Here is a 134,562-nt window from a genome sequence, read left to right as displayed (position 1 = left end):
AGAATAAGCTCCATTTTCCTATAGACTAGATAAAGATAATCGCTGGCTGTCTAATTGATTGGTACACATCGTCACAATAATGTTTCATATTGGTGGATAGGAAGTAAAACAATGTGCCCATGGGTAAGGCAGAGCCGATTGGTGACAATAATAGCAAAATAAAAAATAACAAAAACACAATTTGACATTGGAAATGATACAACGATGGATATGCGTGTATTTGCACGTGTCTGTGTGGGAAAGAGAGCGAGAGAGAGAGAGACGGGGGGGAAGAGAGAGCAGTTCATCCTTTATTGCTCCTGGAGAGCCATTTCAAAGCTCATTAATCAAAAACTCGTCGCTTTCAGACTCCTTGCTGATCCCTCCTCCTCCTGAACAAAGCATTTGCATTCCAAATCCAAGTAACACATTTCAAACCGAGAAGCCCCAATCGTTAGTGGTGGGGGAGAGTTTTATAGAAAGCTAGTTCACAGTCTGAGATATCTCTGATTTAAAAGCCCATCAAAGTAAATTAAATCATCAGTGAGTCTATATATGCAGGTCCCTCAGTCCCATGTGGTCCCAAAAAGTTTCATATGGATGTGACTCAGCACACGACTGTGATCCTAAAGCCTTACAACATGAATTTGAGCTTGAATTCATCTTATTTCACCATGAATGTATTGCTGGAACAATAGGCTACAACTCACCTCAGTATTCAGTGGATGGCGGCCATTTTGACCCTGGGTGAGCTCTTTCTTCTTTCAGCTCCCCCACTGCAGCTTCTGCACCGCTAGTCAATTATTGAGACCCTAATAGTTTGAGTATAATACCATTTAGAAAATATCTAGATATATCTGCATTATTTGAAATGAACTGGTTAAAAATGGAGAAAAAAAAACATAGCATAAAAAAAAATATTCAGGATTCTTTATTAAATTGTTTAATCAATAGAATACACTATCTTTCTGGTGTGAGAATAGAATGATTGACAATACTCAGGAAAAATAAATATGGATATTTGTATTCAATTTTAAAAAACGATTACACTTGATGACGAAAATATAGGTCGTAATTAAACAAAGAAATCATTTATACATAATAAAAGTCAAAATCTTACTGCTGTAGCACCGAATGGAATAATTGGGGTTTCAGATGTTATCCTCTCCATCATGACTGTGGACATGGTTGCATGCAGAAAGGAAGTTTCAGCCCATTTAGAAATAGCATAGTTCATTTGATTAGAGCTGCACTGCAACAACAACAAAACACAACACTACTTTATAAAGTGTGGTCAGAAAACTTTATGAAAACATGTTAGTGGTCTGAATCTTGGCAAACAGAATACGATTTGACAGTTCAATTGCTGTCAATATGAACTTATTTGAGGTTATGCTTAAGTTTTGACTTGCAATTTAGGAACAAGTGACTCACAGTCATAAATAAGTAAAAGAAGAGACGCGTTGTGGGAGCAGGTAGTGCACATGGGAGCTCATGTTGTGTTCCTGATTGGATAAAAGCAGAGCAGGCCACGCCCGCTCAATGGAGGCTAATATTTACATATGGGGAAGTAGCCCTACTGTAGGCGAAGTATTAATGAGAACAAGAGGTGTTCACAGCCATTGGCTCATCTATGAACAGGACATCCCAACTGGAGGCAGTTATCTAATTAAAACACTTTGATACGTTTTTTTATTTTTAAAAAAATATTATGGACAGAGAACTTGCGGTGAGCCAACCTTTTTATTCAAAGTGTTCAAAGTAGAACTACAAAAAGGTGTAGTCCTTATTCATTCATAGGGTGCAGGAACCGACACTATAGCATTCTTTAATCAGACCTCGAAGAAAGGAGGTGTGCTCAGAATATATCGCGATGGTTCCTCTGTGCAAGCCAGTAGCGTTCATCTCCATCCCCCAAGAGGGCTTTTTAAAAAATTGTTCTACACGCGCCGGGGCTCGAGAGACAGGAGGCGGCAGGAGTTGTGAACACGTCGTAGAAAAAGAAGAACAGTGAGAAGAGTATAAGAAAGTGTCTCGTTCTTGAACTTTTATTAAACGCGTCCGGTCGAGCGACGTCACATGTGGATTAACATCGGACATCAAGACTGAACGATCACAACGAAGCAGCTGACAGAAGTGAACAGGGAGAGAGGATTTCTATCTCAACTCAATCTCACGAAGACTAGAAGGACTGGTCCGTAGTTTGCGTCTGAAGAGAGAGGAGCAGAGGACGTGAAAGGAAAAGGGGGGCTGGAGGTCTTTGGTTCGGCTTTGCTTTTTATCGCAGCACATTTATTTCCTGGGTTGAAAACCAGCTGCTCTCTCAAACTGGGACGAAAAGCTCGACCTGTGTTGATGTGTGGCATCTTACTGTAAAGCGTAGGATTTATTAATGTTGCTGACTTTAATATAGTCCAATCGGATCAGTTTAGTCACAATACAGAGCTTAAAATCCTAATATTGCAGGATCCAGTTTCAGGTAGAGATTTGCTTTAAAATATGTTGACACTTTTGTATGATGATAGAAAAGGTACACATTGCTTTGGACCTGTGTACGTTTATTTATTCACTTCTTTATTTATTTACATAGTTGTATGCCTCTTCCAGTTTGAACAACACAATTATTTGAATGTAAACTAAATATTAATTTAATTTCCTCAAATAAAGGATTTCATTTGCTTTAAAAGTGTTTGTTATTTTTGACTGATGCTCATTCACTCACCTTATATTCATTCAAGTTACAGGATAGATACACTAGTTTTATTATGTAAAGAAGGTGCCGTCTTTTTGCAGTCCACACACATTTTATATAAAGGGTTTATATAAACTGTTTTCTACACAATCTTTGTGTCAGTCCATTAAACTGACAGCCAGGACGTCATGTTTTTCCTTGTTTGTGTTGATGTTCAGTAACTCTTTGGTGTCAGATGCGGCGAAGAAGGACAACAGATTTTTATCACAAACCCTGACCATCTGCAAATACCGACAGAGGATGTGAATGTTAGAGGACACCATTGTCAGAAGTCCTTCATGTCCTCTGGCCTCTGCTGCCATTAGGAATTCAGCACACAGTGTGTAATGAGCGAAGGAGGCACACACTCAGTTCATGGAGGCACCTGTGCTGTTTGCCAACTCATAAAGCCTACACTGCATTCTTTCTTCTGAAAAGAAACAGATACAAATACTGTAGTGCTACATCACATGCCTGTGAATATTCATTATTTGTGTATTGGTTACAGGGGTCTACATCTGTCCTTATGTACTGTATTATTAAAGAGGGCATATTGCATGGGAAAAGTCAGTCCACACACACGGAGCAAAGTAAAAGCATCACTAAATGGCCAAATACATGTTTTGTTAATGGGGAAGAACCTGAAATGAGATGGCATTCGCTGAGTAACAACTGACTGATGTAGAGTTGCTCCCCATTTTGCACAATCTACATCTCAAAAACCTTTTTAATGGATCTCTACCCTGATAGCACCAACACTCATGTAACTGGTCTCTGGAGTTGGCTGAAATGAATTTCCATTGAAGTGTAGGTGGTCCTTTGTTTTGCGGACTCAGTATGCCAAAACAGCATGGTTATGGGTTAGTGCATGTACAATATTAAGAGGAACCACACAGATTGATGAGAATGAATAAAAACAGAAAATCTGGAATCTTATATTTGAACACATTGAGTTTTGAGTTGAGCATGTATAGGCTCGCTGATTCATAAAACTGCAACCAAACTGCTAAGAATAACTGTAGCTGAGGAGCCTCCCTACATTGATCACACATGTTGTCACAGAAAACTGATGCGCGTGGATTTATCGCAGCTCTTATGTGTTAGTGATATTGATATAATTGTAACTATAATAAATGACTCACTCCTCGGGGTATGATTTAGTGGGCTTGGCCAAAAGGCTCTTCTCCTCCTTCCTCGTGTGAAAGATAGCTCACTGATGTGAGGAAACCTGAAGTAAGTCATACATTACCCAAGCCATGACTACAATGCTCTGGTAGTCTATATCAAAAAGTATTAGTGCCTCTACCCTTTTCTGATGCTCATATGGATTTCTTTCAAGGCATTTTCTGTATGAAATTATGAGTGAATAAATTGCATCTTCATTTATCTTCGAAAAAACCCTTCTGTGCTGACTGCGATACTCAGCTCTCAGCGCTTTACATAATTATATTAGTCTGGACCACGAAATTGATTGCCCAGGAAAATGAACCTGGCTTTGCTATAAATTACACCTATGGATCATAAGAAATGTGTTATTTTGTTTAAAATAGTACCTAATATGATTAGAGCTCTAATTCATGGCATGCTACAAGTGTGCCTATTACAGTAACAGGGTTTGGAATTTAATCTGTCTGCTGGATAAAGAATGATCCTGTATGGTTTTCATTTGTAATCGCGGACACATTATTTCAGTAAAATAGTCTGTGACTTTTAGATATGAGAGATGGATTGTTGAATGAATAAGTATATTCATAAGTTTTAGTATTAAAGTTAACAATTCATCCATAGAGGGAAGTTTCAAAATCATTCCCACATTGTGTCCTGTACAACTTTTCCTTCACAGCGGACGTACACTGGATCTTTCTTCCTTGGAGGTCTGACCGCTGAGGAACGTCTCTATCAGTCTGACACATTGGATCTTTAGAGGATGGTTTACTGCTCACCGCAGAAATAATATCCTATTAAATGAAAATTCACTACAGAGAAATGATATCCGAAATATTAAGAATCGCTTGTAGCATGTGGCATGAACACTTATTTGGCATGCACATCTGAAGGATGAGGTAAGTCCTATGTTCTATTTCTCTTCTCTTCTCTTTTTAAATAAATCCCATGAAAAAACAAACAAACAACCAACCAATAATGTGTCAGTATGTCTCTCAAACATGTCTGGCTTCCACTGTATGTGGCAATAAGCCCAAAGTCCATTTTTTCCATCTGAAGATGAAAAGCTTTAAATAACTCTGACAAACATAAGGCAAAATCATTTCATAAAACAGCTGGCCACTGTGTGTTTTAATAAATGGTGTTCAAAACATTTGTTGGGGACTAATTTCAGCGGCGAATTAATCCACATTTGCAGCAGAACAGTGTATGTGGGAAATATTTAAAATAAGCTACAGTGGCTATGGTCATGAGAATGAAGCAAGCACATCACCCAGTGTGATAGTGTGCAACACGGATGCTTTTTTAATAGTTTATGTACAACAGCAGAGGAATAAGATATATCATGCAGAAAAGGGAGAGTAGGTTCATTTAGTTGTTGTTTTTGGTCTTTTCATAGGATTGTTAACAATAATAAATATTCAGAACATCACTAGACATATCATATTGGAAATATATGGCTCTAAGCATGCTTAGAGCCATATATAAGTTTGAACTTTGTGTGCACACAAAGTTCAAACTTTCTAAATGTGACACACTATATATCTAATCTTAAAAGTAACCTTGTACCATAACTCATGTTTGACTTTAATCTTTTCAGTAAGCTGATGTCACATTTTGATAAAATCTGACATCTGATATTTTGCATAGATTTACAACTTGATGAAAATGTGTTTCACATTTGAATTGAAAATCCTTACTGCCTTACTCACATTTCAAGTAGCGGACAGTTGAGTAGCCTTTAGTGAAGGTAGTTTATTTCCTTAAAGCATATAACTTAGATTTTACTTGCTATTTAGCCACAAAAAAGGTCAAATCGTATTGTGATTTTTTTAGGTGCACCTTATCAAGTCTTCCTTTGACCCAGGCTGATACGACTTAATAGATGCCACTTATTACTAGCTTCGACGAGATGCTGTGTTTCATTATGTGAAAATAACATACAGGAAAAGTGTTGAATCTCTGTGTGCTGCTCCACAATGTGTATATCACATTCTAAAAACGACCCTGATGCAAAGACACATCTCCTACTTCTATTGTTCTCCTGCATCACAATCTCGAGCACTGTGGCAACATGCAGGGTTAAGTAATTCTGCACCATAGAGAAAGACATTTGATTTCATTTGTAGCGTGTCTTTCGGCGGGCGGAGGTGAGCCCACCTTTGGCTGCGGGAGGAGTGAAGCGGCACACATATCTAGTGCTGGGAGACACAAAATTGACAATGCATTTATCTTTGAATAATGTAAATGTCCTGAGAATACGATGGCAGTGTTCCTGGTGTGTCCACCGAGGGCGCAGGGCTGTCAGACACTGAGCTCTCTGGCCCTGCTGCAGCATAATGTGGCCTCCGGCTCCCCTGGAGCATCCTGCTGCTCGGCTCTGCTCTGCCTCAGGCCCACATTCCTGCTTCGGCACACTGCACCAGCTCCCCTCTTAATTTACACTCTGGTAGAAGAGGGAGTTAATGCAGAAAAGCGTGCCAAGAAGAATCTTATCTGCTCTTCCCTTTTAAAGGTTAGAGCACACCATATTGAATAGCCGGTGATGGTGTAGCTCTAGAACATCCAGTATGCTCATTTAAAGATATTAATATTCAGCATACAATTTAATCTGAGTGATGGGAGTACACATTTTCATATAGTTTCTATTATTTTAAGTAGTTGGCTTAACTTCAGTGGTTCCATGAATACTGTGAGTTATGTGTCCAAGAAATGTGCAGCTTAGGTGACTAAAACATGTATTGTTTAAAATGGATGGTTCCTGGCAGGCTGACAGTGGTGTTCAGTGAGGCAAAGTGCCAGTAAATTGTTTGTCTTCTGCAGTGCTGCTCTATAATTCTTCTGGGAACCAATGGCATTGTATTTGCCAAAGAGAATAATGATAGATGGGATCAAATCAAACTAGAGGATTTTTGGGATGCACTCTGACCACTCGGCATATCTGAATACACATTTGCTTCCCCAGGAACGAGGCCGGCAATTGTTTGAGCTTGTGTCTCTCTTGCCTCTTGTCTGTCCCAGATAGGATAACTGATTTTATATAGCTCATTTTGCAAGCGTTTATTAATATTGTCCCATTTCTTATACAACCATTCCATTTCAATTTGATTTGTTTAGGGTCATTGAAAACCTGTACATTAATGCACTGACTATGTGTATCAGCTCTTACACCTCGGCTGCATTGATGCATGTTACGCTGTATAAAGTGCTGGCGCGCAGTGTCTCTAGTTCTGAGCCGTAAATGTAAATGTGCAATCTGCCTGTTCAAGTGTCCTGTTGGCCCAACGACAGGAGCAGGTCCCCATCTGTTCTCTCTCAGGAGTGCCCAGACAATACATTTCAACCCACCAGACCTTCCCATTTGCTAGAGCAGAGGTTTTCCCAGCCATCTCTAAGGTTAAAGGCAGGGTAAGCGCTTCCACCCTGTGCTCACAGTTCGTTGATCGGAACTAGTTGGGTCCTTTTTTGCAGATAGAGTTGGACTAATTTTTTTGTTGCTGAGTAATATTTAAATGTGCTGCCTTTGGCTTCCAGGCCGTTTTTTGTTGCTGTTGCTGCAGTTCCGCAGGATGCGAGCAGCGAAAGAGGAGCGTGGCTGTCAGTGAAGTGTGATTTGTTGCAAGCCCAGCCTTGCCAACTGTGATGCACTGAGGTGTGACCACCGAGATGCCTAACATCTCCAGTTGCCTCAGGGCCAGCCAGTCAATTACACAATAGTGTCTACCCTGAGCAATGGCATGTGCTCAATAATGGACCAAAGGCATAGAGAAAACACATTTCAGAACAGTTTGCACCAATGACCACACCATTACTGAAATACTTTTGGTCAGATCTTAACATTATGCCATTTAACGCTTTGGTCAGTTGTGAAAATGCAGGAATGCGTCTGTGTTTTTTTAAAGGCCGTAGTGGCATGTATCTTCAACAGCCGTTCTCAAAGGAGCAACATTTTGGTTACTTTGTTGACTTCAACTGTTTATGAGGACCATGTGTGGGAAACTCCACGAGGGTCCCTGTTCAAAGAAACCTGCCTCTCCTTTGTGAGACATTTTATCGTGTGGATGCAGATGTGCTTTTTGTTGGAACCTTGCACCTCATCCATTACCCTCGGCCTGCCAGAGAGATAGTGGAGAGTGAATCCATTCAAAAGGACCAAAGCAGAGCCTGCTGCTCAACTGAACTTTGTGTGAACTAGGCTCAACAGCGGGATCCATGCATCAAAAAAAAAAAGTAATTTCTTCTCGCTGCTCTGGCCTGTGTTTCATACAGATTGCAACTATCAACACGTCCGGCATCCTCATGTATCAATCTGTCAATCTGATATTCGTTTGAGCACTGTATCTGTCTTCAAAGATTTAATAGAGACTAAGACTGAGCTGGGAATTTTGTGACTATCTTGTCTTGTTGAATCAAAATTTCCCTGCACAGTCTGTTGAAAATATAGCGTGGGACACAATGGTTTCAGTGCCGTGAGTATGATCATGAAAACAGTTGTGCATTCATTATATATTTAAAACTGAAGCTTAACTTTTTTTCCTGGTAATTCAAAATACATAATATAAATACTGTAATCGTATATATAACTATGCAATCAGGATGAATTGTTATTTCATGATAATCAATTATTTTGAAGTCAATTAAGTTGTTGTTCATGATCATACAGCATGTTAACGGAAAGAAACACAATAAAAACAAATTTAACTGCGGTTCACTTTTCAGATTAGCCAACTGATTGTGGCCAGTAGCATGTATCTAGTACAGGTACAACTGAGTTTGATAGCATTGTTGGGCCTTAACATGGGGCAGACCTAGCTGTTTCAGGTCTTTATGCTAAGCTAAGCTAAGCTAAACAGCCACTGTTTGTAATTTTATATTTAGCAGACAGATAGGAGAGTGGTATCAATCTTTCAAACTATCTTTTGGCAATACAAGTAAAAAGAATAATGTTGCCATTAGTTTGTTTTAAGTTAGTTTAGTGAGTACTGAATTAGCTAACTTAGATATCTACAACTAGCAATCACTAGTTAACATGATATTGTATTGGGATTGGGATACATTACAAAAATACTCATATACCGGACTTTCTGAGGAAGTAGGCCTAAATAATGTCCCGGTGTACTGGCAGTCTACTGTATTATATCAAAGCTACGACATGTGATAGGCTGGATGTGACTGGTTATGTTTTACAGAAACAGTAGGAAAGTAAAAAAAGATGGAAACAGCATGAAACTATAGCTGTAATGAGAGCAATGACGTTTTTTTTATACCAAAGGTAATGTCACATTTTTAATTATATTTATATTTATATAATATTACAGTAGCATCTGGTAATGGAAATATATGGCATTTCTTTAATCAAAATTGCTGTACCCAAAACACATACACAGGCAGATTTATTATTAACTATACTCAAAAGCCATTATTTTGATTGTCCTTAAATTATGTTTCACAACAAAAAATGTGATATCTTTACTCAAAAATGGCTCACATGAAAGACAAATAACAGAAACTGAAAGGTTGACATTTGGAGTACAAAAAAAAGCTTTTTGTGCCTGCTCAGTACTGAGACTCTGGCACTATTGACATGGACCTTGGGTTGTTATATGAAAAGTCTGTGGACACAATTTAATTTCTGTCAGCAGTCAGGCTCCACAGCCACAATGGATTTCTTTTATGCCCTAGCCTCTGACTCTCACCGAGCATCTGTGTGAGCTGGAAACACAGTTTCTGCACAGCCCCTTCCTCTCTTCCACCCGCTGCCTCTGCCCTTAAGGTGCATTTCATCCACATAGAAAATTAAGTTATATCTGAACTTCGACCAATAGTCTCGGCTTGCCCTGGGGAAAGCACTGTGGAGCTCGCCTTAGTTTGACCAGGCAGCACAGACTGCACACAAGTCCATCAATCTCCCCTCTGTTCACCACAGCCTCTAATGACTGCATACATAACATAACCAACTTCTCCAAGATTTGCTGATTTATAATGAGCCGTTTCTTAAAAAGAAACCGGTATATCTAATGTTAAACTACATTTTTTTTCAAGAGTGATTTTTGTACTAAGTTAGTTTACTTATTGCTGTAAAGGCTTCTAGCTCTTCCTTCTTCCAGCTGCACTGTCTTGTACAAATAATAAGGATCCCACATGGTGTTACATCCTCAGACCTCTTGTCCTGAAGCAGCATGTTGAGGGCTGGAGTCCAAAAGGCTCGTTCATGAAAAATGTGTTGCTGACAACCAGGAACCCTTGAAAATGTGTTTCCCCCATTCCTGATGGTATGTAGCACAGCAGTGTGTTTCTGACTTCTTGTATAACATTGTTTAAAAAAAGCTCCATCAGTAAAAAAAAAAAAAAATTTCACATGAAAAGCTGTTTTGGTTCACTCTCACGGCTCTCATCAGCAACATTTCCAGACACATCAGGTAGAAGTTTTGAGCAAAAGGTAGTGGAACATTTATCAGCTTATGTGTGGAGGCAATCAGGGCAGGGTTGTAGTTGCTGCGCCAGTGGGCCAATCACATGTTGCTAGAAAACCAAAGAACTCATACAAATTGTCATTGTCTTCTGGATCTATAGGTACACAAATGATCAAATGCACGTATTGTTTAACTGGAAAGCTTTCAGCCAACCTGGTAGCCAACCAAAAACGGAACTAAAAAGAAACTGAATTATGGACTTACAATCATCAGGAGACTAAAAACACGACTCCAAATTAATTATAATGTTGCTCTGTTGGTGCAGGGTGTATAAAATAAACACCTGTTTGCCAACAAACTGTTACGACATGAATAGCACCGGTAAAATGTTTTGTGGTTGGGTGACTGTATTTGCAACAAACAGGCCACAACATAAACTACATGCGATGATTTCCAAAAAGAGAAAGATGCAGGCCTTAGCTGAACCCCGGCAAGTTCGGCCTGCTCCCACTCCCCTCTTCCCCAGCAACATCTCTCCCTCGCCATGCACTGAGCTCATCATTTATTTATTGTAATTGAGATAAACAAACAGACCCAGAGAGAGTCTAAACCAAAATACTTCAGGAATGAGGGTTATCATTAATTGGTTGCCATCAATTCCTCTTCTTAGTGTCTCCTTCTGGTTGTCATGTGATGTGGAAGAGCCACCAAAAAGATGCCCTCTCAAATAATTTGTCTCAATTAAAATGTTATGAAATGTGGCTCTCTTTACTATTGGGTCTTGCAGCTCATAAATGAAACATTGTACTTTCTAGCATTACTCACACGATGCTCCATATATTGTTTATTAAAACTTGCTACAACAAATAGTAAAGCCAGGACAATAGAATCTAAATCAGTGCCTTTGAAAACACGGCTGGTGCATTTCATGAAGTTTTCAAAGTCAAGGGATATTTTGTTTTTACAAAAGCTGCATTGTAATTAATTATGTATTTTGAGGAATACTGCAACTTCTAACAACCACTCTTGCTCCCTCAAATGTGCATCTGAGGGTCAAAGACCTGTTGTAAGATATCATTTATGTAGAAAGTATACTGAAACGGACTGATACAGACTAACTTTACTACCTGCCATCCTAACCTCACCTTCAGCCAGTTTCAAGTTAACTCCAGCCAGCTCCTATAGTATTTTTTATTGAGTTGTGTGCTTTGTTTTTTCCCCGCCTCCATATTAAGTCTCCTGTCATTTCAGATCCAGCCACTCCCTCCTGCCCGGCAGTAAGGGCACCTTCACACATGTAGGCTTGTGACCGTTGCCTGTTACTGAGTGTGGGCAGCTCTGAGTGGGGTTAACCACAAAGTTGAATCCCAAGCGATGCAAATTTGCTTTAGCAAATGTTTTATTAACCCCTTCGCTTGCATAGAATGGAAGTGAAAGGGTGGCGAATATTTGCTAATGTTAATTTTGGGCCTGTGTGACTCCCATAATTCCACTCACCTGACCTTTACTACCCAACTACTCACCTGTTTCCCTATATCCTAATCAGCCTTGCAGAACACCAGCCCATCTCCACTCATTTGCATCTGTCCTGTCTGCCTGACTTACTGCCTGATCTTTGGATTGATGATTCTTTACTGCATTTTACTTTTCTATATTTTCACTTAATATTTTAGGCCACAACATCTATGTATATATGTGTGTATGAATTATCATTATGCATACCGTTTACCGTACAGTTTATTCATTTGGCAATTACTGTCTACCACAAATATATTATATTTTATATGTTATATTAAAGTCCTATATTGTAACTTTGCACTATTTCATATCTTAGAGTTTAGTTTACCCTTCACCCGTATATTATATTGTCAACAACAACTGCTTTTCTATAATTGTTGTCCACATGATGGACAACAATTTGCTGATGAGTTGTACAGTGTGTGACTTGGTGACAGTTGAAAGGGGTGGCAGATTTATGGCTTTGGATTGAAAATACATCAAGTTGTTACGCACATTTCAGAGAACAGTCACAACCAGCTGTGCCAAGTCTCTTGCGATGATCCTGTTTGTCGGATAAATAAGATGTGGAACATCATTTATTGACACAGTTTGTTATGGGCGAAGCTTCTTCTTCAAACATTGCGTCCATCTCTGTTTGAACGAACGTATGATGTAGGATAATTCAATTCAGTTTATTTGTCTCATATATTTTGATAGTAAACAGCAGGATTTCCCTACATGCTAAAGTGTTATTTGTGCCAAGGGGCTTCTGTGCGTTGAGTTGACCCATGTTTGTAATGTCCTGTCTTTGTTTGGCAAACAGTATTTTCCATAACTATATGACATATTTAACCATCCATTGACCAACGCTTATTCTCTCTCAATCTTACTGTGTTTTTAAATTCATCAGTGTAGCCCAAGATGATGAATTCTAAGATGGAAGAACTTTTATGAGGTGCATATTATAGGTGAAGGTCATTAGAGATGATTAAGGGTGATCTAATGAGTTTAAATACCCACCTTTGTCCAATATTGGGCTATTACTTTATGCTCAACTAGCTTTTTAATGGTCTTGCCTTACAGCCTTTAGTACAAATTAGCTAAACTTACTCTGACCTCATATCTCTGTCCTCGTGCTTTAATTTGCTGGAGACAGACATTCATTGAGTAGCTGTTCATATTAGAGCAGCTAATGTTAGCTGGTTCCCAGCACCTTTGTGTGCTTGTGACATGTTCATGTATTCCCAACATTTCTGACAAGCTATGCATCATCATTATGTTTTTGAAGTGCAATAGTCTTCAAAAATGTAGACGAGCAGCGTGTCTCTGGAATACATTTCATTGTTAGTATGTGTGCTCACACCTTCTCTGTAGTCTAAACACAACTTTCTCTCAGTTAAATCTGAGTTGATACTGTAACCAGGTCTAAGCTGGGAAATGTTTTACATGTGTTTGATTTTGTTTATTGTGTCAGGCTTGAGGAAACAACTTTAAGTCATCAACATAAATGTCCTGTCTGCTGTGGCCTTGGCGGTCAACAACTGAACTGGACTTTGGTGCAGTTGAGGGTCAGCAAATAGCAAAGGGAGTCATTTGAAGCCAGGGGAACTTACCTTTTTCCAAAACTTTGAGTCAGGCTAAAATCCTTCACGAAAAACTAGCGCAATACATATGCCATATTTTTTGAACAATGGCACAAAGGAGGTGGACCTGAAAGGCCCACTTAGAGTTTCTTGTCACATGATGAACTTGGAGGAGATTCTCCTCTTTTAAGTGCATTAGTTGTGTCTGATCACTTTGTTGGCTGCAGGGAGGATCTCAGGAGCCAGACCCCTGGTTACTTCATTTCATTTACTTTCAGTAAGGGTGAAGGGTAAAGCCTGTTTCAATGATGAAACATGGTTATCCAACTCTCGTTGTTTTTAAGGGGTGCCTGTATGTGTTCACGTTTCTCTTCAACTCTGAGCGCGGGGGGAAATTATAATTAATCTGTTAATGACAGTCGGGGCTGTCACAAGCTTGGGGAGTGTATAATAAATTGCTGTAATAAAAATTAAGATTGCATGCATCATTGAGGCCTTCAGAGGGTTTGTTTAATGTAGTTACAAAAATGGTAGCAGCTGATGTGGCGTCCACTGCTCTACCAGGAGAACGCTAATTTCTGAGTGACACTTAACCTGCTGTAGCTCAACCACAGCTGAGGGAGGTGAAGGGAAACCTAATGAGTTTTTCCTGGATCCCATTTTGAGAACCACTGAACTGGATGGCCTGGTTTGTTTCCGAAAGGCAAAAACTTGCATTGTTCAAGGAAAATTAATTAGACACCCTGAATATCTACTCAATTCCAAATTCAAGAAAAATCATTTATTATTGCCTGCTGCTCTGGTCAATCATTGATTGGTCATTGTTTCTGAGGCTCAAACTTTAGACAAATCACCACATGCTTTGAAAAGTCACATGAGGGTTAAAGGTTGGGTTGTTCACTTGTCCCTCTTCCCCTTAACTGGAACATGAAAGATGCGGCGTCGTCTGTAACATGCTCTCTGAGGGGCACGGCGTACAGCAGCAGAGGACTTCCTCTTCTTTGATGAGAGACAAAGCTTCCTCTGTGGTGCAGGGTCCCATTAGAGGAGAGTTCTCGACTTCTGTCTTGAAGGAACAAAAGAACAAATCTTAAGCATCGTTGCACATTAGAGAATTTAGATGATGAACTCCTACTGTTCCTGGCCTGATAAGGATAACCCTTCAAGTGCCTTTTCTTGCACCCGTTTTCATCCTCGCTCTATAGTTCAACTGCGATCTGCTGATATACCAAACAGAGGGTTGCTAACCGGTTTCCTGTCTAGTTAGCGTGACCGTGTCACCTTTTCTGACGCTTTCAACCAGAAATATTTGACAAGGACGAGGCTTGGAGCCTTATCTCTGGTTGTGTTGTTTGGGACACAAGGGGCCCCGTTTGGGGTGTAGCCTGCGGGCAAGCTGGTATATTGCACTTGTAGCCTGACACCAGTTGACACAGCATAGTTGCCCAGGTCACCTTACAAAAACATTGCTCTCTCGCTGGATGAAGCAACCTAACAATGCCATTTTTTCCATTGACAGACAGCCCATTGTGCTTTAATTGAGATTAAGCTAATTGTCTCACAATTATTTTAGTAAACTTTAAAGCAATAACATCCTGTCCTGCTGTTCAACTTAACAAGATACTTGTTCTGTTCGGTCAAATTATCTCATCTCTGGAGATCACTCATTAAGTATTTGATGAGTAACAGCAAACGTACATTCTTAATCTTTCACAGAAAAAGCATCAAACCTAAAACTTTCAAAAGCAGGGATGTGTTTAAAAACACATTTAATTTGAAGCCTGTACTTGTAACTAGAAGTCTAGGGCTGAAACATAAAACTTGTGAGCTGACTCTAATAGGGCCTCAGTGGAAGGTAAACTGCAGCAACAGCTCCTCCACTGTGATTCATCTCTATTGTTTTTGCTGGTTTGTTACCTTTCTCTCAAAGAGCCTATTGCTCCCGTGGCTCCCACAACAATTATCACCCATTTGTCTCTCAGCTTATCTGGTGACACTCTGCTGAAGTCTTAGCTTCTTTTCTCATCCTCCTCTTCTTTGTATTTATCGGTTTGGCTGTATTAGTTGTATATAAACCAGTTATGCATCCCCCACCGGCCATGAAAGATAATTATAGACCAAAAGGAACAATGGACTTCATTTTCCAAATTAAGTGAAATTTAATAATTCTCGCCTAAATCCTAGCAATGATTAATGGCTGTGAGTGGACTAGGCAACAATGTTATGTACATAACTGCTTTTTATGGTAGATAAACAAAGCTTTGTTTTTCAGAACAATATGGGGTACAAAAAGAAACACTTTAGACCACCATTAGAAGAAAACTATAATAAGAAAAGGAAATCATACAGATTCAGATCCAGATAATATAAGCACATTCTTATATACGTCGTAATTTCAGTGTCACTTAAAAGTAGGGTTAGTTATCTTCTAAAAACCTTAAACCCAGGTTATTACAGTCCTGTCTGTCGCAGGACTGTAATAACCTGGCTGACTCTCCACTCATTGTCTGCTAGCTTAACAGCTGTGAGTACTAACAATATTAGCCATATTCTGTGTTGTTCCTTATTATATGTTTACCTTCATCATGATACTTTTGGTGGAGTGGCTTTGAAAGGATGCATGAAGGGATGGGCTGTCAGTGTTGTAGACTAGGAGAAGTTCTTGCTAGATTTTGGGACTTTTGGATCTGGTGTTTCTAGATTCTTTAATTGGAAAAGAGTTACGCACTGGGCTGTTTATTTGTCGGTTGGCTGAATTTTTGAATCTAGCTCAGTTTCTCAAGAATACTAACCCTTACTTTAAAAGTTTCCATTAAAGAATGCATGAGAAACAAATAGCTATGCACGCTCACATTATATATAAGACCAAAGCAGCTAGCACCACCCCAATGGACCCAAACTTTTTCATACATTTAGGGAAAATATAATCATTCTTTTTAATTACTGCACCTAGGCACTCTATTAAAATTCTAATTCACCTCATCCACCTCGATTGATCTGTTCACAGTGGGTGGCTGTGGTGAAATGCACTGTATAATATCCATGCTGGTACGCCTTGGTTGTGCTGTGTGTCAGAAGCCATCTTGCAGCGAATCCCTCACCCACCTTGGAGCGCAGCCTGTGGAACTGATGAGGTGAAGAGCATTGCTCTGCAGCTCCATGCTAGTAATCACGGGACTGAAGAAACACATACATCATCTGCCACACAGGTTGGCATGGCGAGTGAAAAGCCTTCACATCACGTAAGATGTTGGACAAATGATGGCCATACGTATGTTTGTCTCCTCACAGATGGCTGTGCATCTTCAGTCAGGAAAAAGCTGAGCCTGGCACTTATTCCCCTCCCCCAATCCACTCCTCTTGCTCCCTCTTCCTCTCTCCCTCCATCAGTCTTTTGTAGCACGTCCCTTTTTTTTTTTTGCTTCTCCTCTGCAGGAGGTTTGATATTGGCAACACAGTTAGTGCCCTCCACGGAAATAACAGTGGAAAAGATGACATAAATTATTTGCCAATTGTTTGACACATGCAGGGCATTGTCCTTGCTATAATCATCAGCACTCTGTCACCCGAAGGTATGAACGGTGCCACTGCTGCTTTGTGTCTCTATGCTAAACCTCTTGGGTTGTTCAGGGCTCCTGTAAAAAGTATACGATGCACCTTTCATCTGAGCAGCAAGGAGGAATGTATCACAATCATGCTTTTGAATTGTAGGGCTTCTATTTACACACGTGCAAACAAAACAAAAACATAAACAAACACAAGGCTGGTCAAGTAATTAAAAAAAAAAATTGTAACTGCATTGACAATTTATTGTTCGGTGACACATTTTGCTCGTCAGCAGCCAAGTTAATACTTATGAACTTACAACTTATTGTTGTTGAAGCACTAGTACACATTTAATATCATGAACTCAAGAGAAGCAGCAGGGACGGATAGCCAGCTATGATATTAAATAACGTTGTTTTAATGGCACTAAAGTCTTCTTCACCACTTCAGTGCTTTACGTTATAAAATGGCTTTAACTTGGCTTTTCCAAACCAATCAGCCATTTTGATAATCACTAACAATATTATTATAGAACAGTTCTAGTTCTAACAATATTGTCTAACTGTTTACACAAACATACAGCAGACAAATGTGAGAAATGAAACTACAATACTGTCTATTTATGTTTAAAGTGGTTTTATCCTAACTCCTTTGTGTGCCTTTTTCAATAAAAGTCAATGCATGCCTGTACATCACTGAATATTTTATTAATTTTTCAACATTTCTATTTGTTTTAGATTATATGAATGAGATACGGCCTCAATGCTCCACAGTTTCACTTTCAACTGGTATTCTCTAGCTGGTCTCTACGCGATGTATAAATAAAGTTATGTAACTATAAAACCTGCCCAGTGTATTCACAGACCAATAGAGGGACTCCAGAGGGGTTTAAATACTAACACACTGTATGTTATGATCAACTGACTGTGAGAAAGAACACCACAGCTGGTTGGCGCTTCATCAGATTCTGTATATTTGAATTACGCCAGCACGTTTTGTACATCATCAGGCAAAAGCGAAAATCTTAACCGACTCTGCTCAATCTGTCCAGGCCTGCTCCACAGTTTGTAATCGGTAATGAATGGCATCAAACATATAAACAGAGTTTTCCAGTCTTATTTCCCCAGGCAAGGGAATTACATCCAGCATGCTGTTCCATTAACAGTGGTGGCTGCATGCGTGTGAGATGAAGAGTAAGAGACTGAGAGAAAACAGTGTCAGTTCATGTGCATGAGTGTTTGGTTCACTTTAAAAGAGCTTGCCAACGTTAGTATGAAACACAATTTAGTTAGCCAATGTAAAGACTATTGTTATTAAATTGTGGATGGTGATGCATTGCAGTTCACATAAAGCATCCACAATAAAGAAAATCTCCAAGTGGCTTGTTTAAAAAAAAAAAAAAAGGCTCCGACACATTGCATGCACAGTACACAACACATTATAATGCAGAGATATGAGATATAGTGCTGAATCAATACGTGATTTAGCTAGATGAAGAATGATGTGCAGCTCAGTGCAGGAAAATACGGCAAGAGACGAAAACGGTCCCTCCTCATGAAAAATGCTCATTATCAATGGGGGAGGTGTTTTGTCTAGATGTAATGAGATACTGTCATGCTGTGGTACAGTGCAGAACAAGCAGAGCCACCCCTATGCAGCCTGTACCATTCTATAATGTCCTTGCCCTTGATCAGTTCCCACTGCCTTCAATTGCACTGAAAACCATTATAAATTAATCACCTCGTCTTGCAATTTGCATAAAACACACACAGCACCATTTCCATTCACCTCTATCTATGAACTGGATTAGTAGAAACTGCATTAAATGGCACATTAAAGGAGAGGAAGCCGATCTGTAGCGAAAGGCGGTAATTCGGCGACAATGGCAGCAGAGCATAATTAATGTATGCCTTGCAACCTTAAACGAGCAACAGCTCAGTGCATGTGGGAACAAAAAGAAAGACATTTCTCCCGTGAGTCCGTCGGTTCCCTCTTGTTTTCTGTAATTCCGTCTGCATACAATGTGATTTTGCTGCCATGCTTTTTATGTTTTGGTCAAATCGCTGCGTACATAATTATATCGAGATTCCAAAAAGATTTACACATCTTATCTTTGTGTGTTTATTTTGGCTGAGCGAGGCAGTGAGATGTGTACCTGCTCACTCAAATTATAACAGATTTGCCCTGCAATGAGGTAATCAGCTATTCGAAAAAGCCTAGCCATTACTCAGACAACGAGGAGCCAGTCAAGACAATAAACTTAACTGAAAGACTGAAGATTGATCACAGAGTTCTTATTTAGACAAACAAGACTTAGAGAAAAAGGCAATTCATCTGATCTGTCCTGGTGTATTTTCCCTATGAATCAGCAAAAACAGAGAGGCCATCCTCGACTTAGATTAGAAAAAAGGGGATAAATCATGTAATTAAGTTGTCAACAACAACATCTGATCTTTGCACACACACACGTTTGTTTACCCATAAAAAAGTACTTTCATCTTTATGCACTGCTTAGAAGTTCCTAATTAATCTAGATCTTACACTCCTTGAATTTTAAGCAGAACGTGAACTTTGCAACCAAAACAAATCATCTGTTGCGTTCACAGATGTTAAAGACAGTTTTTGATGTGGCCTTATAGTTTATTCTCAGTATCTGCAGAGAACAACATTTTATTTGGACTATTTTACAGCAGTTGCTGTTCTTCAGGCACTAATTCCTCTGTGATAAAACTATTAAAATGTTTGAGGAGAAAAGTGCTTAAAAAAAAGAGAACAGTGCATGCAGTGTAATTATGAAATGATCCGGCTGTGTAATGGACATGAGGCTTGCTGGCCCAACAATCTAGTTTGGCAGTGAGGAGCCCATATTAACAACACAACAGTAGTTATTCTCCCAGTGCTTTCCTAAATGTCACAGTTTGCATTTGTCAGATTGCAATGTATCACTTAGAGGGGGGTGATGGGAAACCCTCCAAGAGTAACCTTGAATGGCAGCCAATCGGCACGGGACCAATGGCCTCCCATTCCTCTGCTTCACTGCACAGCACTGGTGCTGCACTCTATAGTATATTTAAACACATGCCGACACCCAAGAGGAGGAGAAATAGCACCTGACCCCTTGAAACCGATACCCTCGCAAGCAAGGGAGAGGGGAAATTGTTTAATGAAGATGGATCACAGTGATGGCTTTACATTTCATTTCTTAACAGCGGGCATACGGCTTTATTACAGCCAGTCCTCACCTTTGTCCTCTCCCTCTCAGACGACGCACTCAGGAGGCTCTGTGTACTCACTTTAGTTTGGTTTTAGTGGCTTTTTAGGGAGATGCGTGCATGTGTGGTGTCTGTTAGCCTCCTGAATGTTAAAATCTGCCTGCATTGTAGAACTTGCTTAGCTGGCTATAGTCAACAGGGAAATGTTGACAATTCAGCCCAGTTCCATCTGGACACAATCTTCCTGGTCGAGCTGCTCTGTGAGGTCTCCTGTGAAATGATGTCCTCTATCAGCAGTGAATGTCACAAGCCCTACACCGTTATTGCAGAATAGGATCCCCACAGACTCTGTGGAAGGAAAGGCATTCAACATCTCTCTTGCACCTCATTCGACTGCTTGTCTCTCTCACATACGAGAAGTAAAACGATTCAAAGCTATAAAATGCACCTCCACTTGAATCTTGAATGAACGGCAGCTATCTGCATATTATCACCAGAAAACAAAGTGCCACTAACTAGTGAATCACTGGTTCAGAAAATTAACTTGTTTTGATTAAGGCAGAGGTTTTCACAACACAAACCAGTTTGTACGAAGTGTTATCTGACGACATCAGAAGCTAAAATTGTTTATAGAAAACAGCAATTAATGAACCACGCTTTTATTTGCTTCAATCACTGAACTCAGTCGGCATATATTTGAGACAGGCGTCGATATTGATATTTAATTCCTTTTACAACAAACTCTTGATCAGCAAAGATGGGCTATACTATCAACTTGTTTATTTAAACCAGTATGAGTATTCCTTTTAGGCTATATAATAACTTAAATTCTTAATTTGATCTACCCCCCCCCAGAAAATGGTGCAGAAAAAAGAGGAAATAGTATTTATGTCAGTTAATGTACAGTCTTAGTTTGAAGAGCAACGTTAGCAGATAATGAACAATATTCACAACTTAGATTCATTTTAAATGAAAACTACATTTTGATTATTTTGATCAGTTGTTGAAAGGAATAGCAATACATAACAATAACTAACAATGTGTAGCATGTACAAATTAAAAGTTAGCGTCTAATTGAGCAGCCCGTATGAATGTTATTACAAGTCATAATAACAATATCACTGTGTCTCTCTGCGTGTCATTTTATGCCATGTGGTCTGTACTGACTGCAATGTTAATAATATAATGAGACAGGTGTTATTGAAGTTAGATTAGTGATGTGTATTACTTGTTTTTTGTACTTATGTTACTTTGTTTACATTGAACTAAGTACAAGTAAAATGACACATGAAAAGCCTAAAATAAGTTATCATGCTACATGGATTGTCCTTAAAATGTCATGGGACTCTAAGCCTAATTGGGGCTCGGCTTTTAATTGAAGTTGAACAATAGTTGTTCTGAATGACAGAACTTGAAGCTGAAATGAAAAGCCTGTCGTAATAGAGAAGGCAGGGATGGGATATTTGTTTAATTACAGGGATTATGGAGAATACTTTCGGACAGTCTCTCCAGGAAGATTTTCGTAGCTTTGCACTTGGTTGTGCCCACAAAAGGGAACAGAAGAATTAAAACCTTGATGACTTTCTTACTTCCACACACCTGGCTAATCGTGTGAAGTGGACGTCGTTATTAGATTGTATGTTTTGGAAGTTCGATTTGCTTTAATGTCAGATTTCTCTGAATATTTTACCAAAACAGGCAAACGCTGCTGTGTACACAAAACAAGGAACGACATACACATAACATTTAAAGATTTAAAGATGAATCAAGATTCGTTAACATTCAATTCTAGTTTTCAACAAGGACCTGGTGGAGAGCCCAGCATAAAAACCTACAACAATAAACACAAACAACGTAAACATGTGTATACTGTTGCATGTTTCAAAAGTTCAAGAGGTATATGATCTTTCACAACTATCAAAAATAAAATAAAAAAGAACAATACATTTCAAAGCAAACACAATGACGAAGAGTACTGAAGCACGTAGCTTCAGTGCAGTCAGTTTCATCCCTTGCTTCCACAGTGTTTGACCTACATGCAAGGCAAACAAGCCTTAACACATCATAAATTACATTATGACCTGATGCAACATTACTCCTGGCCTACTTAACTCTAACATTGTGCACAAGCTCTGATCAAACATGGGTGGAAGCTGAATGTCAACTCAAGTCTGAACTGTAAAAGGTTCTAGGTCATCAAGTTCAACATTTCTAAAAAAAGGATGTGCAATAAGAACCAGCTGTACTGTATTATGCTATAAATAACAGCAGCTTTGCAGCGACTGCTATGTGTTTGTGAACGGCCTACAGGCTCACTCCAATCACATGCTGACGATGAGTTATACACAATAAAAATAGTGCTTTAAACCATATTATACATTTGATTTAATTTGGATGTAGACTATACATTTAAAACATGCCTATCATTCTGATTATCGTGTTAAATGGCGGACAGTTGACTCATACCTGTTATCAGCTCATTTGCATACAGACTCACGCTGTGGATGTCTGAACTGAAGCCGAGTCTGCACCTCTGAGCCCTGGAGCAAAGGTCAAGGGTTCAGATGGACAACATGGCCCTCGGGCAGAAAATACGAACCCTTCTTACCTTAAATGACAAACATTGAGTGCATCAGCAGTGCAGTATTTTCCTGAAACTGAGCAACCCACTAGTTGTATTGAATATTTTTACATCATGGAGAGATTTTAATCCACTTATGGCACCAAACATTCTGAGGATTTGAAGCTGCGCTGCAACAAATTCAATTTAGCACCACGGGTAATTCATTTTCGTCCGGTATATGGAGATATAGATGGACATGGACGTATGGTGGTTCCTCATACACTTTAGCAAGAACATTCTAAATGGAAGTTAATGGAAGTTTCAAGTCATCAAAAAACTCTGGACTTGTTCTGGTTGTGAACCAAATGTGTCTGTTATAAAAAGATATATGAGTCCTTCAGTACACAACTCGCTACAGTCTTAATTAGGTGGCTACCATCAAATGGGAATTTTATCATCCCATTGGTAAGTGTACCACAACATGGTCACCCCTAACCTTATACATTTATGAATTTAAATATTAACAGGGGCAAAGAATACTTAGAGGAATAATTAATGCCGGACTAAATTGAGTTTGAAAAGCCTGTGGTTTACTGTGTCATTGATGCACACTGTCAGCCAATTGCAGCGGCTAAGAGATTGGGAGGGTCAGTGTGTAATGTCCATGCGATGAGTAGTGCTGCTTTACGACTTCCATTTGCTCCAGTGCGGGCAGCTTTCCCACTGGTCCTCGCTAATGGCGTCTCTCTAATGCTGCCTGGTGGAGCAGAGGAGGCTAATGTAAACGGGGATAGGGGAGCCACTTGGGTAAGAATTAGAATACGATAGTTGATAACATTTCAATGTAGCTTAACGGAATTGCTTCATATCATGTTCAGCAGGATTATCAATGAATAATTAATCAAACATACACTTATTTCATAATTAAAATGTATGAGCATTGGATGTTGGTCGGCTGGGCTTAGTGGCTGAAGTGCAGGATAAAACAAAAGGCTCACCATGAAAGTCATTCTCGAAATATGAGCATTTTGAATCGGGGCTGTACTGAATGTTATGCTTCTTGGGTTTGTTTTATTTGCTGCTTGTATAAATTCAAATTACGCTGTTATGAATAAAGCTGTCCAAAAGCCTTTCTGTTTCTCCACATTTTCCACATTATTGCCACAATAGTTTGTGACTAGAAGACATATTATCTTAACGGTAGAGATCCTACAGTAGCACAAACTGGGCCTCTCATACATACACAATATCATCGTATGTGTCTTTCATGGTGTCTGAAACATCTGCCCTTTTTAACCTCCATGCTATTAGCAACGCGCTTTGTTTTGCATATGATGTTTTATGGGGAGTACTACAGTGAAGGTAGTGGGTTAATAGTCATCGAGGGCTCTTCTATAGTTGAACTGGAGGAGTCATTAGAGTCAACCCGACAGTGTCATGGTCGTGTTGTGCTTCGGAAGTACAATAATTGCAGGAAGCGGGCGACCCAGCTAAATCATGCCAGTCTGGGGGAGTGAGGGCAGCAGACAGGAGTTGCACTATTCGGCTGAGATGCCTAAGTGCATTTCCTCCGCCGTGCCCCCTCTGATCCAGCTGTCCCTTATATCAAAGATGTTCTGTTTATGTTTGGAAATCAATTGACATCGTGCATGATGAATGACCTGTTGGCAGACATGCCCTCTCTTTGGAGTGGAGTCAGAGGTGGCCCGATGGATAGCTTGTCGGCTTGGAAACTAAATGTGCAACTATACAGCAGGATAAATATATAATATATACAGCTAGTGGAGGGTGATGTTAGCTTACACACATGTCATGATATCTACATACTACTCATCTATGATGAGTCGTAAGACGTAGGCCCTTCTTCAATTCAAACTAGCCTCAGATGGGATATATTTAATTTCATGCCTTGCAAAGTGTCTAAAAGCTGCAGATATTGAATTTAAAACAGACAGAGGTACATATTTTTTGCGAAGACACAATGTGACTCCAAAGAGGCTCATTTTCCACACATTAGAAAAGCTGTCATGAACATGACGCTTCACAAACATCGCTTATTTAGACAGTTCAGTCCAAGGCATATAATAGGTGGATTATTAGGTGCTGGATTGTTTTTTAATGGATCCGCTAGTGCTTCTGCCTTCAGATAGTCTGGGAAGTATAAGACAGATAGGTGGTCTAGATTAGATAAAGCTGTGTGTGTGTCTTCCCGGTCTTATACAAATAGGGAGAGCCCAGCAATAGCCATCGTCTGAACGTGCACTTTCATCCTGGTGCTTTTTCTTGCCTCCAGCGATGGGAGTGGATGACCTTTTACTGTCAACTTCTAACATGACAAATTACAGAGGCTGGATGACCGTGTTTTTTAGGAATGCAAGAGTTCACTGCCTGGTCAAGCCGCTAGCAGGGCAGTGGACCCCTACAATGGAGACAGATGTATTAATTGATAGATAATAGTCATAGATATATTGGCTGGGGGGCTCCGTATTTTGAGGCCAGAAATGCGATAGCCAAGGAAGCCTTAAAAGGGTTTCGCTATTCCCTCCCCACAGGGAATGCCGGAGAAGTGCAGACCTGCACAGAAACTAGATCATGTACCCAACATCAGAGCAGAAGAGTCCAGTGATGAACCTCTACTGTGCTTCCAGTGGCTTTGCATTAATATAAAGACATAATTAGGTGCAACCATGTCTTCTGTGCTGCTTGTGTGTGTGTGTGTGTGTGTGCTGTGTGTGTGTGTGTGTGTGTGTTTTCCTTCACAAACTTGTGGTGAAAGCTAAGCAAGTGTGTGTGACATGTCTTGGCTTGTAATGCAGGGGTGGCTCTCGTGGGCTGCTCTGTTGTGTGATGTCAATGGCCTGTTTAATAGGAGATCAGCTGGGCCAAATGCAGCGAGAGCTTTGCTTTCTGACCTCATCGGGCTGATCTGTGCCATCCATTCAGCCCACTCTCTTTGCAACCGCATCAGTCACCGGCCTGTCAGTTTGCACAAACAGCTAGTACGTATTTATTGTACTGATTATGGTGTCAAAGTCTGTTCTTTTAGGATGCACACCTGATGCTTACCTAATTTACAGCGCTTCCTGCCAATGGCTGTAGTGAGGTCATGCATACATTTAGTGCTGACCACACTGACAACTGCATGATCAGGTTCATTGGTAAGGCACAGTGATGGCTCTTTGTCCACCCGTCAGATGTGCAGCCATGTGGAAATCATTACATATTTACTTGCAGTGTTCATTCTGCTTCACATAGATTGGATCATTACATATCCCTCATTTGCTCAACGACACTACTGTGTTACGCAAATGCTCATTGTAATGGATTTAGCCCCATAGACCAAATATTACTGCTGTAGTTATCACATATTGCAGTGTAGCCAACAGTTAGTGAGCTGAGAATATGAAACAGAAATTGCCCAACATCCATCCACATTTATGGAAGTGAGCATTGTGCGTTGTGATTATTTTATCCCTGGGGTTTTAAATTGCTCATAAACAATCACACAACTTTCGATGCAAGCAGAAATTCATGTTGCTACGATATTAACTCAGATCCTGTTGGACTTCAGTTATTCCATAATAATTAATTCAGTACAAACAGTGAGAGTTTGCTGCGTTAACCATAACTGCACATTTGATTTGACTAATTTGACTCCATAAACAGCGTGGCAACAAACACAGCAAAGACAGAAGCTTATATATTTTTGTTGTAGAAGTACATTTTTGCATTTTTTTGTGAATGAAATATCATAAAGAACACAGAAACACGCTGACATGTAGAGCAGGCTGAAGACCAAACACACATCTGTTTGCTATTTTCACGGTTGAACTGGAAAGACATATTCCTGGGTGCTTTTAACATGGAGAAACAAATGCTTGGCTAATAAAATCTCTCATGCAGACTGAGGGGCTCAACCACACTGGGACAATATCACTGAAGGCTACCTAGATTCATGGCTAGTCCTCCAATAAAATAAACAGCCAATAAAACATCAGACTGGGACTCCCCTGACAGCGCTTTAACATCATTACACTTTCAACAGGCTTTCATTGAAAACTTGAATATATATTTGACTGTTCTCTATTACTTGTAGTCGACCACATGGGTCCAGACAAGGTTTTATGGCCGTCTACTTAATATCACATATCTCAATCCTCTGTGTGAAGTGCTGCGAGCTCAGTGAGTGTGAGCATCTTGTGGGGAGATCTGGGGCCGATTTGCGCTCACCATTGCTTACATAAACTCCACTTCCACCTAATCACTCTGCCTTGACATCAGTAGCCAGAGAGCATATGGAGCGTTTACATTTTCCATCCACGGAGGAATTCAGAGGGACTTTTACCATCGTACAGGGAATTATATCACTGGAATTAGAAAATAATAACAGTTATATCAAATAATGACTCAATGATAGCAGATTACTAGAGGAAAATGTGTCCATTAAACATACAAATTGTAATTATGTAAATTGTGCATAACTAAACTGTATCACTATTTGCATTGTGTTTGATTTTCATGTTGAATCACTTTATTCTTTTCACATTAAAAGAAACACTTTTGGAATAATACCATTTTCTGGGTAAAAATGTACATGATACATGTGTAATACGATGACAGACATAACATGCAGGTAATATGCAGTGGTATTGTGAAATGATATCTAGGAAATCTATACAATTATTACATGTAATAGAGCCAAGAATTACCTTTGAACTAGAGCTGCTTTTTTTTCTTTTTGGAAACACCATCAGATCACACTCTGAGAGGTTAATCCGTTTGACCTTTGCTGTTGCTACAGTATTTAACCTGGTGTGTATACAAAGGATTTTCAAGAGGATTACAGAAGTCCTTAATGGGGGATTAGCCAAATCCTCATGTTGTCTGTCCCAAATCCTATTGAAGCCAGGGAGTAGACGATCAACAATAGCTGAAGGCAGCTGGGTTCAGGGGATGGTGTTGCTCTCCAGGCCCTAATTGGACTTAAACAGTTTGTAAGCTTCACAACAGAGTGTCAAATTGAAGGGTCGTGTGCCACTTTCCACTGAAATCCACTCACAGTGGGAAGGTACGAAAGACGTCACACCAGCAGAGACTGAAGAAAATGTATTTCCCTCTCTCTTTTTAAACTCTGAAGTTTAGATTTTATTGGATAAAGTCTGTAATTACAGGCTGATGACAGGATTGCTCATTCCACCAGTGTGTGGTCCAGTGTGTGTGTGTGTGTGTGTGTGTGTGTGTGTGTGCGTGTATACATGTCTATGTGTGTGTGTGTGTCCCTGACAGACAGAGGTGATGCCATACTCCCCCTATAGGACTTCACCAGTACTTCAATATTTCAGTGAGGGGTGGAAACTACCCTCCTCATTGATAAAGCAAGTCAACTAGCAGAAATTCATTAACACATCAATCATCATAAATAATGGCGTGTCTTGTCTTTTTTTATGTATTTATCGGTAAAGTAATGTTTGTTTGTTATTGCAACTTATAGCAACATATTGTATGTTTTTTCGGCACTGCTTTGTTTAGTTATTGTAATAAGTCACTGATTTGTACAACTGAAAAGGACAATAAATGAATACAAATCTGCATATTAATTAATATAATCCACAGTGGATATGCTTGATCTCATAGCATTGTACTAGACTGTATTATTTTAGCTCGGTATATAGCTCAAAAGTGGCAATTCAGTCCATGTTTAGATGACAATAAAATCTATAATATCACCCAATAGAGCATACACAGAGTCAGTTATGCATAGTCACACTGAAAAACCCTCCCACGCATCGCCTCCTGCTCGCCCTCGATGACACACTGAGAGCACACTTTCCTTTGCGTTCGAGTTCAGTCTGTACTGTTGGTTTGTGTGTAGTGTGTGTTTGTAGCAGACCGGAGGTGTAAACCAAAGGCCAGCACACTCCTCTCTCTCTCTCTCTCTCTCTCTCTCTCTCTCTCTCTCTCTCTCTCGTGTTCTTCATTGTTTCCTCCTCAAGAAACACAAATAACTCAATTTGTTTGTGACTTACGTTTTGAGGCATCCCGCTTGTCAACTGATGTTCATGGTATTTCAGTGAGGAGCTTCACAGTGAGCCTGAGCAGAGAAGCAGGGAGGCTGACAGCGCTAATGGCTATAAAGATAAGTGGAAGAATGTTGATGCTCGGGAAAGCCACAGGCAATGGAAGAGGATGAAAGAGAGAGTTCACCACTTAGACCGCTCCCTCACAATGGGGGGACACAACTAGTATTTATCAGCTCTCACACTTCAAATTATTCCCTTTAAATGTCTTCTTGCTACAGTGAATACATATAGCATGTGTTTGATGCCATTACATCTTATTATGTCTGTAGATGTTTTTGGCCACTTGCCTGATGCTTGAATGTGGTTTTTGCAGCACCGTCGAGGCTTAAATAAGCACAGAGAAGACAATGATTGTTGCCGATTGAGAAATAGGATTGTCACAGCCTGCCTGCTTGTCTTTTTGTCTTTTTTATCTGTCTTTTTTCGGCCCTCATCTCTCTCTCTCTCTCTCTCCTTCAATCTGTTTCTCTCTGAGGTGCGGCCAAAGTAAACACCGTGTTCAGCGCTCTCAATCACAGGATCTCTCAGAGGAAGAGGGGGCAGTGCCCTGGCACAGTGCTGGTGGCCAGGCCTGGGGAGTGGGAGAGGAAGTAGGCCACTGCCTCAGAAAACGTTCCAGCACCAACAGGGAATTCACATCTATCAGAGCATGCGCTCGCACTCTCAAGTGCTCCTACTTGACATAAATATTTGCATGACATAGGCTGACATGGGAGATCCTATCATAAGTCATACAAACTCATCATAGCGCATTACGAGCGAGACCACCAAGACAGACAGTGGCTAAGTAGAGAATAATGGCTGACGACCGGCAGCAGCTACAGTTACAGAGACATGGGATCATTCTGTCATCAGGTTTTTAAACAAAATGTCATCCCAGCTATTATATTGTCATTTTTAGCTGCTCTGTCACAGCCCTGCAAAAAAGACCATGTGACTGATCGTTCTCCTGCTGGACGCCTCTCGGTGGTTATGTGCCTGTGCTTTTTCCCACGTACTTCAACCTCTGCCTGACTGCAGCACACATCACTCTCAATTGTGCTTTTTGTAGCAGCACGAGGAAGAGCCTCTCTGTTATTTTTGGTGTATGAATGTGTCCGTGAGGTGTTGTGTGTTTACGACAGGCCTATTCATTTTCATTTTCGTCCATCATCGCTTACTGTATTTGAGAGGAAGCCCTGACTTCCATGCAGCACAGGGGCCGGTTTGCGTCCATGTGAGCATTTCCTTCATTGAGGAATTTAAAAAAAATTAAAAAAAATACTTTGTGACAACTACTGGGTTTGTTTTCAGGCCACTCCTCTGATTCAAAGTGTGTGTTACAGATAGCTTTGGCTGGGAACCAGCACAGTTTGCCAAGCAGGTTATCCCGCTGTGCTCTTAAACATAAATCTACTGCTAAATAGTGACTCCTTGACATGCTGACACGTTGGTCTAAGTAGCTTGAATAAAAAAAAAAACACTTATGGGATGTTGAATTGGTTAAGGGATAAATAGATGAGCAGAACAGGTCGAAAATGTTTCCCACTGAAATGTGTCTCAATCTCAGTGTGAGCCTGTTTGCTGCTCTTGTCACAACTAGTAAAGGATTATCGTATTCACAACTAAAGCCTGCAAGTACTTAAATCCTAGATCCAGGATTACAGGACTGGTAGACCCCTAACAGAATGGATGTCAGTTTGGTCAGTGCAGAGGACTGTCAATGTACGGATGATTTGCATGCGTTCATGCTGCGACTCTGTAGAGGATGATCACTCTCATCCCGAGCCAATGGAGCTGATTTATGAAATATGACAATACTGAGACATTCATGATTATTGATTGGTATTGTTAGCAACTTTAAAAGAGCCATATGTCTTCATCTTCAGCAATGACACACGTATAACAAATAAGTGTACCGCACCGTGTGAAACCCAAAGGCAACATTTTAGGGTTCTGATACACATCACAGGGTTACTCCATTATACTGCGTGTCATTATTGTGAGATTCTTGCATGAATTAGCAAAATAAATGAATACAAACCTTTTTCTTGACAAGCACATCCATAAACAAAACAGGAGGGAAAAGTTTGTTATTGAAATACAAATGAGTTCTTCATTAGACAGGTGTGCACTTATTACACTGTAATAAATACAATATCATAATGCACTTTTACAGTGCTGCTTGGGAAGAAAAGCACAGTATGTGCATCCCATGAATTTTAGTGAAGCGTGATTCCTCTTTGAAATGTGCGCATGAAAATAATTCTCTATTTGTTTTTGAATTGTCACAGATCGGAGGATGTTGCCTCCTCTCAAGGTTAGCAAACTTGCTCAGATGAATGGTGGTTTGAGACCGCGCTCGTATGTCAATGTTTACCCCATTAGTGACAGCTCTGAGGCAGTAGGCCACTTAATATTGTCTGTGTAGCCCCGACTGTCCCCGCACGCCGGTTCAAAAGTTCAGTCACTTCCTCAAGGGTCTCATCACATTCTCGCCACATCTTGATTTTCAAAGCTACACGGAGGAGAGACTCCACCTGTCAGGATAGATACCACAAAAAAAGCATGATGGAACACAGGTTTGGAGCCAGGGCCCTTCAGGCCAACCGAGGTGCCTCCTGGCTCTCTGGTTTAGGGGGCCTGGACAATGGAGCTCATATTAAAGGCGCTGGAGTGGTCTAGGCCACGGCTGCCTGCATCAAGGAGGAATTGATTGTTCTGGAAACTGATGAAGCTCGGACACAATTAGATTGCAAGGCAGTGCTGTGAGGTGAGAGAGCACCCGGGCTGCCTCGCTGTTGATTGATGGTAAAATAATAACCGCTGCGTATTAACTACAGAGTTCACCACCAGGTTAAGGTGGGCCAAAAAATTGCTGCTCTTATTAGATTCCAATATGATTTGCGATGTAAAAAGATAATTTTCATTGTGGCAGCGGACAGTTATTTTGCATGCAGTGAGGTGGTTTCCTACAGTATGTTGCTGTCAAACGTTTATGTTTTGAGTCAGGAGGGCATCGGGTCAGGAGTCACACCAGGACATTGGCGAATGTTATTCTGACATTCCAGCCTGCACAAAACAGATGTGTAGCTTATTCAAATACAATCACTCACACTGAAGGTATCATAGTGTCCCTTTATGTTTCACTGTTTCCTTATATCTCCAGCACTGCATCAATGTCCATGCAAAAATGTAGCTCCTAAAAAGCTGGGGGAGCATCAGTTCATCATATTACTGGATTTTAAGATAAATATCCTCTTTCATACACATGTCAAAGAGCCAAACCAGTGAGTGCACAACCATATTATAATATATGGGTAAAGAAATGTACAGCTCATGGACAAGGGTCGTTTCACTGAGCAATCTATCTACGTTTTAGATAAGGATTAGGGAGGCCAAATAGTCAAACAGAACATGTATCTTTGCGTGAAGAGTGTTTCCTCAATGTGTGGTCACAAAACAATTTCCCCTCCTGCTCAAAGTGTGTAATCCTGGTGGTCATTTGTTAGCTGGTGCATCTCCCATGTGCAGGCAAGGCCGCTGGCAGAGTGTTGGGGTATACAGGAGGTGAAAGCGTATAGTAGCATATCAAAGCTCTGGATTCATGCTCATTTATCTCCATTTCTCACACATGGTGTCTAGTAATAAAGGCTCAAGTGAAAATGGTGTTTATCATTGGAATGACAACATCTCCCAGATGCTGCGAGAAGAAATCAAGAGAAAAGATAACGCATTACAATAACAAGTCCTTACTCCGCAGAGAATCCAATTAGATGAGCCTTACATCATGATAATCTAGCGGAGGTGGACTGGTTCATTTAGACCGGTGGATAACAGAGCAGAGGGAGGTCTAGTCCTGGGGATCAGGGTTAGTTGCAGTTAGACCTGCTGCATTCATCAGCAGCCATCTAGTGTGGGCAGGTTTACCCCCTAGTGGTTTAGAGGAGGATTACATGCCTGAGCTGCTTTTAATACACATTATGGAAAATGTGTTTATATGCTGATTACGGCAATATAGTGAAACACCCACAAATGACTGGGAGCATGTTATGGGTTTCAAATGATTTTTTTTATGAATTCAGTTCAATACAGCTAAACAATGTAAATTGCAGGGTGTATGCTGCAGCAACCGTGCTGGAAGTTGTTCTATGTGCTTCTATGTGCAGATGTTCATATGTGCATATGCCAGGAAAGGCTGTGATGGTGGGGTATGTTGTTGTGTTGTTGTGGAATGGGTGCACCGCTGGGCCTGTCTGTTCTGGTGTGTTGGTTTCCTGCTGCTCAGCATTTCGCAGGGCCTCGGGGGGACACAAGGGGGGACATATGACTGGGCCATGCAAAGCTGAGCTAGTCACTCCTACCGTTCCGCAACAGACACATCCCTTTGGCGTCCTTCTGTCTCTTCACTGTCAGCCCACTCCTCAGCACGGCAGCAGACATGGCGTTGAGTCTGATGTTCCTCTCCCTGTTAGTTAGCGGCTCCAGATCTCTCACATTTCAGAGCTGCAGACTACACAGCAGGTGCATGTGTTGCCACAAGGGCAACATGGACATTTCTACACTCCTTTCTCAGCAAAGCTCTGTGCTGACATAACAAATTACCACCCACCAGCCCATACTATGTTTGGATCACTCTTTAACATTTACATGACCATGCAGTGATTTATTGATGCTGTGATAATTCTTTGTCTGTTTGCAATTTTTTTTTTTACAATAAAGCATGTGCACACAACCATCAACCAAGATTAAAGGGTTGTTTCATAATGTTTTATACCGAAGTAGATAGCTTCACGATAAAAGGTGAGCTGATTTAACTTACACAGGCTTTTTCAATATGTTCTCAAGCAATACACATGAAACAGATCTGATGCTCCAGTCCATCCAACTAGAATTAGGTTTAATTTAAGACGGAAAATTTGCACAATAGAGTATCACAAGAAATTGTCAAATGTAATCAGAAATTTAAGAAATAATATTCTATATTTATACGGCTATAAATAAATAAATATATATATATATATATATATACTGTATACATATATATACTGTATATATATATACAACCAGACTCACTATTTCTGCATATTCTGAAATAATGAGGCTTGTGGTTTATTGTAATAGTCAAACTTGTTTACGTTATGTAATTGAAGTAACTGAGATATTTATACTTCTTTCATGAGTACATACACTATACAATACTAATCAGAACTTCGGTATGAAACACACTAACAGTAAATGTGTTTCCTTTTTAAGGAAAAGCAGAAATGTAGTGAGCAAACAATGAATACTCAAGGGAGAGATATCAAGAAACATGTTTTTGCGCAAAATACATTCTGGCTCATATGAGCAGCAGTGGTGACTGAACTTTCCTCTGTGCTGTGGGCAAAGATGTGCATTGTTTGTGATGAGCATGAATTCTGACCTCTGCCCCCTCCAGTGACCTCTGCAACCCCCCCTGAAAGTTCATAGGAGGGTCAGAGAGTCCTCTACAGACACTGTGTTGATGGAAACTCCACACCCCCATCTCGTCCACCCCCACGGTAAATCTGTCTGTCTGTCTCAGACACACACACACACACACACACACATACACACCTACACACACACACACACGCACACACCAAACAAAACAAACAAAACCTGGTCCCAATGTGAGCATGAGGTTCAGAAAACATTTCAGCTCTGACAGTGTTTGGGCATTTGTTTATTGCAGGACGCTGAGCCGGAAATATTGTGTAACATAAAAAAACAGCATTAAACAGCTAAAATTAATTAAATTAAATTAGCAGATTGGAAGATTTGTACTATAAATTAATAAAATATGCAGTTATCTGCATCTATTACATGTATGCCTGTAGTGTTTTCACACAGTCATCAATGAAACCTGCTTTTAGTAAGTTCTGGGGCGGATTCATGCATTTTCCTGTGCTGCGTGGCTTCAGGCACAACCACTGGCAAATGGGGTTGATGCTCATCACATGAGACATCACATGCTGCTAGGCAGAACATCTACCATGTCCTCTACATGTGATATGCTGCAGTAACATGGAGATCATTTTCGTTTGGGGAAGCCATTAATACTGAATGTCTCACAGTCCCACTGATTTCACTATGTAAATTATTTTCCGTGAGCCCACAGCACGGCGGAGTGCTCTAGGTTTGCTGTGATAGGTTGTTTAGGGATCAGATTAGGCCCTGTGTCATTTCATGCTAGAGATGATAATAATGGCTGCTATTGCCGAGATGACTGTTGACATCATTACTCATGTGTTCTGCCACACGCATCAATCTTCACATGCTGTACGGACGCTCCTGAGGTGAATGAATTTTTCACTTTGTAGTTCAGAGCGGGGTCACGCAGACACATACGCTCAGATATGAGAGGAGCACAGCAGGTAAACCAAAAGACTTAAAACACTCATTTTTCTTTGCTTTCTTTTTTTTCCTTTAACGGTTTCAGATTACTTGGGCTCTGACACATTTTAGTATGATGCTATCATGTTGGGCAGCAGATGTATGCAGACAAATCAACAGCTGGATTAAAGTTGTTATATCGTCCAACACAAAATTGTAATCCAAGCCCCTCACGACTGCTTTTAACCAAGGCTGATGCAGTGAAAATACAGTCTATAATCCTGCAGTATTAATGCCATGCTCTACCCGCTGGACTTTACATGATAATCAGAGAAAATCCTCAATTGAAAGATCAGGCCTCCACATGGTTGCAGATCTGAGCTTATGCCACCCCCTCCCCCCCGGATCTCTGGAATCCAGGAGGACAATACAGATGTAGATTTGATGGTGTCTCATGTGTTAACAGAGGTGTTCTCCACTGACAGGTGGAGTGAAGGTGTAAGAAAGGCAGGATGTACCCTCCTAAACTGTGTGCTGTCATCTTTACAAAGTATGTTCAGGGGGTGTGAAAGGGATCATTAGTTGTGTGGCAGCGGAAGCAGCCGTGTTGTCAGCTACCTGCTATTTACCTCCCCTCATTACTGTACGCTGGCTGGCGCTGGTAGGAGTGTCAACATCATTAACATGACTGTCATTAGTCCTGTCCCACACTGCATGGAGAAGTTAGTCCCGGGGAGAAAAATGAAGCGTCTTTCACCACCAACCTCTCTGCTGCTGCAGCGACTGCGCCTCCATTCAGTCGGTGCTGATAGAGCAGCCCGAGAAGAAGAAACAGCAGCTCTGCACAATGTAATATCTTCCTGTGAGACGCATCAGTGATGAAGTTTGTGCCACCTGAGGGATACATTCTTAATGTTGAATAACATTAAAATATAGAATAATAGTAATACAGCATTACAATGTAACTGACACTGGATATAAAAGTTGACCCATGAGCAACAGCTGAAATGATGATTGACCAATCATTTCGGACAGTTGCTGCAGACGTGTAACTGTCCAAAACACAAAACATGCTCCAGAATATTTTGAATTAAACCTTTTCTGAGAACATGGACTCAGTGGATACATTGATAAATATATGATAAAATCCCTATTATCCTGATTTCACTCACAAATCAAAATACACTCTAGATGCACCTCTGTTGTATTTTCCCACATAGTGTCTCTTTTGAATTGGCACCTACAGGATTAAAATAAACAAGCTCCCTCACACCTTGTCATCTGCCTGACTTGGATGGATGTTATTGTAGCCAACTTCAAGGCCTCAGCAGCAGCTGCAATCACTTATGGCAGTCTACCTCGGTCCTCAGCCCCTCTGTGCCCCCAACTAGTTTCCCATCAGCCTTGAGGGGGTAGAGCTCCTCGCACTCAGTTTCAACCCTCCTGCTCTTTCTTGCCTCGCTGAGACCTCCTCGACCTCTGCAGAGGTGACTGGAGAAGTGGAGAAGTGGAGCAACCGAGAGCGGAGTCGAGCAAGAACATGTCCCCCTGCGAACCGATTGCGAGTGGATCCGCATACTCTGATTCCACACGGCTTTTGTATGGGGGCTCGAGTTCAAAGTGGGCTGGGCTTTTAGAGGAACAGCGTGGTCCAATGGCAAAGGCGGGATTCGTGGTTTGGCTCGTCTGATTTACGGTACCATTAAGTCAGTGCATTCCTTCTCCCTGTGGCCCAGGTGGCTGTGGGGCCAGAGGCCCTTACTCACAGGAGCAGAGGCTCTCTGTGGAGCACAGCACAGTCAAGGGGAGCAGCACATGATACAGAGAAGCAGCTGCAGACCAGCGGATCCAGCTCCATACCACAGCCATGGCACATCCCTCTATGACAGGAAGCAGTCAATACAATACATCTCAGCACCTTCTGTATGAAGGATATATGTTGTCTTATTTATAGGCCCAAAATCCTGTTTTCATTCAACTGTGCTACAACTGCAACAAAGATTTGGCGCTAAAAAGCAAGAGGGTGAACTATGACCTGCACAGCAGCAGCATGTGTTACAAACAGGCAGTCATATATAATTTAAAATCAAAAGAGATTATTCCTCCCCAAAAATGAACCATCAGGCTAGATTGATGAACAGGTCTCATTGTGGAAAATGCATTGGCTTGTTCCTGTAACAAACATTCATTATTTTGAGGATTTATGTGTTGTATATTACATGTTGTAATTAGTCATTTACACCCTTTTGAATGAATGATCTGCCAAACATAGTCTTTTTTCATCTCCAATCTCTCAGCAGTCACAAATAACTGATGGTGTCTTGAGTCTAGAGAGATTTTTGGAGCTGCTTTGCCCTCTAGTGGTAACTCACAGTGTCAGAGTCCGCACAGACATGAACCCCGCCTCCTGTAACACACCACCAGGCAGCCAGTGTGCATGAACCACCATCTACAGTTTAACTCTTTGAACATAGTAATGAGATGACTTGTCAATCTTCACAGGGTTTCACATCAACAGCTTCGTCATTTTTTTGCACACTGACAGTAAAATAAATTAGCTGTTAGAGATTTTAGCACTTTATGAAACTTTACAAGCACACTTTAATATTTACAAGGCTACTAAAAACTCTGGCAGTCCTTTTCAGCTCTGACCTACGCATTAGTGACATACTGTGGTTTATGTTGGGGGAAGAGGCAGTTTACAGAAACTGGCTGAACAACTGTTTGATGTATCAGTTTTATGGTTTGTTTTATAACTTTAATAGACAGTACATGTGTAAGTGGAGGAGTCCCTTCACAGCAGCCAGGACTCCAGAGTGTCTGACAAATCAAACAAGCCCCATTTGGTTGTATAATGTTTTTTAAGAGAGAGATTTTATTCACTATCAACGATAAGTTCATTGAGGAGGGGAACATGTTGTGGTGATGAGGTACTTCCTGGACATTGTTCCTGAGTGTGTGTGTGTGTGTGTGTGTGTGTGTGTGTGTGTGTGTGTGTGTGTGTGTGTGTGTGTTTGTGTATGCGTGTGTGTGTTTGTGTGTGTTAGTGGAGCCCCACAGAAATTGCCGTAGGTGTCGGTGAAAAGCTCCTCGGCCTCTTCATTGACAGTGGTAACGTGAGACAGACAGTGTGCCATTTGCTGTGTGTCTGACTGAGATGTCTTGACCTGGCCAACTGGACAGGCCTCACTCTCAGCTCTGGCTTATCTCTCTGGCACAGCATTGGTCACTTCACACCAGCGGCTTGATCGGACACATTTGCATGGGACTGGTGAGACAGAACAAGGTCATTTTGTAATGATGTGGTTGTTACAGTGGAACATTAACCTAAATTAAGCTACTTATCTACATTTTCTATGGCTTTGAAGCCAAATAGAGAAGTCTGCTAAAAAGCTAACCACTGACTTTATTTAAACGTTTTACTTTGTACACAAATATCCTTGCATTTAATTTGTCTAACACACACTTCTTGTGTGATGTACTGCTGTGTGTAACTTTGTTTAAAGTATCCTTCATGTCTAGTTGCTTTAATGCTGTTCTGTCACTGTGACTGCAGATGACAATTAGCTTTAAGCTAACTCTGGCAGTACATATGAAATGGAAATTGTTTAATTATCATACATTTTCCCTTACATATAAAATAAATAAATATGTATAATGTATAATATTACACTATCCCGTAAATGCATACAGGTATGCCAAACATTCCTACAGACCTCTTACCTATTCAACATATATTTAACTACATATTTAACAATTCTGAACATGTACTTGTCATTCATTTAATTGTATTTCATAGATGACAAACAATCACAACTGTCAATGTGGTCTTTTATATTCAATGTTTATAAACATATTGTATCAGTTATTGCCAACCGCAAATATATCAGCTGGATGTTCACACTTGACACATGTTATCTTGTGGTCATTACACTGTGTGCAGCAGCTCATGACTTTTGAAATAATACTTTGGTTCTGCTTGTGAAATATCTGACTGACCACTGGGAGAGGGGGGAGGGGGGGATTTATATAACCTTGTAATCAGTTGTTTGAACCACATCTCCATTTTCTTTGTTACTTAATGTGAAAGTAAGCTAACATGAACAAACGTCTTCCTCCCTATGTCTGCATTAATTTATCAATGACTCAAAATGAGGTTAAACAAGAATACACAGAGTACCTGCAGACCGTGAACAGAAACACAATTAAAAAGCTTCTTGAACAAAATGAATGAATTACACATGCTGTGATATGGTCTCATGGTTTGTGTGTCTTTGTTGCTGTAAAATGGACACATGATGAAGCTCAAGTCACGGCACAAGTCTGAAATGAAAAGAAACGTGAACACTTCCAGCAAGAAAAATACCTTGCAATACCAGTAACACCAACACATAAAGACCAGGTCTGTTGGCTGACACAGTAAGCCTACAGCCGTCACACAAAATAAATGTTCTGCCCAATGGGAAAGCAATATGGCAATGCATCACTTTAAGTGAATGGACCTCTGTGCGGCAATCGGTGTCTCTTAACCTTTCCTTAATTTGTCTCGTCTTGTTACGAGCTCTCAAGAACAACTCCGTTCAATGTGAGAGGATGAAAATGTGAGTCAAAGTCACATTTTGTTGTCGGTCTCCCCGCTAGAGTCGATCCATCTGTTTCCTCTCTTATTCAGTCTTTGAAGACGCACAGAAATACTGCACCGCAACATGAATCCGACACTCTGGCCTGTGTGCTTCTTTCCTATTTTCAGAGCGCCGTCATTAGTGTGTTCAAATGAGAGGATAATAAAGAATAAGTTACTGCAACTTTCACTGCACACTTGATTTACTGCCTCCACCTTTCTTCAGCACACAAACATCAAACACTTCATTTCAACAGAGAGCTGATAAGGAAATGTTATCTCGGTGTGAAGGAGGCAGTGACCTCCCCTCTGGCTTGTAAGAGGTTGCATAAAAGTATTTACAGCATTGTCCTGCAATACTATCCTCTGAGAGCCAAGAATAACTGTAGTATATGAGCACGTGGAGAGTGCTGTGTGGTTTCAATCTGGCCAGTGCTGAGAGCAAGCTCACAGTACAGGATTTGGTTTCATCTCAGTTTTATAAAAAATAAGTGCAGATTTTCCACTTGTACTGAGCATCATCACTCTCGTTCAACAAGCTGACACATATTTTGGTAGGATTGTGGCCACAAGAAGGAAGTTGTAAACCAGAGAGGCTTCCAGTGCAGGAAGCCTCCTTTCATTGGGGATAATGTCACCTTGAAAACGTGGTGGTCCTCAGTAGACCCTCTACGCAGAGCTTATACTAAGAGTCTGAACAACACCAACCGGGATACTTCATAGGCCAGATAATGTGTTAAAAATAATATAAACTGATCCCGAAGTTGGTGTAAAACTAATCTCAATCCGTCTCGTCTGCAGCGGTTGCAAGCAACATGTTTCAGATTGGCACGTTCAGTTTTTAGGACTTGTTTATGTTGTGTTTATTCCCTCTCATTCCCTGGACACTTTGGTAACTCCAACCCTTCATTAGGCCTTATTACGCACACCACTCACTCTACATCTGGCTTGGGGCTCCCAGAATGGCTCATTTGCTGTGCTTTTTATTGCGGTCATATAGTTGGAGTTGTAAACGACTGTGTGGCTGTGTATTGTTTTCTGTAGTGGGGAGCACACAGCATTCTCAACAGCGAAGGGGAGTGTTAATGTTCACAAGTTGTCCATCACATCCTCTTAACAAGTTTAGGCTTTTGTCTGCCGGTTTTTGGTATGAAAAAATGCTTTATTTTTTACCCCCCAAAAAAACAGTATAATTTATTATAGCTTTATTAGCAAATGCCATTAGCAGCCACAGTTTTCAGACTTTACTGGAAGTGGGTTGTTCAATTTAGCCCACACCCGTGATTGGACGAATGTCAGTTGAGTAAGTGGCAAGTAGTGGAGGAATTGGCAACTCTATAACTCCCTCAGACAGGTTTGTCATCTGTGTCAATGACCCACCAGGGAGCCAGCCCTAATATCAAACCCAATGCTGATGGATGACCGCGGTTCCAGCTGTTAAGGCACTGTCACAAACAGGTTCCTCCATAGCCCGTCACTGTGTGTGCATGTGTATGTTGCATTGTGGGATGTAAACCCGATAGTCAACCTTGATTTTTTATTTAGTCTGTGATCACAAGAGCTGCTGCTGTCATGAGTATCTCACAGGGCCACACATTACTTGTTTGTTTGTTTGTTTGTTTGTTGTTTTTATGTATGTTTTCATGTATGTGTAAGAGGTTGATGTCGTCTGCCAGACAACGGAATCACAACTAGAAATCCCAGAAAGAAATGTTGTACCAAAAGAACCTAAACCAATATAATGTAGTTGTTTTATTGAGCTAATTCTGATTCTGCCCATGTCTTAAATGCACATTTTGGACTGTACCAGAGCATGTGGCAGAAAGATGGATGCACATGCATACGATTTTATTCTCAAACTGATTTGATTATGTTCACTGCAGAGAAATAGGTTAATATTTTTGTTATGTATCAGTGTAAAATTGAGCCTCTTTAAAAAAGCACATCTTTGAGTTTGAGGAATTAAAATATTTTAATCAAAACAAATGACATAAACACCACGTGAATATCTCACACTGAAGGGCGTATGGTTTGAATTAATGCTGAAGGTGAGAGAAGGTGCATCACACAGGCATCCCTCTACAGTGCACGCTCTCATTGTTTCATTGTTCTGCCTCGCTTCTTTCAGCAAACGTGCTTCATAGTGGCTCAAGTGTAAACTACAGTACATCACAGGAAGGAAGAGGGACCTGGTTGTGGGGGTTGGGAGTACGATCCCAGACCATAAAACCTGGCAGCCGCCCTCCTGCATTGTTCACCACCACCATTCCAGCCCAGTTTCACTGTGTTCTCCCAGTGCTGTGTGTATCCTGTCCTTCAAGAGGCAGTAAATGTTGTTGTTGTTCATCAGACAAACATGAGCGACCCGGCTGCTCGTCTGCCTTTGTTCTTACCACGAAGGCAGGAAGAAGGTTGAGCCAAAAAAGCAAATGAATTACCTGGTTATAAAGTTTGACACAGGCTTTATACGGGTCCAATCAGACACACATCAGGTTGCATGCTGCATGCATTACACTGTATAGAGAGCACAATAAATACATACAATATCAGCCTTTCAGATGGATGCTAACACATCCAAATCTCCTCTCATAGCACCACCTTGTGGTGGACTGAGTTGTTTTCTCTCCATCTTCAAAGGCATTGACTGCTGCAGTGTCATCAATCACCAGAAACAGATAGTAACTTAAACTGGACATCATTTAATAGATGGACATTTCAGTACTGCTTTTGTGTTTTTTGTTATTTTTCACTATGCTAACATGTGATATGTATTACATTAGTTTAAATGAAATACAGATATAAATGTATGGATAACAAAACTAATGTCAAATCTACTGCAAAAAGTAAATAGTGAAAATTCACAATCACAACCTCCTTTTTAAATACTACAAACTGTGACCATGAAATGAATTGTCTGTTCTGTGCGTGACCGCGGCAGGAGAGTACAACCTTTGTGGAATGCAGATGCTTCTCTCTCTCAGTCTATCTATGTGATTTAAGGCTGTCAAGGGAGCAAGGCAGCAGGCTCCAGACAGGAGGCTGGACATGACAATGAAGCTGGAGCCCTGCATGAACTGCTCCCCCTGCTGTCCGGGCACAGAGGCATCTGGAAACGCTGCAAGACAACCAGAGGAAGGAATGTGGTCACTGAAACTCTCCATCTAGAATAGTGTGTTTCGATGGAATTGTGGAAACATTAGAAGTTGGCTTTAATTTGGAGATGAAGAAAGCAAGCAAAGAGAAACTCAAACTGGATGTAAAATGCTATAAACACGTGTGTATAGTGTTTGTGAAATGTTTTCCTGAACTTCTGGCTCAGTTAAGAGAACAATAATGACCAAATAACCTTAATATATGATCACCCATTTTTCCCACAATCACATGTTCATTCCAAGTTTGTCTGATGACCGCAAGGCCACTTGTTCTCCCAACACTCCGTCTGCTTGCTCTTGCCAGGACCAGAACTGTAAACAAAGGGGAGAAACCTCCCGGGCTCCCAGCTCCAAATAGAAAGCTGGAGACACAGGAATTTATTTTTGCAAACTGCTCTACATTAAACTAAATGCAGGCTTTCTTCGAGATCAGAAGGACTGATGAAGCCTGTCATAATCATTTCTATGCTACATTAACAGAGGCAACACTGTAGTTTGCCTTGGCGCGGGCAAGTGTTGCTCCATGACCTCAAGCATTTATAGACTCAAACCTCCACTCCTGCTGAAGTGAAGGGTCAATGTCTGTCTGAGTTTAAGAAGTTTCACATCAGGAGCACTAGAGCTGCTTATTTAAAAACTCTGCTTGTGTATTTTGCTCACTGGAAAATATTCATAATATTGCTGTAAAGTGAGCAGTTCTAATTGTCCCTTTGTATCCCTGCAAGCCAACATCTAAGTATAGTAATCAAAGTTTATATTATGTATCCAAGATTGCTTTCATTTTGTTTTGGGTTACTACATTTGGTCCTTTATCAGATCAGCAAGCTCCTGGGAAACACCCCACAGTTTTCAGGCACATGGTTTGTATTTTCAAAAAGAAATTCTGTCTCACAGTTGGTAGCAGTGCCACTGAAGTCATCAGGGTCACGCTCCTCCCTCCATAGCTGTTGCCAGCCGCTTCCAGCTGAAAAATGGAGCTTTCTGTACGAGAGGGGTATATGAACAGAGATAGCTTGACACAACCATTTGTTTGGCTCAGGTGAATACAGCCAGACAGCAACACAGTCCCTGCTCTGCATTGGGGCTTGCACTATGGCCAGATCCTGCTGGACACTCATTCCTCAAAGACACTCGGAAGCTCGGCTCAGGCACACTGCTACTGTACTTTGCTATATGGAAAAAGACACAGATGTTTGTGTTTTTTTACTGAATATACAGTTTTTTACTCTAATAGTCAAAAGTTTAGCTGAGGTGGGAAGTTACATTTAAAGAGCCTTTAATGGATTAGAATCAAAAGAAGTGACGGTATAAAACGCTAGATGTATCATCTGTCTGTTTTAGTAACATTTTACAGAAAATTGATAGGAGATTTTATACAAGATATATATACAGTATATATACATATATTATTTTTCATTTTCTCAAATACAAAATACATATGTTGAAAAATAATGTAAGTCAAACAAAAACTAGGTGTCAAAATCCAGTGATAGAAGAACTCTTCAGAATTTGTAATTGCATAAAAGCAGCAACACCACAACGTAAAAAAATACTTGATTACAAGTGATTCATTACGTATTACGTATGTTACGTAAAGTGCATCAGCGGTATCCAAAGTATGACTATCGTTATGCAGCAGGATGGTCCCTGTTATTGTAGTATTGTCATACACAGTATTACTGGATTATTTAATCAATGCATTAACATGTCAAATGCATTTTGGAGCTATACTATTCACAACATTATTAGCAGATTAATCAAATCTGTTACTATGCATCATATCTTGTAGATAAATTGTGTTTTTCAATCTTAATCTGTAAAGTAACTACCATCATCAAATAAATGTAGTGGAGTAAAAAGTACAATGCTTATTGTTCTTTAGTATAAAGTACTTTAAAAGTCTAGCTTTTCACAGCTACACAAATATGTTTTATCCTACTGAACCACAATATAACGCATAGAAACCAATACTGTAACACACAAGTGTAGAAACATAGTCTTGTGACAAGAGCATCTCACTAGTGTGTTTATGTGTTTTTAAAATGATTGTTTCTATTATTCAATTAATCTCAATATAAAAGGTTCTACTGTCACAGTTAAAAGTGTTTACAATCACCAAGTATATCTGACAAAAATACAGTAATAAATATAATCAGTAAATAACAACACTGAAGCCAGACTCTGTTGACAGGTGTTATCTTGCACCCATTCATTTCCCTGTTCTTTATTAACTGCATCCGGTGACTTCATATAAACTCGTGTATCGACTGTCACAACTTCTCAGACTGCTGTTATATTCATGGTTATATAGACGTATGAACACAAACAGCCCGGCACCTGAGGTGTAATGAATTTGAATCTGTGGCTGATTCAGTATTAGTCTGGGTTACCGCTCAGCCCTGCAGGAAATGAATTGCCCTTTATTTACCATTACAAATTACAGGTGACCCACAGTGAGGAGAGCTGTGAGTTTGAAAGGTGCGACAAATAGATTTAGAGGGGCAATGATTCCCACTTAGATTCCTGTTGTGCAAATGCAAGAGATTAAATGACAGTGGATATTAGGAAAGAATTTGTGATTCCCACTGTGATAAACATAATGTGGTTAGGAGGCAATGAATATGTCTGTTTTTGTCACAATTAGATTAGATTAAGTATTAGATTACATTATATTGATTTGTTGTACTGCAAATTGTCATGTTGACGGTGCTAGCAGAAGGCAAATGAGGATATGGGGTTTGCATTGCTGCAGGGGTGGATTCGTTCGAGGTTACAATGCGCTGGTGTAAGTGCTCCAGGTGTTGACCAAACAACACCCTCATTGGACATCCTGGACCCCATGGAATGGATTAAATCCTCCCTTTTCAGTCAGTATTGTCCTTTGCCAATGTTGGTGCTAGCAAGTAATAACCTATAGCTAAATGCTCCACAGAGAAATCCTGTTGTCAGCATGGTCATTGAGTCATTCAGTGGCCACTTTTGACTTTGCTCTCTCAGAGACCATTCACATCAGTCGAATGCTAAAATCATATTACCCCAGAGATAAATCCATCAGTCCCCCTCGTGGACGTATCGAGGCGAATGTGTTCAAACCACGCTTTACACCATTTTAGGCTCCCTCTCCAGCCAGTGACTTGGCCTATTGAGTAATGAAGTGTTGGGGTTCAGTAATGAGACTGTTTACAGGGCGTGCTTGTTTCACATGAATCAAGCCCAGTGTGTGGTTAGATAAATACCAGCTTGGCCCTGCACGAAGCCAGTCAAACCTTCTCCTCTGCTCAGGAAATGGCAGCCAAATTCCTGTGAAATGAATGAAGAGGAAATCTGCGAGTGGCAGCTTACCACGAGATCGCTCTGAAAGGAGAGGGTGGAAAAGCCATGGCCCTTCCTCTGGCGTGGACCCGGGCCAGGGCTCACTAGGTGAGACTGATGGAATAATAATACACATCCTGAGTGTTCTTTTCATTAGCAGCACGGTTTCATGTTTTTCATCATCCTGCTGAGAGAAATGGAGAGACCCTTATTTCTGAGCTGGACAAATTACCCTTTCCCCTCTGGGAGATGCAGCTGCATTCAATACCGTGTGTCTCTACGTGTGGGGGGTGTCCCGCTGGTGTCAGTGTGTTTCAGTTGAGGGTCGTAGCTGGATGCAGGGATTTCCTGTGGAAATAATAATGAACCACAACATGCACAAAGGGCCGCGATAAACACTTGGCCCTCTCGCTAAATATTGTCTTTTACAAGCATCCACGTAACTGGATTCATGTCATTTCCTACATGAGATTTAAATGGGAAGGAAGCTTCTATTATGATCTAAGTTTAAGGACCTCAATCTGTCAGTCCAGGTTAGTTGAACTGAAATGACAGCATGGCTGTCCATATTTAGAACACATTATCGGTGATTCATATTAGCCCTTAACCAACGCAATCCCTAAATTAACTCCACCTGCAAACACCTTATATCCCAGGTGACCTATTTTCCCAATTACCAATGCCATTACTCTGCACTTCCCTTCCACACCAGCCGTCACCAGCCATCCAGATTTGAGCCGATTTCATAGAAACTCCTCTGACGGTTACATTAGTGTACATTTTCGTGCACTCTTATTACAGAGCACAGAGACGAAGAGTTACAGCACCTCTCAAATGAAACAGGCTTGAGTGATAAATCTCCGGCACTAATGCACATACTTAAGAGTTTTTGACTGTAAATAAATTCATGGGAGACATGTTGTACTTACATGGAGAAAAGCCTTGAGGAAATGGCTTCCCCTTTGAAACAACGAATGGGTGTGTATGTCTGCAGCCAATCGTAATACAAGCTAAAAAAAGGCTTTTTTCCCGTCTTCCTGGAGCCTTCACCAAGGCCCCATTGCTGTTTTTGTCCTCTTGTTTGTGGTAATGTAACCTAATATTTCACAAATGATGACCTAACCTTACTTGACTCATATCAATAACAATAAACTCCTGTTTCAGTTGTAACATTTCTCCCTCAAAAAAGCCAGGAGGAAGGAAACAGCCATATGAATATGTGTCAGATAACTGGGAGGACAGTTCATTCCATGTCAATATATAGCTTTTCATCATGATCATAAAAGCATCATCCATCTCTGTGTGCAAACACCTTCATTGCCTTCGATAATACATTCATCCTGTCAACATGAGTTTATAATCAACCGCGGCAGCCATCGATACCTGAGCTCAATCAGTTTTCATGCACCGTTTAAAAAAATATTCATGGCACAGTTAATCACATTATTAGCATCTTGTTGATTCAAGATGCTAATTAATTAATAAATAAAAGCTGCAATCTGTAACAACATAATACACAGTTGATGATTGCAAAAGAAAAGATAGATATTGTATACTTGCCCTTTTCTCAAAGATGTTGTGCCAATACGTACAGCATAAATACATCAGTCCAGCCCTGTGCACAAATCAAAACCAACATGTTCTCACTCCCAACTCATCACATATGGACGCTCGGTCAGGACCCCCAAGTTTTAAAGCACTGGGAATTGAAAATAAATGTGGCTTTCTTGGTTAGGTTCCGGCAACAAAACCACTTGGTTTAGGAAAAGCTCTTGGCTTGGTTTAAAATAAGTATGTTTGTTAAGTAACATACACATCCGATGAAAGAAGACTAAACATAAACATTACTTATAGCGTCCACTTATTTTGCCTGTATGCATTTTCTTAAAGAATATAGTTCACAGCTTTTAAAGTCTGTCTGAGCAACAACAGTCAGCTGTGCTGAACACTGAACAGGTGTTTAACTGCTGTATTTATTACTTTTGTTCATACTGGCCAGTTAGAATTCCCTTTAGTGTTTCGGATGTGAAAGATCGGGACAAATTGTACAGTCCTCGTTCTGTGCAAAACTACATGAAAGAACATCATTTTGTGCAATACTATCTTTTGTTCACCAAATTCCCTCTTTGAATGAGCGATCCTCCACAGCAAAAATAGAGTAAAGTAAATAAATCAGCTGTTCTGAACACAAAACAACCTCTTCTAATTTACAGCAGAGAATCAGTGTTTGGCTCTACATGCACTAAGTTGTATGACCCTTGACCTAAGGGCCATACAACTTAGTGCCAGAGATTTATCACTCAAGCCTAAGTAGCTAAAATATGGTAAAATTATGTAGGTTTGTAAAGTTTTCAGAATAAACTTATAACACAACATACTGTATCTAACACATGCTGCTGCTCGTGTGAGAGTTTCAGACTTGAATTTACTGGCGCTTTAAACTCAAAGATCTGCTGGGTGGCAACGTATTGACTATTTAGATTAGCTCTCACTGGAGTGGAAACCTCCTTCACGCAGACCATCAAGTGCTAATTGGTTTGAAATGGAGGAAAAGTATCAAGGAACAGATTCCAGATGACACACTAGTGATGGAAACATCCTTTAAGTAAATGTAGCAGTCGGCTCCAGCACGCTGTGCACCATGCTTCATCTGCAGGGGACGTCTGATCATGCAAGCAGTGACTGGCAGCCGAATCACAGGGTTCCTCAGAAGTGCACTCTTTGCTTTAATGAAGTGCACTGCTGCAGTTCTTGCTCTGGTTCTGTGTGAAAGGTATCTGCCCCTGCCTGTACTGTATCTGGGAAAGCATCTGAGGCAGCAACTTCCCAATAGGATGCAGTGCAGATAGAGCAATTAAAGTCGAGCCACAACAATTGTCTTTTTCGAGGCAGACATATTAGAGAGTGAGTAGACACAATGCATCCAGTTTAGAATATGTTACTGAAGTTCAGTGAAAACAATATAACTAGCCACAGGAGGACGGAGCATGTGAGGCTCCAACTAAAATAGCCAGCAAGTCTGTGTGTTCAGGAAATCTATATTTTACTGTTAAGAGCTTCATGAATGGGAAGCTGTGTGTTTATATGCAGTGTGTCTGCCCACTGTTTTATTTCAGACCTCTTAAATCAATTCAATATTTAAACTTTTTACTCCTAAATGGTTCCCAGTTCAACAAAAGCCAAAATGACGTACTGGTTGTTCCCCATACAATCTAATTTGTTCTCTGCATTTTGGAAAAGAAGATACTCTCATGTCTATCAGAGATAATTCTGAAGAGCAGACTACCCTGGCTCTAATAGGCCGTCTCTTCAGCTCAGTGGGTGAGGGACAACAGCAGAAGGGAGTTGGTGGAAATTGTATTTTCTCTCTCAGCATGGGGTCTTCTCCCAGCTCGCTGTGCTCTGGAGGTGTCTGGACGCTGTGCTGAGGTTGATGATATCAGGTTATAATTAATATAGAAATCAAATTCCACCCACTTTGCATCTTCTCTGATTTGATTATTTCTGTGTGGGTTAACATCATATAGCACCACCTTCTCCATATGACATGTTTAACCTGTTTACTATGCTTCACCCACTTAAAATAGATACAGCTTGTTTCAGGATACAATATTCTATCCTTTCCAAATCACCCTTGCAAGAGATAAGTTTATGATTTAAAGCCTCTTTATCTCTTTACACATTGACAATCTTCCCTCAAATATTATAACTCTGTTTTTGTACTAAAGATACTCTCAGATTGCTAATAGTTGTTACTTTTTACAACAGTGTCAGTCTGATGTTTTGTACTGGAGGCGTGTTGCTGTAGCAGGAACACAGATGGCTCACACATCAGACACTCAGCACATCATTCCATTATGGCAATTAAACAAAGAGGACCTGGTGGGCAGAAATGGAGAGTAAGCTGCTTGGCTTACAGTACGGCTCAGGGCCATTTGGTCAGCAGCCTTCATCAAGGACTCAAAGTTGTAACTGAACTTGTCCAAGAACCTCTCTCCTGGGTTGGGACCACTGCTTAGATAAGCAGCACAACTCTCCAGCCTCGTTTGCAAGGTTACAGGTTTAAGTTACTCTGTGATTCTGTCACATAATGTTCCCCAATCAAACGTTAGTGTTGTTGTTTTTACCTGGTATCCAGCAGTAAGTTTTATCTTCAAAGTTATTTTCATTTATTTCACAGATGTTTTGTGTCTGCCCGGAAAGAAGAAGAAGTTCCACAGACTAGAATGGAAATATTTAGGAAGAGTTAGATGTTAGGGAAAATATGCTCACTTTCTTTCTTACCAAGAGTAGTTAAGAAGATGAATACTCTTCTAAATATGAAGCTATGAAGTTTTTTTTACTTTTTCGTTTGAGTATGGAAAGTTATCAGATAGTTAGATATGAAATGCTGGGTTACACGGGGTTACTAAACTTGATGCATGTGACTATTTCACACATACTGAAGTCGTTTGCATGCTCTTAAACACATTATTCCCCTCATACCAAGTGCTTTACGCCGGTTGATGCTGTTTCTGATTATATAATGAAGATGCAAACCATACAAGTACGATACTTAACAGTTGGTGACCAAACTCTTACACAGGGACATGCCTCTCTGTCTTCACTGCTGTTTATTGATGATAAAGTATTTATCTGTTAAATGTAATAATGAATCTGCAAGATAAAATGGGAGACGTCACTTCTCAGCTTTAGTTCAAGCTGTAATGAGTGCAGCAGCAGACAAAACAAAGGCTCGCTTAATGAACAGGAATATGTCTTTGGAAATATGCAGACAAAGAGCATGATGTAAAAAGTTCTGAAACAATGAGTCCTACTTGCAACAGACAATAATATTAGCTGTAGTGAAGATATAGATCACGGTTTGACAAATGATTATGATGATTTTGATATTTCCTGCAGACAATTCAACTTTTTCATTTCCTGGTAAATTGTCTCAGCTCCGGTCCTGTCCTGGTGGGCTTCCCTCTCGGTCTCGTCTTCGCTCTGTGCGTTTATTAAAGCTAACATTTGTCAGCAGGAAGATGGTTTGATATGCAAAATGTGGAGCAGCTCACACCTCACACTTTAGTTATTCTGGCTGTTTGAGAAATGATATATGAGGAAATGGCCTGCTACGACACAACAGATAAGAGACATGAGTAATGTTCAGAAGATTTTGACGTTATTTCTCTTTATTATATATTTATTTATTTGTACCTGAGTATGTGTTGAAGAATGATGTCACTTGAGAGAAAACATTGCACTCTGAGTGAAATGTATTTCATTAACAATTTCAGATTCCTATGCTTATATGAGGATATGGAATATGCATTGCACATGTTTTAATCTGCTGGGTGCAATTATTTGTCAACGGAATTGTAATAATCTAAAAGAAAGCATGTACAGAATGAAAAGAAATCCAAAAAGGGTGATTGCTAAATTCAAATACATAATGTTTATTGCATTGCTCACCGGAGTGTGAATTCATTTGCAGCATTCAGCCATAATATTAATGAACAATTATTTACCACAAATCTGCACCATTTATACTATTGCTGTGTCTACACAATGTAATTGCAGCAGCCCCAAATGTCAATATATTAGGCATCACATGATCCCACGAAAATGTAATTAATCTAACCCCTTCATGCACAGGATGAGATACATTTTATTGTTTCTAAATTTCAAAACCTATTACTTTCCAATTTTATATTTAAATTGTTTAATATAATAATTTAGATGTCCAGACTTTTGCGATGTGATGTTGATATGATTGGAGCATATTTTAGGTGAAATAAAACTTCTTGGATTTTTCATAAACTTACATTAGGTTTTGACTCTGACACATAGTACACAATGTTAGTACAGCAACAGTGTGCCATTTAAATGATTATTTATCGCAGCATTTATCAACTCAAAGGGACAGATCTTTTCCTATTCACCTAATTGTGTTGTCAAATCAGATCTGTGATACAATAAGGTACCAAACAGTTTGAAAGCAAGGCAATTTCTCTGAATATAATTTCTGCTGGGAAGATGAAGCGAAAGGACCATGCTGTGTGAGGAAATTGTTCCGCTAAGTGACTCTTCCCCTTACATTGCCAAGCAGCATCCCTCCATATAAATGGCCGTCCACGCTATTTGTCAGGAACACACATCAATCTTGGAGCGTATCGCCACAGAGCCAGGAGGCGCGGCGGTGTAGTGCTGCTGTTACCAGTCAGAAATGTGTTGAGCTTGTCTCCTCAGGCTATCCTCACTCTGTACAGTAGAAGAACAAAGCTGCAGCCACCGTTCTGAAGACTGGTCACTTTCATTACAGGAGACTTTAACGGAATGACAGGAGACCGGCCGTCGGCGTTTCTTGAATTATCGTACTTGGATTTAGATCAATTCATCAAGAATATAACTGAAAGGCTTCAGTGATTGTGGCAGGAATGTTTGACTGTGTGTGAGAAAGGGAAAACTAAATTATTTTATTCTGTGTGTGTTTGCATCTGACTTGTTGATTTCCTTGTGGCTGCCCTAATTACACTATATGAGGCCAGAAGGATAATCCAGTAAGGGGACGATTTAAATTCTTCAACAAGGTGCTGAAAACCTTCACAGTGATTCATTCATGTGCCTAATTTAAAAGAGTACATCTGGTAATATTCTGTATTCTTCTTCTTATCAACAAATCCCATGAAAAAGCAATAATAGTAACATATAGTATCTGTTTAGGCACATTCTCAAAATCTGAAAAAAAAGTATCTTTTAATACAATTTTCTACTGAGATGAGTGAGTCATCAGAAAGTTGAGAGTAAAATGATCCCTCTTGGGGGACTGAAACTGAGATATATTATCAAATCTTATGAGATCTGCATTATTAAGTAGAGAACAAAAAGCCCTTGGAAATGAAAGTCTTTACTCATTTCTCAAATCGTCCAACTTTACTGGAGACACTTGAAATAAAGAAACGTTCTCATCTTTCTTCAGCGTAGTTATTTCTGACGATGTAGTTGTCTGGAAATAATCAGTAATCCTAAAACCGGCATCTCTATATGTGGATATCCACCGGTTTCCCCCTCCACACATTTTTCATGCTTATATTGTCATGACCCAGAAGAGTGTGTATTCAGGGGGATGTTTCTGATCTTGTGTCCTGAGCTGTGGAATAATGTAAGAGCACTGGTGTGTTGCTGCTGCGGCTGGGGGAGCGTGTTGCCATAAAATATTAACGACTTGGAAGCACAGCCACCTGACAAGATGAATGTAATTGGCCCTCGCAGCTCTATCTGTGCATGTTAATGAGATGGGATGGTATTTAAATCAGTCGCGCCCCAGACACCGTGGCTGCAGACTAGAAAACCACAAACAAAGACGCAGTGAGAGAGCCCGGATGCAATGAGATAGATACAGAAAATGGCACTTATTATTACATTTTGGGGACCTGCTGCTTGCATCTCTTTGTATTATTGTTGTTTGTTTAAAGCAGAACAATATTTTTTGCTGAGCCTTTGAATCACTTTTGATCAAACTAATGAAAACTAACGCTGAGATGGATTTGTTTTTAAGATAATTTGAAGCTAACGGCAAAACAATTCTGTAGGCTGAGGGAAGCTATGGATGAGGCCAGATATAACGCTGATGTAAAGGTGTGCACCTGCACAGCACCTGTCCTGCTAAGGTGCTGCAGTCAAGCCCTGCCTGTCACCAGGGGTCTGGAATAAAGCTGTAGTCTCATAAGCAAAATGTGACCACCTCAGGAGAAAAGACAGGGCTCTGGTAGCCACACACAACAGCTTGAGTCAGCTCTCCCTGGGGGCAGGACTCAGGAAATTGTAGCAGGTAGCTATAATATAACCTACATCTTAAAGGGACAAAGGCCAGATTGTGTGTGTAAGTGCGTGTGTGTGAGTTAGGCTAAACGCTTTTTAGATTTCCGGAAAACTGAATGAATAAAAAAAGTCAGCAGATGGGAAACTGTGTCACTTTGCTTTCATTATTCGGACAACTTTTGCCTTTTATGTGACAGCGTTGTGGTCATCCTCACTAGCACCCCATAAAACCACACTCATGTCCTCTGCTGCAGTCATGTGATGCTGGCTGGACGACGGTGTGATGTATCAAAGCCCTGGTGTCTCAGACAGAAATCATGGCATGCTGTGTTTGTATCTCTGTGTGTGTGTGTGTGTGTGTGTGTGTGTGTGTGTGTGTGTGTGTGTGTGTGTGTGTGTGTGTGTGTGTGTGTGCAGACTGTGGGAGACCTGACGCCCAAAGGGTGGGGGAAGTGCAGGCAGGAGGACAGATGGTCTCCCTCATGGTGGCTGAAATAAAAGAGGGAATTAGAGGACTCCAAGGTGTACACTCTGACGGCAATTACAGCAAATAGATTGGAAGTGGACCTCCAGGCACCCAGGGAGACAGCTCCATGGGGGAGAGCTCCACCTCACTGCATCTGGTTCGTACACCCCCAAACAAGTCAAGATAAAACCACAAACCCTGTCTCGCTGAAACAGATCCTACTGACCATTAGCATACTACTGTATATGAGAATAAGTGTCAGAACATTAAAAAAACTGAAAATAAACTTCATGTGCGCTATAGAGTTTGAAATGGATTTGTATATTACCATTTTTTTTAGTTTAGATCTGTGGCTGAAGGATTTGCAAAACCAATTTCAGACATCCCTGGGAGCTGTGTTGGTTAGTTATTCTGCTGCCTGAAGGAGTTTGAAAACAGTCAATTATTTTGGTCTTGCTTGCTTCCGCCCATTGATTCTCAAACGATTTTCACTGCCCGTCCAAGTAAGAATATGCAGCAATTGAATTAAATAAGCACACCCAATCAATATAAAATACGTAACACATCCACGCTTTTCTTTCATAGCCTGTGGAAACTGAGAATTCATTGCAGATGAAAATGCATACAAACTGAAAGATACTTTCGTAGAGCGATGAAGGCTGTTATGAAGTTTATGGATAGCCATCAAATATTTACAATATAAAATATTTAATGAATTACTTCTGGCAATATTTGTGCATAGAATTTCAAAGAGAATTTGGGCTGTTTTCTTTCTTTATCTGAAGCCATTGAGAGCAGTAGAGATCAGCAGATTCTATTAGCCTTGCCCTGTGGCTGAATGAGTACGATACAATTTAGAGAATGTGTCTCTATCCCCAAAACCTTGCGTTCCCATCAAGGCGTTAATGATAGAGACAGTCTAATGAAACAAAAGGCTCCCTGCCAAATTCGGCCATAAAAATAACATTTGGGTTGAAAGAGACCTTAAGCTTATCCATTAACCTCAGAAAAGTATATCTTTACTTTTACTCCCTCATCGTGATACGATCTGCGGTGCCAACGCTGCTGAAATACACACAAGATGACAGGGATAAAAAACTTGTGATTCAACTTTATGCTTCAGTGAGTCATTTTGCAATACATTTCAAAGATCTGATGGTCAACCTTGAAGCATCCACTGCCTAAATCGCCATGCAAAGAATTATACTTTATGGAAAATCTCATGATGATTATGAATTTCGTGACATTTGAAAGTCATTTGAACACAAATATGCATAATGCCTACAGAAGCATAGTAAATAAGATACCATAGGTGCTCCTTGTTGGCTGCAGAGGGATATTGTGCACTCTTACAAGCCTCACGTATCTCCAAGAAGATTTACACTCCAGGCTTAAAACAAAATGAGAAATCAGGTTTGTATTGTATGCAATGTAAATAAGGCCGACTTTTGGCCAGTGAGTTATGGCCTCTAGAACTGGCTGCTTTCCCTTGTTGCATAAATTCATGAACAGTAAATCACTGGCTTCTGAAAAAACAAAGACAAAAAAGGAAAAAAGAAACCGATGCATAAAAGATAATTAGGCAGTGAACATATGTAACCAATCAAAATGTTTGCATGAGTTTAGTTATTTTTACCCATATTAAAACAAGATGCAGAGAGAAAAACTCTCCACAACAAATAAAAATATATTTTGCATATTTCACGAATATTTTGTTTTAGCACATTGTTAACAGTTGACAAATGTAATTGCTTTAATCTAACAATGCAGATGGGCAACATGTTTCTTGAATGGAGGAGGAATCCATGAAATGAGAGAAACAGAAGAAAAGAAGAGAAAGGATGTGAGCTCACTGGAAGTGGACAGACTAATATTTTACAGACTCAAGACAGAGAGAAAGCATATCATTAAATACAATTAGTTTCATGCTGAATCATCGGGGACCATAACATGGAATAAAGCAAGAACAAAAACTCGCAAAGAACCATGAAAATTTATAAAGTTAAAATCCCTCCTGTTGATGCTCTTTAGTTCACTGGTCCAAGGAGAACTCAGTCTTACTCACCGGTGAGAGATTTGAATGTGTACTATCTTATAGGTTAAGAAAAGGCAACATTAGTGTGGACAGGATCAGAGTATCGAGGTGTATCGGGGGAAATACATTTGACATGTGGTTAGATCTGTGATAGCCATGGGCCTCTCTCTGAAAACATTGCATCTGTCCCAGATGAGCTCATGTCACTTTTCTCCTGTTTTCTCTCTTTTTTTCCAACTTAAAAAGTAATTCTCCTTTCAGCGTAAGTGCAACCTGAAGAAGAGCTCTAACCTGAAAGGACAGCAGATCTGCATGTTTATGTTTTCGAATGCTCTTCGTTAGCTCTTTTTTCAAACTTTTGCGTGATGTGTTTTTAAAATGTTAGCAATCTTTGGAGTATTTGCAGCGGCTTCTTAACATGTAGGAAATGAAAACATCGGACCTTCACTGTGCACGACTGCTGTGTTTGTGTTGGATTGGAAAGTCTGAGAATCAATGTAAGGGGGGCTGGTGAACTCATATGTGATCATAAATCATGGACAATACTTCTCCAAATGAAAAGTATGTAGCTCTGAAATGTTTAAAGCCATTCGAATTAAAACATACACAACTATAAATCATAAAAGCGTATGTCTTTTTATTTTTGAAATTCTCTATATTCATTTCTGTATTTTATTTTGTATGCAATGACAATGACATGCTAAATTAAAGTTCTATACAAAGAAAAATACGATTCAACAGTAGATCTACCATCTTTCCTCCGTACAGTCAGTGCAATGATTTCAATGTTTTTTATCTGCACGCTCCCAGATGTTTGTCCCTCTGAACAGCAGCTGCAGGAAACTCCCCACCTCGACTAGCGAACATGTTCTCATTGAAACAAAAAAATACTTTTGCAATGACCCAAACAATGTCATCTATTTCATTTCATGGATTTTCCTGAATTAAATTAAATCCAACTTTTCCCAGCAAGCACCAAGAGAGCTGAATGTTATGAATTAAATGAATCTCTACTCGAGGTACGACTGCTGGTACTATACTACTGGAAGATATTTTACTTACGTAAAGAAATAACACCACTGTGTAAATTGTGTCTGTTACAAAACGTCTCCCTCTGAATTGTAGTGGAATATTATTAAGTGGCATAAAATGAGTACAAGTACCTCAAAACTGTACTTGCAATTGAGTAAATGAATTTAGTAAATGTATTTACGTACCGCCATGGTGAAATTATATTTCAAGTCGGATCTCACACATTTTTCATCAACACATTTGAATGTGTACAACACATAGTGAGGGCAGTACATCTCATTGAACAGATAATTTGCGAGCAGTATAGACTGAGGTTGGTATTGCTATATAAATACCACGTGATCCTTGAAATAGATTTATGTCTTCCCACAAACAAACAAATAAGACATCAAACTAATGACTAAACACAGCTGCAATAAGCATAAGTCTGCCTTTGTATTAAATATAATCATCATAAAAACATTTAATCAAATGAAAATAAATCTTATCAGATATTTGAAGTCTTTAAAGAACTATTTAATATCCTCCATAAATGATTATAATAGAGTGAGTCATATTTCAGGTGACCTGCTTTTCAGATTGTATCACTGCTCAACATTTGTCACCTGTCAAATTATTTTCCCCCGCATGTCATGTTCATTTGTCAAAACAGCGTTGTTCAAAGTTGCCTACTGCTTCACGTCCAACTAAATCAGATTTGGGGGGGGGACATTTTTATTCGGATGTCATATTTGTGGTAATGTAAGTCTAATAAAATTGTAAAGAATTTTAAATGTCATTAATCTAAGTCTAAATGTATTGCACATATCAGGACTAATGACTGGACCATAAAGTGAGAATGAGCAGTTGAACATATTTAATCAGTCCCCCGAATACAGAAACAGCTGCTGCAGACATCCCCTAAATATGAGACTCTTGCCAACAGCAAACAACTACAGTCCTGTTCAGTGTGAAGGAAAACGAAAAATGGAATGATTACATTGAAATTTATATTACTTGAATTTTGAAAGAGCATTTAACCCCTTCAAATTAATGAGTGCTGGACTTGGCCGGAGTCCAGACGAGAAGAGGCCACGACTGTTCTCAGGGTGGAGACTTACTGCCTCTTACACGTTAATATTTCTGCAGTTTCTGATCAATGCCAGAGAAAACCATTTCTTATCATTCTTCCAGCTACTTAGAGCCACATCTGAATTACGGTTGGTGTATCCGATGCACATTTATTCTTCCCTCCTGACAGTTTTATGGAACTCATTATCCGCTTTGTGGCCATGGCTGTGAATGGGGAACCTGTGGGGGTTTTATGTGTAGCCAGTAGCTCCTCCACTGACCACATTTAATGTCCTCTCAGAAACAAAAAAACAGGCGGGTCGAGGGGGGGCATCCAAGTCCCCTTTGACAACAGCAGCAAGCTCAGCTCACATACAGAGTGCCAGTGTTAGGTCTGTTGATATGAGGGTGAGGGCGCAGACCGAGATCCAGACCAGAGTTTTATTTACCTCAGGTGCAACTGCTCATTATAATGGTGTTAATGAGGAGCAGATGTAGTTGGGTGAAAAAAGAGGAGGCAGGGAGGCGGCTGGAGGAGCGAGGTGTGGCCTATCCAGAGCGAACCTACATGGAGGTCCTGTCCAGGGATTCCAAAATCCCTCCTCTCACTAAAACCAATAGACCCGCTCCTCACGTGTTAATAACTACTCAGCAAGTGTCATTAGCAAAAACTGAAAACTGCCTACCACAGCGATTTAGTGAGCCCCTCCTTACGTTGGCTATGCTGAAAGGTTATTGGAATATAACAGTATAAATGAGTCCAACCTGTGAGGCAACATCTTGTTTAAGATATTTTTTTAATACGGTTGTTTGGTTAGTGTGTACAATAAGTCTGACGGTATAAAAAAAGAATTCAACAAATTCCAAGAAAAAAACTTTGCTGAGCCCCGCCCCCTCCAGCTACTCCAGTGGTCAGAGCTACTATGAAGCCGATACTATCACGAACTGCACTCCCTGCATAAATATCAGATTTTTTGAAAAAATGAAAAATCAATTTCAGAGAGAAGCAGACAAAGGGGTTTGTGTTTGAAGGCTACATCCAGGATGTCAAACGGGTTCAACAGTGAAAACAGGTTCAAAAGATAAAGATAGAAGTGAGAGCCTACAGATCACACCACATCACCTGGCCATCAAGACAGAAGACAATAAAATGTAGCAACAATGTTCCTTTGAAGCCGTGTCAGTATGTATTCACCGTTACAATCTTTAACAAGCAAAAGCAGCATGGTTTACTCGGGATACCTTCAATAGCTTGCATAGTATAGAAGTGCTAATGCTAGTTCATGATGTGCTAACACACTCTGCAGTTAGTTCCACAGGTTTTTACATAGAAAGGTGACGTTCATTCTAACCTCTCCGGGTAACAAGTATCATTATTACACAACATTTAACCATGACCAGCTTGAAATCCACAGAACAAGATTGCATGAGAGACAAAAGAGCAATATAAAGTAGTTGTTGGACCCTAGTCGATGCTTTGCTATGATTGGCAGTCTGCGTTCAAGGAGGGAGACTTAGCAAAGGGTCCAGTAAGTAGTCGTTGGTGACATGTTACGCTGTACGCTTTGAGTCAATCCCACATACACTGTCTTAAGTGACAATAGTTCCCACCAAATGTCCTATTAACTCCTGTTTGAGTAACTGTTGCTAAAAACTACACTGCCCTGCTGTTTTGCTCAAATTAAACGATATATTGTTGATCCACTTTACATCTTCAATAGACAGACATCATGGGGAAGCTAAAAAGTAATGTGAGACAGAGTAACACCTTTTGTTTTTTAATTAGATTTGTTGACAAAAACAAAAATAGAGAATAGCCAGCCGTTTACTTAAAATACATCTTTATCATATTTCCACTTAAATTTGACCTGTGCTTCCTAGTTTAAGTCAAACTGTCATATGAGAGCACACTGTTAATATAAAGTCAAATTCAAAATCTCAATGTAATTTTTCAGCACCAGAAGAAAAACATTGTTTCATAAATCTGTGGTATGGCTGTTCATCTGTCCCTCAGGCCGGATGTGAATCCCTCAGCAGAGAGAAATGCAACCCTCTGTTAGTGACAAGCCCCTTTTTGCTGCTGAATGGCTTCAGCTTTGAGTTTGCCATTGTGACTTCTTCATTGATTGAGCCTTGGCAATAATAATCTCCATGAGCTCTCTGTGCATGCCAATGGTGGGCCATAACAGTCTTTATTCACCATGAAACATCCACTGGGAGCATCTCGTGGTCCCCAGGACAACAATACTGGCAGCCAAGCCTAGTCGGCTGGCTCGTCTTTTACGTTTTTATGGGCTTGGCCTTCCCCCTGCTATTGAGGCAAATGTAGGCCATCAAACAAAACAATTTATGACCCAGTCTAAATTTGACCTTGGGCCTCCTGAAATGCCATTGCCCTCAGAAAATGTGGAAACCCTATGAATGAAAAGATGTACATATGATGGCATTAACCGGTTTCTTTATTTTTCAGTGTGCTTGGCATTACATGAGAACATTTCCATCGGAAAACGTGCAGCATGGGAGTTTTGTTCCAAGTTGTTGCACATGACTGATCCTGCTCGACATGCTCATATCTAATGGGGAATTTTAGGATCAAAGCCTCCATATTAGCGATAATAGTGTTGTCCTTTATGCCTGGAGCAGAGAGCGACTGCATTTTTACTGCCTGACCTCAAATATTTCTCTGCTATTAGTATTTTTTAGTTACTGACACAACACAGTGACCTGGTGGACTTTTGCCTTCTGGTTTGTGCAGCAGAACTGCAGGGAATTCCTTATTTACTGCAGGGGTGTGCCTTGCCTTGTCTTCATTCACCAGCACATGTTAGATTGCTGTCTCTCGCCCCGCTGCAAAGCTTCAGTAGTTTATGGCTTCAGTAGTTTATGGCTCAGCCTTTCTAGGAAGTGGAAAACCCTAAGCTGCTGATTGTGTCGCTCCACATTTCCCAGATTTGCCTTCTACTTTACCCGCTCACAATAGTTTTTTGTTTTGTTTATTTATTTTATTCGTATTACACTTTTCCACATATTCACAAAAAAAAAACAACGGACAAATTAAATCAAATATGAAACACGGTCATGCGAAATGACAAAATATAACAAAATATAAACAAAATATAATAATCATCAATCATTAATTATGAAGCAAGACACATAAAAACACTAAAGGTTGATTTATGTGTCTCTGTTACATTACAGATGTATGTGAGCGTGGTGATATGCAGATGTGCTTATATAGTCGATAAAGTATTACTCTCTGCACCAAATTGAATGAACATGCATGCATCTAAATTTGCAGTCACAAAAAATTAGAATACATTTTTGCAGTTTCAAATATAAGAACACGTGATCTTGCCTCTTAATATGTGTACACATGTTTGCTGGATTCTTGTGTTGTAGAGAATGACCAAGAAGCATGAATGATACAAGATGAAAGAAGGGCTCTCCATCTGTATGTTATATGGATTCTTCTCACGCATTTCCCTCTGCGACAAGGGGTTCAGTAATCTGTATCCTTTAGTGAGAGAACCCCATGGAGATGCATTAAAGAGATAAATTGGTATCATCCCCAGTGTGACAGACTCCTCATCTGTCTCTGCTCGCCTCCATTGATCACAATTTATTTTATTTGTGTTGTTTCATTATTAGGCGGAAGAAAAGCATTGCATTAATAAAGCCCTGATTATAAAGTTAAACAGAAATGCTATACTGTTACACAGGAAGCCGAGGTTAAAGCACGAGGCTCCGGCTCGCCTGCCCTTGTATCTTCTTACAGAATAAACTGAGATCACAGGCGGCACCGATCATTCACTGGCGATCTAATTCATTTCTTAACGATTATCATGGCTCTCCTGGATTGGACACACTTTTCTAAATAGATCACTAATATCTTGCATTTCCCAGTAGTCTCGTCATATGAGACAAAGCACTGAGGTCAGCTAAAGGAACATTTAAGTCCTGAAAAGCTTCTTATTAAACATGCTATCAATATCTAAATCAATGATTATATATATTATAAACTTTGTGATCTTGTGACTCAGTTAAGATGAAATAAAAAAATATGATGCATCTATGTAATGTATCTGATGTAAGAGTATTTTATTTGTAATAGTAGTATAGTTTCTTGAGCTGATAATGAACTTTCTCTCTCAGTATATTGATTGAGCAAATGATTGTAATGGAACATTTGTACACATGTTTCATGTTCATCTCATTAAAGGAGAAGTATTAAGACAATATGGAGCAACACCATACTTAAAATGTACTCGATTACAAGTAACATTACAACTGTATTCTGAGTTGAACACAAGTAAATAGTAAAACGTGTTAAGCAGAGGGGGCCCATTCAGACTATTATATATATTATATCTCTTTTACACACTGTTGGGTGGTTTTAGTCCATAATGATGTATGACGTACAAACTGATCATACATATCATATTTGTTTCTGTTGCATTAAATAGAAATAAAAGTAATTTTAAATATCTCATATACTCAAGTAAATGTGCTCACTTTATACTACTGGGTACATTTAATCTAAAACAACAAGATTACTGTGTAAAGATCATATCATTATATCTTGTGTGACTTCAGACTGTATGTATATTTAGAGAAAATCATTTTCCCGGTAGATGAGATTGTTAAGTTTCCATATGACGTAGTCACTCGGTCGGTTTCAAGTTCAGAGCACACTATTTCACTTTCCAAACCACAGTAATCCAGCTGTCGTATTAAAGTAAGTGTTGAATCATTGCTCTGACTGGAGCCCTGTAAAGCAAAGCAGTCACACAATTCAAACACAATATGCGATGGCAAATGTCTCTCCAGACACAAAAAAAATGAGAGATTGTGCCAAGATTTCCGTCGTTAAATCTAAGAGTTTGTTAAACTGGACTAAACTGGTGTCTAGCTCCTTTGATTAATAAATGTATGTGTATGTATTTATTAGCAATCTTGCAGTTAAAATGATTTTAATAAAGGTTGGACCCTTGGATTTCCTCTGTTCCTGGCTCAGGTCACAGCGAGGAGGCAGCCAGCAACAACACTGTGGTAAAGGACTGAGGCCTTATGCTGTGAGCCCCAACTGCATGTCATGAGGTGATGTGGTAATGTGCCGACAGCACCATATTTCAACACCATTTTAGAGTGACCTGACCTAATATTTTTCCCTATGAGCCCATACGATTCACCATAAACACACTCAAACACGCAGAAACCTGGGTTTGCACTTATTTCTGCTCAGTTTAAGTGCTGATCTGGGATCGGTGACAAGGTTGGAGCAAAGATTACTTCAAAATAATCTAATTCAAAGTAGTCATGTCAAACAGCTGAGTGCTTTATTTGGAATACCAGTAAATGTTTTGAGGATTTAAACAAATATGTATTTGTGAATAAGAGTTATAAAGGCCCTCAAATGTTTGAAAAATAAGGGTAGATATCCTGAGAATGTATATTAAATCAAATGTAAATGCATCATATAGACAAATGTAAAAAATCTGCATTAACTACATTTACAAGGAAAGAGTTCTGTGTGATGGGTCACATATACATAGTGGGCAAAAGATAACGGTGAGGTTGCCAGTTGCCAGATATTGCCTGAACCATTTGACTACCGGTCAGCATTCTCACACTAAGACACCTAATACTATAAATATTAATTTGTGAAAAAGTCAGAAACCTATTGAGCAAAACTGTATAAATGATTTGAAATATAACCGAGGTTGTGTCTCATGCACTTGGTTTTCACTGGCCTCTTCACTGTTTTTGCAACACAGAAAATATTTTTTAAGGATTATATGGAAAATGTTCAGGGTGAAAAGACATTCATGCTGCGCTGCACAGATATGTGTGCTCACTATAAAAATAAGACACAGTGGAAATAATTTATTTCCCTTTTTACTGCTCATTACAGGAGTTGCTAAAAAGCCTTTTTCACATAATCAAATCTCGGGAAACAAGCAAATAGGACTCATCTGAACCAAATAAAATAAGTTGTGAAATGTGAAATAATGGTAAATTACCCTGTGAGATTTAGTGGTGAATGTGTGGCAGACTCAGTGTGACTCTGTACGCCCACATGTCATGTGCTACACAACCTCATACAGCAGGAGCGCCTGCTAAGGTTATTTTTACTCCGGCACCTGGAGATGTTACAGACTTGCTCTGGCCTGCACATTCTTTTCCCCGAGCACAATCAGGTGTGAGAGCAAGTGATCTTCATTCACTGCAATTAAGATTCTGCCTTCATCTTCTCCTGGTACACAATTACTGCTCTGCTGCTGTTTGCTCTAATTGCTCTTTCTGCAGGGATTGGTGGGAAGCCAGTGATTGTGATGGGTCGGGGATTATCTCCCTTCCTTTACTCTGCCCCCTTAAAAAAAAATCATTTGTAAACTCCCCGGTGTAATTACTGAGCCTCATGATTAATTGTCTATTGAAATTAGCGCGGGCCTAGCTTTCATTTTTACTGCATCGAATATTAATTAATGTTAACTCTCCCGGTTCCTTTTTTCACCCTTTTCTAAAGCACATCTTTTGAATATTCATTGTTGTCTTGAAAAATGGGCACAAGCCAGTACCTTGAGTCCGAGTACTGACACTTGGCTATCACAAAAAAATGTCTATCTGGAATTAAAAGATGTGCTTTTGGGCCATAAATAATATTTACAGGAGGTCGACAGGTGAAGAAAGCGAGCTCTTATTTAAATCACGTCTCATCTGTTAGTCGAGAGGTGTCAAGGAATATGCAAAGCAGCATCTCAGCTTTTGTTTCCCTATAGAGAGGAAAGAATAGACACATTTAATTCAGTTTGTTTATTTAACCCTTGTGGGAAATGACAAGTTGAATAAGTGCCATGTAATCACATTCAGCATATTGTGATACCATAATGTATAGAACGCAATGTCACCTTGAATAAAGCATCCACCAGAAGAATACATTTGGGTAATAATATGGAAATGTACACTATACGATCCAAATCAGATTAACATTAGAATATCTCCATATTCCATCAAGTAGAGAATGCTCTCATTGTCCTGGACCCCAACCTGGAGCTCAACCTGGCCACATTCACACTTACATGGACAGTATATGAAACCAATTAGCATATTCACATTTACTCTGATACTGTAAGTATAATCAGATGTTTAATCACATGATGGAGTTGATACAGTAGGTTCCAATATGTTTTCTTTCACTGTCTTAAATCTGAGTTAACTATTTTGTCAAAAACAACATTACAAACTGCTTTGCAGTAATACAAATGAAGATGAAATCAAATCAATAACGTAAAGGATCAGAGAAAAATGTGGCGCTGAAACATTAAGACAACGACTTCCCCTTCATTCATACAAATGTATTCAAAACATATTTCCTGATCGAGAGTGACATCATCAAAGATACAGGTGGCCATCGGTCAAGAGTGAATGTTGTTGCACTCGGGCACATCTTGCTTCATTATGATGAACATGGACACTGTAGTTTTGACTCAATCCCACATTCACAGTCCTGCTGCCAGACACAAAATGTGTATTAATCCGTGGTTAAAAATAGTCCCCCATCAAATACACAATCTAATCCTCTTTGAGTAAAATTTGCTTAAAACGTCTCTGTGTCCAGCTGTTATTATTATTTCACATTTTTCTGTTTATTGCTTTAAAAAATATAGATAGAAAAAAGTCCACTCAGTAGAATGCAGCTCTCCACCTGGTGTGTATGCAATGACCACTGGAGTAATGTTTGATTTAATGAATAGAAACAACAACGTTTCACACAACAGATACACCAACAAATACACTGTCATCTTAATCAATGTAGCTGCATATTAATCCCACAAGTGTTGCACAAAATGTGTTTACAAAGTGTGTGAATCGCTGAATCCACGAGAGACACACGCACACACGACCAAAATACATAATCTCCTGTCTGTGATATTCACTTATATAGTGTACCCTTAAATTTGGCTGATTGAAGAAAGGTTAAAGAGCATTTTTTTTGATGTAAAACATTAAACCTTTTGTCTTTGTCTCCATTCACTCACTCTCTCCAGTTACTCTCCCTCTCTCTCTCTCTGTGTGTGTGTGTGTGTGTGTGTGTGTGTGTGTGTGTGCACTACAAAAAGTACCATCGACCTTCATCTTGCCTTACTCAATCCACATTCAGATAAAGGGATCATACCTGGCAGATCAAACTAATGTCTTCACCCCTCAGCGTCTCTGAATGACCACTGAATAAAATCACAGCTGCTGTGAAATGGCTGTGACATAACTTGATCCACGCAGTGACGCCGCACACCACCGCTTGCACCCTGTAATATATCAGTGCCAGGGAACGGTGGACGTGGAGACACACTGATTGAATCAGGGGCCACGGAGCTTCTGCGGAGAGTTCATCTATACACCAAATCGGCAGCAAACACACAAGAATCCCTCTAACAGCGTCTGCTGTAACTATGTTTAAGGACGTAGCGGTCATTCATTCAACTTCGTCCTGACAAAGCACACAAAAGAGAAAACACTAAAGTCATGAAATGTTCCAAAGGAAACCAAACCACCGAAAACTAAATTTATTGCAACTGATGGAACTGCAAAACAACCATCGGGTTGAAGTGTTTTCTCCATTTATGTTGGATCCTAAATGTGTGTGCATAATTTGAAATGACGTGTATAACTTTAAATGACGCACATAAAGTTGTCTTTATGATCATGGACTTGGGTTGAAGCATTACAAGCATTAGCACTCACCTTATTGTTTTACAATTCACATTTGATTTGCAGCTGAGAAGCCTACAATTTATTTTCTATGAGCATAAACAATTAAGTATTTATAGCCATCACTCTGCGCTTGCTTCTTTATGTCTTTATTACTGTTATACATCTCACTGTACTGAGACGTGCCATTGTTCTGCTGGGATAAATGACGAATAACTTTGAAAAATGACAGTAACATTTCATTTAAGAGAGATAACAGATTTTCATATGTGACAGTTTATGTTATGGGGTTCGTCATTTGTAATATGAAGATTACATTTATATCCAATAAAAGGGTGCTATTGAAAGGTTGACAACGACATTTTGCTTCCGATATAGCTGCCTTGAGAGTAATGAAACTATTTTGAGACTTTGCTTTATCATTAAAATACAATAATAATAGTTCATATCCCATGGCCCAGAGAACAAATATGCAAAGACAGAGAATATGTATATGTATGATTATCTTTTACACAATCATGATATTTGGCTAACGTGGTAGCAGAGATCTGTATTTAAGAACTTGCGTAGTGACGTTTTATTAGTATTATTAAAGTCTCGATGTTATACTGCTGATAGATATTTTGACTCAATCCCACATACATCGTCCTGCTGCTGTAAATACTTACTAGTACACCAGATGTGTATTAATCAAACTATAGTTGAAAATAATCCCCAACAAGTGCACTATCAACTCTGCTTTTAAACATTTACATCTGTTTGAGTGGGCTGAGTGCCACACAAAGGGGACGGCAAGCTATGAGTTGTTGTCAATGAGAGCATATGGAATAACTTCTCCACTTTATCCTTTCATTTGGCTGATTAAATAAATATTGTATAACATAAATGTATTGTAATCTCAGCTGCAATCAATTACATCTAATGTATTATCATCAGTGTTGTTGTTGTACCGATGTCTTCTGGCTGGGAACAAGAACCACTGAATTATTTCCCTCTCAAACGTTTGAGCTCACCCCTTCCAAAAGGAAAGCCGGCTCGATTCCTCCACACGGCTGTGACCCCGATCCTCTCCGGAGTCGCGCTGCTCCGAAGTAGCCTGCGTTGCCATAGTTACCTCCTCTCTGCTACTTTGTAAGGTCACCAACCTTCGGTGAGCTCTTCCCTCAGAGAACAGGCATAACTAATGTCCTGCAGGTTCAGGCTTGATGTAAATAGTCTCAGTTGACAGCCTACTGTACAAATACTCAATTACGTTTGCTTAAAGGAAATGATTTGTTGTAACAGTGAGCACTCAACTTGTGTGACATCAGCGTTGCCTTGGCAACGGCGGCTGATTGCACAGGCTGGAATTAGGTATTGATCAGAGGAGGGGGCCTGGCGCCAGTGAGGGACTGGAAGCGATCCGCCACTACGATTTACAGAGGATGGGGGTGGGGGTGAACCTGCACACTTCGCCCCAGCTCAGAGAGCTGAAAACCCCTCAGGAACCAATTTACACACCGCTACAGTGCAATATCTGCAGCAGTCAATAATGGAAATCTGATGCCCCCTCTGCCATCAATGTGACCGCTCCTCTCCCTCTCGTTAGAGCACCTTGAAAGTTCTAGGCCAATCCATAGACACAATAGATTTCCAATGGTGTGGGGATATTTTGACTTTGGTATTCTCTGTGTAATTACACCTCTAAGTAAGGTTGGAGCTTAAACAGGATCTGTTCTTTATAGCCCTTTAAAATGACTCCTTCTTTAATTTAATCATCATCTCATCACATTCATACTCCCCTTGCATCAATTCAAACTACTTACTCTTTCCCCCCATTTACTAGTCAGTATAGTGCCTATTGCTCAGCTCCTGCTGACACACATGTGATTTAAATTCCACTCAAATAGCATATTCATTGAATGAATTAAGAGCCTTCAGTGTATGTCATGTGTCTTACATTACTGCATGCTTTTACATGCGCAGTGTGTTTATGTCCATGCTTCCAATGGGTGGGTCAGATAGATCAGCTTCAGCTTGCAGGCTTTGGACAAAGATTAGTTGTTGAGTATTTTTAGGAAAGTAGGAATGTTAAAATTTAGCTTGAGATGTACATTTAATGCATATTCATAGCATATCTGGACACATGAGCATCATGATTATCCATTTAATCTTGGTAATTCTGAATTAAAAGTATTACAGTAGGTGTGAAATCATTAAAGATTCCTTTACAGTTCACACCTATTTCCTTAATAAAAATGTTGAAAATAAATTGACTTTGGTAAGTACTCGGTTTATTGACCACAGTCCTTTCTGTGGAGTTTGTATGTTCTTCTCGTGTTCATGTGGGCTTTTCTCTGCGGTTTCCCCTTGTAGAAAAAAGACAAGCATGTTAGGTGTCAAGCACTGACCTCAAAACAGCCAAGCATGGCATGAACATTTCCTTCCAATGGGGAGCTATCAGTAACAACTCATTTAAATTCCACATAAGATACATTTCACAAACATAATACTGAGTACCTGATTGTGGTTTGACAACATGTTTCTGTTGCTGAACTGAAGCTGAAACCAGCTGTTGAACCTCGAATGTTGAAGTGTGTTTTTTTGCTGCAGATTCTTCATGCAAACAATGTGTCAATCTTTGCTGGGTAGACATGAGGTCGCTGGAAGGTAATGCTCTGTCTTAATGGAGCCAATCCCATTCTTGACAAGAAAAACTCCCTCTCCTGGAAGCACTCTGAAGTGCAATCCAGAGTGTGAAGTAACACCGAGTGACATCTGAGGACGTTTAACCCTGCAGGGCTCATTGTAGCCAACTTTCCTGCATCTTCGAGGCGTCTGCGCTACAAAAGATAGAGCTGTCTCTCCTACATTACACAGACCAGAGAGATGTCAGGCACTTGTCTCATCACAGTAATCGATTATAGAGTACATTTGCTGTAATGTGATATATGCATATTAAAGTAAAGCCTCAAAGGCAACACAGACTGCCTCTTTAATAGAATCCAGCTATCATCAAAAGTAAATTCCAAGACCTCGATGTAATGGAAAAACTGCCCGTTTGATCTTCCCAAAGCTCTTGTGTGGAATCTAAACGGCAGATTGCTGCTGTTGTGTGCTGTGAACTGGGCTGCGATCACAATGGTGTTATGGGTAGTCAGCCACGACATCCAAGAAGGGGTGGTGGTGTTGGGGGGGGGGGAGGTTGTTGTCACCAAAGACACACATTTGCTGTTATGGCACCATCATCAGCAAAGCAATGACAGCTTCATAAAGTTTGATATAATCAAACAGGAGAAAGTTAACCATTCTATGACATAATCTACAAGTCTGTGGTGATATATCTCAAATGTGATGTGCACTGTCATTGATTAGAATTCATCCCTTTGCGTGCAATCCTTGAGAATGTAATCTAGAAAGCAGCTTGCATCGAAAAATCTCTACTAAATAACCACCTGCGTGTTTTCTGTTTTGTGTGGTATTATTACACATTGCCAGTTTAATGTGTTGTACATCTTTTTTTGTCTTATTCCTTATAGTTGGTTCAATGTCATCTATTTGTTGTCTCAAAATGCAATCAATGAAGGTCTTCCTACCCCATCCAGTGAAAGTCAAACCCAACCTATATAGGGCCTCTCTGAGCTATTCTGTCAAATCTAAGAATCAAGCCCATATTTCTTGGAGTCATGTTGTGCTAGTCCTCACTCCAGTTTGTGTGTGCCCTCGCACCTAATATACAAAAGATCTATTGAAATATGCATGAGGCCCATGATGCCTGCACTAAAAATACACTCAAATAGGGAATACATTGACAGGTCTGTTATTGAGCTCTCCTTGAGCTTCCTGTGTCACAGTCTCAAGACTCATGTATTATCAAAAGCATGCAGCCCCGCCCTTTCTCCTTCCCTCAGACACACACACAATATACATCCTCCTCACACACTCACTAACCCTCTATGTGTTGTCTTTATCAGTAAACAATTACATGTTTCCTAATAAGATTTGCACATTAAAACCAGTTGCACCACAAAAATGTTGAACGCAGAGATATTAAATATTTACACATACTAACTACCAGCTGTTGAATAGCTAACAGTAGCTTGCTACTAGCTTACATGAGCAGTTTACATTGAGGAGTAAAGGCGCTAATGATACTTTAAAAAGTAATGCCAAAATTACATTTGACCAAATTAATATAATTTACCTAAGATAATAAAACATTTTGCCACTAATGTAGGCTTAAATAACCAAACATGTATGTTAGCATAATCTGATATTTACCTCTCAAATGCACCGATGCCACATTTAGTGTATGACTAGTTTGCTCGATGTTATGAAGAACATATGAAAAGACTTAGTTAAACACACATTTGGATTTAGCTGGTGCAAACCAATCCTTGGGCTTACCAACTTTTTGAAACACACCCCAAGGCGCCAAGTGAATAAATGTAGGGAGCAGTTAAAACCAACCACCTTCAAAGTAATTTCAAAAATTATTCCTGTAATACAGTCAAGGCCTCTTTTTACTACCATAGATGATCTAGAGGTCACAGTGTTATGCCACATTAGCCGCTGCTCGACCATAACGAACGATGAAGGGAAAGAAATTGGCCACCTACAAACATGTACAGACCCTTTTATTTGACATAATATGACATAAAAGCAAAGCTCATATCCCACAAAGCCCCTTATGTTATTGGTACTGTTGAAAAGAAATTCTATATAAACTGTGCTGTTGTCCCGTCCGCTTTGACAAAGGTGGTGGTGCTTTAGAATTCGGACTTAGGGGCTAAATTGGTAGGCATCACTACCAGCTACACCTCTGTAATTGGGCAGATTTTAGAGAGGTGCTATGAAATACACCCCTGCAACTTTAATAAGTTCCAGAGTCCTGGGCTCCAGGTTGCTGCTCCCAAGGTGCTGGTCTGAGTTAGCTAACATTTATCACATACACATCTAACACCGCTCCTGCTAAAGCAGACAAATGCCTTCCTGCTCCGCAATCCTTTCCGTAGCCATCAGAATCAGGGCAACAAATCCAGCTTTAATAGTTATCTATGGAGTCTCTCGCATGCAATGAACACCCACATTTATTTCTCTGCTTTCTCCCGATGAGGGTAAGTGGATCAATTAGTGAAGACTACAAGTTCAGCATCTTTACACATAGTATCAATTGTTAAGTTGAGCAACAGCAGGTCCCCAGATTATCTCAGATCTCTACCTCCCCTCACTCCTATCCCTCCTTCTCTCCCTCCTCCATATCCAAAGCTAGCCTCATTACAAATGATCCTCTGATACACACAACCTTGGCATACACCTTCTCACTAATGGCCCACGGATTGATTTTTAATTAGTAACACTTTTGGATGGTGGCCAACTCAAATGGACTTTTATGAAAAACTAATCACCTTTTAGCTTTAAGTGTTAAAAGGTGTAAGCGGATGGTTTGAAGCTTTAACGGTGTTTGGATTTAAGAAATTAAAACAACTAAAACCAAATTATTCACAAGCCAACAATTGTATGATTTATACTAGTAGCGTGATATCTTTGAGGAACAACTATCACCACACAAAGAGCACAAGGAGGACCTTAGCATTCTTAAAGTTATGTGCTGAGAGGATGGCAGTGAAATAAATGAAAAGTGGGTCAGGTCAGATATCGTCTCAGGGTTGCAGAACATTTTGGGCCAATGAAATGTCAGTCCACATTAAAGCAGGTCAGATGAGACCAACACTGTGTACCCATGCAGTGAGTTCATCTGGCATGAGTTCATTATCAAAGTGTACCCAGCTTTAATAAACTGGGCCAGTATTTATGGCAAAAAGAGACATGAACAACATCTGCAACATTTTAGACACAGATGTGCACAGTCTACTTTGTTGGGTCAAGTCTGCTGCAGAGGAATACACATGCTATCCCGTAGGATTGTAGGATTATTTTACATCCATTGATATCAATTTTTACACATTTTTTGATCAGATTGTTAGATACTATTCTACGATTATTATTTTATTGTAATAAATTATTCGTGCAAATGTTACAGCATCTTGTTTGTTGTGTTATTATAGGCACCTTTTGTATGACGAGTGCCATGTTTTAGAAAGAGGATATCAATAGACTGTCTGGATACACCGTGTTATGGCACAATGTTCTCTTGTATCCATTTCCTTTAAAGTGACAGCTTTTTTTGGTTTGTTATATTGTCGATGTATACTGGACGAGTTTTCTTGTTGAGTTTTTAAAAAAATTTTTTATCCGAATTGAGGGTCTATTGATAGAGGGTGTAGTACAGATTGCAAAGCTCTTTTGGGATTTTGTGGCATGATAAATAAAAATGACTTGACCTTGTATATTGCATGTTAAACTATTCTACAGCATGAATATTATGTTAAAGCTTATGCTGTCATTAAAAACTTGCTTAAGTTTCATGGCTTTTGCTGTTGTCGGCAACAAATGGCAAACATTCAGGGGATGTGAAAATACAAAGTGCACAAGCCTGAAATAAAATCATGTCTGAAGCTTGTTCTTTATACAAATATAGAGGCCTTGTGGACATTCATGGGCAACACATTTCCCATTTGTATTATAAACCTACCACCAAAATACACAATGGTATTTAAAATTGTCAGCGAATAAGATGACTGACAGAGTTTGCTGTGTACATTCTACAGTTTACACTGCATATTGCATGGCATGCATACACATGTTTGTGATTGTGTGTTTATTTGCCTGTATGTGTATTCAGGAGGGTATTCATACTTTCCTGGGTGCTCAGTACCATCACACACTCGCTACACTAACACATCTGACCTAACAATCCACTCAACAGTAATTTATCGGTGTGATCCATCATTATCATGTTTTATTATGGCCACCGTTGGAGATATAATTCACAAATAGGCACATGCTGTAGTGATGACAGTGAGGGAGAGGGATGTCCTTTACCTTCGTCCTCTGCCAGGAGCCTTCAGGAGTCTCTGTGGCCCGGTATGCAGGAGACCAGACCCTGAATGGGGAGCTAGAGCCTGCCCTGTTAGCCCGCTGCATTGTGGGCCAGCAGGGCTCCCATTAAGTGCCAGAGAGAGGGGGTGGAGTGAACACACCACAGCAGAAGCAGAGCGGTGTCGGTGCCATGTCACATGACCACGTTTGTATTCGGGAGCCATAACTCACTGCCTGCGCGTGGGGATTGATCCCAGGCTAGACACTCCCCGGAGGAGCCCTGGCACTCAGCGGAGTTTGATCCCTCAGATTAATGCAATAGGGAATCCTGGTCCAGGCCTTTGTCTCTTGCCAAACACTTAACGTCCCCTGAATTTGTATCCAGCAAAGGTTGAGTCCCATGTTTATTTGGGTAATGAATTGCTGTAATTAATGCACCTATTGATTCCTCCTCAGTGACTCCTACAAAGGCCAGTCCGATATCTAATTTAAAGGGAGTGGGAGTGTTAGCAAGAGGATGAGGAAAGGGGAGGAGAGCCCAATATAGGCAAAACAATTGCACTATGTGCTCTCAGAATGAGAGCGTAATTGTTCAATGAATCACATTTGAATACATTCAATTAAATCTTTCGAGTTGAGGGCGTTAGTTCTGTGCGTGTGCTGTTATATCACTTTGGTTTCCCTCTCGTGTTGTAATAAAAATGTAAATCCTTGGAGGGCATCTGAGAGCCGATGAGGACGTTTGCCAGATAGCGTCTCAGAGCTCTGGTGTCACGCTAATAACCACAATGCAATTTTCTCACACAAACAGGCGAGAAAGCATTAGCATAATCCCCTGGAATTATGACTATACTAATCTCCATCACTGTGTCCTCCCAGGGAAATTCCGGATGTGCACTTACAGAAACTGTTACTGCGTGTAGAGGAATTTTCTGAGCATGTCAAGGACAGGAGGTTTCCAGTTACCACCCTCTGATGAAAACATTAGTTTGCGTCTGGATCATATGTGTGTGGTATGGCTCGTGTGTGTGTTTTCTTTGATCTGAGACCTTTGCAGGGCTCCTTTAAATGCTGTTTATGTCCTTCCCATTGCCGGCTGTGCCCTATGTAAACACCTGGTCACCGCCACTGTGCAACGTCTGACCGCAGAACAATGAACAGCCAGCTGGTCCATCTATTATTGTTTATTGAGGTCCACCTCAAGAATTGCATTTGTCCCCTTGTGAGTAATTACAAGAAAGTGTGCTTTTGACCTTTGATGTATATTGGAAAATAAAACTTTAAGAGTAATATTGTCAATATGTGTGTATTGATCACAACTGTAATTACTACTAAATACCTTGACAGACCAGAGGTGGGTGGTTTCACTGTTGGAAAGAGGTCTGCTGCAATGTAATAAATTACCACACAGAAAACAGATAACTTTACTCTAATCACCAAATAGTCCATGTATGTGTTCTTGCATACCGTTAAGTGTGATATTCAAATTGATTTGATATTCAAGGAGAGCACAGATTGTGTGAGTAACAACAATGTAACTGGGCACGTTATTCAGCTCATTAATAATACACTTTAACTAAATCATAGCCAACAGTTGAGTCTATTGCTCGGTTTTCACCATTCTAGCAACAATGATGATGAATAATGATTCGCTCTAACCTCCTAGATTTTCTAAGAACCTATGGCATGCCTTATTAAAGACAAAATAGGTAGAAGACTAATTAAGCAGACCAAATAAGAATGACGGCATGCCCAACAGCCAGAGCTAAGTAAGCACTTGAAAAATGGCTCTGCTGCTATTTCAATTAATCAGTTGTATTTTGCTTAATTTTGTTTGACGTTGGCAGAGGAAACGTCCTCTGGGAGTATCTGTCCTTTGACCACTAATGCTTTAGTAATTCTTCCATCAGTAGAAGCTGTGATTGAAACAATCAAGTGTGCGTGTGTGTGTGTGTGTGTGTGTGTGTGTGTGTGTGTGTGTGTGTGTATGTGTGTGTGTGTGTGTGTGTGTGTGTCTGTGAGTGAGTGAGCACATTCATTTGAACCAGTGTTTGTGTGCATGCCCCTACATGTATGACTGTATTCTAGTCTACATACAGTGAATATATGTACCTGTTCACAGCAGAGCTGTGTGCATCAGTCTTTCATTCATTTGTGGTTCATTCTTTCCCTCTGGAGACGAGTATGGAGGTTGATTGCAAAGCCCACACAACTGAGAGTGGAACCTGATTAACCTAACAGTGACTCCAGAAGCATGTGACCACCGCTGCTTCCCCTCCTCTCCAACCCGTGGCCCAGAAAGGAGATGCTGAACTTAACCTCTGCTACAGTGATGAATTAACAATAGAACAATTCAATGCCCCAGTAATTAACAAACTCTTTTGACACGGCAACATTTTTCAGCTCTGCCACACAGGTTTGTCAGTGTTGGTGGCTTTCACCTGGAATCCTGGGGCTCTTTGCTCTTCCTAACTTTGTTTTCTCTGACGCAGATTAGATCTGCCACCCCATTACAGATTCATTTTCCTAATTTTTCATGTCTGCGCCGCGCCCCATCTGCACAGGGCTGATAATTGTGGGGACCAGCCCTGGTGATTAACATCAGCAGAATTAATTACGCCCGCCATTAAGGCTCCAGGTTGCACACAATGATCAAGAGAAATTAACTTTCTCCCAAGCCCCTAAATCATCTCACCTTCAAGTGGAGTGATGGCAAAGAGACAGGCCCAGAGTCCTGGACCCTGCTCGGCACCTTCTTAACCAAACATGAGGTGCGCATCCCACACCTGCACTGCTTCCCACCAAAGAGACTATAGCCGCGGCTGATGGGTATCAATTACGCTACCTTATGTGGTGGGATGAGCGAGAGGTGTCTCGGGTCTGGTGACTAATGGACCTGGGTTGGAGCCACCCTGCAGCTGGAGACCAGGGAGCTGACTGCTCCTCTGGACAGGGAGCAGCAGCCAGATGCTGAGGGGCTCAGTTCACCGGCCTGACACACATAGGTATATATATATATCTGCACACCACATTTGACTGTGCACTCTGGGGTAGGGTGGCCATGTGATTGTAGGTTTGCCAGAAACAGACAAGGAAAAGGACTTAGTCATTAAGACAGACTGCTGGATGACTGTATCAGTTTGTTTTCCTATAAAATCTTATCTTAAAAAGAGACCTGATTTGAAGACACAACAGTTGAAAAGAACGTCTTGTTTTATACCTTTTAAGATGTCACATCGGGGTTGTCTTGTAGATGAGCATCCGTAGAGGAGTGTTGCTCCTCAGAGAGAGAGAGAGAGAGTGATGTGTTTGTAAGCTATGCTAATGCAGCAGGCCCCATGCCCCCGCTGCAGGGAGAACAGTGGTAATGTCAGGAGGAGATAAGCAAATTGCATTTTGTATCATATTGACTTGTCAAGGTTAAGCAGTGTAAGCAGGGGGAGGAGTAAGAGGCAAAAACTCTCCATCCTTCTCACTCTCCTTGACTATTGAAAAAATATACATGAGAGGCAGGAGGAGAGGGTGAACAAGAAAAGGCAGAGAGGTGGCTTTGCCTCAAAGCAACCAACCTCCAAACACAGAGTCCTGTTGAGATAGCAATCACACAGAGCAGACAACAGACACACGTTTGAATTGGGGAGGGTTTGGCTCTCTGCTCTCATTTAGACTGATTTGATTTAGCTCCACAGGATCTAATTAAGCTTAGACCCAAACCTCTTCGGAGTTTCCGCAGCCATATTGTGAATGTCAGGCTTTGAGAAATGAGCGAACAAACCTTGGAATGTGAGTTTTTATGAACACACATCACAGTGATGGAATAATGGCTGTCAATGGATAGGTGCTAATAAAATCTGACGATCGTTATGCATAAGGGGCAACCTAAATTTTAATGCAAATGCAACGTGTTGTAAATATAATAACCAAAACAGTAACAATAATGGCTCTGCCAAGTAAACTTGCAACAAAAAAAAGTGGAAAATGCTGTGAAAAAAACCCCAGCGCTGCCCGAGGTTCATCCCATGGTGATTGTCACAGTGCTTCCCTTTCCCTCTAATTAGCTGGAGCAGTTTTGCTTGAATTCAGTGTATAATCCCTGGATGAAGTGCAGTCAGCATCTTTCCTTTTCCTAAAAGCACAAGAGGTGCAGTATCATCAACTCCATATACGCTCCAACACTGCCTCTGGATGATTTAATAAGGTTAAAAGACTAGTCAGCAATTACCCCCCGCTCGGCGGAGGAAAGCTCTGAAACACAATTGCATTACAGCTGTAGACAAATGCCAGACAATACATCCACAAACAAAATGGCTATCTCTGCCTTTTACGGTGCAGCTATTTTAGTTACAAATATACAGAGGGGTTGGTTTACAAGTTATTTTGGATTTTCTGGCTGTTTGTGTGTGTCTATCTCCAAACTTGTAATGGTCATAGTGAGATAGTCCAGAGATTGTCACAGAGTGACATTTACTGCCTCTGCTGTGGGGAAACAGGTAAGCAGAGCACACCATCTACAAAGTAGTCCCCTTTGACACCAGCACTCTACAAATCAGGGCTGAAGGGCAGGCCAGAACGGGGGGCACTGACACAGAGGTCCTTCAGAGTTCCAGCGTGGCCCAGGAATGTGGCAGAGCGAAGGCAGCTGGGGCAGAACAACCAGACGTCTGGGATTTGTCTGGCACCATGTTTGATTTTACTAACCTCAACATAAGACAAATCAAGGGGAGATAAGTGTCTGGTCAGTTCCTGTCCAAGTAAACTAACTCCATACTTGCTTTCCAGTGAAAAGGGTTTCTAACTGGGTTATCCTCTCCACCACAAGATGTTTGAAAACTGCTCGTGGGTGGTATCAGCTCTATTAAAATTAGTCCTCCTAGTTGCACTTATTAGATAATACTTCCTGTATTAGTGGGGCAGCAGTGATAGCAGGCAGATTTACAGCTCTCCGCGGCAGGCAGCTCACTTTAACATGGGCCGTGTTAACTCTCCTCATTAAACAGAGGATGTCATCACTCCACGCCACCGCTGCATGTTACATGTCACACATATCCTCCATAGGCCAGCCTCTGTCCGCCTACATCCACAACATCCTCTAAATCTGTCATTGCCACCTGGTTTGAGCACACCGCCCGCTGCAGCTCCGTACGTGCATGTGGTGGGCACATGTGGAGGGAGATACACAGGTGTTTGTGTGTGCGAGTGGCACATAGTGCATTACAACGGCCAACCCTTCCTCCACTCCCTGCATGTGTGGACGGATGTGTGGGACAGCGGTCGGTCCATCCACATGGGGAGAGGTGTAGGCGTGACGCTCATTACACACACAACTGTGTACACAGGCCAGATAAGCAGAACAGGACAAGATAAGAAAGCGTGGCTGGCCACAGCAAAGTGCAGCCAGATATTCGGATGCCACAACCCGATGAAACAGCAGTCTCTCTCTCTAAACATTTACTCTGCCGTTCACCCATGAAAGCACTGTTTCAATACAATATTTGCAGCTGTAATCAATGAAGGGGGAAACAACCACTGAATCTGCATGCTTTGCGCAACACAAGCATGAACATTCAAAATCGCCGCTCACCTCGTTTTATTGTTTTTCCAATGCTAAATGTTTCTGTTCTAGAAAATGCAGTGAATTCCTAAAATATAATCAAATTGATACCCAAATTAATTGATCCCCCTTTCTCTCTTCTTGAGCAAATATTTATTGTAAATAGATATTTGCTCAAGAAGAGCGAAAGGGGCTAATGGCAATGGGCTAAACCTCATGCTTAAAGATCCCTCCCTCAAAGGGTCCACATACTTTTACATGAATTACAATTTGGATAAGATATAGAAAAACAATCTTTAATCAAAGGGGTCACATTTGTAGAGATTTCCACCAAATCAGCGAACACTAGTATTATATATTGTATACAAATATCATATTTCTCCAAAGAGAACATCTCTTTATTGTTTTGTTTCTTTTTATAAACTTGCTTATTTAAATGTTTTGCATCGTAAATATTTGTTTCGCTTACAATTCAACTGATTGAGGAGTTTCCTGAAATACTGAGAAAACTATTTCCCTATCTATATAACTTGATTAATTGCTTGTCCAGGACATGTTTATTGTGAGCATTGTATGATGAAAATGGATTTCTATAAAGTCTAAAAGTGTTGAAATGCACTGATAGTAATCATTTCTCTAACTAGATAAAGGGCCATTCAGGATTTGCCTGGGTCGACTTGCAAAATGACCCATGCCAGCACCGGCTATTATACTACATTAGTCATCGACTCCTGGGACCACGCAGGCTCATGGTTATTCTTGTTTAAATGCAGTATCATCTAATTCAAAACATAGATATGTGTTTATCTGACTGCACATAGCATTGTTTCTATATGTTTGTGTATATAGCTATTTGGAGGTTTTGTGTGAGTGTGTGCAGTATGTGTGTTTATAAGCTCATGCATGGGTTTTGTGCATGTGTGCTTGTCTCTTTGTGTGTGTATTCATGTCGGTAAACCAGTATTGGATCACCAGGTGCGTAGGTCATAATTCAGCTGTTTCATAGTGATGCAGATAGTGTTTACTGTATCCAAGTGGTGCCATTAGACATCATGTCTGCAGAAATTTAGCTGTTGCCTCTCATGCAATAGATTGCTCCTCTCATCATCAACAGTGCAATCATTCCCAGTGATAGTAAAGCACAGGGGAGGAAAGAAGAGCTGGCCCTCCAAGATGGATGTGTGTTATTGTTTGTGGGATGACAGTGTGTTTCAATCAGGTCCTCTGTGCTCTAATCCCAGGTAGAGATTTTGAAGTGCTGAGTCAGTTACTGCTTCATCGATCCATCACAGTGGGTTAGTAGTGGGCAGGTGTACTCCCCGGCTCCCAGGAGAATAAGGAAACACCTGCCCCGCGCTGCTCGGGACTTCATCATCCCACCATTCCTTTGTCTCGTGCTGCCGGGGAGCTCAATGTCGGGCCACAAAAAAACTGTGAAAGCAGCACTTTTGTGGTCGTTTGTTGCCCGTACACAAAAATTAGGGAAGGGGAGAGATGGTTTTCCCTTGCCTCCCACACCCGCCCCCTCTGTTATTTCTCACCCATGAAGAAGGGGCATGCACTGAATGGACCGCACACAACTGCCTTGGAGCAGATCACTGCGGGTTCACCCCATTTAAACAGAGAGCAGGCATGCAGGGTTACACTACAATGCATTCCCCTAATATGAATTTTATTAGACAATCCCTGTGTTATCAAAATGAATACTTTTTTACGATAGCTGTAGAGGAGGATGACTTTGGAAGTACATTCTGAGAAAACATAGTGGTTATTATTACATCTGAGAGCAGTGCACCAGTGAGGGGTGAGAGTCTATGTTTCTCCTGCTGCAGGCAGTCAATTAGTGCCAGAGGGAAACACAGCACTCCTCTGTTGCTCTCCACTGAGGAGTTGTAAATAAAGGTTTTTATTACACCACACTAACAGCGTCTCTTCTCTGGACATCAATAGGCCAATGCATTGGACTGTTTACTAACATAATCACTCCTCCTCTTTTCTATCTCTCACTAAAATCAAGACGGAAGGTCACAGTCGCTGAGTTAAAAACACAGAAATGATCACATTCGTGGATCAATAGGTATTTTCATACTGACTTTGGCAGCAACTTTAACCTAAATTCCTTGAATCCTGTGAATGCAATTATTCATTTGAAAAACAATTGACAAACCAAACAACCTCACACACTTTATTGCTCCCGCAGAGTATTTGGAGAAAACCTGTCCATATAAAGGAGGAGAAAAATACTGCAAGCCCATCCTGACCTGTAGATCATTTAAAAGGGCTTTGTCCTGGCCCGTCTGACAGTATCAATGCTCAGTGTGATGGCGTCCATGTATCAGACTTAAAGATTCAATTAAAAAAAGCTAACTAAGTGCATAGATGTTTATAGACAGTGTATCTGAGTCCTTCAGGAAAAATAAGAGTGAGCCCAATAGAAAAAAGTTATGTTCTGCTAAATTATAGAGAGACATTGCATTGAGAGAAATGTGATGATCTTTGTAACACTTGTCATACATTAGCTTATACTTACATTTTCTCCATTTCATATCTACAGAAACAGTTATGTGTTAATACAATTATACAAACAATACATTGTTGACACCAGACTAGTAAAAACACATTAAGTTTTTCACAGTATTTAAATCATATATGTGCTCATTGAGCTCTTTAATCTGCCAGAGATTAGACTAATCTAGCATACCAATGACTGATATATTTACCACTGATTATTTTTCCGATATATTTTTAATTCCAAAGCCACATAACTTTAATGTTGTACACTAACCCCTGTGTTAATCATTCGGCTTTGTAGTCAATCTATATAAAGATAGCGATTCTTCCAAAGAAATATAGAAAATAATGCTTCGGTACATTTTTCCCATAGAAATATGTTGTAAATTATAATATTATTTTTTGTCGTATTTCATCTTTTATGCTGTCATCCTTATGCTAACATGCAATTATGGGTTCGGGTATAGAAAAACACATTATTTTGTTTGTTTTCAATTCCTTCTACAGACACATACATTTTAGTGACAGAAAGAAGCCAAATGCAAGACCACTGTAACCAACTTTAGCTCACGCAAATTGAATGCTGATTCTATTTCTATTTTGGTGTGATTTACACCCAGTTTCCTCTATGCAAGTGAACAGGAAACAGATGCTAGGAATTGTTCTTTCCTTAAATTCCTTAGAGAGAGATTCTAGTCAACACCGACGTGTGAGATTGGCTTTGTACTTGCATGCGAAAAGGTAGTAGACAGTGACTAAATTGACTCTCTGGTTTCCCTGCTCTGAATCTCCATTTCCTCAGAGTTTCCACTTGCGTATGTCCGTCTACCCAAAGGCAGGTTATGCAGGCAAGCTTCCCTGATGGAGTCATGGAGCCAAGTATACGCTTTCTCAGGACAAGGTCAACCTTAACACCCCCAGGCACCACAGACAGTGAGGGGTAGGGTTTGCGAGGGACATTAAGTTCATAAAAATATTTCAGTGACATCCGATATGAAAAGGTAAACACATATAACTAGTGTAGCTGAAGATGAAATAAAACCAGTTGCAGAACACACTGTTATCCTATGCAAATATCCCAAAAGATAGAAAGCAATGCTTTAAATACATAAATCATCTTACAACAGCTCCCATAATAAAGTACACTATTGCTATAATAAAAATGTGTTCCCCATAATTACATTAATCAAGGAAACAAATAGAAACAAATACAATTAAGTTTTTGAGATGATTGCAGATAATCAAGTACCCAGACATGTGACACAAGGGAAACATAATAATTTAGTATCAGGAAATATTGTTTGACATTTACAAGGTGATATGATTTGAAAATAAAAGGCCTATCTTTTCATGGACCGTGGTGCCATCTAGAGGACGCGGAAAAGGAAAGGAGAATCAGGCACAATATAGCCTCATTTGAGAGGTTTATTGTTGGTGTTAGCTTTGTGCAAATTACATATCTTGTAATTGGGGATATGTGAGTGCATTGTTCCCAGGAAAGGGGAATGTATGTGTTAGCTGGAGAGGATTTAATGCAAAGCAACCCCTGCAGACTTAGCTGGTCTATGACCCTGGACACGTCTTGTGTGGAGCATTATGATATGGTGCCACCTACTGTTGGATCACTTCCTTCATAACCAAACGTTGTGCAAGAGCAGCAATGCTATCAATCCAATCAAATGAAATTGATACAAAGGTCAAATAAAAAAAATTAAAACTATAGAGTCCGGTAAGTGTATGTGTGTTTTCATACTATCTATGTTCACCCCTTGCCCACCTGATAAGAATAAAAGGGGGGAAAGGTCATATTCATGTCATCCCGCACCTCCCCGATGATTTGCAGCCACTGGCTCCTCCCTCGCAAAGATTTACTGTACATGACATTTTTGCTGACATGGTACTCTTCGGCCGCTGCGTCCCAGATATATGGCAAACCATAATTTGGAAGAGTAAAATGGGTATAAAACCTGTATTAATTATTTAATCGTGGTTTTAAGTGCTGCCTTTTAGTCCAATCCCAGCCTGTCATCCCCCTTTATTTCAGGGGATAGTTATATCACTCATTTGTCACAGAAAGAAAATTACAATCAAGACTGAGATTGTATATGGTAAATCAGAGCAAACCAAGACTTTTTTATTGAAGTCATAAACTGTTACTTTTATCAATTTTTCACTCCATTTGATAAGTGAACTGCTAATTGCATTCAAATCTCAGTTTTCTAGAAGCTGAGCCTCATGGAAGAAAAAGAGAAATATGTTCATCTTAAAATGCCATGTTAAGGGAGAAAGCAGCCACCACAAGTGCACAGAATAGAAATATCCCTGGCAGGTAGCAGTGTGTGGGACCTGTGATATATCTTCGTGTCAGGGGACAGTTAGGTACAAAGACTGCGGGGTGTGATCAACAACCAAACTAACATGTTGTCCTGAGGTTGGGGCAAGGAGGTGTACACAAAGCATCCATCAAACTACATTTGTGAGAGGCGGATACTGTTTACTCTCAATGCACTCACTGCACTCAGCTCCTCCTTGCTAATCTCACATGATTTTCAATTATGAGATTATTTACCCGGACCAATGCCTGGTGGGCATTTGTTCATTGTGGTCACAGGTCTGGCATATGATAATGACCATGTAACACAAAATATATCACGACTTTGCCTACTGGCAAGTTACATACATGCTTTCTTTTAATGTTTGTCAGTGTGACATCATTATGTATTATATATTAATAATATATCATCTGATTATCATGATACATGCACTTGTACGCAGCATTTAGTCAAGATGGAGCTGATTATTACTATTGTTAGGGACTTTACATTTTTTGCATGTCAATATTAAATATTCAATGTACAGCAAGATATATAACTGCTGTTTGTTAAATAGTGTGGTGGGTGTTACTAAATAACACGTGGACGTTGTCAGGAAGAGTATCTGTGTAAATGTTTACCACTGACATATGGTGATACATTTCAGACACTGCCGGGTGAAGAGAAAACTACGATGCATCAACACGTTCACTTTATTGTCAAAATCTGTGATGGTTGTGTATACATGGTAATAATTGTTCAAACGCTAATTACTATTAAAATACAAGTAATCCCTGTGACAAAGCTACAGCATGATGACCATCAGATCAGTTCTAAGACAGTCTGGTATGCAGAGTTGTTGTTGCATGACTACATAATGCATTCTGATGCGTGTTTGGGTTGTAGTTCTTGCTCGTTCCAATACAAACATAGAAAAAACTCCCCCATGACATTTGGAGTATACCCCAACCATCTGCTCTTCTTCAACAACAGTAGCTCACACAGGCCTCAGATGCTAAGTGTACGAGTGGTCCACTGCAAATATACAGATAATATATAGCCCATTATTTTTGGAAATACCATCACCATTCTCAAATGGTGCAACAGGGATCAATTTTCAAAGAGGAGGATGTTTTTTCCACATGTTCCCACATGGCAGAGCAACAACATTAAATATGTAAAACAATTTTAAAAATGTGGGATTTTAGTATTACTGCTTTCAATAATGTTCCCTAACTAAGGGCAACTTACTGTATATGCTCAGAAGTGGAAATAATGTTACAAAATCCTCGTTATGAGTTTAATTTATGAAGAATTTACTGTTTAATTGAACGGTAATTTGGCTGTGATTTACTCACATTTGTTAAAGATAGGAGCAACGGAAGAATCTCTGCTCCACTATTTGCTAGCGTTATAAGCCTAATGTCCCCATTATCTCTTAGCAGATACAATAACTGCAGGAGAATAAAAGGAGGCAAACCCCAGACTGTCTTGAATTTGAACTATGGGCTGATCATAAATACTCATCATTAACAGTGTCAGAAAAACATTACCCTTTTTATTGGGGCTGTATTTTTCTCACATACAACAATAAAGTTAATGACAGACATTGTCTAAACCATAAAACAGTCATATATTTGGATGCTGGTCAGCTTCAACAAGGCTAGTAGCATTTGGCTCATATATCATGCTTCCCAGATCAAGTATTCTTGTCAGAGAGATCTGACTTGAACTGAAAACCCAGATGTATGGCATGTTTCTACAATAACAATTGAATATAACTTGAAAATCGTGAACATATATATAATTATGCTCTGAGACCATTTGTTTTGAGACATTGCTGCTTAATGTGTAGCATCATGCCAATATACTATAATGAATTAATGGAAGTTAACAATGACAGTGCTGCTTGAGATGATGCTACTAAGAAAGATTTTTTTTTTTTTAAACTCTACAATATGATAGAATAGCATGTCGGGAATATACAACTCTTTGAAGTTCACGTGAAGACTTTTTAGCCTGTGGATAAATAATATTTTGCAGTCCGATCCACAGCTTTTTGTATTAGTACATCTGTACGCTGCCTTAGCTTGAACACCAACAAATACAAATAATGATTGTTCTGTTAAAACTGACAACAGAAACTCGGCTGTTCTGATTTTAAGAAATTAATTCACAATGTAACTACAAGATTCCATGATCAGTTGTATCCGTGACAACATTCTCTTATGTTTAGGCCATGTCTTGTCAAAATATAGTTTTAAGAGCTTTATGGTTTTGTTTGAATTGTGGTTTACATGTTGCAGATCCCTACATGTATATTCCTGCAAATTGGAATAAATAAAATAACCACAAACTAAATATGTTTCCATTGCAGGAACACTGGTTGCACTAAACTTAATAAAAATATTGAGGTCCCAGTGTACATACATATATTGTGCAGAGGTTGATTGGTACATTTCTGCCATAAGGCCCCCGAACAGGTTAATCCGGCCATGCAGCACTGGTCTTACTCACTCTGTAGGACAGGACAGTTTTACACGTCACATATTCTACTAATTGAAACAACCAAATAGAACTGTTTAAATGCATTTTGGCTTTTGAACAATTGTTATTTTGACTGTCAATTAGATCTTATCCAGCTGGCTCATAAGATATCTACTTTTGTATTGCCGATACTCTATTAACGTCTATATTTTTATTTAGGCCTAATTATTCAGGTTTAGTGTACTGCTACACATTTTCATTTGAAACACGGGTCTCAAAATGTAGATCACCAACACTGAACAGGAACTGATGAAATAATCGGTTAACACAAACATTATGTGATAATTAAGATTTGATATTGCCATTAAAGTAAATCCACGCCTATCAGTCTCTATTATTGAACCTTTAGTGCCACCACATTGTGTTACTTCAGGTCTAACCCCACGGTGTTTATATTCTCCATCCCTTGTATGATTTAAAATGAACAGCACTGCACGAGGTCTCTTTTAACAACTCAGGGGTTGGATGAGCATTACTTGATTGTCAAGACGTGTCCCTGTTTAACCAGTAGATGGCGCAAATAACCTTTTTTCCTTTCTCCATTGCACGAATCCAGACAGCAAAAAGGAACAAAGTGTGCTAAGAAAGAATAAATAAACAATGCTTCATTGACATACAAATGTTGTACGATCACGTGCACGCATGAACAACAGTAGCTTTAATGTCGTAGCTTATAGTTTATATTGAATAAGTATAATCCTAGGACGGTCCGACAACTACATCGATTTCCTGCTCACGTGACCAACTCAGATCAGCGGACATCTGCAAAATGGAGGTGAAGAGCTCGCAAATGTTGCAAATGATATACTGTTATTTGTCAAACGCAGGGAAACTATTAATGATTGTTAACATTGACGAATGAATGCACGGCGTGGTCTTGTAAATGTGTATCTTCTCTGTAGCTTCGACGTTGCTCGTGAGTCGGCGCTGTAGGTTAACGTAGCGGCGAAGCTAATGGTGTCAGCATTACAGCACGGCGATGTGACTAGCTAGGCGGTGCCGCTCCTGGAGAGCTCTTCGTCGGGTTATTTCAGTGCGGAATGAGCCTCCACCCGCACGGCCCGTTGTAGTAGATGCGTTAGATGAGTGGTGGCTTTAGCTAAAGGCATACAGCTCAACCTGCAGCATTCCTGAAGTGAGCCGAGGTTTGCTGTCAGAGTGAGAGTCGTACCGTGCTACGGACCGGGCCTCAGACTTCTTTTTTTTCCTTCTTTTTTCTTATAATTTAATTTATGTAATGTAGCCGTAATAATTTAGTGTCCACGCTCTGGATTCATTTGACAGCCTAATTCTTTTTAGCATTTTTCCGTGAGCGCAGTCTTCCAACCGGAAACGTTAAAATGTAACGATGGCGTCGAGACGACGAGGCGTCAGTTGCAGACATTGTGCATGTATCAATCTGCGAGAGCATATTGTTATGTAACCATGCTGTAGGGTTCATCAACTGCATTCCCTGTTACACTATTTACAACTGAAATTATATTAATGTTATTGTTTTGCTTTCTTTCTTTTTTTTTAGGACCGTGAAGCTAAAGAGCCCGAGCAGCTCAGAAAGCTGTTTATTGGTGGTCTGAGCTTTGAAACCACCGAGGAGAGTTTACGGGCTCATTTCGAACAATGGGGAACTCTCACCGACTGCGTTGTACGTATTTTTATTGTAATCTGTGGCCAAAATAGCCTCAGATAATCATAAACAACATAATTGGGTAAACTCTCTCCCCTGTAACCAGTGAACATCCAGGGAATGGACATTGATATTGTAAAATCTTATAAATACCTGGGTGTGCATTTGAACAATAAACTGGACTGGTCTGACCACACACATGCACTCTATATGCACCTCAGTCTCCTCAGCAGACTATTTCTGCTGAGGAGACTGAGGTCTTTTGGAGTGCAGGGAGCACTCCTGAAGACCTTCTTTCACTCAGCGGTGACATCAGCCATCTTCTGGAGCAGCAGCATCTCGACAGCTGACAGGAAGAGACTAAACAAACGTGTCAAGAAGGCCAGCAGTGTGCTGGGGTGTCCACTGGATACGGTGGAGGTGGTGGGAGACAGGAGGATGATGGCTAAGCTATCATACCTGATGAACAACACCTCTCACCCCATGCAGGACACTCTGGCAGCTCTGTGCAGCTCCTTCAGCCACCGGCTGCTTCACCCCCAGTGTGTGAAGGAGAGGAACCAAAAGTCCTTCCTTCCTGCTGCTGTCGGGCTGCACAACCAGCTGAGCTCCCAGTAGACCACAAAACACTTAAAAACACTTCATTCACTCCAACCTGTGCAATATTAATATAAATACTCTGTGGAAATAGCCATATTTATTCTGTGTGTGTGTGTATATGTTGTTCAGTTACTGTAGATTATTTACTGTTTACTGCCTATTGTTTATATCACTTGTTTTGCTCTTACTATGTCTTGTGTGCACTTTACCCCTTTGCTGCTGTAATCATGTAAATGTCCCCACTGCGGGACTAATAAAGGATTATCTTATCTTTTACATTCTCAACATAGCTACAGTCCAGTGAAACTTTTCTCACTGCCATTGTGTGTCGTTGTGTTGCTTACAGGTGATGAGGGACCCCAACAGCAAGCGATCAAGGGGGTTTGGCTTTGTGACATATGCCGCTGTGGAGGAAGTCGACGAAGCCATGACAGCAAGGCCCCATAAAGTGGATGGCCGGGTTGTAGAACCCAAGAGGGCCGTGTCCAGAGAGGTAAACACATCCCAGAGCTGAGCAAGGTTAATGTTCGGTGTGTGTGTCTGTCTGTGTCTGTGTGTGCTCATTCAACCACTCTGTTGCAGGACTCTAACAAACCAGGCGCTCATCTGACGGTGAAAAAGATCTTTGTTGGTGGTATCAAGGAGGACACGGAGGAGTACCACATTCGGGAGCATTTTGAGAAATATGGAAAGATTGAATGCATAGACATCATGGAGGAACGCTCCACTGGGAAGAAGAGAGGATTCTGCTTTGTCTCCTTTGACGACCACGACACTGTAGACAAAATTGTCGGTATGTATTTATTTTTTTACCTTTTATTTAACCAAGTGTTTCGACCTCGGTGTCAACGAGGCTGTTAGTAAACATTAAGCAGTGGTATGTAAGTGTTTGTCTTTTTTCTTTACAGCCCAGAAATTCCACACAATCAACTTCCACAATTGTGAGGTCAGAAAAGCGCTCTCAAAACAGGAAATGAGTGCTATGTCCACTAACCGGGGTAAGCGCAACATAAAATGTGGAGTGAAGTTATACTTACTAACCAATTTTGTACATGCTGCCTGCACTCCGTTAATTGATGTAAACTGCTCTAAAATGTCGCCGTTGTACATATCAGGCAGGAGTGAAGATTCAGGAAACTTCATGGGGAGAGGAAATAATTTTGGAGGTGGTGGCAACTTCGGTCGAGGTGAGTTGTATTTGCTTCCTTGAGGAAAAGGCCTCTAGTCTTCAACATACTAATGCAGGAACATTTGATAGTGATGTTTACATGTCAATAGGGGTTGCAGGATCGGGAAGTTTAGCAAACACACTGAAGAAAGTAAAATGGTTGTATCTCTTCTTCCCAATTTTTTTTTTTAAGTTTCAACAAACAACTAAATGATGCATGGCCATAACCATCTGGTAAAATCTGTAAATCAGCTTGATCTAGGTAGAGGTGAGCTCTGTTCTGCTACCTCCAACTCTGCAAGCACGTACTTTGTGTTTTAGCTCCGCTGAATTCACAATTTAGGAGATCTGTTGTCAGACAATAGGAGTGTTGATTTGTAATGCGATTATCAGACAAGACATGCAAAAGAAGTCAGAGGTGACCAGAAATTTGTTTATCTAACATTGCTGCTGTGTAGAAGTAAATTGTCATGTTTGTATATTGTTCACATGTAACTATTCTCGAGAAGCTTTGATGTCCCAAATAACCAACTGAAACGTCTGTCATAGGCCAGAGCAGAGAGAGAGATTGTTTATCACATGAACCTCATTTGTGTGGACACGGTGTCATCCGTGACAAGGTTTCAAGTATTCAACAAATGGGTCACAGTTCTAATTCCTAATATGTCTAATCCTTGTTTTTTAGGTGACTATGGTGGAGGTCGAGGTGGTTATAATGATGATTTTGACAATGGTGAGCTCTTCTAAAAGAAGTTTTGCATGAAGTTACTGTGATAACCTTTTAGCTGGTTATGAAACCATCTTCATTATATACTGCTGCATCTATATGATTGACATAAACGGGACTATCGGCAAGAAGATTGGCTATTTCATTATAGTCAAATCTGGATGCTTGTCATCGGCGCCACCGGGTCGAACTCTGCGCAAAATCAGATGAAATCATTCAGGTTCAGCCGAAACTCCTCCAGCTCAGACTCCAGTCGGCCTTCAGCAGCGACCAGCGCAAGTGGCCTGACTGCAGTCGGAGCTCCAGCTAAGAGCAGAACAACTTCAACAACAAATGTGTTGTGCCTTTAGAAATTGCTTTACAGCAGTGCTATGTTAATACTACTTATGAGCTATTCATTTCACTGTTATGAATAAGGTTAAGTTGTATGTTTGGTATGTTGTTCAATCTTACAGGTCAAGGAAGAAATTATGGTGGAGGACAAGGTTATGGGGGGGGCCGAGGGGGCTATGGAGGTGGTGGTCCAGGCTATGGCAACCAGGGTGGTGGATTTGGTGGCAGCTGTGATGGAGGTTACGGAGGCAATGACGGAGGTGAAACAAAAATCTCACTGACTTCAGAATTCTGTTTGTTAAACCAAAATGCGAGATGTAACCCATTGTAAACATGCCATTTCCGACAACTGAAATCAAGACTTGCCTTTTTTTACACTTTTACACATCTTCAGGATATGGAGGAGGTGGAAATTACAACGACATTGGAAATTATGGTGGACAGCAGTCCAACTATGGACCCATGAAGGGAAACAACTTTGGTGGCAGAAACTCGGGTGGAGGAGGAGGAGGAGGAGGAGGAGGAGGACCCTATGGTAGTGAGTTTTATCCTCCAAAATGATACATCCAGTGACATAACGTCACAATTTCTATTGAGTATCCAACGTATTTGTCTGTGACCAATCCTTAACTGCAGGTGGCTATAGTTCTGGTGGTGGTGGAGGAGGAGGCGGCGGCGGCGGCGGCGGCTATGGCTCACGGCGATATTAATTATTTCATGTTTCGGTAAGTTGCATCCATTTTCACATCACCCTCGTAGCACAGTACAGAGTGAGCCCATGAAAGTGCAGAATAACTATTTGTTCTATCCTGTATCCATTCAACAGGCTTCAGTTCTTAGCAGGAGAGGCGAGGAGGTGAGCAAAGGAAAGGAATTGTCAGGAAAAGCTGCAGGTTACTTTGAGGCAGTCATCTGAGAGCATTAGAGGAACACAAAAGTCAGTCATTACTGCAGCTAAATCTGAGAAGTTTATGGAACAAGGACTGTATACACAAGACATGAGTTCAGATGATACTTTTCCCTAATTGTGATAGATGTGTCCCTACCCAGCTACTTTTCCTTCTGTGCGTCTGAAGTGTGTGTATTGTGCCTATGGTATCAGGGGTAAAGAGTACATTGTTTTGTTTTTTTGTTTTTTTTTTAATCTGAAGTCAGTTCTTAATATCTTTTTTCTTCTTTTTTTTTTTTTAAATATGGATTAGTTTTCTGCTGGTCAATTAATCTTTTGTCTTTTAACCTAATTTTTGTCATATAGCATAAATCAGGCCTGCAGACGAGCTAGAAGTACAATTGTTTTCTTTCTGAAGATATTATGATTGCTCAATTGCAAGTGTCAAGTGTGTGTTAATTTTGTATGTGAAGCACAGTATGTAAATCCTTCGTAGTACCAGTGTCAACTAATATAAGCAGTCTGGATTAGAACCAAGGGAATCCCTCACTCTTCTTGTTGCCAGAAAACAGAATTCTAGATTGTTCGAATATTTTGATTAGAAGAAAAAGACTGAATAAAATTGTGTAGTAAAGTAACATGAGGTTCAGTGCATCATTGGTTCAGAAAAAGATCAAATGAGTTATTGATTCATCTGTTGCCTGCATATTGTAACTGTGAAGTTCAGCAAATCAGCCTGTCCAGAACTTTCTCCTCCTTTTTGGGAGGATAGTGTTTATACTGTATTTACTTGTACAAGAGTCCACAACAAGGGAGCTTTGGCTAGTCCTAGGGTGATGGTCCATACACCACCTATGCCAGTGTTGAGCAATTATTATAACAGCCACAAGCACCTGCAGTTGGGCCCTCAGCATCGCTAGTGTGGAAGATTGCAGATGACTGTCAGACAGGACGCCTTCAGCCCCAGCACAGTGGACCAGTCAGCATTTTGAGAGAGAAAGGAGAAGGCAGCATCGAGCACAACGCCCACGGAGGAAGCTTGCAGTGTCGGTCCTGGTAGTGAGCATCTATCTCTTTCAAGGCTAGCTAAAGACCTCCAGGTGCTGGCGAAGAAAGACTAGTTCCTGGACACATTGGAGATCCCGTTGAGTCAGAGATACTGCAGTTTTACCCGCAAGTGCTAGATTTCAGACTTTAACAAGAAAAGGGAGTGAGTATTTCACAAAAGGCTAACCTCAGAAGATGAAGCAGGTAAGAGTAACTGCTTTGCTTGATTTGCAGATGTGGAAAGAGGCAGTCTCTTCTTGCTGAAAAGCTGTAGAGACCTGATAACATGGAAGGTTCTGGATGGGTAAGACTTTTTCAAAATATATTGTAATCTTTAAGTGCACATGGTGATTATACAAGGTGCAAGGGTTCTGTTAAGGTATACCAAGCAGGAGGACATCCAGTATGGCTCCACTTTGACCAGCATGAGCCTTTGACCTTCACCACACTGACTGGAATACCTTGAAGGCAAAATATGTTTCCATGTCATAGTCTTGATAAAGTTGTTCGTGATGAACCACTCGGGTAGAAATAACTTTATTTATAGCCACACCAATACAATCGATAACGATATTATTTTTTAAAGTTTTCCTTACGTTGTTAGAGGTGTGTAAATTCAATTTACATGTTTATTACTGAGATCATAGTTAAAGATGGTGTTATAAAGGTCAATATTATTTGTCTCAACTAAATACAATGAATTCAATTCAGTTTATTTTATATAGCCCAATATTACAAATTTGCCTCAGAGGGCTTTACAATCTATACATACGACATCCCTGTCCCAGGACCTCACATCGGATCAGGATAAACTCCCAAAAAATAGAAAAAAAACCTTTCACAGGTAAAAAAGGGAAGAAACCTTCAGGAGAGCAACAGAGGAGGATCCCTCTCCCCGGATGGACAGAAGGAATAGATGTCATGTGTACAGATGAACAGTGTTACAGAGTTACAACACATTCAATGAATATGACAAATGTATGAATAATTCGTAGTATGCATGGTCCACGATCCAGACCTCCACAATCCATGAAACGGAAGGAGGTAGAGAGGAGGGGGGCGGGGCGCATCCACAGGGCCATGCCAGGAGGCATCAGACCCTATGAAAAGGGAGCCAAGTCCAGTAACATCACCACTAACTATAACCTTAGTGTATGTTTAAATTAACCACTTTTTTTTTTTTAGTACATTAAAAGTCGACTTAATGGCAGAACAGTTGTATCGGATAGCATTATATTGAAGTGGTTACTGAGTTTATATACTAATGACAAGCTATCACTGGTGTCCTGCAGTGTTAATACTGTATGCAAATCAGGTCCTTGTCAGTCTGTAAATAAGCAGAACAATGTCATCATAATGTGCAAGTAACTTGCATTTAACAGCAAAGTGAGGCCATATAAGTATAATGTTAAAAATATGCATTTTTTTTAAGCCAGTTATAATTCAATATGAAATATGATCTCCCACAAGCAAAAAATATGTATGAAATAAGTATTACAAGTCAAATTAACATATGGAAACATGAGCAAACTGTGCCAAAGAGCAGGACTGTGGTCACAACTTGAAACTAACCAACAGTGGTATGAATCACTATATATATTTAGTTGGCACTCTGTCCATGAAGTGTTGGCATAGAAGATTTTTATAGAAGAAAGCTAAAATTGTGTTCATTAGGCGCTGACGACATTTTGTCCAAACCCTTTGTTCACAATAAATTAAAAGATGATAACTCCAGACTGTCTGTGACGCTACTGTTTGTAATTACTGTTATTGAAGATGTTCTATTTTTACAGTAAGTGATTTAAAATGGTACATTTAGGCATGCATTCCAATTACACATCTTAATAAAAGAATACATTTCCATTTTGGATAATGTAACTTCTTTGAGATGGAAACATTTTTTTTTAACTGTGGCAAACCACTCACACTTTATCAGTGGTTGTAAAATGACCCCCGTGAAAAAAAAACAACACTTTTTTTGTGTTACAAATGGGTTACGGCAGAATTACTTTGGGCATCCCTGTGTTGCATATTGACAATAAATTATCCTTGAATGGTTACCTCCAACAAAACGTTATGTGTTTTGAAAGTATTAATAAGGATTCCACGCACTACTCGCTGAAAATGGAGAAACAATGCCTGCTGATGTGTTTCTCGATCCGTTGAAGGATAGTGTCTCTGCAGAGGAATCACCAACTCAACTCCACAGAATAAAGCAAACCAGTGTTGATGAACTGTGTTTGCCAAACAGTAAGATATGATAAGTGTTTTGTTGTGCTCTTAAATAAAAATATTTTCAATGAATTGAGTGTTTTATTTCTAAAACAATATTCCAAACTTTAAATGCTTATATTAATTTTTGTAAAAATACAACTGTTCATCGTGTGATAATGTGTCATTTATTCCACTGGAGTCCGTGAGTCCTTCGCCAGTTTAATTTGCCACACACCCTCTGAAGTTTGCCACGAGAGCAGAAAATGGGCGTGTTGGTCAAAGGTAGTGTGTGCGTCAAAGTGCACTTAGGGCACTAACTGAATGCGTAGGGCTTCACCTTTTTGAATATGCTCATCAGGGTGGAACCATTGTGAAGTTCCCATACACGGTTTACACTGAGCACGCTCTATGCTCCACTGTACCTCCATAATTATGCTCTTTGTTTTGTGACGTAATGCACTGGGTGTGATTTTCTTTTCCGATGGCAGTTACACAGTCTTAAAAGATTTAGATTACTGTACAAACAAGCTTGCTCGAATACAAAGCCAGCAAATTGTAGAAGTGCTTTAAGCCAATAACTCTTGTTCCAGTACAGTATTTCTTTTCTTTACTTCTCTATAAGCCCTCAAGAACATGTGGTAAGTTACATAATTGTGCCTTTGACTATACATCCATCTGGCATCAATCTGTTGCAGCCCAGAGTACTACACACAATGTTCTTTCAGTAAATAGCAGGCCATATAGCTATAGGAATACTTTATTGAAAGAAGTCAAGATTTTATAAAAGAGCTTGGGCAGCAAATCATACAGGGACAGTTATAAAATATGAGTAACAATGATTGAAACAATCAGAAATATGATATATACAATATATACACGCATACAGTAACAGTTTTATCAATCTCAAAAGCAAGTCATGTATATATTTACAAACAATATCGGTTAAAGAATCTGTGTCAGGAATCTGAGTACAAAAGCAGTAAAATATCAAAAATATTCCAACATTCAAGAGAAGTGCGCAGAAACTATACAATAGTTCTGCAGAGCTATTAATGCTTTAAAGCGGAACAACAAGAAAGTTATTGCATAGTATTACCGTGATAATGCAGTACCATATTACAAAGGCGATAGGAGGTTGTCTTCGCTCTTGATAAAAGTCTTTTTGATGCGAGGGACTAGAAAGACGCTGCCGTCAGTCGACTGCTGGAGGGAGTAGTCGGAGGGCGAGTAGGAGTTCCCCTTCTCGTCCCTCAGCATGCTGAAGACCTCCAGGTACAAGCTGTTGAGTTGCTTCTTCATTTCCTTCAGGTTTGTGATGTTCTGGCTCTTCTCGCTCTGCAGACGCTCCTTATCATCCTTCAGTGAGTCCAGGTTGCTCTCGAGACCCACTATGTTCTCCATCTTGCGTTTGCGGCAGTTCTGGGCCGCCACCTTGTTTTTGCCGCGTCGGCGTATGTCTCTGACCAGGGCGAGCTGGGCCTCGTTCAGTTGGTGCTTCGACATCATCTCGTTGAAGTCGTCAACCGGCAGATTGGTAATCATGTCGACGGTGAAAGGGATTTTGAGGGCCTTGGCCCTCTGCTCGTCTCTGGAGAGACGCTTTTCCGAGCGTTTCTTCTGCTTGTCTTTGGCGAACGGGGTGTTGTCGTGACCGCTCTCCTCGGCCGGATCGGTCTTGTGTTGTCTGGGATTCTTTTCCTGCCGCTGTTGTGGCTGCCCCATCGCCGCGAATAGAGAAATTGCCGGTTGAAGATGATCAGGTTGGAAATTTAGTGAGAACATGTCTGAGTAGTCAGATTCTGCACTTCCCGGGTTGTGGTCCAGCTCCTCCATGTCCGAATCGCTGAAACCAAAGGACTCATCTCCATGCGAAGACTTCCCAGGGGAACTCGCATTTGGGCTTGTGTTTGAAGAGATTCCTGAATCTGAGTCTGGCATTTCTGCCGTCGGATTCGGTTTCCCTCTGTCAAATGCATCTCCAGATGAGAGGCTGTAAAGGTCCACCGGTGTGAAGGGAGGCTTGTTTGAGATATCAGACTTGGCTTTACTTTCACTTCCTTCAAGGCCACTGCTCTCTTCCAGAACGGCGCTGGGGTAAAACAAGTCGCAGAAACTTTCTGCAGTGAAGTTAGCATTTAACTGAGGAGCTTTCTCCTTCATCTGGCTGGGATTGTCTGGTGGGGCCATGTTGGGAACAGAGCCATCGAATGTATTCATAAACTGTGCAGGACAAACATTTGTGTTTGTTTCCCCGTCTGTGTGATTCATGGGGTAAAATGTGTAGTTTGGATTCTGCACTTCCGAGCTGTTTGGAAGAGGATACGTTGTGGTCTCCAGTGTGTCTTCCATTTGCAGGTTCAGGCATTGCTAGGAGAAAAAGATTTTAAAAACACCAAAGTGAATACAATGAACATATTACAGTACAAGTTTAGTCACAAGTTTAAAATCCAAGATGAGAGTGGAAATAAAAAATGCCAACACCTATTGTATGTGTTGCTGTGGAGGCATGTATATTATGTGCTCATACATACACCTTCAGTTTCTTCCAAAACATGGTCTGTGTCCCATTGTGATGACTGATCAACATACATACTTATTCATTATTATCTCAAATAAAAGGTTTAATTCCTGGGTTTTTAGCCGTGCTGTTGTTCTAGTGACTTGTATTTTATAATGTTGTATTTCACTAAATATCCAGTTCTTGAAATACATCAGAAATCTCCAATCTCCCAGCATGCAGTTGCTGAGAGGTTTAGCGACTACATAATCTTCACAAAGCAGCCAACAAGAACCTCCTTTTTTCTACAATTTAAAGTCTTATCAGCAGCTAACTAATGCAATGCTATGTATGCTGTAAGGTTAGGGTTGTAGTCCAGTCCACAATGAGAGGTCAAGGCAACAAAAGCACACTGCTACACAAATTAACTAATGCAAATATGCCTCAAAAAAGAAAACAAAGAGGCAGCTATTGAGAAACTACTGAACACAAATCTTAACACTGCGGCCAGAAAGGACAGGTTTTACTGCCACGCCCTCTCTGAACATGTCTTCTTGTTTTGCAAGATAATTATAGATGCTGCATCGCCTCTTGGATACCCACCTTCCTAATGGCCTAAAAAGTCTCAACAATGAAAGCTAACCACAGTTGAGCGGGCCAGTTGCACCTGTCTCAACTGTATGAGTCCCCATTCTCACAGAGCAACAAAAAGGTGTTTGTCCTCTAATGCCGGGCTCCTGCCCGTTGATGCATTCTTTGAGTATTTGTTATACAACGCAAAACACCATGCCATTGATGTGGTAGAATCCGTGTATTATACCTGCAGCTCAGGGAGGGACAAAAGCTCCATCCAGGCCTGCTCCAAATCTGGGGACATCCTCTGTGGTGGTGGTGGTGGACCTGGGGTGAGGGAAGCAGGAGGCAGAACTGTCTGCTCAGGGGACATCATGGGTGCTGCAACAGCAGTTGTGTCCAGGCAAACAGAGGTGTTCTGTCAGACAAGCACAAGAATACAACCGTTTTTAATACAGCTGAACGTATTGTTGAAGCCTGCCTGCTATGATGTGTGAATATTTGATATTACCTCAGTTTCCTCTACAGCAAATGTCTCTGCAAGTAGCTGCAGACATTCATCAAATGACATGGCATCCTCGTTCTCTTCTGTGAAGCTGACATTCTGCAAGAAAGGTTAAAATACATATTAAACTTTACCACCTCGCGTCCTATTTGGCACACCACCGTCTTTTGTATGTATAGAACTTGTGTCTCTGTAGAGTAGCTTCTCGTGCGCTGATGCAAAACTACAGACCCACCTGTGTTTCTGTAATTACACAGGATGAGTGTTACTGTAGCTTCAGTCGCAGCCTATCAAAGGACGTGGGAGTGGTCCCCCTCTGACATGAGTAATGATGGCCATGTGCTGTACCTTTGTAACCTCTAGAGGTGTGGCGGTCGACTGCAGTGGGGCGCTGGGAGGCGGGCGGGGTATGTACTCTCCCGTTTCCTCGTCGAGCTGTAGCTGTGCCAACAGGGCCTTCTCCTGCTCCCGGAGCTGATGCTGCCTCTTCTCTTCTTCTAGCTCCCGCTGTCTCCGCAGCTCATGTTCTTTCTGACGGTGGTTGTAGTCAAACACCTCACGCCTGGCGCCGAGATCGATGTCCTGCTTCCACAATATGTCAATCAGGTCCATGTCCTAGAAAGAGAGCGGCAAATCAGTGTGGTGAGTTGTGAGCTATGCTTTCCTGCAGTGGATGTGAATGTGAGCTGCATTGGAGTAAGGAAGAGTGCCCTGCTGTGAAGCGTAGCGTTGCTGTTGCACCTGCCACACCCTGTCCCTCAGTATCCGTTCACTGACGACACGGGCACTAAAGTCGAGGGGGAGAAGCTGCATGAATAATAGATGCACTTCTCTCTTTCCCTGCCACCACACGCCAGCAGAAGTCACGCATCCTCACTTGATACTCTTTGCGAGGTAAGCGATCATTACCCATCTGATTACATCGAGGTGTGAATTCATGGTTCTCATTCCAACTCACAAACAGGGCACAATCTCAGTCGAGTTGACTCAAGATTAGTTCTCGAAATCAAGTAAAGTAAAATCCCAAACGTTCATGGCCTACTATGCAGTATTTATCAAATTGTATTAAAGGTAAGTATGCATCTGTTGTTGTTTTTTAAGCATGGTACCACGGTTCTGGGAAATGTGTTATTTATCTTTTTGCGAATGACAACACAGTAATGTTTTTTTAGGGCGGTACAACCAAATAAAATACGGGCTACAAGGCCGTAGCTCTGTTGCTGGGTACAGATCTTGTTTCCTGGTTTTCCTTCCTGTGATAATATCTTCAAGTAAACAACCACAACTATGGATAACTGACCTCAGCGTATTTTGTCACAACACGGCACACATTATTCTGTCCTACATTTAGTATACAGTGAGTTGAGGGATGCTGACAATACAGAATGTTAGACACAGCTTTTCTTGTAGATATCCACTCGCTGAATGTTTTTGAGTTTTTAAACAAGAATGTGCAAAGATAAACTGTGCTGCTCTCTTCCTTGGGTCTTTTACACAGTAAATGTTCACAGAAGGAAGACATTTGTCAAGGCCCAGGGATGTTGCATAAACCCATGACACTGGTCCACAAGTGTCTAAGCATGTGACTCATGTGTTTGTTCCTCAAATTTGTTTATCAACACAACTTATGGGAAAGGAACCTTAATGCTAGCAATCAGTCATATGACCAGAACAGACATAACTAGTGGGAAGTCAAGAAGGGAAAGAATGCACAAAGCAGAATAATACACAATAAAGAGGATGTGGAACGAAAGAGAAACACTGCATATAAATATTCCCTTCTTTGATTTGTGTATTCACAGGAGTGTGTGGTCAAATTCATGAACTCATAATAATAGCAAACAAGCATCTAAATATATTCCAAAACATTGTTGACGCCGTTTTTCGGACTACAGTTGTAGCCCTGAAAAATAAGAACCCACTAACTCTCTTTGACTCAATGTTGCATCAGAGCCATGACCGCTGGAGGATTACACGTCACTGAGGCTGCCTACTATAACGGAGTAGGGGGTGAGCACACAACCAGGCATTATGGCTTCTGAAGGAATGAGAACGTAGCCTAAAATGTCTAAGTGGGACGTCTGGTCATCCGTGTTTTCCAAACTGATAATCCACATTCCGGTCTGTTTGTCACACCTTATACTCTCATCTGACAAGTCATACAAGTTCCTCGTAGAACAATCCAATGTCAGTCTGCAATGCTGGGAAGTTCAATAAGCACTTTCACTGTCACTGATTCATTGAGCTTTTACATAATGAATAACCAAACTCACTGATTTTGCCAGCCTCTTAGTACCAAATAGATTGTGTAGATGTGAGTGTGTGTAAGAACTGTTTGGTATCAGCGTGGCTATCACTGTCACAAGACCTGATTTGGCACCAGAACAAGGAAATTGCCTCATAAAATGTCCCAGATCTCCTTGCCACACAATACACAGCTATGCCCGGCAAACAACACGCCTTTAGTTTAAAATAGCGACTAAATATAGAGATCAGACACCTGACATATTAGTTATGAAACACAGATTAAACAACACATGGAGACATACTTTGAAAACAAGCAGAGCTAATAACTATTGGTCCCTCTGGCTATCAGACTGGGTGATAGAGGAGGGATACAAAGTGTGTGTGTGCTATGGGTTGCTCATTTACCTCTATTCGTCTTAAACAAGGGCCTCAAAGGGGACCTGACTTTAGTGGTTTACTACAGCTTCTTTCACCAGAACACCCTTGACCGAGGATGATGAAACACAGCAGCACATGTTCCGAAGCAGCCTTTTAGGCCCTCATCGGTCAACCGGGTACTCACCGACCCCCTTACTTGTGACAGGTTCAACCAAACACTTCAAATGTATCACATGAGAAATAATGCCAAATTCAACATCTCATTCAGTTGCGTATGACCAATAACAAGTACAGCCTGTAGTGGTGGTTCTGTAACATGTCAACATACACTGAACAACAAACAAGCAAACACTGAGGAAAAAGTATGGCCTTGAGATAATCATTCACGTTCGGCTCTATCAGATATGGTTGGATCACATGCTTGGAGGAAGAAGCGAGGGGGGCTGGGCAGTTACCAGAAATAAGCTGGCAAGATGTCAAATTAAAGCTGCGATGTCATTTTATTAAAAGTAACAGCACCAACACGAAGATATAGCAGCCTGGTTAGTAATATTATTTGTCCTGGTTTATGTTGTGTTTTTTATTTCCTGCCGAGGAAAACACGTCACAAGTGAATGACTTGCAGAAGTGAAAGCTGTATTGAGGGCGACGTGAATATCTACAGAAAGCCAGGCCCACGGCGTATTTCATATGCTCTTCCCGGCAGGTGTTATTTCTACATTATAATAACGACGTCACAACCAGGTTGTCACTGCGTGTTGTTTCATTCGCTACGGCGAACATGACTAAAGTTGACCTGAACTATTCGGCTATCACGCCGGTCGCTTTTAGAAGCGCATAAACGGGAGTTAGCCGTCAATGTCCAGCGACCGCTTTGAATAAATCCTCTATTTACCTGTTGACTGGAATGCATCACCTCCATGTCCATCACCGTGGAGCTGTGTCTGGCCGCGAAGAGACGCCTTATGATTGTTAAATGTGTGTGTTATTCCTTCAGATGGCAGATTAAAATGGCGAGAGGTCCGAAGCCGATAGAGTCCGTCGTCGCAGCTGAGCGGAGAGAAACATTGCTTCCCTTAAATCTAATGAACATTACGGAGATGATGGCCCTGCCCACCGCGCTGAGGCGCCGGGATCGTCCCCCTCACGCCGGCCTATGAGGCGGTGAGAGCTGTGTGTGTGCGCGCGCGTGTGTGCGTGCGCGCGTGTGAAGCCCGCTAGGTTGAGCTGGTAGAGGCCCGAACACAAAATAAAAACAACGATGTATGCAACACATTTATGTTCACGTCAAATGTGTAATACATCTTCAAGACACGTGATTTTACAATTCATTCAAAATGATCAACCGGCATTGGTTGTCTGAAAGTTATTAAAGCCACAAACAGTTAGGCTTCATTTATTATTATATATCTGAGTGTCAATATTTCTAGCTGCTGAAAAGCCAGATTATATGTAGGGCTAATTCTGAAACTAGAAACAACATAATCGTTTCTATTTGAACTCCTCCATCAGAATAGTTTTGATTGGTGCATACCGCCCCCTGCTGGTTCGGGTACCCAGTATGGAGCTGGAGGCCCTGGGGCCCTAATGTCCCCGTGGAAACACTGAAGTCATCCACCGACGGCTGGGGGATTGTCACAAAGCTGTAAGGAGACAGATGTGGGCTTTGGTCAGTGGTGAAAGAAGCATTTAGATTGTTTATTGAAGAAAAGAAATAGCATAGTACAAGTTATAGTCCTGCATTCAAAATGGAACGTCAGTAAACATTAGGAACAATGTGTAGCCAGCTTAAGGCTGTCTACAATAGAAGTAATCATTGTGCAGAATGGTCCCTGCGTATTCTTATATTTTTGGATCGTGATGATTGATGCATTGATACGTAAGCACAATGTTATTCATTAAAGGAGCCAACTAGAGACATAACCAGATAAACGTCGGTACTGCAGGCATAATGATATTAAAATAATAAAGAGTAGCCTAACATAAAGTGATTAGAGTCAGGTGTACACCAGTGGTGAAACATAACTATTTACATGTATATTGTATTATTCACTGAAGTGTACCATTTTGAGGTACTTGAAGATGTTTCTATTACATTACATTCCATTTAGCTGACACTTTTATCCAAAGCAACTTACAATAAGTACATTCAACCATGAGTACAAACTCAGAACAACAAGAATCAAGAAAGTAACATTTCTTCAAGAAAGCAAAACTACAAAGTGCTATAAGTGACATCTAAGTGCTATTTTCTTTAATCCTGGTATAGTCGGTAAAGATGTGTTTTTTGTTTGCGGCGGGAGGTGTAGAGACTTTCTGCTGTCCTGATGTCAATGGGGAGCTCATTCCACAATTGAGGAGCCAGGACAGCAAACATGTTATATGTGTTTTATAGGCAAACATGATTCATTTAAATATGATGGCATGCTGTATCAAAAAGCCGTCTGTAGTTAAGTACAATTTTGAGGTCCTTCTTGTTCTTATTGGGTCTGAATACTTATTCCACACAGTTACTTTGTGGTACACCCCACATTAATGAGCTTTCAGAACATTCAAATACGACCTAGACTTTAACTCCAGACATTAGTATTTATAATCCAGTTATATAATAACGTGATTATATAAACAGAAAGAAAGCTATTTATAACATTGTATCTTTGGCTGTAGTAAGGTTAATGATAAGGTAGACTTAAGGTTAGGTTTTTTTTTAGCTTCATCTTAACTTTTTATTGTTATGTTGTAATGTTATTATTATGTGACAATGTCAACCAAGGCAGACGATCTAAATAGCCTCCCACTTCTTTCATTGTGTACAGGCATCCATGCATATAATCTTGCTGCCTTCACTGCTATTATTGTAACTTCAATGACTAGGCTACTGCTATTTAAGAAAGTTGTTAAGACTTATAAAAGGGCATTACATTTGAACCATTCTGATACATCAGCATAAGTAAGTTGTCGGATCGAGATGTAATGAAGTGTCTTTTGAAATATGTCAAGCTAACGAGACAGCCTTAGCCCTGGCTGCAGCACCTATCTGTGAAGAACCTCACACTAAAGTGCAGCTCCCTGAGCCACTGCTTGAAATTACAATAAAAAAAGCTTCTTTTTTTCCTCCTTCTTCTCCCTTCCCCCCGCCCCTCTGCCCCCGCCCCCCCTGCCCCCCTTCAGGCGCGCTCATGAACACGCGTTCACGTTTGGCAGCTCCACGTCGACATTCTTCCAGCTGCATATAGTGAACTGCACAGGACTGGGGGAGGAAAAGGTAAAAGCGACGGATAGCCACCTTACGATTAGAGCATTGCGAGGCTGCAGACGGACACCTACCGCAGTGAATGCGTGTGCACTGTGAATTCTGCCACGGCCTGCAATATCCTCAGATCGCTTTCTGCTTTTGCATTTTATCATCAAGACTATACTTGCCCCTCGTGTTGGATCGCAGCTGGTCCCTGGCGTCCACCTATATATCAGGTACAGTATGACTTGAAGAAGTTACTTCATCATATTTCCTCTCATGTAATTCAGTGTCAAGATAGTGATTGTGACACTATATTTGTTTTATTGCTTTATGTTGCATTTCTGAAGTTGTTGTCACTTGATTGCTGTTGAAGCGGCAAGTGCGTTTAAGTACCTTTAAACTGACAGAATGTAATGCTCCTGGAGCTCAGCTGGCCTTCCATCTGCTTTCTAAAGCGAATAGCTCATTTGTCCAGGGTGTGTTCCGTTCAGAGTTGTTAAAGCTCAACAGGTAGACTCAATGAAACACTGGCAAAGTGGTGATACACTGGAGTTAAAGACATCGCCATAAGTGGAAACTGTAACCATGTCAGCTAATATAGAGACTGCTTCAGTTTGCAACCAACCAGATGGTCATGGGTAAAAAGGTAAGTAAATACATTTTAGGATCATTTAAGGCAGGATGTCTGACAGGATCAACTTTTGCATATTCCCTAATGATATTTAGCCATTTAATTATTTCTATAGAGGACTGACTATGTGTAAAAGGACTCCTCTGGCCTGCTTTACCTGTCTGACACTAGGGAGGACCCACCAGCAGCGAGCCTTTCTGAAGGCCCCGTCTTTTAAGTCTTACCCACTTCTTGTTCAAGTCTTATAAACTAAACTAAACCAGCGATTTAAAAGTCAATACAATGAAAAAAGGATAGAATCAAAGTGGATGTCCTGTTTACAGTTTTTTTTGTTCTTTACAACAGGTTAAAGGAGCACCAAGTTGGATAAGGCTCTGCACAAGGACAATCCTATGAGGTGGCACTGTGGCTTTCCAAATAAAGTTCTGTGATACACTTAGACTCTAATTGCTTGCAGTCAGTGCATTACAGAACTTTGTTTTGGGAGTTAATACATTATCCTGTGCAAAATAAACCTTCAAACGTCTGGACATTTAAGTCTACAACATTTTGCTATATTTCTGTTTTCAATAAAGTTTATCTCTGTTTTAAGCACTTCTCAGTCTTTTTGAAAGTTTCTATTGAAGTTCAGTTGTATACTAAAGTAGCAATACTGTTGTTTGCCATTTTTTTAACTCTGACTTAGTATTAAATCATTACTTAAAGAGCGCTGCTGTGTGCCATATGGGAACGGTAGTCAGGTGAGTGAGTGGAGGTGAGGCAAGGAGGTAAAGAGTTTAGCCGTATTGTTTCAGTTTCCTTTTTAACCACGTCACCAATTACACATGAGGACTTTTGACACTATGATGATGTTTTCATGAGTACAAATGCCATTAAAAATGATTAGTATACAACTAGATGTATTGTCTCAGGTTTAAAATGGCATTTTTACTGAAGAGTCTGTGTACATATGTTGTGTAAATCTGATTAAATAAATACATATTTTTATTTTCCACTTTTGGTCCACTGTTTAACATTCTTGTATGTTTCTGTGCCAAACCGAGCTAGCGTTCATTTCCATTGCCTGATTTTGCGCGAGCATTACTTCATTACTCCACTTTATAAACTGGATAAAGGCATTATGTGTACTCTCTAACATACTGGAGGTGTATTAACTATAAAAATCAATTGTGTACAATTGAAGTACTCTTGAATAACTAAGTAGTTATTCTAGAAGGGCTGAGTTAATTTTTCCTTTAAAAACGATGTGACTGTAAAGTCCAATCTCCGCAGTCTAGCAGTATAGCAACCAGTCGTGTATAGCAAGGCATGCTGGGAAATACTTAAAATGATGCATTCAGGTGCAGAATGAAGATTATTTTTCAGTTGTGTAATTGTCTAATTCTCAGGTTTCGAAGTCAAACATTGAGATATAATGCAAACATAAAACACGATTATCGCTTTAGGTCCTCAGGTGTCATATTCCCATTGATTGTTATGTCCTAGCTGCAGTCCGAATCCCCACACAACTTCCAATACTACCATCATTTAAGACAAAGAAAAGCAGAAGATTATCATAATTGGGAAGCTATGACAAGCAAATATAGAGCATTTCCGATGCTAACATGATTCAAACACTTAAATTAAAATAAAGATATATTGATTATTTGACTTATCGTTTCATTCCCAAACTTAACCAATGCTTAATAGCCATTCACATAACACAAAGTTAATCAAAATGATGTGTTATAATGTATTATACGGTAACAATTATGTTGTCGTGTTCCACAGGTTCAATCTCCGACTTCACGTCTCATGGGATATTCCCATCTTCCAGTTGCCAGGTATTTAGCTACTATTTGGGTCATTCACGTGTACCGATTGTGATTTATCCCACGAACTATGAACGCAGCGCACTTTCCCTGCGCTGACCTCTGACAGCCGCTCATGGATGCGCTCCCCTCCCTTCACAAACACGGAAGCAGCATGGCGTCCAACAGCAGCGGCGGCGGCTCCGACAGGCAACGGATTGCCCAGCAAAGACTGAGAATAATTGCTGGGCATTTACGGAGACCGGTGGACGTTGACTCGACCATCCTGGCCGCGGAGTGCAAAGCCCAGGACTCCAAGACAGACGTCTCCAGTGAGGGGAAGACGGTGCCGAGGAGGAGGTACAAGGCTGTGATGGAGCGGTGGACAAGTATCCATCCTCTGTGGCTTTAGCTAGTTATTAATTCAAACATCAGTGGCTTCGTGTGTAAACAAGACCCAATGTGGGTAACCTGCTCCGACAGACTAGCTTCTCTGTCTCTTCCAAGCATATATTACGCGGGTAGACGTGGCGAAAGCTGCTTTTAATTAGCCTGCGAGCTAACGTCAACGTACTTGGCTACCGAGTGGGTGCGGCTAGTTTGACTCTCAGGAGTTTCACGTCGATGTGGTCGACTTCCCTAAAGTTCATCACTTGAACCTTTCCCCCCCCCCCCCCCCCTCATGTGTATTCAAATATATAATGTATTTGTGTTAAAATCGCTGTTTTTCCGTGTCAATGAACGTTACGGTTAATCCGGCGTTCATTGATGCTTTCAGATGACAAAGTCGAGATTCGAAATACAGTTGGTCGAGTTACAGTTTGATTCACCAGCCATTCATTAACTGTAACAATGTAGCGGGAGTTGGTTTCCACTGAGACAAGTGCGTCACTCTTTGTATTTGACGGCGATGTAAACATGCTGGGAGGGGACTCGTTGAGACACGGTGCGTTGTAAGTTTTAGGTTCGTCTTAACTAAATGTCAATATAAAGGAAAAACTAAGTGAAAAACAGACGAAAGAGACAGTGAAACTTCTTGTCTTGTCTGTCTCTTGTGATTGGCCAGAACAAGTGGTGGTCTGACTTTCAACCTATGGGCAGCTCAGCTCCTTCTAAGGGAACGCCTTCAAACTGTGCTGACATCTAGTGTCAGTCTAAGATCACAGCTGTATTTCAGGGTAAAAGCAGCACTCAAAAGTGTGAGCTTTTGGCCTTGTGAAATTCAACATGTCCTGTTCTGGTTAGTATGACACTGTGGTGATATGATACAATGTTATGTCTTGCGCCCCTGTCTGTGATGCCAATTGTTATGCTGAACTTGGAGTCCTGGGCTTTTAGTGTCTCCAGGGCGTTTACAAGTTAAGAACAAAAAGGGCAACAGTCAGTGTGTTTGTGCATCAGTATCATTATAAGTATCAGCATTGTAAGAGAGTGACGTGGGGCATCAGGAAAGAGCAATAAACATTTATTTTTTTCAAAACAGGAACAGGGGCCAAAAACAGAACCAATCTCACCACATCTCATCTTAATGCATCTAAATTGCACCAATCATGGTCCTATTCTAAATGTGTATGTCTATGAAAATGATTGGTGATAAAAAAGCCTTTTAATGGAAGAACTACCAGGAGGGGGCGAGGGGCATAATTTTTGATACACAACCACATATCATGCTGTGGTAGTAGAATAACAAATACTCACTTTTTGTTGAATAAGTCCCAAGAGATCAGCCACACTTACAGTTTTGGCATTCTCTCCGTTCCTTTCTGGTATAGCTAGTTTGGTGGTTTCAGGTAGGGATCCAGATTTACAGGTTGCGTGGTGTCCCAACTCTATCTCGCTGAAACGAATAGAGTTTAATACAACAGCCCCACAATCAATCCCGCCTCCACGAAGGTATTATTTCCAGTTTTTGTTAAGTGTTCATCAATTTTGGTCGAAATAGGGCCGTAGTTTGTATTGCACTATACTGAGAAGCATTCCCAGTATATATGTCCACGGTAGTCATAGATATGCACATTCAATTTTTCTGAACTGTAGATCTAGTTAATTCCTGTCAAAGCATATTTATTTATATGGCCCAAAATTATAAATCACAGATTTGCTTCTAATGCTGTCTGTACTGCATGCTTTATCTTAAGGAAACTCACTTGAGATACACACAGGTAGAAGTGAGCTCAGTTTATCAAAACAAATTCATTGAAACTGCTATGCCTTTTAAAAAGGACATTGCTTATGTCCTTAAATGTTTAGTAATTTGTACAAACTTGCCACATTTATTGATACATTTCTCGTCAGTATGTTCAGCAGCTTTGACAGCATATCAATGGTGGCGAGGATCCATTATAGTATGTGTCAGTCTCATTTATACTTTCACTCTTAATTCATAGGAAACTCCATTTTGTCAGTTATTAATCTTAATCTTAATTATGGCTTTTACTCCACTGTGTTAGCATCCCATCCCTAGTGACCCATGAGTTATGGTTGCTCTGTGAGTGGTGAGCTGTCTCTCTGCGGAGTGTAAGTACAGCACATAAGCTCTGCAGAGTATTGAAGCATAGACAGTCAGGCATCATCTCTGGTTGTGGAGTTGCTGATTTAGAATGGGATATCCTCAACACTATAGCACCGTAGCATTTGTTTCCACTTCGCTAGTCGTTATAGCTGTACTCAAATGTGTTGGTGAGTACACAACAAAGAACAGAAAGTATGGCTGGAGCATGCGTACTATTGAATGTGAAATGCTAAATAATTAGCTGAAGCTTGATAGTTCAGCGCACATGTTTGGACCTAATCCTAAAAACTGAACAGTATTGAAACTAGCTATGGGAAACCACGCCTGGCAAGCACCATAAATGTGAAATATTTGAATGTGTTTGATGCGAAATGGCTGTCGGCAGAGGTAGGGTAGGGTGTCTGATAGCCTCCTCTGTTGATGGATATGTTATTTGAATGTGTCGTTTCTGCTTCTGCATGACAATGTCAACAGGCTGCGTGTTTGCGAGCCTGTGTGCAGAGCATTACGTCGTTGTAGTCCCCCGGGGAATATTGTAGGTGTGCTTGCCTGCTCCCTCCAATATTGTAAATGTGCCAACTGATAGCCAGCCCCAACTAGATTGAATGCAAAGACTGTGAATGACTGAATAGAATATGGAGACTTTCACATTTTTCTTCAGTGAATTGCTATATGTCTGGTTGTTAAGATTTCAGCATGACATATATTATCAGCCAGGACTGAAGCCATTCCTCTTTGTCTTGCGGAAATTGCCCATGCCAAGCTCGTGTCAGCCCAGCGGGACTATGGCGGCAAGATATACGAAGGCGCCTTCATACTTGTTTTTTAACTTCCTATGCTGGTATTTCATGTCATGTCTTACCTTCTGTGTAAAGTGTATGAATTTTAATGCTTAACCTCTGCCAATATTTGCTTTTTCACAGGCAGGAGATTATGAAATGGAATGGCTGGGGATACAGCGATACAAAATTCCTCTTCAATAAGAAAGGTCAAGCAGAATTTACTGGCAAAAGGTACTGTATAATATCACATCAACACTCTTAGATAATGGTTATGCTTATCTGATTTAGAAAAATGTTCACTATTTACAGCCTCTAATCTTGTTTTGCCACAGCCACTGTGCCTACCTTCATTCATAAGTTTGTATAACTTGAGGATGGTGATGGTGCCGCATTGTTCATTTTCACTGCCCACACAGGGCTTTTGAAATCAGTTGCTAGCCCCTTCTTACACTCACAGCAATGTGGTGCTACTGCCACCTAGTGGCTGGCATTTTAACTGTTTATTGTCATCTGTAAATGTCACTGGTTGTGATTGTCAGCTCTCCCTAAACTATGTTGCCCATTAACAGAAACCACTTTCTAAATATATTCAAAAATTGAGCATATTATGTCGGTAATTATTGATGTGTCTCTTGGGAGTCGTGGATACACACAGGCATTTACAGACTGTTGGAGACAACATTTTTGGTTTGAATGTCTGAGGCAAACAAAGCCAGTTGTCCTCAAATTTACTGAACATGGTTCCAGTTTACAACAGCGCCTTTATCCATGTCTCCATTGACAATAGCATTGGTATGGACGAGCCTTGTGATTGTAATCATGACATGTGACTTTGGCATAGACAGCCCTGCTTGGGAGATTGTAAACACAGAGAGCTGGCACCCGAGGATGTATTTTTGAGTAATGAGCCAAACTGAACAGGATGTTGCACAGCAAATGGTTTCTGCCTGTGCAAGCAGTTGCCACAAACCGCTCTGTGCCCTGTCGACTGAAAAGCTACCTGGGTAGCTTACAATATCGGAGGCTGGGGTGCTGTTGAGTGAATGTCAAACACTGCATTCTCCGCGTCCGTGCCCACTGTGACAGAAACTTTTTCTTTATAGAGTGTGTTTCATGGTCTCTTGGACAAAGGCACACCAGAGTCCCCTGATGGGCTGGCCCAGGCTGTGCCAGCAGCTCAATTATGCAGAGGATGGCGAGGCCGATCATACGGACAGCACTGTCATTGCTGCTCTGCTTGCCTAATAACCTCATTGGACTCAAACCTCACACTCTATTCTTATTAGACACAGGCCTGGTTTTCCAAATGAATAAGCCCAGTCAAGCATTTAGATGTTTTCAATGGAGAGCTTTGACTTCCACGACGGAAAATCACTATTACACGAGGTGTTGTTTTTTTTTTCTTCTTTAATTGGTTGGTCACGCAATTTGTCTTCTTTTACACATTCCAGGTATAAACTAAGTGGTATGATCATGCCTGCTCTAAAAGATTGGCTGGAAGACACGTTTGGAACCAATTTGCAGCATAAATCTCCAGCAACAGTGAGTGTAATATGTATTTGTTGTGTCTCCAATGAATGGGGAAAAAGAGCACTTTGTCACAGTTACAAAAATCACAATGGCTTGTTTTGTTTCAGCCCATTCTGACTAGCAGTGCTGTGCAGCCTCCCACTCTAAACGAAGCCTTTGTGGAGGAACTGAAATCCACAGGTATTCCCTTCTCTCATGATGCCGAAGACCGGGTGTTTCGGGCCCACGGTAAGGCATGCTGGAAGGAAACTTTGGACATAGTATCCCTATTTTTTTATTTATTTAGCGCCACTGTTTTTCTTTGTAATAATCACATTAATATGCCTGTGTGCTTCTAGTCTCATTCCTGTGTTTTCTTCCAGGCCATTGCTTACACGAGATCTTTGCTCTGCGAGAGGGGAAAGTTGGTCGTGTTCCAGATCTGGTGGTATGGCCAAGTGAGTTCAGAAGCTGTGTCAACTCTGTGTTTTTATTGGTGTGTTTTTCTCCACCCACATAGCATCGCTGATCCCCCCCCCCCCCCCCCTTTACTGGCTTAGCTGATTTAAAGGGTTAATCTCTGCAGAGGCAGGGATATTAATATGTATGAGTGGAGGCTTAATAAGACTTGTCAGCGGGAGGACGGTTGACACCCAATACTCCACGGTCTGGCCTTGCACAGTGCACCCATGAATTATGATTCCGAGATTGGTTTTCTGTTGTTATGGCTGGCACTATTTTATCATGCAAATGAGTGTTGACTGATGGCTGGAACTTGATTAGCACCCTCCCAAATGGGCAGCAAATCATCAAGAAACTGGAGGCATCGTTACATCCTCACCAGCACCTTATTTAAATTTGACCAACCCCACAAATAATACGCTCTCATTTGCTATGTATCAAATGGATATTTTGACCAGTAATTTGCATTCCTCAGTTGTTCCTCCGGGTCAACCTGTGTATTTTAAGTGGGGATTTAGTTAGTTGAACTGTAATCTGTAGGCAGAAGCTCTGTGTTAAATTGGATGGCAAAATGCAGGCATTTCTCACTGCCTCTAAAAGCACTAGGGGCCAGTCGGGTACACATCCATGTAGGTGGCCATTGCTACTCTTCCCACTCCCTCACCACTCCAGTGTGAATGGATGTGAGCTCCATGATTGGCTAAAGCATGTTTATATTGATCCAGCACATCCCACCCCAGAGAGCGTAGCTTCATGCAGTGTGGCTCTGCCTGAGGAAAGCCCCAGGCAAACCACAACTATCAGGCAAATCAAAACTCCCCCAGCTCTAATGGCTCAGGCCATACACATTTATTTATTGTCTCCTGTATACACATAGTGTTATGTGCCTTTACAATGTGTCTACTCTGGTTATTACACACTTAGTTTATGAATGCAATAGAGTACAGCAAATGAAAACATTTTCTTTACGATGGCCGCTCATTTCTAAAATAATATTCTGTGTCATTGCAGACTGCCACAACGATGTAGTGAGAATTGTGGAACTGGCGTGCAAACATAACGTTTGTTTGATACCATATGGAGGTGAGTCGGGAAATGAATGGCTCTAATCAGCATAATTAGTTGAACGTACAGGCCACTGCACTTTAATATCTTCTTTACTCCCATCCCATGCTGGTGAAATTATTATAATTTGTATTGGTAATGAAGCCACACAATCTGTGAATCAACCTGGTAAATAAGGTACTGCTCACAGTGCAGTAGATGTTATGCATAATGCTATTTTTTGCCTTGTTTGTTTTGCACTGGAGCAATAGAAAATAATTATTACAGGCATTCTGGGCCACCAATCTAAAAAAATGTAAATCTACAGTTAATTTCCAGCTTGGGGACCTCTATCATATGTAATGACTCCTGCTACTGTTAAGTATTGCATGATGACAACATGGCTGAAATTAAATATATATATATACATATATATATATATATATATATTATAGTATTTAATGGCATCATGAATTTGATGTAATAAGTCAGTCATACACTTGTGCAATTAACTCCTGAAGCCTCAAGTCTTTTTAGAAGAACAAAGTAAGAAGGTTGGGTTGTTTGCATTGTGCAAACGTTTTTTAACTGTATTTTGCATAACTGTCACTTCAAATACATACACTTAAAAAAAGTGGTGTTCATTTGTGAAGATTATCTTTCTGAACAAAACGTGTAAGTATCATGCATGTGTGTTTGCCTCAGAGTTTATTTTCTGTAATAATCCAAATTCCCAATGGAAAAATCCCTTTTTGTGGAGTGAACCAGAGCCGTGTTTACTTCTGTGGTTGGCCTACACAAATACATCCTCCCTGCAGCTCTATATGAAACCTGAATTTGCAACTTATACCAAAATTATTCTTTTATTTATGCCTTTCTTTGAGAATTATAATCACTTTAATTTTCATAAACATGTTTGTATTCATTATTTAATACCAAGCCCTAGATCCACAAGTGTGGTTTTGTGTTAAGAACATGAAAGCAGGAACGTGTTTCTGAAGGCATCTCTGCTGTAACTCCTCTTCTGACTATTGTTTCTCTCTCAGGAGGGACTAGTGTCTCTAGTGGCCTAGAGTGCCCCCCAGAGGAAACTCGCTCCATTGTCTCTCTGGATACCTCACAGATGGTACGTAAACACCTGTGTCTGAAGAGTTGATCTGCACTCATGACGAGATGAACCCAACCAAATCAAATGCAGTACGATACAGCTGAATTAATACTATCATTGTGAAACCTAAAATGTTTTACTGGCTTGCATTAAAAGAGGATTTCTATTAATTTTTTTATGTATGGAAAGTTGTCATTCTTATTCAGTGACACCAGAAAAAAAGTTAGATGGATACTCAGAATTCATCATAATCGGCTTTAATTCTTTTGACAAGTGAACTAAGAGTCTTAACCTGTGCCACCAATTCAAACTACATGCTATTGCATTATGGGAGATGGTGTTTATCAACGCCACAATGAAAAATGTAACAATTGTATTGCCCATGTTGGCGTTTGTCCGGATACTTTCATATACCACTTTGTCATTTTATCCAGAAGGGATGTTCTACATATTCAGAATAATCTTTAAAATATTAAATCATTTGTAATGTATTATATTTATTTTAAACTTATTTATCAAGCAATAACATTTTCTAGTTTTACATTCTGAGGTATTCTTTTTGTTCATATAAATGTAAATTAAATGCACTGGGATCTGGGAATCTCATGGAACAATATTTTTGAGTTTTTCTTTTACTTCACTAGTGAAAATAAGCAATAATTTCAGCCATTTATAGAATGAGAGTATTTGTTGTGTGTAGGTGGGACACAACTTAATTCCTGTTTGTTAATACATGTGTTACTTTGGGCTCCGGCCATGAAGTTGAATGTAATCCCAAGAATTTGACCATGAACATGATGATGTTTCATTGGATATGATATAAAATGATGAATATCGTCACCAGTACCGTTGGGCCCTTTGATCCAGGCTCGCATAGAGGTGATATTCCACAGACACCAGTGACCAGTGTTCTGTGTCAGGGGTCAGAGGTGACGTGGCTCCAATGGAAGCACATGAAAGGAGCAGTGTGGTTGGAACATAACATTTATTACCTCTGGAGAATAATTGATGGCAGGTGTGAAATGACCTCATGTAGGTAGGGGTAGACCACATGCCCAGCGGCCCAAATAAGAGGCATATATTTGGAAATCAGATGTTAAATTGAGTTTAACCTTGAGGAAAATGTCTCCGCCCCGCTGCGCTCATTTATCCTCAGACATGTGACCAGCAGGCTAGAAGGACTTGCTGGTGCAGAACTTCAAAACCTATTGTAGGGAAACCTGTCAAGGGGCTGTTGAGGATAATGTTTATGTCTGAGCCTGAGATATTTCAAATCAACAAAACCGAAGTGTGCAGTTTTAGAGTTCATAGGACCGACGTGGTGGTACGCAACATTTTTTTATTACGATCTTGTAACCTACACAAAGGAAAGAATGGTATGTGTTATTATTGGATAGTATGTCATTTACACTGAATGGTATAAAGCATTTTATACAGACTGTTTCGTGACCTCTTCAGTCATGTTGCTTGTTTTTTCCTCACAGAGCCGCATCCTGTGGATTGACGAGAAAAATTTAACTGCCCATATGGAAGCTGGCATCGTCGGTCAGGATTTGGAGAGATTGGTAAGTACTGCTCATCCATCCATTTTTATCCACTAAAAGAGCTTTAAAATGCCGTATAATGTTGTGCCAACAATCAAGCTGTGTGACCATTCGCATGCAGGTTGCCCATGCTCAGTCACCTTGGTACTCTTTGCTCAGTAGATCGAACAGCGTTTAGGAAGGAGTTTGAGACAGGAGTGCTGAAGGGGAGAGATTAGAGAGTGAGGCGGCGGTCATGAGCAGATGGCACCATCAAGCTAATTCAGAAAAATGGAGAAGGAGCGGGCATTTGATGTAGGGGAATGCGTGAGCTGCATCTAAAGCACACTCCACCTCTGCATTTAGGCTGGGCCAATTTGATGGAGCAGATGGGTCTGCATTAAAAACTGTCTTCCAGGGGAGTGCTGTGATGAAACAAGGCCTGACTTAACCCCCGTCTTGTGCTTCTGGTGAGGGTTGTTGTTGTACTTTTAAGATCCTTATAATTATTACTATTAAATGTCCTGCCTAAAGATGCAATCTGTTAGAGGTTGGGCTGCCTTCAGGAGAATGTGTGTTCCTCATGACCGACACATTTTCCTCAAAGCCGTAGGGATGGTGCATCTGATGAAGGTTGCTCAAAGGTGTTTGTTTTTTTGTCACCCCAAAGTACATTGTCACATTGTTATGGCCTTCCAGTATTGTAAGTTGGGCAGTGCTATGGAAGCTGAATGTGCACCAATGACAATCACTGTCGAAGACGTGGCCTATATAACTCATATATTTACATAAACATGTAGTTGTAAAGTTTCTGTAATTGTATTTTTACTAGTATTCATTTATAAAAAAAGCCTATACATGTTATTGTTTTCCACATAACATCAGTTATCCAGTCGAGCGGTGGAATTTGACACTGATCTGGTTTTAGTTTTTTTGTGCTCTTGCTTTATTTTAGGCCAATGTAAAAATGTGTAATGCCATAAAACCAGGGTTTTAGCATTGCAGCAACACGAGAGCAGTGAAATGCAGCAGCAGAGCTGCAATTATATATTTTTTTCCCTTTGCCTGCACATGTTTTTTCGCTTGGTATTAAAACATTCTTGTGGGTTTACAACGTCATTGTTTTCCAAACATTTGTGGCTCATTTTTTTTTTTTCACAGCTTAATGAGAGCGGCTACTGTACAGGACATGAGCCAGACTCCATGGAGTTCAGCTCCTTGGGGGGTTGGGTTGCAACCAGAGCATCAGGCATGAAGAAGAACATCTACGGCAACATTGAGGACCTGGTGAGTTGCCCTCCTCTTCACCGTTCTGCCCCTGTTTGTTCCAAAGCATGACTGTCAGCACACAGCTGTTACTGCACAGTAATTAGTAATGACATTTTTAGCAGAGGTTTTGTGGACTTTACCCTCACCTCTAAAATGCAATGGTCACAGTATTGGTTATGAAATGTGTTTTAACCTAATTAATGTATTATACCCAATATTTGTAAATCTGTGGATGTAGGCTACCGTGTGTACATGTTGTTTCTAAAAGTGTTGCGTTTCTGTTTTTGTGGCGGAATAGGTCATCCGCGTAAAGATGGTGACCCCCCAGGGGGTGATTGAAAAGAGCTGTCTGGGGCCACGCATGTCCACAGGGCCAGACATTCACCACTTCATCATGGGCTCAGAAGGTTTGCAACCTTTCTCAAGTGATTTCAGTACACCAGGGAATTCGGGCACTTGTGTTAATGTGGGGTTAGGGTGCAGGACTTTGTGATAAAACGGTAACATCAGGACGGTTCTCATGCTTCTTACACATTAACCAGCTTTGGAGGAGAAGTGATCTGGAGGTGTATAAGTTAGGAACCAGCCCCATCTGCAGTGCCCTGTCCTTGTGAACGCCCACAGAGAATTCTGCCATATGCCTGGTTCCCCCCTAAATAATGAGGTGGTTCAGAGGCTCTTGGCATCGCTATGTTTAACAGCTGTGAATGCAAACGTTATTTTCACCCTACAAAGCTCAGCAATCTGCTCCCTGACGAGGCCGGGATCATTGTAGAAATCTCTATTTATAGCCAATACAGCAATTTCAGTACCAAGAGCACAGCTTTATATACAAAATCACCAGTGACTAATATGCAATGTAGATTACAACTGACCATTTTGTATTTTTACTTGTTGATACGATTGTTAACGGTTGTCAATGTGAGTGATTGATGCTCTTCCACTGCTTCTTTAAAGAATGGATAGAATTTATTTCTAAATGACCTGCAATACATTTAAAAGGTGTTTTCCACATGTTGCTTGAACACTTGTGATTTCATTGGGTCATTTAGAGTTCATGTTTCCCTTTACCTTACTCTCAAAGGTCAGATATGCAGATCGGGATGGAAGTGAACACAGTACAAACACCCGGGCTTGTCAAAACATCCACTGAAGTAAATGTATTGTCCTCTGAAATAGAACTCAGGATGTGTTGTATGTTTATATATGCTGTGTAATCAAAGACCGAGCCTTTGTCATTTATCTGCTAATAATGTAAGGGGACTTCCTTACATTCATTCACAAGTATAGAGGCATGTCAAATGAAAATAATATAAACCTTATGATAGTGTCCAAAACATGTCAAATTCAGTGTGAGGTCAGAAAATGTCAGCCAATTGTTGACAAAAGAAATCCTTTTTCATTCAGCTATAAAAGCCACCTCAAGGTCCATCCTTAAAAAGGCGTTGGGTCTCTTAAAGTAAACTGTGCTGAATTTAATAACTTTTTAATATTTGAAGATCTGCTGACTACTTGATGAAATCACAACATGGATTTAAAATATCTGACAGCTAGTTGATTCAACCTCGACATCTGAAAATAGCTGGGAGAGAAATACTCTTTGAATGGATCGGTCTAATATCAGAATACCAGCACTGTGGGTGTGTAACTGGAGTCCACGGCAGCGGGTTGAATGTTTAAAAGGCCCCGTTTATAAATTAAGGCTAATGTTAAAAGTCAGAATAATGCTTACTGCTGGTGTTTGGTGGTCTAACAGAGATGGAACAGGACCACATGTCTCTGGGAGTACATATACTTCTGGGCGGCCTAACGCTGGACCTAAGAGGTCACACCAGCACACAGTCTCATTAGAATTATCTACTTCCTCACCCCTGGAAACCGCATCTGACAGCAGGCCACAACGACAACAAAGAACCACAGTCCAACCATCAACTATGTTGTGCATGTTAAGTGGAACGCATCCATTCTACCAGAAATTACGTTGTGCGACCTCAGAGCTTCTCATTCACCACACGACAACTGGGACTCTCTATCTCCCTGACCTTGAAGTAGCCTGAATGCAAAGTATTTTCCTCACTCTTGCTTTCAACCAGTGTAAAGAATGAGTGGAATAATCAACGATAATCCCTTTTCTCTTTTTTAAAACTCTTCTCAACCGTGGAGGATTTAATGTAGTTGTGTGAAGCCAACCAGTGCTAATTCAATATACAGAGTCAATTAGTAGAGGCTTCATACTGGTCGATGTTTTTTTAGACACTTTATGCTCGAAGCAGAGATACTTTTTATCGTGAATAGTCCTCCTCCCTAAATTCTAATCCTGTAAGATTAAGTTTATTTAATAGAGATGGTCACAGTAAAAAAAAAAAAAGACTGCACTCCAGCATTTCATTGCATTCGTCCCCAAGAATGTTTTTATGACCTTGCTTTTCTTATTACCTCCCTTTTTATTCTCACTCGCTCAGCCTCCTTTACTCTTTGCACTTTTTCTCTCTCTCTCTGGCTCCTCCTTGCTCCCTCACTCCCTCAGTGGCTCCTCCTGCGCGTTCTCAGTAAGGAGGAGCCTTTTTGAGGTAGAGGCTTAATGGAGTCACATGTTTTCCACGGGGCCACTAGGGAGCAGCATGTGGCATGTAGTGTCACGTTGGAGGGCTCATTAACAGCCATACCAGGCTGAGGAAGCATCCTAATGGGGCCAGCTACTTTCAGGGAAGATGCATCTCTAAATGGACATTGTCTACAATAGCACTGAACATACAGGGTGGTTAAATGTTATTGAATAAAACGTTAATTGATAATGATTAAATGAGAAAAAGAGATTGCTCTAAAACAAATCCCTGTACACAACCTGCTCAGCAATAAATGGCAGCCGGACACGGTTAGCAACTAGCAAAAGTTGAAAGAGACCAGAAATACAGCTAAATCAAAAGTGAATATTGAACTTCATTTCACCAGATTGCGACACAAAAATCTCAGTCTGTGTTATTTGGTTTATAGTACATAATATTACAGATTTGGGGGTGCTGAATAGCATTTCCAAACTACAGTTTACTTTGAACTCAGATATTTCCATGAAAGCAGTTGGTTGATCCAAGACATTTTCGCTGTGTAAGGCAGACACTTTTTTTAAACATGCAATTTGACTCCTTCAGCAGCAGTTAACGGTTGACGGTTGTCAGGGTCATAAGGTCAGCCAGAGGTTTTGGCATACCTGTATATATGTGTTGCTGCTGTTGGCCTCGCTGCCTTTGATAGGGCTCTGCTTTATTTCCTCAAGGTCTTAAGTTGATAAATCTTAGTTGTCCTCCAGTGTGTGGTAGAAAACCAGATCTTCTATGTGAAATGTGAGACAAAGGTCACTCATAGGACCCTTGGGACGCGTACCAGAGCCGTGTAAGACGGGCTTACGTTGTGCTTAAAGAGGGGGTTAGGTCATATCAATTGTGGGAATGGATTTAGTCCTTGTGCTCCACTCAAAATCTCTCACTGTGATTTTCCACAGGAACCCTGGGCGTGGTTACTGAGGTAACGATGAAGATTCGTCCCATGCCGGAGTATCAGAAATACGGGTCGGTGGTCTTCCCTAATTTTGAGCAGGGAGTTGCCTGTCTCCGAGAAGTTGCCAAGCAGGTAACTTGTTACATTTATCTTTGAACATGTGGCCACTGTGTGGCATGTTTTAAACTTACCTGCTGACAAAACGCCACAAAAAAAGATCTGAATGTAGATTTTAGATCAACTTGTACTCTTTCAGCCCTCCAAGCTGAGCTTTCTGCAGCTGTTGCAGAGTACAACCTTTTAATAAGACTTTATGTTGAGACTCTTTACTGCCAAGACATTGCATAAGGTTTTTTGTTCTTTTCTTCTCCTGTTAAAACACGATAGGCTGACTATGCCAAAGCAAATCAAAACCTTAAATTGCCAATTGGAACTTTTTTTGTCAGCTGCATCAAGTTAAAGGAAATAGACTTTAAGTCTATACACTGTACTTTAAGCAAGAAACTAAAAAGCTTTAAAGCCGAGGTGACGATAATAAATCACATTGGATGATGATTCAAACCAACTAATATCAACCAACCTTTTATTTTGCAGCGGTGTGCCCCAGCATCGATACGACTCATGGATAATGAACAATTTAAATTTGGTAAGTTTTGTTTGATCATTCACAATATAACCCAGCCGAGACTTAAAGCATTGCAGCTGCTGCCCTTACGTTCTGTTTGCAAGCCTCTCTCTCATTTAAGCCCTCTGAGTGCTTTGTGGTGACCCTTCACTCTACAAGTAGGACTTTATTTGACCTGGTTTTATAGTTTCAGGAAGTGCTTTTCCTTCCGGGCTCACATGTAACCTTTGGCTTTGATCAGATCACGGCAAGCTTTTGACCAACAGCATTATAGTCATTGTTTTTTATTTTGACTTTAAATTAGTTTCTCTCACTGTATAATTGTGTCAATATTGGGGTTGCTGTTTCCTTGATTACCTCTGAGAGAAGAACAATGAATGGCAATGTTACAACATGTAATGATTTTAACTTCTGCAGCACTGAATTGTTAAATTGATTATTTCATTCTGCGGCAGAATAGCTGCACACACAAGCAGACAAAGAATTTAAGCAAGATGAAAAATGACCCTGGCCAAAATTAAGTAGTTGTTACATTGAGGTTTTATGATGTTGTTTCTTAAGGTCTAGTGGAATGCATCTGGCATTGCTAGAGAACTCCGTAAAGTTCCCCAGTCTCCAGGGGTCTCATTATCTCCCCTATATTTCCACTTTTCACAGAGTAGGCACTTCTTAGCATTAAGCAGGGAAGATGAAGCCGCCAGGTTTTCCACTAATAACTAAAACTCATGGCTCTGTGATACCATCTTGGGCTTATTAGTGGGTTGTCCTGACTTTTAATCATGTTGGCTGTTGAGTAAGGAGGGTTGATGTATTCACAGGTCTTCCTCAGATAAGGAATTACAAGAACAATTTAGCGATTCCTCTCTTGATGCACAAGATGAGAAATGAGAATGTTGTATTCGGTTAGCAGCGTGTTGATCCGCAAAAAAAACAAACCATAGAGGGGAGAGTTAAAAGTAAAATGATGCACAGCGCAGGTGTAATTTTCTCTTTCTGGATGTTGAGTATTTAATTAACGAGTATGATGGCTGCGAGAGACCTAAAGACCTGCAATCAAATTTTGGAATGGAAACAATTAGGACACTAAGTGATGAAGAGACTTGAGCATGGGGGGAAATAAATGAACTGTTAAGTCTCGGCGACATCACCCGTGACTTCCCCGCAGTGATTGATAACCATCCCATTGGCCCCAGCCTCTCATTTTCGCTTGTCCACAGGCGCTTTTGTGCGTCCGATCAGAAATAAATCAAAACGTGTGGTTGAGGAAGACGGATATCGCTGTGTCAACCCCACTTCCCTTCGGAAACCCTCTGATTTATAGTCGCTGTCGCTGGCAGCCACTGGCCACTTGTAAAGTTATTCAAATGTTACCATTTATTTTTCCTCCTTTTTGTTTGAAACCTCAAATAAATGTGACTCGCTGGAGACTGTAAGCAGAAGAGTATGACTAATGTGTGAAAAGAAATTGTTGGCCTACTTTGTGAATAGATGGAGCTGATCCTTCGCTCATATTTTTTACAGGTCATGCCCTGAAGCCTCAAGTATCTTCGATGTTCACATCCTTTCTGGACGGGTTGAAGACATTTTACATCACCAAGGTAAAGAAACAATAATTAGAAATAAACATCCCCAGTTGCTCGTCCCGAGTAGTTATCATGATAATTGAAGCCGCCTCTTTCAATCAACAGTTCAAAGGGTTCGACCCCAACTGCTTGTGTGTGGCCACCCTACTGTTTGAGGGACACCGTGAGAAGGTCCTGCAGCACGAGAAGCAGGTTTATGACATCGCTGCACAATTCGGGTAAGTAATTGTTCCCTTTCTGCCTCATAACTAGACATGTTACAAAGATCAGTTACAGATCCCAACCGTGTTAAGCACAGAAATGACAAAGCACCATTTGGGGAGACTTTAGACATGGAGCTTGAGGCCCTGATGTCACTTTATTTAACCAGCCATTATGTATTAGCAGTGACAAGGATGGAGAAGCACAGTTACACTCTTCAGACTTGGCTTCTACTCAGTAGTTTGTCTCTGTGGATTGATGGATCACCTGTGGATGTCCTCCTGTCAGGCCGGCTTTTATGTTAAAGTAGGTGTGGTGTGGGCGGTGATAGCAGGGCAGAGCTCCCCTCAGGACAGCGCAGGGCGAGAGGACACAGCCTGGGAGTGCTGTTGTGATTGATTATGAAACGGATCAATGGGGACTTTGGTGGAAATCAGTTCCCTGTCATACTGAGAGGGATTCTCTCGATCCTGTGCCTGCTTTAAACTCTCAACAAAAGTTGAATAGATGAGTTCATCCGAACATAAATGAAGCGTTATGCAGTTCAATTGGTTATTGTTTAAGTCAGATTCACTCTGAAAATATGATTTCAAAAGTACCTTTCTGCTTTTTGTTTTCAAAATGTATCTTACAGACTTTATACGTTGGCCGCTAGTTAGCATTTTCCTCTGTTCTTTTCTTCATTTCCTATTGCCACAACATTTTTGATCTGCTTTTAACTGGACTAACTCTAATGCAAATGATATTGTCGGCATCCTTTCACTGCAAGAAACACCACAACATTTTGGGTACATGTAGACAGAGAAATCCAGATGACTGATCAATGATTTTTCAAACCAAAGCTGTTAGATTTTTGCTAATCCATTCATTAAAAAGAAAAACAGTGAGACTTATGTTTACTGTGCATACTAATATGAATTCATTTGTTACGTATTTCATAGGGGAAACTTGCCAACAAAAAAACGTTTCGAAAATAAGAAACAATATTGATGTTATACCAACTAGTCCGAAACCAATAGCTCCTTACAACACACATTTAAGCAGGGACAAACAAGAGATCCTCGGTGCTCCTCACTGGGGGATGTCAGTGATTCCTTCCTAAGGTAAAGCTTAACGATTTATATATTACCGTGTTATTCTTTGGCTCAGTGCCAAGACTTGCAGGGAGCTGGATTGCTGCCCTGGAAACGGCCAGCAATTGAATCATAAGAAACTTGTCAGTTACATGCAGCATCCTCTGCTTTATTGCATTATTAAAAATAAATCGTGATCACCAATCAGATTAAGTGCCAGTGATGGATTGGTGCGGTTCTGTGAAGAATATTTTCTTGTGGTGTTGGGGAAACAGGAAGAAGGGTAAAAAATCAATATAGTGATTTTCTAATGAGCTTGGACTGATTAGTTTGGGTGGTAGATGAAAATCTGATTACCCACTGCAGGTGATGGATGTGTGGCTGACCTGTGGCGATGCACAGAGCAGAGCTTCATTGATCTGTACATTGTTTGATTGACAGGCTCCCAGGCAGCTGTTGTGAGGCGAGCGGTCTGACCAACAAAGCAAAAAGAAAAGAGCTGTTAAATATTAACCCTGTTATCTGCTTCCAGGGGGCTGGCAGCTGGAGAGGACAATGGGCAGAGGGGCTACATGTTGACCTTCGTCATCGCTTACCTCCGGGTGGGTCACTCCTCTGGCTTTTTTTCTGCCTGCGCTGACGGGCATGTGGGGCGTGCGGGGAGGACGCAGGCTGACAGCAGATAGGATATTGAGAAACACAGAAAGGCTGCAGAATGTGACCTCTGGAGGTCTTTGATTTGATCTGGTCACGGTTGTTGTCAGGGTGTCTAACACTGAGGTATCTACACCATGAGGAGAGCACAGTGGTGGCAGTCAGAATGACAATGGAGAGTTGTCTTAGGTCAGTCCTGTTAGAGAGGCTGTTTTTTTTATCGCAGAAACAAGCAAGGAGTTTACGTGCACTTACATAACCTGGTTACTTTAGGCTTTCTGTAGTAATATGTTTTCTTAAACATACAGCTCTTCCCCTTTTTGTTTTTAAAATACACAAATGGTGGCTTTAAAGTTAGACCAGCGTGTGCTCTCATACATTTTTTTTTAATGGAAAAACTGGCTCCAATTATGCTGTCAATTCAATTGTGCCCCAAAGAAAACCTTACCAATAAAACAACATTCCTTAACAACTAAGGAAGCATCATCTTCTATCACTAAAACATTTTAAAAAATCAGTAAGCCGTAGTTCCAAAGTAAGTTTGGGGATAGTGGAGAAAGGCCAGTACTTGTAGATTGTACTAGGTTGCTACAGAGCATGTAAACCTGATTTCCACTCAGTATCCAGGTTTCTTTTGTGCATGTAAATGTACTGAATGACCATTAACTGTGAGCCTACTAATCCTACTGTTGTACTCCGAGCAGGACTTGGGGATGGACTACTATGTGATCGGGGAGTCCTTTGAAACCTCTGTGCCTTGGGACAGGTAAAGGCGCTGATATGAGCTGTAGGCTTCTCACTGTTCAGTTTGAATGCATTGGAACACGTTTCTTTTCTCACCTCTCACACGTTCAGTCCTGAGAGACTCCTCTGTCTTTTTCCTGCTCCCGTTTCTCCTTTCTTTTATTTGTCTTTGCTTCCGTCTTTGCCATTCACCCTTCATGCCTGCCTTCTTCCCCCATTAACCAACTCTGCATTGGCGGTAGCTTCGCCTCCTCAAACCCGGCATTACTGACACACACACACACACACATACTTGGAGAGACCTATCTGTGTGAGGAAATACAATATGAGAAACATATTCATCTCACATCCACATGTGGTGGTCTGCATTTTCTCCATGGTTTCATAGACACACACACACCCCCACACACACACACACACACACACACACACACACACACACACACACACACACACACACCAACAACAACAACAACCAAGAGCACACACAGACCGCTCCGTGTTGTGTAACATGCCTATCGAGAGAGACCAAGTAATCAGGCACTGAGGCGAGCATATGTGCCTGGCTCATTACCCATCCCCCCCTTCCTCCACACACTGCTGCACATGCTTAGGACTGGCGGCCATTTCCACACCAGTGGAAACGTCTCCCACAATAGTCGTCATGTTGGTCTCCTCATCTTCCTCTTTTCACCTACTTTTTCTGAATTTTGATAATGATTCATTGCTAATTAAATCAGCTTTGTGTCAGCTCCATTTCCATTTGAGTTTTATGTTTTTTAATACGCAAATATTAGTGTGGATTCCAATGTCATTTTGCAATTCTGTTTAATATGGTTAATTTGTTCTATTCTACCGTATACATTGTTTCCAGGGTGTTGGACATCTGCCGGAACGTAAAGTTACGCATCATTCAAGAGTGTAAAGACAAAGGAGTGCAGTTTCAACCATTAGCCTCATGCAGGTAATGTTTGCAAATGACAGTTAGGCTGGTTAAAGGGAAATCCAATCCTTAAGGGCTGATCTCTCTCTCTCTCTCTCTCTCTCGCTCTCTCTCTCTCTCTCTCTCTCTCTCTCTCTCTCTCTCTCTCTCTCTCTCTCTCTCTCTCTCTCTCTCTCTCTCTCTCTCTCTCTCTCTCTCTCTCTCTCTCTCTCTCTCTCTCTCTCTATATATATATATATATATATATATATATATATATATATATATATATATATATATATATATATATATATATATATATATATATATCTCATTTGATTTGCTACCCAGACTGTCGCACTCAAGCGCAGACCCATTTGTTAATTCTGAAGACACAAGTGTTTAAAAACAAATATGTGCGTACATTTTTAAAATAATACATTAAAACTAGCAGGGCAGTGCCAGAAAAAAAAATCGACGCATACTTTAAATCTTTACACAATTAACCGAGAGTAATATTTTCTCAAACTGCGATGTAAATCAAGAATTCTCTGATGAAACGATAAGACTTTATTCGCCATTATTTGGTACTTCACCGTCAACAATACTCAACATTTTTATTTCAATAACAATTAAGCATGGGGTTTGTACACCCCGTCCCCCGGTGGGTTAGCGAGGGCCACACAGACAGACGGACAATGTGACAAACAGACGGCCAGCCGGTCGAGGAGCACCAGGCTTCTGCTCGCCGATTGCGGACAGATTAGACCTCAGCCTGATTATGCGACAGCCATTCATTTCCCGGCTGCAGTCTGTCACATGATTGATTTGTCCATTTAACCTCTAGAACAGTCGGTGTGCCAGGTGATGGGCCATGTCAAATGAACAAGGGCTCTGAACCCTGCTCCTCCACAGGGAATGAGGCCATAGAGGGAGAACATGCGGACTGGGGAAGCATTTTATTCTTAACAAAAACGTTTTTTTTTTTTTTTTTACACTTCTTCAAGCTCCATTTTATCTGGAAGAAGCCACATGAGCAGTAAGGATGTTTTGTTCTGTGTAAAACAACAGACTGATCCATTTTCTGTCTCGAGTCAGTGAGTCATCCTGTTACCTGCAGCACAAATGTGGCTCAGATGATTAAAAGCGTTTGATGGCCATTTAATGTCTGATAATGTTATGTTATTAAAGGTGACAGTGCTTCTGCGCTGCCTCCACTTTCGGGGGAACCATGAATGGAATTGAGGTCAGGGGTTCACTGGGGAAAGCCAAACCTCCCACTTTACTTTGTCTTCCTATTATGAAGCAGGAAATGCATTTATTGTATGAAATTGGAGGCCCTTGCCAAAGACACTGCTCTTTGTATGAATGTAAATTAGATTTCAGGAGCTGAGAGAGAAACATTTCAGGAGTCTTTTATACTTGTGTAAACAGAACTTTTACCTGTTTTCTTACAGGGCGACTCAGACATACGACTCTGGTGCCTGTGTCTACTTTTACTTTGCCTTCAACTACAGGGGACTCAGTGATCCAGTACACGTGTTTGAAGAAGTGGAGGTATGACCAGTTTAATGTGATCAACATTATGGTGTGGTCCAGTTCTTTTTGTAGATCATAATTATATCTGAAGTGAAGATATGTTGAATCTCCAGAAAGTGAATGACTTGCGTTCTATTCTTTTATTTCCCAGCATGCAGCTAGAGAAGAGATTCTTGCCAATGGAGGGAGCTTGTCACATCACCATGGAGGTACTAAACCCTGAAAAATACATGCTAAAAGATCGTGTTTGTTTTTGTCAACATGTATTGAATAGAGCACATTATTCACGATTGGAACATTGAACGGGATGACATGTTATTTCCACTTTCTAGAGTAGCAAAGGCAGCATGGCGAGCTCTCCCAGCGTGCTTTTCCATTCTAGCAAGCAGGCGACCAGTCGTGCTCTAAATGTGCATTTGGTCCGAGATCTTTCATCGCTTCCTTCACGTGTCCAAAATACGCTCCTGCGGCTCAGATGAATAGCTCTGAATCGGCTATTTGTTCATTTCAGCAGTGACCAAATGAAACGTGAGCAGGGGAGGGCGGTGAAACAACTCTCTGGGCCCCATCAGAGCTAACCGAAATGGCTGCCTTATCTATATTGCCATCCGCCTCGCTGTTTTCATACATCACTCCAGGCTATTCATCACACCTGTCAAAAACAGTATGCAGTGAATCAGCTGCGATATTAAATCACAATTTTTCCTGAAGGCGGGGACGGGTTCAAAATTAAAAGATTGCTAATAAAAAGGAGGCGGTGGGCCGGGGTAAATGATGCCGCCGTTATCACCGGCTGTATACTGACCTCCAAATGGTGGCCCAGCCACCCCGAGCAGCACGGGGAGGTGACAGAGGGGGTGGGGGGGGGGAGGAGGAGGGGATATTGATGCAGCTCCCGCGTGCAAGGCCCACTCTGTAATTGTGATTAATAACAGTGAGGCTTGCTATCTGAGTGCAGACAGGCCGGTTTGTCTGCCCACAATCAGGGCTTGACAAATGGAGCTAGTTTCACTGGGTTTTGTGTATCAAACAAAACAGATGTAGTCAAGGATGGTGAGGTGGGAGGGCACCAGAGGAAATATACATTTTTTGTGTCCCTGTATTTACAGGAGGTCAGTGTTGTGCTGCGTGGGCGGAGGTAAGGGAATCTGGGCGTGTAGAGCGCTGCAGGACATAATACTCAGCTAACACCACCATGTGTTGACTGTGGACTGCTGTCTATCACAAAAACGCTGACAATTGTAGGTTTTAGATGGAGTTTCTCACTTACAAAAAGATCAGTTTGATCATTCGCTGGTTCTGAACGTTAGGAGAAAATGTCCTCTTTAACTAGGTCACCAGTGTCGCAGCCGTGAAGAGTTGTTGAACATCCATCACCAGGAGAGTCATCCATCTATCGGCCAATACTCTGGCTCGACCATATCACAGGAAGGCAGGGCCGCTGCCTTCCCCCGTCTTTCATGTCCTGACCCCAAGTTGTCAGAGAAGCTCAGGGAGAGCAAGAGCTTGTAGAGAGGTTGCGGCTCAGCATGGACACTACAGTCTCCTCTGTATGAGGGCCACCCCGGGGTGCCCAGCATTTTCAACTCACCTTGTGTCTCTGCAAAGCTCCAATATCGCTAACTCTGCCCAACACACCTCCACACAGGTCACTGCACTAAGGAGGTAGAAAAATGACCTGATTCTGTGAAGTTCCCACCTTGCCTTTCGCCCGGCGCATCCCCCCCAGGCTTTTCCACACAAGCGAAATATGACACTTTTTAAAAAGAAATCTGTCATTTCTGAAATAACTACCTGCTTGTCTTTGCATGTCTCAGCTGCACGGACCTAGCCTGGTGAGATTGATTGCAATAGCGAGCAAAAAAGAGAGCATATGACAAGATAGATGTGTAAATTATCACAGTGATGGAGGCAATGATGCAGTCCCAGCACCGTCTGTTTTCTCTCCTTTTCCTGAGAGGAGGGAGGGATGGGAGGTGGAACGAGGAGGAAGGACTGAAGAGGAGGAGGTTTGCGGAGAGCAGGGTACTTTCTTAGTTATTGGGTAGCAGCTGATTGGTCCCTGTGTCACCATCTGGAGGTTTGTGTGGTATCGGAGTCCCTGGTGACCCCGCTGTCTGCCCTGTTTTGTCAGGAGACGGGCCTCACTAGCCTCATGGCTGATCCCCATCTGGGTTTCCTGGCTGGAGTCTCATAACAGGCGGCTTCCTCCCTCAACATGCCCGCTTACCACTGGAGCTCCCCTGCTAGTGATGCAAAGAGAGGCGTGGAGGAAGGGAAGGCGTGTGAACACTCCCATCATGCACCTTTGTTTTTTCAGGCCTCTCTATCTAATCTCCAGTGGTTACACTGCTGATTTCAAGTGTTTACGCAGCGAGCAGCACCTGTTCCAAGCTGCCCTGTTCTCAAATTTATCTTTTTTTTAGTTTGGGAATATATTGTGTGTTTGTTTTAAGTGGACGCAACCTCCAAAAGTTAACATCTACCCAGCTCTGATCTGAAATATTTAAAGTAAGCTTTTGTGTTTCTTTGTTAATGTAACGTCCTTTGAATAAGGCCTTTTAACTTTCTTTTAAATTGTATGTTTTGATGATGACTAGATGTTTGTTTTTTTGTGTCCAGATGCTGCAGGGATATTTGTGCTATCGTCTTTGACGATAGCACCAACATCCGCATACAGTATAACCGCATTTAAACATAAATGCGGTTATACTGTATAACTAGTCCACTAGTTCAATTCAGATGGAAAATAACTAGTAACAATTATTTTAATCATCAATCAATCCATTATTTTAAATAATAATAAAAGATATTCTAAAAAAATAAATAATAATATTCAAAAAAGATATTCTACACAGAAAACAGAGAAAAGCAGCGCATTTGAGAAACTGGAACCAGGGAATTTCTTTATTTTTCGTCTCAAAAAAACATTTTTAAAGACCATGCATTTGAACCCTTTCAGTTAAAGCTGAAAATCAATCTTCATGTTAAAGTTTACTCCTGGTTAAAAAGAATTCAACAACTTTATTGGCTAGTAAGAGATCAAAGTTCCAATAGTTTGGCTCTCCGGTGAGGTTGTTCCAGTCCTCAGTCACCAGACCTCTTGCTGGCTCTAGACTCTCCGCTCAGAACCTGTCGGGCACAGGCGCCGTGGAGTATGTCGGACTAGACAGCTGGTGAAGCAATGGGCACCCTCACTAGGCTTGGTGCCACAGCCTCCCTCGCTCCTCAGGTTAGGGGTTTGGAGGAGGAAGAGAGGAAGGCTGGTGAGCGGCTGAAAGCCAAAGTCCTGCTGACAGAGGACCATTGTGTGATGCTCCGCGGTTGGCTTTGGCACCCTGTTGACGATCAAGCCAGTGTTGGAGGGCACAGAGCTGCGTTCAGGACAAGCTAGCACAACATCCCTCGCGGGTCAGCTGGAGGAGCGCGCTCGTGTGCACAATGAGACAAACACACACACACACACACACACACACACACACACACACACACACACACAGACAAACGGCTCTGGAGGGAGGGAGACGGTGGCTCAAAGAACCAGGGAGCCGGGGACAGCCCGCTACAGCCGCCAGCCGGCCCCTCCTCTGGGAACACACAGAGCCTAATGAGTTTGATAGTCTGCTGAGCTCCATAAATCATGCCATGCAAAACATTTCTCCTCTCCGAATAAAAGCATTTATCACCCTCTGTTTATTCACTCACTCTCACAAGATTGATTGGCTCCCAGCAGCCCGCTGAGCAATCAGCCGTGCCGATTCCTCTATTTCTCCCCCTCGGTCTGCTTTCTTGAGTTCATTTATTTATTTATTTATTTTTCTCTCCTCTGTCATTCAGTGGGGAAACTTCGGAAGGAATGGATGAGAGAGGCCGTCTCCAATGTCGGCATGGGGATGCTTAAGTCTGTCAAGGACTACGTGGACCCCAATAACATCTTTGGCAACAGGAACCTCCTCTAATTTCCCGCTCACCTTTATCTCACCTTTTTTCTAAAAAAAAAAAAAATCATCTTGTGCATTTTGGATTAATAGATACTAAATGTGAATTTCAAATGGACAGATGTTGTCTTTTTCATCAGTCATTTGGTGCCATGTATTGATTCACCCAAACCTTGTCTTTTACATTGTATTGCACTTAATATGCTGTAACAATCATTGTCACTCACGGTGAAGCTAATTTTTTGCAGCCTCAGCTTGTTGGAGCTACGGCCATGATGCAACAAAACCTTGATTATTTTCTCTTTTTTTTTTTTCTTACGTTTAACCATTTCCTAAATATCTTTGCCAACATGGTTGATTCATCTGTTATCTTTTCATACTTTCCACTTGTGTGTCTGTACGTTTGAGGCACTTCTGTAGTGGTAAGTTGTAGATGAATGCGCTTTATGAAGCTCTGTGCCTTTTCTAAAGCTTATGTCTGCCTTCCCTTTCTCCCACTAAACACTCTGCTGGTGTACAGGGAGTCCCTTTGTGGAGCAACATTAACTTGGACATGAAGTTTTCTATGTCGTCATCTTTTCTTGCCCTCATGCTTTGGTTGTACTTGCCATAAGAGACTTTTCGTGTGTGTGTGTGTGTGTGTGTGTGTGTGTGTGTGAGAGAGAGAGAGTGTGTGTATGTGTGTGTGAGAGAGAGAGGGGGAAAGAAAGCCTCCCTCTACCCCACAACATTTTGACAATAACACCCCTCCTAGAAGTACAGTCTGATTACAAGGAGAGATATTCCTTGTGTTTGTTTTTTTTGTAATGAAAGTGTTTACTTTGCATGATTAGTTACTAAGAAAGTGAAGTGGGGGGGAGAGGGGAAAAAAAAAAATCCACCATGTTTTTCCATCACGCCTGCTTCAATGTCACCGCGTTTGCAGTTTAAGGCCTCTGGATCCCGGTGCTCACGTTGTACCAAAGACTCAACAAATAAGAACATGCAAACGCACCGTAAACATATGTTTGACTGTGTGACCCTCCACACATATTTTAGTAACTTCATGCACAGCTAAAATATATTTTGTAATCAGCATTATGCAAAGATGACCCTTCTGAGAGCTGTACAATGTATATATGTGTCCGTAGCATGGGCTAAAACGTTCTACATCTTGTGTCTTGTGTTCCCTTTATCTAATTATTTCTTTTTCAGAAATTTGCTCAGAAATTCCTCCTAAAATAGTTTCCCTTGTCATCTGTACGGTGTAATATAGTTTTGGAATGGTTACTGCAATTTGATACCAGACCTAAAGTGTTTGTCACTGATAACCATTGATTTTAAGGCAAAGTAAAGCTGTTTGCTGAGGAATCTTGCCTTTTTTTTTTTTTTGATCTGTGCTTCATATTTTTCTGAACCACCGTGTCCTTTTTAACTCGTAATATTTCCCCAAATAAAAGGACTCGTGAGGGACCCGTCGTATGACATTTTTATCTCCACGTCAAACAACGTGTGAGAGCTTTTGATCGTTATGGATGTACCTTTTTGTTATTTTCCACTTCTCTTAACAACGGCGTAACACCAGAGAACATTTTGTCAATGCTGTTTGTGCAATAAATTGAACTAAAACATCTAATTTGTTGACTTTTTCTTTCAGTAATATACGACACTGTTCACAGAGCATTACTCTTTCCCTCTCGTACGCTTTTCCAATTCTGCTCTTCAATAATCGCTTTTATTCATGTTGTCAGCCGGTGCTGAGGGGGTCAGCCTCGGAGCAGGTTTTTGTTCCTTCTACTTCTACCTGTGCCACACTGAGTTCAAGGTAATCCAGCACAGATGAGTCTAACACAGCCTGTCTTGTGGCACCAGACAAGAGCTTGTTTTGTTGCTACACAGAGGATCAGTAGGAAATCATCTTCACCCACACAGCCACCCACACACTGCTCGCTGACGTCACAGCCGTCAACAGAATAGAGATCAGTGGTGGACGATGAAATGCGCCGCAGT

The 134,562-nt window shown here is 40.8% G+C and overlaps 3 protein-coding genes across 5 annotated transcripts; 2 read left to right on the top strand and 1 right to left on the bottom strand.

The window, feature by feature from the left end:
• Positions 1-87,866: 87,866 nt before the first annotated feature.
• On the top strand, positions 87,867-93,108 carry hnrnpa3 (heterogeneous nuclear ribonucleoprotein A3). Of its 2 annotated transcripts, none has more exons than XM_034561636.1 (11): positions 87,867-87,904; positions 88,649-88,771; positions 89,700-89,846; positions 89,936-90,146; positions 90,262-90,351; positions 90,469-90,540; positions 91,207-91,254; positions 91,704-91,841; positions 91,976-92,116; positions 92,218-92,306; positions 92,408-93,108. In XM_034561636.1, the coding sequence occupies exons 1-10, from the start codon at positions 87,899-87,901 to the stop codon at positions 92,289-92,291; spliced, it is 1,050 nt and encodes a 349-aa protein (XP_034417527.1). In that variant the 5' UTR covers positions 87,867-87,898; the 3' UTR covers positions 92,292-92,306; positions 92,408-93,108. The 2 variants fall into 2 exon arrangements, with proteins under 2 accessions (XP_034417527.1, XP_034417526.1); XM_034561635.1 differs by having other exon boundaries at positions 91,976-92,119.
• A 3,364-nt stretch (positions 93,109-96,472) lies between these two features.
• On the bottom strand, positions 96,473-103,108 carry nfe2l2a (nuclear factor, erythroid 2-like 2a). Its single transcript, XM_034561581.1, has 5 exons — positions 102,827-103,108; positions 99,655-99,921; positions 99,313-99,405; positions 99,049-99,219; positions 96,473-98,098 (listed from the first exon to the last, which is right to left on the bottom strand). Exons 1-5 carry the CDS (start codon positions 102,857-102,859, stop codon positions 96,848-96,850), a joined length of 1,815 nt encoding a protein of 604 aa, XP_034417472.1. The 5' UTR covers positions 102,860-103,108; the 3' UTR covers positions 96,473-96,847.
• A 4,584-nt stretch (positions 103,109-107,692) lies between these two features.
• On the top strand, positions 107,693-134,185 carry agps (alkylglycerone phosphate synthase). 2 transcript variants are annotated; one of them, XM_034561248.1, is made up of 20 exons: positions 107,693-107,950; positions 111,026-111,115; positions 112,336-112,426; positions 112,522-112,642; positions 112,777-112,851; positions 113,867-113,938; positions 114,946-115,025; positions 116,492-116,572; positions 117,692-117,817; positions 118,098-118,206; positions 121,299-121,426; positions 121,889-121,940; positions 123,441-123,517; positions 123,608-123,720; positions 125,309-125,378; positions 126,135-126,196; positions 127,049-127,138; positions 128,554-128,653; positions 128,787-128,844; positions 132,473-134,185. In XM_034561248.1, exons 1-20 carry the CDS (start codon positions 107,727-107,729, stop codon positions 132,592-132,594), a joined length of 1,941 nt encoding a protein of 646 aa, XP_034417139.1. In that variant the 5' UTR covers positions 107,693-107,726; the 3' UTR covers positions 132,595-134,185. The 2 variants fall into 2 exon arrangements, with proteins under 2 accessions (XP_034417139.1, XP_034417140.1); XM_034561249.1 differs by lacking the exon at positions 132,473-134,185 and adding an exon at positions 130,770-132,448 and having other exon boundaries at positions 107,712-107,950.
• The last annotated feature ends 377 nt before the right edge of the window (positions 134,186-134,562 follow it).

The sequence above is a fragment of the Cyclopterus lumpus genome, chromosome 21, assembly GCF_009769545.1.
Source record: "Cyclopterus lumpus isolate fCycLum1 chromosome 21, fCycLum1.pri, whole genome shotgun sequence".
NCBI classification, from domain to species: domain Eukaryota; kingdom Metazoa; phylum Chordata; class Actinopteri; order Perciformes; family Cyclopteridae; genus Cyclopterus; species Cyclopterus lumpus.
This window is presented reverse-complemented; position numbering and strand designations above follow the sequence as displayed.

Bases quoted from the DNA above. Each gene is read 5' to 3' on its own strand.
- hnrnpa3 (XM_034561635.1), top strand. The intron at 91,255-91,703 runs GTGAGCTCTTCT...TCAATCTTACAG, and splicing joins TAATGATGATTTTGACAATG to GTCAAGGAAGAAATTATGGT. The intron at 91,842-91,975 runs GTGAAACAAAAA...ACACATCTTCAG, and splicing joins TTACGGAGGCAATGACGGAG to GATATGGAGGAGGTGGAAAT.
- nfe2l2a (XM_034561581.1), bottom strand. From the start codon at position 102,859: ATGGACATGGAGGTGATGCATTCCAGTCAACAG. The intron at 99,922-102,826 runs GTAAATAGAGGA...CTCTCTTTCTAG, and splicing joins TGATGCATTCCAGTCAACAG to GACATGGACCTGATTGACAT. The intron at 99,406-99,654 runs GTACAGCACATG...CCTTTCTTGCAG, and splicing joins CACCTCTAGAGGTTACAAAG to AATGTCAGCTTCACAGAAGA.
- agps (XM_034561248.1), top strand. From the start codon at position 107,727: ATGGATGCGCTCCCCTCCCTTCACAAACACGGAAGCAGCATGGCGTCC. The intron at 107,951-111,025 runs GTACAAGGCTGT...GCTTTTTCACAG, and splicing joins AAGACGGTGCCGAGGAGGAG to GCAGGAGATTATGAAATGGA. The intron at 126,197-127,048 runs GTAAAGGCGCTG...CATTGTTTCCAG, and splicing joins ACCTCTGTGCCTTGGGACAG to GGTGTTGGACATCTGCCGGA.